We start from the raw sequence: 144179 nt of genomic DNA, 5'->3' as shown, positions 1-144179 counted from the left end.
GAGCAAGTAAGCTGTAGGGAAACTAGATGACAGGAGGACATGCTCAACTGCATCATCGTGGGTAACTGCATGTATCTCACCACTAGAAAGAGTGGTAACACCTGCTGCATTGCTGACTCTCTGTTCATGTTGAGTCCGTCTCTGTCTCTACTACTCTCTAATCCATCTAAAACATTTTCTTTTAACATGCCCAAGCTTTCCACAATGGAAGCATACAACATTTGTAACTGAAGAACATGTAGAAGATGACAAGGAATCCAAGTCATCATGAATAGGGCTATCCATAGCATCCACGGAACTTAAGGAGTCAAGGGCTATCCCAACGGAGGAAACCTGCTCATGAAGACAATCATGTGCAAGTATATCAGTGGTAGAAGCATGCTGCAAAGGCTCATGAAACCTCAACGGATGGGAGGACATAAAGGCATCAACCAAGGATGCAAAAGCTCCCACATGAAGAAGAGTTGTAGCCAACTGCATGACATAACCAACCACAATACGGTAAAGCATAAGACATCTGTCATAAGAGCATATGGATTTCAACCATAAAATTAGCCCATAACCATACGCATAAGTATAGCTCTGCAATACATAATGCCATCTCAGAAAAGCCAAATCAAGCCAAGACCGGCAAGAGGCAAAAAATCCTACAAGAGTCAAGCTCCAGGAAAAGCCCAAGTATTTGTATAACAACATCCAAATAAGTGGCTCTATAAAGTACATGATAGTAGACAAAGTGCATAGCCAGGTAAGCATCAAGAGCAATTGCTCTCTGACCTGTATGGGCAAAAGCAACCCAACTAGCATAGAAGCTAGGCAACACAGAAGCAATAAAGCCATAACTGTTAAACCTAAGCAGGAGGAACCCGCAAAGAACCAAGCATCAATGAGCAATGAAAGCTCAATAACCAACTGCCAAGACAATGGAGCAAGCACTACTCAAACATGTATCTGTATCCAAGTAAATCCAAGATCCATAATCAGGGCATTAAGGGCCAAATAGCATCCGAGCTCCATAAGTGATAAGTTGACCAAATGCAAACTACTCCATAAAATTCTCAAATGCAACTTGATTCAAGCCCAAACATTTGCTATGCAGCCAAACCCAAAAGCATCCACATAAAGACATCAGTTCCATAATGGGTAGCATGGGGCATAAAGCTTGTCAAGTGAAATGCCAGTTGCAAAGAAAATGATAGCAAACCAAGAATTGAGCTCTACTCTTTGCTCAAGAAGCATCCAAGAGCATAAACATCAAAGTGGCATCATCCAAATACATTAACATATCATCCCAAGTAGTCGAGAGCACCCATAGACCATAGGCATAATGAAATTGGGGGTAAAATAGCCTGTCAACCAAGGTAGCATAAATCCCAACCAACAATGAAGTTTTTGCATCCAAATCAAGGCTCAATAGCTCTCAAATAGCATATCCGAGCATAAACCATGATGACTAAGCATCAATACATCCAACAAGACACCCGAATGTCAACAAAGAGCATTATGCATAAGTCATCCCTAATAAAACCTTGCTGCCCAAACAATGTACAGCAATAAATCCCTACGTAAATCGAGCTATGGAAGCTCAAATCAAGTCCCAAAGCATCTCAAAACATTGGGCAAATATCCCCAAAGCATTTGGGCATCAAATACCAAGCCTCAGGAGCATCACATAAGCTAAGAGCATGAAATTTTATTACTGTAAATCATCTCTGATCTATTGCAAAAAATTATGTGATCAGAATTTGGTAAATCTGACATCTCCATTGCATCCGGAGCAGGCCAAAACCCCAAGTTAGACTCTTACCTTGCCTAAATCAGGTTCCGGATGCCCGAGATATGAGAAAAAATTGGATTTTTTTGAGCCAGATTTTGAAACATGCGCAAAAAAAACGTGAGCTGCTATTGTGGGGCTTGCTGGTTATCCTGAGGATAAGGGGGCAAATGGGGGCATACAAGGTGCCCAATGAAGCCAAGGAACACCTACAAAGAGCCTATGAGGGCTGGGGAGAGGCGGGAGATGAAATCTTACCTTAGGGGGAAGAAGCCATGGTTAGCATTGAAGCTCCAAGCTCTAGGTCTTCAATCCAAGCTGAAGTAATGCCGAGCCAAGCTCGACAATCAAGCTCTGATACCAGCTGAAGGGGATGCAATGGCAGCGGAGAAGGAGAAGAGGAAGATGTAGGAGAGAAGAGCACACACAATGTAGGTTTTGTCAAGAATGATATGAAAGCCTTTTTGCATTATCTCATATTATATATGAATAAAGAATGGGCGGTCTATATACACGAGCAGGCCCAAGGGCCTTTTACCCCAACATTCATTTCATGTTACCTCTCATCGAGAGTGATTCCACTCCTATTGTAGTGTGACAAATCTATCAGATCACGTAATGACTTAGCATAGATATTTTGGTATTAAAGATGTACATGTATAGTTTGCTTTAAGCATTACCTTTACTTTGCATGATGTACGCCATGTTCTAGCTTTGACTAAAAGCTTACTCTTTGTTGGGACATTTGGATGGTGCAAGTTACTTTGTTTCTTTTGGTGATTCCTCATGGAAGATTACCCATGGGGATCTTGTCCTGGCATGAGGTGCCAAGTCTAGCAGGGAATGAAAATGCTTACCCATTTGCAGTATCTTCTTCCCCTTGACTATAAATGTTTTGATTCTTGTGATCATTGTCTTTATGGCAAGCAAACACGTAGTTCACATAAGAAGTCTAACATTACACATATGGGTGAGCATTTGGCTTTTGTTCATTTTTATGTTTGTGGACCTATGCCTTATCCAATCTTTAGGTGGCATAAAGTCTTTCATTACTTTTGTTAATGATTACTTACGCAAGGTCTCAACATACCCCATAAAGTAGAAATAAAAAATATTTGCTATGTTTCAATATTGGCTTGCTCTTGTTGAGAACTAGTTTGGGTATTAGATTGAAATGCCTACGATGTGACATTCGAGGTAAGTATGTATCTAAAGCCTTTGAGTAGTCTTGTGATAAGAGAAGCATTAAGTGTCATTTGACCATCCAATTCATCCCACCCTAGAATGGTATGGTTGGTCACATGAACAAGATGATACAAGAGAGAGTCCATGGTATACTTAGCCAAGTAGGCTTATTGTAGCACTTTTGTGTTGAGGCAAGTAATACTACTATACATTTGATTAATCAATCACCGTGTACTGCTCCTGACTATTATGCTGTAAATGAGGTATGGTCTGAAAAATCTCCATCATATGCTCATTTGCATGTCTTTGGTTGTGAGGCTTTTCTGCCATGTTTCCAAGGGCAAGCACAAGAAGCTGGATCATAGGTTAGTGAAATGCATTTTTCTTAGTTATTGGGATGCAACTGAGATGGGCTATTGCTTATGCAATCCGTAGGCTTGGAAGGTCATCTCCAACCATGATACTATTTTCCACGAAGTGAAAATGCATAAGCATCCTAATAAGGTAGTTGAGATATGCAAGGTGATATTTCAAGAGGAGTCTCCTATTAGTGTACAATCAACTAGACAGGTTGTAGCAGATGATTCCCGAGTGGCCCATGACCATGATGTTAGACAAGATATATAGGTTTCCCAACTTTTTGTACAATGGTTTACTAGAGATAGACATCATCCTTATCAATTTGTGCCCTCTATGGATTATATTATGGTGACAAATGCTAATGAAATTGTTACCTATGATGAGGCCATGTGCAAAGGTGATAGTCACTCTTGGGAGGGGGCCATGCGGTCAGAGTATGCCTCATTGTAGAAAAATCATACATGGGATTTGGTTCCTTTGCCTAGTGAAAAGCATGTTTTGCCATACAAGTGGGTGACAAGTTGAAGAGTGTCCCTGGATACCCCAAGCTAGCATATAAGGCCAGATTGGTTGCTAAGGGTTTTAAGTAGGAGTATGGTGTTGACTTGAATGAAGTTTTATGTCATCCTATAGTCAAGATGACTACTTTGTGATTGGTTTTGGCCTTAGTTGCGCAGTTAGATCTATGGACCTTTATCAAATGGATGTCAAGACAACTTTTATACATGGGGACTTGCATGATGGGATTTATATATAGTAGCCTAAGGGTTTTGAGGAAAAAGATATGGAGCACCTAGTATGCAAGTTGAGAAAGAGCCTTTATGGCCTTCAAGTAAACACCTAGGGAATGGTACCACAAGCTCGATGCTTTCATGCATTCACAAGGATATACTCACAATGATATGGATTCGTGTTTGTACATGAAGAAGGCTCGTTATGGTAGCCTTACGATTTTGGTACTCTATGTGGATGATATATTGATTGCTAGAAGTACTCATCACGATGAGTTGATGCCTTGAAAAGTTAGCTCAAGTAGAGCTTTGAGATAAAGGGCATGGGACAAGCCTCACATAATCTTGGAATGCGCATCACACGCAATCGCTCTAAGGGACTCCTTTACTTGTCACAAGAGTATATCTAGAAGATCCTTGGGCAGTTTTATATGCAATATGTTAAGCCTATTGGTTGTCATATACCTCTATGAAGGTTAGTTAGGTCGATTGTCTATACTTTGATGAATAGAAGGTTGAGATGGCCAAGATCTCTTATGCATTCGTAGTAGGTAGTTTGATGTATGCTATGATAACCATTCATCCTGACATAGCATTTGTAGTGGGAGTTGTGGCATGCTATATAGCTACACCTAGTTGAAGACATTGGGTCGTAGTGAAGGGCATCATGAGGTACCTTACGGGCACTCTAGATATGTACATATGTTATGGTGGCTAGGATATGGAAGTTATGGGGTATATTAACTATGATTATGTAAAACATATAAAGAATAGAAAGTCCCTACCTCTGGCTATGTCTTCACTTTTGTTGGAGGTACTGTTTCTTGGATGTCTAGGGTGCAAAAATGCACAGTCCTATCTACTACAGAGATCGAATATGTTGCAGCCATTGAGGCTTACAAAGGAGGCTCTCTAGTTAGGCTATCTGGTAGAGCAAACCTTGGTTATATTATTAATGTGGTCCCTACACTGCATTTCAAATCTATGAGTGCTATTTAATTGGCCAAGAATATGATCTTTGCATCTATCATTTCATTCTTTATTCTTTTAGTGACTAAAAGAGAATATGGAGGAGAGTGAAATTTATAAATAGAATTAGAAACTTCTTTGAAGATATCTAAGGAGAGTATGGTCATCCAACTATTTACTCGTTTCTAAAATTGTTTGGATAACTTGCACCTTCACCTTATAGGCTTTCCATTTCTCCACAATGGCTGCTCATGACTTGGAGGTGGCTAATCAAGGGGAATTGAAAAGCTTTCCTTGACCTCATTACTTTTTGCAAGAACAAATCCAGGTCTCTACAAGCTTGTTATCTCTATCTTTGTTACCATAGTTCATTGAGCAATCTTCCATGTTGCTCGGTGCTCCCACCACTTAGCTATCTCCCTTCCACGAGTGGAGAACATCACTTCCACAAAACCATACAAATTGTCCTATAGTACCATCATAACTATAATATCTCCTTCCTTTGAAGCACAGTGCAAGCATACATATAGTTGCATTCTTACCAAATGGGTTAATAAGTTTCCCACATCTAGCATTTGTGGACTCTAAGAAGCCAAAACAAGTCACAACATTATGCACCTCTATTCTTGAGACGAGCTACAAAGTGGGAAAAATACAACAATTAGCATGCTCTCTCAGTAGATTTAAGCTAGTTCACTAATGATGTTGTTATACCATCATCATTATTGCAATAGGATCAAGCATTGAAGAGTAGCACACTTATTTACTAATCAATTTAGCATGTCAAAAAACCTATAATGACTACATCTCTTCAAACTACCTACCTTATGGAATTGTAGCTTTTAGGAGCCAAAATCACTAACCAAGACCATCCTCTACATCGAAAGCCTTATCAAAGCCATATTTTGTGTGAACTTCGAGAGCTTTCCATGTTGCTTATCAATTAGGGAAATGTATATTGAAGGATAGATGCAAGCATTACTTGATGCGCTTAGGTTCCAAGAGTGGAGGCCTATGAAAATTAACATAACAAAATTTGCTAAGTATGGCAATTCTTTCACACAACTTGAAAAACCCAGTTGGACATGTTAAGTTCATAATGTTGGAAGTCCTATTGTAAAGGCATAAATATACTAAATTTATTTCAATTAAAAAATGCGAGTTTTGTTTCTCATTTAGCTATCGTTTCATACAATGGCTTGCTTGGAAAATGTGTTCTTTTTCATGGGAGTCGTTCTCATGAGCTTCAAAATCAAATATTGGGTTTCAGATTGGTTTTTGCTTTTAAAACCATAAGCACATTCTTGCGAGCTATTTTTCTAAAAGTGGATTGGCATAATATGGCAAATATCTACCATATTCATTTGCCATCGCTTTTTGACAAAGTTAGTAGTTATCTCTTTGATAAACAAAAGCTTCCCATTGCTATCTGGATTATTTTCAAGTGCTTGTCACCATCTAATCTGTCTCTGGTACGATGCCACAATTAGGTTTTGTTTTTGGTGGGATACATCTGTCCAAGGGGATAACATATCTAGAACCAATTTGAAAACTTGATCCAAACTCATCAACTTGATATTGGAAGGGAACAATGTTGATGAAAAACATTTTTGGTAGAAAATACAAATTAGAATCGAATTTCAATTATTTATAACTAATTTTTTAAATCAATTAAAGTTTTAAGCCTTCTTGAAGATTTGAAGCATTTTGCCAATGGGGTCGTAGTTTAAGTGGTTTTGAGTGTGTGGTTGAGTATTGTGGGTGCATGGGTCCAAACCCTAGGTTTTGCTTCCCTGCGTGCAAATTGTAATGCATCTAAGATTGGAAGGTGTTAAATTTTTTTTTTGCGATCCATTTAACATCGGAACTCGGGTTTTTCGTGAGCATTGGGAGGAAACCAGCGACCGTGGTTCCCAAAACTGGCCAAAACCCAGATGCTGGTTTTGTTCGTAACGAAGGGTGGGTTTCATTTCCCTACAATCGTGTGACCGACCTACCTAAGAGATTTCTTTGTTATCGAACACCACGCAAGAGTAGCGTGTATATAAGGGGATCCTAGGGCAAACCCTAATCTGTAACGGCGTCCATTACTTGCTCTGCTTGCTGAGACTCCTCACAGAGACAGGCCTTCCCTCTTCTCAGCGCACCAGCGTCTCTTTCGCCTGTAGCAGACCCGCCAGCATGCCGAAGAACAAAGGAAAGGGAGGCAAGAACCGCAAGAGAGGAAAGAATGAGGCTGACGACGAGAAGCGGGAGCTCGTCTTCAAAGAAGACGGGCAGGAGTACGCGCAGGTTCTGCGGATGCTTGGCAATGGCCGCTGCGAAGCTCTCTGCATCGACGGCCAGAAACGGCTTTGTCACATCCGCGGTAAGATGCACAAGAAGGTCTGGATTGCGTCCGGCGATATCATACTCGTTGGTCTCCGAGATTACCAGGACCTCAAGGCAGATGTGATCCTTAAGTACCAGCCTGACGAAGCTCGGCTTCTCAAGGCGTATGGTGAGCTTCCTGACAATGTCCGCCTGAATGAGGGTATCGCCGGAGGCATGGATGAAGAGGAGGATGGTGGCGGTGATGACTACTTGGAGTTTGAAGATGAAGATATTGATAAGATCTAAACACGAGAAGGCTGGTTTGGATTTTCCCTCTCTGTGTCCAGCGCACTTGAAGATGGATGATCGTATGATATTGCTACTGTTAAGCTGTGTAGTTGAGTTTTCTCTGTAAGAACCATGAATAAAGGCATGGTTTCTATTGTTATACATTTTGAAGAATCAGTAACCCTAGTGCAAGTGTAGCCTAAACAGCAGAGTGCTGTGTACATTTCTTATGCTGCACGATCATAATTGCTAAGTCATGTATCTTACATTCTTGTCGCTGCTGATCTTTGTGGCACTTGGTTTGGTTTTTGAAGCACCGTGCTAATTGATTGCAGCGGCTGATTTGCCTTTGTTTCGGACTCATCTAAGGCATTCTTGTCGAGGGATATATTATTTTTATCTATGGCAGCTACCTGGTTATGCCAAAGTCCCTTTTGTAATTGAAATGAATTGGTAACTCCATTCTGTGGTAGGAAGTAAGAACTTGGTTTTGCTACAACGGTCTCAATGCATGACATTTTGATGGATGATTAATAGCCAACAAACTCTCAGGAGCCATTTTAGAATATTGTAATGGAATTGTTTTGCAGGCCTGGATTTTCTTCAGCTCATCCCTCTACTCTATTTGCAGAGAAGAGCTGCTATGGGTCCTCTCAATGTATGGTCTTGTCAGGATCCTTATTTGAGTTCTCTTCTATAATCTCGTCTTGCATTTCATGTGCCAAAGCAGTTGATTTGAACTGTTCACAATTGTACTGGGATTTTCGTCTTTAGTGGTCTGAACTGTTAAATTTTTGTTGCCAGGGCAGTTCATGTAACTTGGTAGTGTTCTAGCGTGAGATATCTTGACTTTATTATTTCACACTCGTTGGATAATTGCTTGCTCCTTGCTTCAGCAGCTAAGGATCATGGTAGGCCACAATTGTGAGAGGTATCACTAAATGCTTCTTTGTGTTGACAGACAGGCTTGCAGTACATTTGATCTATACAATACGACTGTTTTTCTTTGTCATACTTGTCATAGCAGCTTGCTTGTGGGAAGTTAATCATGTTATAAATCGTGGTTTGAAGTTTATGTATACTTGTTCCAGTGGCCTTGATGTTTTTCTTTGTCATGCTTGTTGTAGCAGTTTGCCTTTGGGATATTTATCATAGTATGACTTGTAGTCTCAAACTTATGCTAACTTGAGTTCCAGGGGTTGTGTTGAAGGTTTATTAAGATTACGTCTGTGTCTGTCACTGCACATAGTTCTGCTATGGGTATACAAACTGACCTACTAGCTTTTAACTGTGCAAACAAAGAGGTTCTGCCCTAAAAGATTTTGTAGTGCATTCTACATGAATGATGCACATGGTCTAGAAAGGTGGACAGTCAAATCTATTTGATTGGCTAAGGCTGGTTATAGATCAGTTGGCCAGGCAGCCATGTACTTTACAGTCTGGAGTTGATTACTTTGTGTGAGTCGTGCACTTGTGGGTGGGGGTGCATTCTGGAGAAGTTATGAGGCTTCACTGTTTTGTTGGAGCACAACAATATTGTGGCACGACTGATTTCGAGTTATTGTGTAGTAAGCCAAAGTAGGGCTGCAAATTTTGGTGCTCAGTAGTAGAAAATGTTCATCTGGTTAGTAGTAGTAGATATATGCAGTCATGGATTTGGGTGCATTGAAGTGTTTGGGCTGATATGAATGTGGGTTGCTTTGCCACTCTGTGCTACTGAAGTTTAATTTCCTGTCTTTTACACTAAATTCCTCTCTTTTACTTGGGTTTACCTCCATTAGGCTGAAAACAAATAATGTCAATTGATGCTTATAAGCCGTGACCAGTCAACAACAGCTCCAAGCTTGAAGCATCTTCTCAATATGATGTTGAGAACAAGGTGCCCATTTGAAGCCTTGAGCTTAAAGAGAGAGCCCACCTAGTGGTTTGTACATGAATTTAGTGTTTGGGCTGATATGAATGTGGGTTGCTTTGCCACTTGATTGTGTGTGTGGTTTGCACCAAAAAAAAAAAGCAGTGCTGTTCCTTGATGCTGGTAAGCCCATTATTAATGATGTGCAATGCTCTTCGAAGCATTATGTTCTGTGCTACTGAAGTTCAGTTTCCTGTCTTTTACACTAAATTCCTCTCTTTTACTTGGGTTTACCTCCATTAGGCTGAATACAAATAATGTCAATTGATGCTTATAAGCCGTGACCAGTCAACAACAGCTCCAAGCTTGAAGCATCTTCTCAATATGATGTTGAGAACAAGATGCCCATTTGAAGTCTTGAGCTTAAAGAGAGAGCCCACCTAGTGGTTTGTACACGAATTTTGCGCAATTCACTTTTTGAATTTGTTGGTCTGAGCTTTTGCTTGAAGCCTCAACCAATTTTCATGACAGCTCTCATGGTTGCAAAAGGGTCGAAGTGCCTCGATCACAGGATATGCCTGTACGCGTAGCTTTAAGGACAGTCAATAGACTTAGAGCACTAAAATGCTTACTGGTCAACTGCAGAAATGTAGTAATTTACCTCGGATTGTAAGCCTTTCTTTCAAGAAGTAGATATCAGCTTATGCTGTGTGATAGTGGAAGTTTTGATATCTGCAGCCAATTCAACTTTTAACCTTTATTTCTGCCCTAGCATACTAACTACTTGTGACCTTTACTTGTGTCCTCAAATATATAATACGCCTGTGCATATGGCCTTTTAAGGATTGTCCAGAGGTTGAGCACAAAAGCCTTACAGTTCAGTAGTAGAAGCTTAGAAGTATGCATTCATTTTATGAGTTCGAGTAATAAAGCACTATTGGGAGGCTATTGAGTGGGAAAAAAAGCATATGTAGTTACTCTTGTCAGCTTGGTGTTTATCGAAATTTGAGGTCTTCTTTTTGTGACATTCACATGATCAGCTTTTATAAAGTTGCAGGCAAATTTCTAGTATGGCTGTGCAAGGTGTCATCATTCCTTTGTAAATGAGTGCTGTGTAAATCATAGGTTTAGCATAGGGTTTAGGTTGGAGTGAAAGTCATCATTCCTTCAGAATTGAGTTGTGTGAAGTACAGATTTAGCATAGGGTTAGGGTGGAGTATAAAAAGGCCGTGCGCTCCTTTAGGCCATCAATAAAGGCCATCAATAAAATACTCATGTTCAGGACTTATTCTTAGATCTCCTACATACCTTCACCTCCTACCATATCTAAGAGTGAGTGCTTAACCATTGCTAGAGGTGGGCTTTTTGCTGTTATATCAATTTTAGTTGTATCACATTAGCACATTAATGAGAATTGGGTATAGTTTTTTTAATCACGACTTTTTAAATGCATCTTGAGTATATATTGGTTATGACAAATTACCTTTTTTAAAATTGGTATTAGAGCAACTCTTTGTTCCAATTGGAAAGTCTTTTGCAAACTTTTGTGGTCATGTGTATTAAACATTGAGTACAATAGTTGAGGGTGTAATCTTTGTTAGGTTACTCCTTATAACCGTGACTAAATAGACCTTGCTACAGTTAAACATGGTCATGTTGAAGAACATGGACAGGATCTTGGCGAAAATGATAGTCTCTATGTCATTTTATCAAGTTGTGATACAATTAAACATGGTCATTTTGAAGAACATGGACAGGATCTTGGCGAAAATGATAGTCTCTGATCATTTGATCAAGTTGATTGTCTCTATGTAATTTTGTCAAGTTGATAAACTTTTCAAGCAAGTTTTGGTGGTGGTTGGACAAAATAGCGTTTTACTAGACTTGGAGGAGACTATTAAGGTGCTTACTATTCAAAAAACAAGGCTTTTCCCTTCTTTTATAAGCTTCATTTCTCCCATGGATGCCTTTGATCTCTCCTTTCTCCTTCATGGCTAATTTCCTCTTTTAAATTAAACCCTTGAAGCTTGGTTCCTTGCCTCAAGGAATAGATTATCATAATGATTGCCATTTCAACTTGAGACTTGGTATGTAGGAGTTTGCATTTGCGTTAGAAGGAGGTGGCTCGATCATTTGTTGTGTGATCATCCACGTTGTAGAGCTGATAATTGCTTAGGCATTCTTACTAGAAGCATAGTACTTCTCTTCTTGTCTTAAGCTTCAAACTTAAAGATTTTACTTTTTCAAACATCTTTGATAGTTTGGGATAGTAGTAATCATTGTTGAGATAGAAGACATTTCCAATATTTGATCTAGTTAAGTATTCTTAGACATTGAATAGGAGGCTCAATCGCATGTTGCGAGATCAACCACATTGTAGAGCTCACAATAGCTAGACACTCTTACTAGAAGTGGAATATTCTCTTTATGTCTTAAGCTTTGAAGTTGAAGACAATGCTATTTTAAAGACTTTGATAGTCTAGGGTAGTAGTAATCATTGTTGAGATAGAAGACATTTCCAACATTTGACCTAGTTAAATATTCTTGGATGTTGAAGTTGCCATGGAGTACCTTGAAGGCATTTTTCTTCATCTTGAGCACGTAGCTTCAAGTTAAAAGGATGAAATTACATGGCAATAGCACTATGTTTTAGATTTCATCAAAATTTGAAGTTTTATTGTCATATTAACAAGAGTACTTTGATGTTGGTGAGCTCTATACTCATCCAATAAGGATTATTGGTGGTTAATTTTCTCCATTAAGCATTATGTTGATATGCACTCAAGCTTCTAATAGGGCAGCCACTAGCCATGGTTTCTTGATCAAGGCCTCGAGAATCTTCAAAATTTCTTGCATCTTCATTTTTGCATATTGAAGAGATTATTGTAATCTTAAAGAGAGGCATTGGCAAAAAAGACGTACTTGATTTTATTGGTTACTTGATTTCAAAATGATTATCATTCATCCATTGATTTTACTTTTGACCTTGCTTTGATTTGTTGTAAAAATTGAGGAGAGATTGTCCATTGTATAAAGGCGCAATGATATATCAATGTCGTTGATTACATTGATAAACCCTTACACTCCTTGCATCTTTAATTTTTGCCCATTGCACCTTATGAAAGTGTGAAATTCTCTCAAGCGTATGCATATCACCATGGTTTGCTTAGTATAGAATAATCTTTGCCATGGGTTTTCTTGTGAGGAAAGGAGGATGCTAGGCGAGTTGTCAAGCCAAAAGAGAGATGACTCCTTTCTTGATTATGACCTTGAAGGGGTGTACAATCTCGACTCCATAGGAGCTTTGCAAAGCCTTCTTGATTTGGGGCTCATAAAATTTTGTGTAGGGGTTAACTTTAGTGATAATGGCTTGATTCAATGTTTTAGTTAGTATACAACATTGTACACACTCATAGGAATTCATAATTGGGAATATGGATAGAAATATTTCTTATAGGTATCCATTCTCTTTTCATAGATTCCATAAGTCCTTTTAGGGCTAAAATAGGTGTTATAGTTGTTGACGTTCCCTCCCATAGGTGTCCTAAGTTCTTATAGGTTATTTTCAAGCTATAGGGGAATCTACATGTACAAATAGGATTTTGGAATAGTTTGGACACATTAGGAAAGTTGGTTCCAAAATAAGCCATTGTGATTCTAATGAAAAAAAGAGTCTACAGGTGAATAGAGGACTTCATTACGAAGGTAGAGAGCATAACAATTATCAAAATGGACACCATATTAAAAGATAGTCCTTTTGTACTTGCAAGTCATTGTGGACAATTATTAGCACACTTGGCTAAAAACAAAAGAAAAATTAAATTATGGAGAGCATAAATGAGGATGTGAGTATATCAGTTAGAACCAAACGAATCAAATATATGGTTAAATCAACATTAAGAGTATGAAGGCATGAGGGTACTAAATGCCCAAAATAGTTGCCAAGAGGACGAAGCATTACATGCGTCTCAAGGATCAAATGACTACTAATAATCATTGAAAGAGTTAAATCACATGAATGTGAGGATTCTTGGGGGCATATATTTGCTAAATAAATCTAATAATCATTGAAAGAGTTAAATCACATGAATGTGGGAATTCTTGTGGGGAGAGACATTTAGTAAATAAATCCATGGTAAAGGTGCATAGCAGGTTTGATGAGTTGATTGTTGTCATTAAAGGTTTGAGTAGTAAGATGTATGAATCTTAGCCTATTGATGATCGTATTCTGCCCCCACAAGATCCATTACCAAAGTTTACAACTGTGATCATTTTTGAAAAGGGAGAACCATCTAAAATTAGGGACATTTTTTGGCCCAAAGAGGACACTAGAGTTGAAGATGACTATCATGGGTGTGATCCATTCTACAAGTTTTTTACACTTGGCCCAACCCTTTGCCAAGGAGAGTAGAAGTAAATCTAGAAGAAAAGTATGATGGAAGATCATCTATCCATGATCAAGCACCTAGAAAGTGCCAATCACTTGATCATCCCTTCAATTATGGAATTGGTCAATCCCTTCCTCATGATTTTGGTAGCAATCAAATGGGTAGCCTTCTTATAAGCAAAGTTCATGGAATAAATAGTCATGGAGGCAACAATCATATGCTAGCCCAATACAAATCCACCACCACCTTGCAATGATTAGGAGTATGAAGAGAAAATCAACATTTCAAATTTCAAGGGAGACAACTCCACCATGGAATGGAAGGAGTAGATCAATAAGTTGGAATTGTACTTTACACTCTTATCTTAGGAGCATTGAAGTAAAGATCTATTATGCAACCCTTCACCTTGAAGGCTATGCTCACACTTGATGGAGGTACATGTGAAAGATTGGGGAAGAGTTTCTCACTTGGGATGACTTCAAGCGGGCAATGCTTGATGTATTCGTGTCTCCCATGGAAAAATAGAAGTTGTAAAGGAGGTGGTATGATTCGAAACAATGAGGAATGTTCATTAGGAAGTAGTCCAAAATGTTTCTCAATCTATCAATGTTTGCAGAAGGGATTTTAGATCTAGCAAAATTGGATAAGTCCATTTATGGTCTTGATCTTTATCTTTCATTGGAAGTTGGTGCTATGCAGTCCAAGACTCTTCATGAGGCCATACGACTTGTTGAAGGGTATAGATAGAAATACAAGAGGGAAACAATGAGTTTTTAGCCTAAAGATGTAGGCATTAAAAAAAAAAAGGTCTACAAGGTCAAGGTAGACTTTCAACCATTCAAGAGAAGGTTTTAGCCAAGAAAACAAGGGATTAAGTGCCTAGAGTAGTAATCACAACAAAGTGACTACAAATCCCACTGTTTATGCTTCAAAATAGGGAGGTAACTACAAATATATAGAGAAAGGCAATTCTACTAAGGTTGAAAATGGCTCAAAACCCACTAATAGTAACCTTCTGTCCAATGAAAAGGTTAGAGGAATGCATGCTAAGGGTTTGTATTTAAAATGCGAAGAAATGTGGTCTCATTGAAGATGTGGACAAACAAGAATCTCATGAATCCAATTTGTCTCATATTGATGCTAACCCAACAATGAAGCACACCAATTGTGAAGAGTTCTTTGATGCAAGGGATGGTTGTCCAGCTAATATGGACACCAATGTTGCAGTGCACGCTTTTATGAATGGTACACATGGATATTATGGTTGTGATGATTTCTTTCATGGTTACCCATTTGACCCTAGGGGTAGTTGCTTTCAATGATGGCCATTTTGCCATGTCTAAAATGAAGATTTTCTATTCATTCTAAGGTGTATTCACCTCTCCCTTCAAAGAAGGCAAAGATCCTTCAAAATGATGCACTTTATACGATTACAAGATGTGGGTAGTTTGTTATATGGTTTTTTTGTCATGAATTAATTTTCCTACTTGGCAACAAAGATTGAATTTTATGTGATGTGCAAGTTTATCTTTACTTCAATTCATGGCATTCGAACTTCTCTATCACAAGTTATGGGTAATTTTTAATGGCAACCATGTTTTAAGACAGTCTACAACAATTCATTGGATTCTCCTACTTGTTTTTATTCATTGAAGGAATATTCTTCAACATGAAGACCTTTACTTTAGTATGGACTTATATTTTATCTTGGGTTGACATGCCACTAAGTTATCTTTGAGCTATTCATTGTAAATTCTGTCAAATTTTGTAAGCTTTGACGACAAAGCCTTCTTTAGGAGGGGATGGTTTGTAATAGAGCAAATAAGTGCCTTGTAAAGCATAGGTTTAGCATAAGGTTAGGGTGGAGTATAAAAGGCTAAGAATGTAATTGTGTACATTTTCAAGCATAGGTTTAGCATAAGGTTAGGGTGGAGTATAAATGGCTAAGAATGTAATTGTGTACATTTTCTTTTTCCATTAATCCTATTAAGGACTTCTATTGTTGGACCTCCCACCCTGGCTAAGGGGTGAATACCTTGCTCTACCATTGCAAGACGTGGTTATCTTACTACCATACCCATTTTTCTTGTTGTATTACTTTAGTATATTAATTTGAGAATTAGCTATGGTTTCCTTGATCATGGATTTTCTATATTTATTTTGAGTATTTCTTGGCTATGAGAAATTGTCTTTCTTACATCTTTAGCCTATCATCAAGGTGTATGAATCCTCACTTTGGCACCTCACTGAAGGATATAGACTTGATGTTCGATATTCTTGGTTGACTACTATACTCTAGTAGGGGGGATATATACATCTACATTATGGCCATTCATATTCGCGATTCTACTTCCTTGGTGGGTCTAACTATCACCACACTACTAGGTATTTTGAGCATTTTCTTTGTTAGACTTGATAGATTGTGTGCTTAAACATTTTTAAGGTTGTCTATGCTAAAACTTGAGACTCCAATAGGATTGCTCTTTCTTGTTTTCCTATCTGGTGTTGGCTTATCTATATGTTTTCAAATCATAGATTTGTTACATTCTAACATGTAACATTCATTTATTCTTCTAAAAACCATATCCTAGGTATTGGTAATGCATATGATTTATGGAAAAAGATATGTGATCTTTATGACAAGAAGAGCCATGCTATCTCTCATTTGTATTGGTTGAAGAAGCTTGTGGACCTTTGCATGAAGAAGGGCATCCCCATGTCTACTCATTTAAATGAGGTCCACTCTATTTTTAGCTACCTTATCTCATAGACATCAAGTTTGAGGATAACATAAAGACTTTGTTCTTGCTTTGTTACACTATTAGAGTAATGGGTATATTTTGTACTACCATGAGTGCTAATCCTCTTGAAGATGACTTTAAATGCAATGATTTAGAGAGTAGTTTATTTATTGAAGGAGTAAACATGAAGAATATTGATGCATCCCATACTTCTCATACACTTACTGTTAGAGGTAGAAATGGTGGCAATAGTAATAATAATCGTGGTAGAAACTCATAGCTCAATAGGAGCAAGTCTTGGTCTTGTGTGCAATTTTGTAATAAGTTTTGCAATCGTAAGTAGTAGGGTCACATTAGGTTGCAATGCCATAAAATGTACAATGAGAAAAGCAAGGGGAAAGTACATGAAAACGCAAAGTTCATTAAGATTGTACCTAAGTTCAATGTGAAGATAGAGGAGATAAATACCTTTGCCAAGTTTGGTAGCCTTTACACTTGACTTGTTTCTTGGTTTGTTGGACCATGTTTTGGTTGTGACCAATCTTCTGCATGTATCTTTACCATCCCCTTGGGCATACGTCTTTGAAAGGAATGAAAGTATCAAACCATTTGTAGTATCTCTTGCCCTTGGATTATTATTGTTTTGATTCATGTGATCATTGTTTGCATGGTAGGTAGACTCATAATTCACATAAAAAATTTAGTTCTATGCATATGGGTGAGCCTTTGGCACGTGCATTCAGATGTTTGTGGCACCATTCCTAGTTAGTCCTTGGGTGGCACAAAGTACTTTATTATATTCATAGATGATTATTCATAGATGCTCTATTAGAGCTTCATGTTCTCTTGATCGCTATGAGCCCCTATGGATTATGTCATGGTGCCAGGCTTTGTAGAGCCACTTACCTATTAGGAGGCTATATGTAGAGGTGATTCTATACCTAAATCTGTAAGATTCATATAGAAGAACTATACATGTATGGTTCGCTATAGAAGAACCATACATGGGATTTAGCTTCCTTTCCTGATGGAAAGCATACATTGCCATGCCAGTGGGTATACAAGTTGAAGAGTACCCCTAGCTACCCTAAGACAACATATAAGGAAAGATTGGTTGCTAAAGGTTTTAACTAGGAAAAGGAAGTTGATTTTGATGAGATGGATGTCAAAATGGCTTTTCTACATGGGGACCTACACGATGACATTTATATGCAATAACCCAATGGCTTCGTGGAAAGACGCATGGAACACATAGTATACAAATTGAAGAAGAGTTTCCATGGGCTTAAGCAGGCAGCACTGGGAGTGGTACCATAAGTTTGATGTTTTAATGTATTCACATGTATATTCTCTCAATGATATAAATCTATGTCTATACATGAAGAAGACTAATAATGGTGGCCTTATTATCTTGGTATTTCATGTTGATGATATGATCATTATTGGGAGTGCTCATGTTGAGCTAGATACTTTAAAAACTTAGCTTAAGAGGAGCTTTGAGATAAAGGACATGGGACATGCCTCACACATACTTGGTATGCACATTATACTGAAAGGGAAGTGGAACCCAGGAGGAAGAAGCTTGGCGGTGAGAGCTATGGTTGATGGAGAGAGTAAGAGCCAAGAGAGAGAGGGACTCAAACGTGGAAACTCCAACAACCACAATGTGTGGCCAGACCTTTCTTTATCCAAACTGTCACTAAAAGAATAAAGAATAAGTGATTGTGATGGGCACCCGCCCCTTGTAGTGTGCAGTGGTAGGTACTGTCAGTGTAGTAAGACACGGGCGGCTAGGTGGAGGCGCCTTTACCCCCAACAACCTTCCACTTAAAGGTGAATCTGCCCCAGTGAGAGAGAAAAAAGAAAAGACAATACAACATGTACACATGTACAATAGGATGAGAAAAAAGACGTCATCTCATCCAATGCCCATCAATCTCCTGAGGAAGGCAAAGCACTCGGTAGTGAGGCTTTTCGTGAGTAAGTCTGCAAGATTCTGTCTAGTCGGAATCTTGACAAGGTCAACAGATCTGTCCTCAACGACCTCGCGAATGAAGTGATACCTCACCTCAATATGTTTCGTCTTCGCATGGAAGACCGGATTCTTGGCCAACTGAATGGCACTGATAGAATCCGAATGTAGTGTAGGCATAGCATCTGTCATACCAAGGTCTGCAATCAAACGGCCTAACCAAATAGCCTCCTTGCAAGCCTCTATGGCTGCAATATACTTGGCCTCTGTAGTAGAAAGGGCCGTACACTTCTGCACCCAGGACATCCAAGAGATAGCCCCTCCAGCATAGGTGAACACATAGCCAGAAGTGGACTTCGTACTATCTGCATGTCCTGTATAATCAGAGTTAGTGTACCCCATGACTCTTGTATCATGGCTGCCATAACAAAGACACATATCTGCTGTGCCCTTTAGGTACCTCATGATACCCTTCACGGCATCCCAATGTTTCTTGCCAGGTGTAGCCATATAACGTGCCACAACCCCAACTGCAAAAGCTATATTTGGACGGGTGGCTATCATGGCATACATACGACTGCCCACGACTGATGCATATGGAATCTTGGCCATCTCAGCCCTCTGCTCATTTGTCTGCGGCGGACAATCGGCCTATGAAACCTTTACATGAGAAGGTAATGGACAGCCAATAGGCTTAACATCCTGCATGCGGAAGTACTCAAGGACTTTATGAATGTACTCCCTTTGTGACAGATAGAGTAGTCCCTGAGATCGATCACGGGTAATGAACATACCAAGTATATGAGAGGCATGTCCCATATCTTTCATCTCAAAGCTCTTCTTGAGCTGAGCCTTAAGAGCATCTAGCTCTTCATAAGCTGTCCTTGCTAAAAGCATGTCATCCACATAGAGTACCAAAATCAGTAAAGAACCGTCACGGGCTTTCTTCGTGTACAAGCACGGATCCATAGCATTGCGGTTGTAGCCTTGTGACTGCATGAATGCATCAAACTTATGGTACCATTCCCTAGGTGCCTGCTTCAAGCCATATAGACTCTTCTTTAGCTTGCACACTAGGCGTTCCCTGCCAGGGTCTGCAAAGCCCTTAGGCTACTCCATGTAAATCTCATCATGCAAGTCTCCATGTAAAAAAGCCGTCTTGACATCCATCTGGTACAAGTCCAGGTCAAACTGTGCAACCAAGGCCAAGACTAAGCATAGGGTGGTCATCTTGACCACAGGAGAAAAGAGTTCATCAAAGTCAACACCATGCTCTTGCTTAAAATCCTTAGCAACCAATCAAGCCTTGTATGCCGGCTTGGGGTGTCTAGGGGTACTTTTCAGCTTGTATACCCACTTGCATGGCAAAGCCTTCTTACCTTGAGGCAAGGAAACCAAATCCCAAGTCTGATTCTTATGCAATGAGTCAAGCTCAGACTGCATAGCCCTCTCCCAAGAGTGACAATCACCCCTGCGCATAGCCTTATCATAAGTGAGAGGCTCTCCTACATTTGTAACTAGTATATAATCCATAGAGGGTGCAAAACGGTCAGGAGGTCATCTGTCTCTAGTAGACCCTCAATCTAGGCTCTACTGCCTGACCAACATCCTGTCTAACATTTGGACCATGAGCATCAGGTGATGCTGCACGCTGTCTAGCTGGCCGTGGAGCGGGCTGAACGGGAATAGGTGGCTCCTTCTGAAAGATAACTCTGCGTACCTCAACCACTTTCTCAGGCTGCATATGCATTTTGTCCTCATGAAAGATGACATCATGGCTGCGGATCACTTTTCGCACCTGTGGATCCCATAGACGGTAACACCTCTCTCCTGCATCTCCATAGCCAATGAAAATGTATTTGAAACTTTTAGGATCCAGCTTATTGGATTTGTCCTTGGGCACATGGTAGAATGCCTCACATCCAAAGACATGCGAATGATCATAAGAGGGGGGCTTGTTTGCCTATACCTCCTCTGCAACCTGAAAGTCAATGCCATTGCTAGGCGACCTGTTAATGAGAATGCACTGTAGTAGTAACTGCCTTAGCCCAAAAGTGCTGCAATAAGCCAGCCTGGCTAAGCATACTACGGACCCTTTCTTGAATGGTCCTATTCATGCGTTCAGCCATACCATTTTGGGGAGGGGTGTAAGGGGCGGTCAACTAACGCTTAATGCCCCGCTCATCACAAAACTGCTCAAAAGCACGTGATACATACTCAACCCCATTATCTGACCTTAGATATTTTAGCCTTTTCCCAGACTGGTTCTCTACTAATGCAAGCCAACGCTGAAATGTGTCTAAGACATCAGATTTTCTCTTTATGGGACAAGTCTAAACCTTACGTGAGTAATCATCTATGAAAGTAATAAAGTACTTTGCCCCACCAAGTGACCGACAGGGCATGGGCCCACATACATCTGAGTGCACAAGAGCCAAGGGCTCACCCATGCGTTTCTTACCAGACTTTTTATGCGTATTTCTAGTCTACTTGCCATACAAACAATGATCACAAGAATCAAAATGCGAAGAGTCAAAAGATGGAAGATACTACAAAGCATGTAGCATTTTCATTCCTTTAAGAGACATATGCCCCAAACGAGCATGCCTAAGGGATACATGGGGAATAGAATCCACAGACAAAACATGATCCAATGTAGCTCCAGATACAAGTAAGGGATAAAGGTTGCCAGACTTGGCACCTCTTGCAAGTACAAGCCTGCCACGAGTAATCTTCCATGCAGAGTCTCCAAAAGACACAAAATACCTTGCATCATCAAGCTGTCCAACTGATATAAGGTTGCGAGTCAATGCATGTACATGGCGTACATCATGCAAAATAAAAGAACTGCTAGAAGGAAACTGCAGCCTAACATCTCCAATGTCCACAATATCAAGAGACCTGTCATCACCAAGACACACAGAACCAGATATGGTACGATATGTATGAAACCAATCTCTACAGGGTGTCACATGAAAGGACGCACCCGAATCCAAGAGCTAGCACTGCCCATACATAGAATGTATCTCAGAAGCATGTAGGGTATCACACGAAGAAGCTGTAAGTATGTAATCATCATCTGAATTAGTGGTTTGCATGACATTAACATCTTCTATCTTCACATTGGACTTTGCAGGTACAATACTTCGCTCAGAAGACTTTTCTTGCACTTTTTCTTTTCCCTTTTCCTTGCACTTATCATTGTGCATTTTATGGCACTGCGGCCTAATATGTCTTGCTTTCCCACAATAATGACAGGTAAGATCAGACTTCTATCCACGGGACTTACTGCGACCACGTGACTTGGACCTGGACTTCTGAGAGTTCATGCCCTTATGATCATTATCATGCATGCCATTTCTGCCACCTCTAACGGTCAATGCATGTGAAGAGCGGGAAGCATCATTGATTCTCCTGTTGATTTCCTCAGTCAATAAAGCAATCTCAACATCTTTGATTTTCAGCCCATCAAGTTTGTTCTTGCATATGGCAGTACGGAAGACATCCCATGATTCAGGCAAGGTGCCAAGCAGAAACAACGGGTGCAAGTTGTCTTTGAACTCAATACCCTGTGACAACAGACTCTTCATGATAGCATGAAACTGACTGAAATGAGATGAAAGGGAGGCCCCCTCCTTCATACGAAGGTCCATTAACTGCTTCAGCCAATACATTTGTGAGAGAGGACTCTATTGCGCATAGAGCTCCTAAATCTTCTCCAATAAATCCCATGCACTCTGACTTTCATCTTCAACAACATTATGATGGACCTCTTTTGAGAGTGACAAAATAATGGTAGCCTTGTATAGCTCATCAACTTCCATCCAAACATCATCATCCATATCCTCAGGTTTAACACCCTTGAAACACAAGGGTTTAATCCGCAACTTCTGTACCAAAACCTACCATATTTGGGACTTCCAATACCCATAGTTGGTACCATCCAACTTGGCAATGTTAAAGAGAGCTGTATCTTTCAGATGACTAGCCATACTGTCCCAAATCAAAGCAAAGAAGAAAATTGCAGATTGATGTAATTAGCAGGAAATGCACTAAAACCACTACTAAAACTGACTGAAAGGGTGGATTTCACCAAGAGAAGCACCTGTCCACCAAATATAACCAAGATAACATAAGTTCTTCTTTTGTTAGCACTTTACTTATTTCTTTTCCTTGAGGTATTATAGAGGTCATCCTCAAGTCTTCATCATCTTTCCATAGTTGTGGTTAAGAGGGGTCCACTTCAGCAAGATATTCAGAGATATAAACAAGGGATGATTGCACTAACCAACCCTCAGCCATGCTTCCCTCAGGCCATGCTTCCATAGTCGTGGTTGAGAGGGGTCCACTTCAGCAAGATATTCAGAGATATAAACAAGGGATGATTGCACTAACCAAACCTCAGCCGTGCTTTTTGCCTCACAAAATCTTTTGAGTAGTCAAAATGGATCGATGAAAAATTTCCTTCACCAAACAAACCACCTCAACAGATAATACTCAAGCATCTTGCAATGTGTTTGGATCAACTTCCTTCGAGCTCACGTATCTGTCAAGATGTGACATTGCAAATTGTTTGTAGAAATTCAAAGATATATAATGAAAAAATACAATGTATACACACCTCACAAGCTCTCCCATCTTATATGTAGGATGGTAAGCCTATTGGATATCATTTATCTTCTCATGTGTACATTAGTCAAGCCGATTATCCATAGTCAAATGATGAGAGAGGATGGTAAGCCTATTGGATATCATTTATCTTCTCATGTGTACGTTAGTCAAGATGATTATCCATAGTCAAATGATGAGAGAGGCTATACGGCTAAGGTTCAATATGCATCTATAGGGGGGATAGTTTGATGTATGCCTTGATAGCTTGACATAGCATTTATAGTGGGAGTCATGGCACATTATATGGCAACACTTGGTTCGGTGACATTGGGATGCCTTGAAGGGTATCATGAGGTATTTGAAAGACACTGCAGATATGTGCATTTACTATGGTAGCTAGGATATAAGAGTTATGGATTACACTAATTGAGATTATGCAAGACATGTAGACAGTAGGAAGTTCACCTTTGGATATGTCTTTATCTATATTGGAGGTGCTATCTCTTGGATGTCTAGGGTAGAAATGCACTCCCTTGTCTATTACTGAGGTTTGCAAGGAGGCCCTATGATTAGGTTGTTTGGTTGCAAATCTTAGTATGACTATGACTCCTACCTTGCATTTGGATTTGATGAGTGGCATTCACTTAGCCCATAATCTATTCCCATATGAAGACAAAGCACATTGAGGTGTGCTATCACTTTATCAGAGAGGTGGTAGAGGACAAGTCCATTGAGTTCGTTAAGATCCCTATGGATACGAATCTTAAAGATTTGCTTACTAAAAGTTTTTAAGTGGAATGATATGCCTTCCTTAGGAAGATGATGGGTGTATGATGAGATGACATCTTTGCCCATCTTGTTGTACTCTGTGTATATGTTGTATATTTTCTCTTTTTTTTTCTACTTCTCACTAAGGCACATTCCCCTTTAAATGTGAGGTTGTAGGGGGTTAAAGGTTGCTTGTGCATAGCCACCTACATTTACTTGTATTTAGTGCCTGCACACCTATACACTGCAGGTGGCAAGCATTTATATCACTATCACTTTATTCTTTATTCTTTTAGTGGCATTAGAATAAGGGTCACAATTGTGACTATTGGAGTTCCCACATGCTAGTCTCTCTCTTCTTTCTTAAACTTCCATAGCTCTTTCTTCTTGCCTTTGCTTATGCTTCCACCTTCTAATCCACCTTTCATCCCCCCAAATCTCCCTCTCTCTCAAAATGGGCAATGCTTGAGCATATGAGGTCTTCTATATACTTTTTATAGTAAAAGGCAATGCATTATTCCATGATAAAGACCACTCATATTTCAAAAGAAAAACATTGAAAAATTTAATAAGAAAGTTCAACCAAATGACCATTGATATCCAAATAGGTGGTTATAGTCCACATCCATTGGCCTTCAACATCCAATAAAGGGTATATTTTTTATGTTAAATAATAAGTGGGTAAAAGTCCTTTGTATACATCCCTTGCCAAAACATATCCCAACCTTTGGCCAAATTAGTGCAAACCATGTTAATGATTGGTGGGGGGGTTTTAGGGGGTTGTCAATCACCATATAGGGGGTGCAATATTTTTCAACCATATTTAGGAGAAAAGAGAGGTATTAACATAGAATGCAATGGATATGAGAGTTTCTTTTTATTATTCAATGGGGGGATCCTCTCAGCCTAGAAGTGGCCCTTAAGGGGGGGGGGGGGCAAAACAACAACCTATATAGGCCACTTGTCCCTTATCACTTCTTTTTCCCCTCCTTCCTTAAGCCTTAGACCATAAAATAAATATACATGTGTTTTGTGCAGCACTGGTTCTTGCACATAGTGCATTTTTACTTTTTGGTGATTTTTATAATTCATGTGTTGGTCTCAACTATCAGAGAATGTCTAGCGATGTTGTTTAGTGTAGAAATGTGGATTTGCTTACTTCATCTCGTTATCCTATTGATCCTTTTCTACTTTGGTTCTCATAAGAAATCAAGAATCACCTTCAAATATAGGAAGCTTATAGATTTGGTATCAAAATCCAAGAAAGTGCTAATTGGAAACTCATTCAAACATGCACCTACCAACTCTCTTTTCATTCTCTCCATAGAAGATTCTTGAGTTGAGGGCATGTTGTTGACTTGCATATTGGAATGTACTTTTCCATACTTGGCATATGGAGCGTGTAGTCAATGACGAACATTATAGCAAACTAAATTAATTTCTAGGTAATATAACTATTAGGATACCTCTTGAATTAATGTTATTGCTTTGACTAACAAGCTAAGATTGTGGTCTATAAACATGAAGGAAAAGCCTTCTACCTCAAATGGGCTAGCTCTTAAGTTTTTTCCAACAAATCTAATAAGCATATGGGGAAGACAAATACAATTTGAGGAATGCCTTTCATAGGGTGCAAGGCCCATGTCAACTTTTATATATGAGGGCTTATTGAGTAAAGGTATCAAGAGAAAGAAGGCTAGTCAATGGAGGACACTCACAATGCTCAATGTAAGGTGATGGGGCCAAGGCAATGGTCCATAGGATAAAGATTCATTCTCCCCAAAGAAGACCTAACCCTCCATAGTGGAAAGACCCTTTGTCCCAACTATTTACAAATGATAACTCAACTCTATCATTATCTCCATTAAAAAGTCATTTGACTCTTTTTTGTAGGTCTTAACAATTTGCCACTTACTCTAGCTCTATCACACTATTGATGTTAATGAGAGTAAGTTGCTATCTATAAGCAGAGCTAAAGGACTTTCCTCAATATGAAAAATTATAATCCAAAGCAAGTTGGACACATAGACCTTTTGAGTGATCCCTTGGACTGGCTATCATTATAAAACAAATATTTGGCTAGTTTTATTCAAAACTCGAGTAATATTCCCCTCAACTTAGCTAGAAAGTTGATGATAATTTATCCAATGCTGGTCTAGTATGTGCTTTCATTATCTTTATTTTCCATTTAGTGTAAAGGGTCTTGGGAGAAGATTCACAAGCTTTTCAAGTCCTTTTTAAGGTCATTTGGTGACCAAAAGATTTGCCATTCTATATCGAAGATTTGCCATTCTATACCTTTTGCAAACGAAATGAAAACTAGGTATTGAACTGCTCAAAGAAAAAGTAAAAAATAACTTCACTGAAGAGAAAAATACTTGATCATCCTTATATCACAATGGTGTGTGTACTTGTCACTCCAACAATGTGTTTAGCTTGTCACTCCAACAATATGTTTAACTTGTCACACCACAATGGTGTGTTTTCCAATAAATGAGGCCAACCATACCTTTGTTAAAGCTTGGGATGGCCTTGTGGCTAGTGAGGTACAATTCCATTAGAATGAATTGAAGGAAAACCTAGTTAAGAAAGGAAAATTTTGGTCTAATGAAAAATACGATAAGCAAGGAAGAGATATAGCAATGCTATTTGCTCGGAGAAGATGATTTATCTAAGCTGAAAAGAGACTCATGTCCTAAATAGAAAATCTCTTTTCTCACTCTTCTTGGTTATGTGTAGGATGAGATGCAATAGCTTGAGGAGTTATTATGTGTGGTCTACTAGGTAGGATCGTTGTGCAGCTTCACCTTGAGAGAGGAGACATTTCACAAAATGGAATACTCCTCCCACCTTCTAGTTCACATGAGTTTGTGTAAGACTAACTATCTAGGCTAGGATTTGACACCTACCTACTATTCTAAACATGTGGGTCTCATGAGTGGCATAAAATATCACTTTTGGAGGGTACGTTGGGCAATTTTTTTTCTACTAATAACTCTTCATATTTCATAGGAGCCATACAAATGCTTTGGTGCAAGAGATGAGGAGATGATGCCCCTAAACTAATGGGTCTAATGACATGTCACCAAAGCTATCCAACCTAGTCATCTAGTTGTAGCTAACTGATCTCATGCAATGACTATGAAGTGGAAGATCTCCCAGACTTTCCTAGTAAGTGTTTAGGGCTAGATATCATAAGTGACCTTCCCACATACTTTACCATTCCTATGCACATGTTTTGCAATTGATGACATTTATCCACCTTAAGCTTCTTCTATATCTACATACCATATGCAATAAGCCTTGAGATCTTATACGAACATCCTTATTTAGACTTTTGAGTCTTATGTAAATGTCTTGTACAACTTATGATATGAAATATAAATACAAAACAAAGCTTTCTTTTTTATAAATTGCCAATCAAAATATTTCATAATTTTCAAGGTTTATGTGAAATCCTCATGATATAACTTACAATTGAATAGTCGCCTATAGGTGGCGCGAAGTACTTTGTTACCTTCATTGATGATTTTTCTAGGAAAGTGTGGGCTTATCCCATAAAGCAAAAGTCCGATGTCTTGGCAGTCTTTCAGCGTTGGCTTGCTCTTGTTGAGAACCAGACTGGGTATAGGCTGAAATGCCTTAGGACTGACAATGGGGGAGTATATGTCTCACATGCTTTTGAGCAGTTTTGTGATGACAGGGGTATTAAGCGTCAGTTGACCGCCCCTTACACCCCGCCCAGAATGGTTTGGCTGAGCGCATGAACGGGACTATTCAGGAGCGTGTCCGCTCTATGCTTAGCCATGTAGGCCTACCACAGAGCTTTTGGGCTGAGGCAGTTAGTACAACAGTGCATGTCATAAACCGATCACCTTCTAGTGGATTGGATTTCCAGGTTGCAGAGGAAGTTTGGGCTGGTAAGCCACCCTCTTATGTGCATCTCCGTGTCTTTGGATGTGAGGCATTCTGCCGTGTGCCCAAGGACAAGAGAAGTAAGTTGGATCCAAAGAGCATTAAATGCATCTTTCTTGGTTATGGTGATTCATGAGAGAGGGGCTATCACCTATGGGATCCACAGGCGCGGAAAATAGTACGTAGCCATGATGTAGTCTTCCATGAAGACAAGATGCACAGGCAGCCTGAGAAAGTGGTTGAGATCCGCAGAGTGATCTTTCAGGAGGAGCCTAGAGGTCCTGCACAGCCAGTTGGACAGCCTACAGCTACAGCAGATGCTCATGGTCAGGGTGTTGGACAGGCAGCTGGGCAGGCAGCAGAGCCTGCAGTGAGACGGTCTGCTAGAGACAGACGTCCACCTGATAGATTTCAGCCCTCTATGCATTATATTTTAGTTACAGATGCAGGAGAGTCATTCACTTATGATGAGGCTATGCGCAGGGGTGACAGTCACTCCTGGGAGAGGGCTATGCAGTTTGAGATCGACTCCTTGCATAAGAATGAGACTTGGGATTTGGTTGCCTTGCCTAAGGGCAAGAAGGCTTTGCCATGCAAGTGGGTGTACAAGCTGAAAAGTACCCCTGGATACCCCACGCCGGCATACAAGGCTAGATTGGTAGCAAAGGGTTTTAAGCAGGAGCATGGTGTAGACTTTGATGAGGTCTTTTCTCCTGTGGTTAAGATGACCACCCTACGCTTGGTCTTGGCTTTGGTTGCTCAGCTTGACTTAGATCTATATCAGTTGGATGTCAAGACGGCTTTCTTACATGGAGACTTGCATGATGAGATCTATATGGAGCAGCCTAAGGGCTTTGCAGAACCTGGCAGGGAGCACCTAGTGTGCAAGTTGAAGAAAAGTCTTTATGGCTTGAAGCAGGCACCTAGGGAATGGTATCATAAGTTTGATGCCTTTATGCAGTCACAGGGCTACAGCAGGAGTGCTATGGATCCGTGTCTTTACACGAAGAAAGCCCATGATGGTTCGTTGCTTATTTTGGTGCTCTATGTGGATGATATGCTGATAGCAGGGAAAGCTCATGATGAGCTAGATGCTCTTAAATCTCAGCTGAAGAAAAGCTTTGAGATGAAGGATTTGGGACAGGCCTCTCACATACTTGGTATGTGCATTAGACGCGACAGGCATCAAGGACTCCTCTACTTGTCACAGAGGGAGTATATTCATAAAGTCCTTGAGCGGTTCCGCATGTAGGACGTAAAGCCTATTGGCTGTCCATTGCCTTCTTATGTGAAGGTATCACAGGCCGATTGTCTGCAGACAGATGAGCAGAGGGCCGAGATGGCCCAGATCCCTTATGCTTCAGCCGTGGGCAGTTTGATGTATGCCATGATAGCCACTCGTCTAGATATTGCCTTTACAGTTGGTGTTGTGGCACGCTATATGGCTACACATGGTAGGAAACATTGGGATGCCGTGAAGGGTATCATGAGGTACCTGAAGGGCACAACAGATATGTGTATTTGTTATGGCAGCCAGGATACAGGGGTCGTGGGGTACACTGACTCCGATTATGCAGGACATGCAGATAGTAGGAAGTCCACTTTTGGCTATGTATTCACCTATGCTGGAGGTGCTGTCTCTTGGATGTCCAGGGTTCAAAAGTGTATGGCTTTGTCTACCACTGAGGCCGAGTATGTTGCAGCCACTGAGGCTTGCAAGGAGGCCATATGGCTAGGCCGTCTAGTTGCTGACCTTGGGATTGATGCTATACCTACACTGCATTCGGATTCTATGAGTGCCATTCAGTTGGCTAAGAATCTGGTCTTCCATGCGAAGACAAAACACATTGAGGTGAGGTATCACTTCATACGTGGTGTCGTGGAGGACAAGTCTGTTGACCTTGTCAAGATCTCCACTGACGAGAATCCTGCATATCTGCTCACGAAAAGCCTCACTACTGAGCGCTTTGCCTTTCTCAGGAGATTGATGGGTGTTGGATGAGATGTTGCCTTTCCTCATCCCTTGTACCTATGTACAGTTGTACTGTCTTTTTCTTTTCTTTCTCTCTCACTGGGGCAGATTCGCCTTTAAGTGGGAGGTTGTTGGGGTAAAGGCGCCTCCGCCGTGCCGCTCCGTGTATTACTACACTGACAGTACCCGCCACGGCACACTGCAGGTGGTGGGCGTCCGTCACGTCACTTTATTCTTTACATTCATTTTTTAGTGACTAGTAAATAAAGGAAGGCCCGGTCACACATTGTGACTGTTGGAGTTTCCATTTCTTGTCTCTCTCTTTCTTGCTCTTGCTCTCCCGCCATAGCTCGTGTGCAAGCTTCGATCCTTCTTACCTTTCATAAAATGGGTAGGCATGAATAGGAGGGGGAAAATGAAAAATGAGGTAGGGGGCCAAGTTGGACATGTGTATGCAATCAAAATTAAATTCGGAGGTAAGCAAGGCAGTTTCATATGAAAAATAGTCAAAAAGACACACCAAAAAGACCTGAATTTGCAGAAAAAATAATAACGCACAAACCGTACACCGGAATGATAGACAATAAAAAGGAAAAATGTCCATGGAAAGGTGTATGGCAGGGTTGGCTCATTAGATTGCAATTCCAATATAAAAAATGCACATTCGCATAGAAACACATGAAATCGATAAAAAAATTCTTCAAAAATTAATAACTCAAGATTCATGGCGCGGAATAGGGGGTTGTAAAAAGGAAAACTAGTTAGGTTGAAGGGAAAAATAGGGCTATTGGATTGGATGGGCATTTCAATGAACAAAAGATACATTTTCATGGAAAAATGACAAAACAAGGGATAAAGGAAAACGGAAAAGGAACGACCGTAGGAAGGGGGTAAAGAAGGACGGGGGTGGGTGGGAAAGGGACCCTATCAGAATAAAGTCAGGACATGGCATACATGCATGAACAAATCTTGGTAGATGCATAAGGGTATGCAACACAGACGCATAGGGATACGTCTCCACACTTAAGACCTTACTGGGAAGGGTGAACTCAATATCAAAGACCTAAGACCACACATCAAACCAACTATGGATGTCCCCACACTTAAAACATGACCATCATTGAAAAATAAAAGGTGTAGGGTTAGAAAAACTTGGCCCATTTTGTTGTCGAGAATTGAAGTTGATTGTCGATGTCACGTGTTGTGTTGCCATCAGCTGTAGAAGGTGTAAAAGTGTTTTCACAACACACATTCAGTGTAGCAGGGACCACGTAGTAGTACCTAGGGAGGCAGAGTTACTAAGGGAATCGTGGAAAATCGTGGATAGAAAAGGATATTGCATCAGCTCACGTTCACTCAAATGGAATGAAAGAACAATCACTCGCCCCACAACGGACATCACTTGATTTGAATAATGAGAAAAACCCAGTGTCACACCAGATTTAGAAATCAACAAGGGAGATGGTTCAGAGGGAGTGTGCCAGTGTGCAGAGTTGATAGTGTATTAGTGTGTCCCACCCCATCTGGCATAAATGCAAGCATGAAGGTCGAGGAGCCTTGTAGTACAGTGTACAAAACAAGGTGATGTGTAATGTGGTGGTGGTGGCAGAGACCCATCTTGTGGATGTGTAGGGAAACGAGAACGTACCTGACACCAAGTGTCATAACGTCCCTCAATCTGCACCTCTCAATAAGTGTTTGAGGAAACATCAGTCCCTCCTTTGTCTCACGCACTGTTAATAGATACAGGAGGGCAGCCTGTTCTTGAAACCCATTGATGTTATCCTCACTGTCACTTGTGCAAAGAGTGTATGCCTTGTGCGCAATTGATGGTGTAACAGTGCATTCCACCATGTGCCAGCATACGATATGAGAAGGAAGGCCATGGAGCCTTATAGTGATGTGCACACGAACAATTATGTGCTTTGTGCATTGAGAGGCCCATCCCGTGCATGCAACGCTCCATTTACACATCTCACCTCTCTGTTGGATATAAAGGGCAAGGACTAGTCACTCACCCTATCCTCTATCTCACACTTGGTTGAGAATACAGAGGGCATCCCATCCTGACATCCCCATCCGGTTAGGATAAAAGCTCACAATGCTCTAGGTTTGTCGATGAGGATCAGCTTCATTTGGTTGATGTTGTCAACGTGGATTGGTTTATGAAGAGGTATACCCAGGGAGGTAGCCAACAAGTTCGGCGCTTGGATTGCATGTTAGAAACTTAGTCTGTTATGGGAATCAAAAGCACTGATGAGGTTATAGGATTCAATGCACTAAGGGAGGCAGCTTGAAAACTTCTTCTACAAGAGTGCAACTAGAGATTTGGCAATCCTGGATTGCAAGCTGTTAATACATTTTTATAGCAAGCTTCCCATCCAAGGGTATGTGCCACCATTTCTTAGCCTGTTATGATAGGGAATTGCTTCATTTTCTCCCATGATGGTTTTATTTTTATTTTTACTTTTTCTTTTCTTTTGCCCTACTCCCAAGGGTATTTCCACCTTTTCTCGAAGAATAGATCAGCATGACATGGACCGGAGTCCTTTTCTCCCATGATCGATTTTTCTTTTTCTTTCTCTTTTTTTCTTTCTTATTGTATTTGATTATGAGAATGGCAGGAACACCATGTTTCAGAATCATCCTCACCATCTATGCTGCATCAGATGGAAAGGAAGCCAAGGAGGAGGGAAAGGTGGTTGCAAGGGACTATCAAAACCAAACCACATCATCAAGAATAGCAAGAGGGCTATCAGGAGCATTAGGTAAAGGTGTATCGACCGTCGTACAAGGAATGAGGAAGCTGTCGATGGCGATTGTTAGGAACCCTAGGGAGGATAATACTTCTTAAGGCGATAGCCATTAATCAAGAAGGGATCATCTGAAGCGTCAACTTTCTATACTTGGACAGAGCCATTAGGATTGATGGTGGCAAGTACTTTATAAGGGCCCATCCAATGTTGTTGAAGCTTGCCTAGAAACTTGCCAAATCAGGAATCATAAGCTAGGACTAAGTCACCTTCATTGAACTCCTACTTAATGAAGCTATCATGATAGACGAGTGCATACGAGATGTGAGATTTTTGAGTGAGCTTCTCTGGGCAACCCCCATTTCTTGTTCCACATAGTCCACTTATTCCACCCCTTGATTTTTTTTACCTCCACCATCACTACCACAACAACTTCCTCTACCAACACTACCATCGCCGTTGCCGCCACTGGGCCACCAACACCACGCTACCTCCACCACCACTTCCACCATCTCTACGGCCACCACCAATATTGTTGCCACCTCCACCACCACTACCATTATCCCCACCACCTCCACAATTGCCACACACACACACACACACACTCTCTCTCTCTCTCTCACACACACATACACACACACACACACACACACACACACTCTCTCTCTCTCTCTCTCTCTCTCTCTCTCTATATATATATATATATATATATATATATATATGTTTCTCCCTCTATGTTTATATTCTCTTTTTCTCTTTCTAGCACACTCGATCAAATAGCACTCTATCTCATGTAAACGATTTCTCTCTCTCTAAGACATAACATGAATTCATTCATGCGATCACCGTGAAAGAATGGAACATCACGGCCACACCTCTCTCTCTCTCTCTCTCTCTCTCCTTTGTCTCTCTCACAAATTACTCCATGTATTTACTCTCTCTCAGTTTAGGGTTGTAGATGCAGATTCTCCCTCTCACTCTATATTCTCTCTCTCTCTCTCCCTCACACACACACACACACATACATATATACGTATATAAACTTAGTCACTCACTCTTTGTGTTTATCTCCCTCCCTCTGTCACTTTCTCTCTCTCATACATGCGTAGTCCCATTGTATCATAATGCCTCACATCTGATTATGGCATGTGTTGTAACAAACGCTTCTCTTAAACCCTAAACATCTCTCTTTCTCTCTCTCTCTCTCTCTCTCTCTCTCTCATAATGTGAATGCTTGGGTAGCCACTCAGTGTATTTAGAACTTTAATTTCAATGATAGCTCTCCCCCCTCCCCCTCTCTCTCTCTTCCTCTCCCCAACAAATATGATACAAGACAATTCATACAAGCAATCCAAATGTACATTTATATTGTGTTGACTCTAGGAAACGTGCTTTTGCTTGTCAAATTAAGAGAGATAAGTTCACCAAAGGCTTGCCATCCAAATGGATTCTATAACGGTGACTTCTCAACAAAATAAAATCCGGTTGTGCTAAGAGGTATTGTCAGCATTGCATTCTTGGTTACTATATAGGTGTTGGAAAAGTTCTTTTGCTTCCAAATACAATGTGCAAGTTTTCTTCAGTGAGTGTGGGTTGGTGTATAAATATGTTCGCATTTGCATCCATCCCAAACACTCAAAGGTGCACATAGTATATGTGCTTGCATGCCAAATACGCTTTTCCTTCTGCGGCACGGTCCATGAAATCTCGGCAATTACATGTTGGATTCTTTGCAATGTGCACATCATAACACTCATGCATGACACTTGAGTTAGTTATCTCTAGTTTGAAAACCCACCACTCTCCAACATGTGGATTTCTTCTACGGTCAAATCAGTGCCTCATGCCACTGACCATACTTGTGGAACCTTGGGCGATGCATGTTGAGTGGAAGAACAAATGTTCCATGTATGGTCCACACTATCATTACAGAACCACATGAATTGGCACCACATTCCATGTTGATTGCTAGCTTCTCCTCTTGAGCTAGACCACTCCATGATGTCCCAAAATGAAGGTGCAGGCACCCCATGTGACGTATTTTTTATAAGTTTTTTGCATTTTTCCTCTCTAGCTCCCAACCATCCTTGACATTGTACATGGCTGCAAGGTGGAATCCTTCTTATAACCCAAACGGTGTCATGAAGGACTGTCTCCACCACCATTTTCTCCGAACAATTTGGTGATACTTCCCTTGATTGGTCAAAAGGCAAAGGGTCCTCAAAGTTTAGTTTTCTTCCATGACTGCACACCTCCACATGCGGAACAAGTGCTTATGCTCATCTTGAAAATTCTTGTGCACATACTGTGATGTGTGTATTTGGAGACTTTGTTCCCAATGAAAGAAGCAAGATCTCTCCCTTCCTTGCATTACGTTATCTAGACCACCATTGAACACTGTGCGGATGGCTCTCGAATTAGTAGCTACCTCATCTGCCATGAATCCTCGAAAATCAGCGCTTGGGTATCCACATTTCTCCATCACCTCGTTCATATTTGTCCAAAAAAGAGCTCGTGCATCTATATCCTCTTCTTTCATCTCACATATTGCCAGATTCATCAACTCGTGTACACTACAGAAACACGAGAAAGGAATGGGAGAGTAAGGAGAACTATGTTGCTTAAGTTTGTGTTGTGACAGTAAGAGAAACTACCTTGGGTCATACACATGTGCTGCCATGGTGGTCCAATCATTAATGCGATGCACATACCTAGCTATTGCATAGGTCCCCAATGTCATTCCTTTGCATAAGATTCACTAATTCAACCCCTGAGGCTGGCCCAGTTGTTGACATTTTGACTATAAAGCACCTACTATCATTGTTAATGGCTTGCCCCCAAGAAATAGACTACCATGGAAAAATATGTATGTACAACGTTGCTTTAATTCTAGAAGACCAGATTCCATTCCCTGATCACTCTTAGCACATGGTACACGGACCATGTGTTTGAACCTGCATCCACAAAATATTGATCTTCATATGCACGGCCTTTTAAAGATATTTTGAAATGTGTGAATGGAATAATATGTTACATGTTCCTTTGAATGAGTGGTTGGAGTTCCTCGAGCATCGTCAAGAGTTCAGTATTGGACATGGTGACACCTTACTCACGAACCAAGGCACCCATCACTAGCCTTCTAGCCATAGTCATTTGCATGTGTCAAGGTTCAGTTGCACTAAAGTCTCTTACCATTTCCTCTATGGTCTTTCGCACCTCTTTGACATTAGCTCTACATGTGCCTCTTTGCACCTCATGGTTATGTGTGCCTTGATGAATCAATAGTCTTGACATTGGCCTTGCTGACATAACATAATACACTACACACGTGCACTTGGAGAGCAGGATGGGGGGGTTCTTACAATAGAAGCATCCAAGGCTTCCGAGACCAATAGCTAACATTCCAATAGTCGGTATGGTGGTACTGAGTTTACCTGCATGGCATGCATTTGGACTTGATTAGTGTGATTTACTTGCGATAGGGTACTAGAACTATGTCATGTGACTTTGCAATCACTTTAATGATAGTGGAGTGAATGAAGAATCTTGCACCTGTCCATGCCACCTTGTTTGGGAAGCTAAAAATTGACCTGCCAATACAATCTCTATTGGGACACTCTAGCTCTCCGATACATTTGCTTCGGTGAATAGTACCGAGGAATGCCAACCATGTTGACATGGGCTTTGTCCAGCAATAGCCATCGTACTTTTGCTCCATGCCCTCCATTGGACGCATATTGTTTGCTATTGGTGGAAGATCGTACACCACATTGCCATCATAGAAAACTAGAATCTCCTCCACTCTCTCTATAGCGCTCATATTCTAAAGAAAATGACATAAGACTCGGTGTCATCCCCCCTAAGACATTATGTACTCAACCACACTTATAGTATAAGAGAATTGTCACATCCCCTCCTCTTCCACATCAAGCGTGATAAGGATGGTTTTGTTTTTCTCAATGTTGAAGGGTGGTGGTGAGGCTTCCATGGTGATTGTTGTTTTCTCAATGCTACAAGGGCTCTGAGTGAGGTCTATGATGGGGGAAGGCTACAATGTAGGCCCATTTCCTTGTTCGACAAGATAGTCTTGCAAGACCAAGGTATCTAGAACATATACCTAGATAGCCTCATGGTCATTCTTACAATGGACTGGCATGCTTTGTATTCGGCCATTTGCATGGGTGATAGCAAGAACATGGTAGCCATTGCCATTACAAATAACTTCCTTCTTTGACATTAGGAACCGACTACTTGTGTGGTGCATAATAGGTTTGGCAAAGAGGAACGATACATATATGCGAACCTTAGTATTTGGGGCAGCATTGGATATTGGATCCATTTCCAAAGATATCTACACATGTACAAATAACCATGTTAGATATGGGTGTCATTGAAAGACTTAGTGTGGGGATGTATGTCATATACGAGAGAGAGAGAGAGAGAGAGAGAGAGAGAGAGAGAGAGGAGGATATATAAAGTGTGTGCATGTGAGAGAGAGAGGGAGGGAGGGAGGGAGATAGAGAGTGTACATGCATGTGTGTGCGTGTGAGTGCTATATATATAAAGTATTTGGCATGAGAGAGAAAGAGAGAGAGAGAGAGAGTGTGTGTGTGTGTGTGTGTGTGTGTGTGTGAGAGAGAGAGAGAGAGAGAGAGAAAGAGAGGATATAAAGATTTGTGTGGGAGGGAGAGAGTAAAAGAGGGAGATAGAGAGAGAGTGTGTGTGTGTGAGTGGATGTGGGTGCCACGAAGAGAGAGAGAGAGAGAGAGAGAGAGAGAGAGAGAGAGAGAGGGGGGGGGGTTGGAGAGTACCAAGAGGGAGCTTGGAAGAGAGACCGCAGAGGTGATGGATAGAGTGAGGGAGAGGAGGAGGAGGAGGAGAGAGAGAGAGAGAGAGAGGGAGGGAGGGGGGAAGGGAGAGGTGTACATACCTACGAGATTAAGAAAATAATCCACAACTTGAGGGTGGGGGAGGCGTTGTGTCATAGGGGTTGCGTGGCCTCATATAACCACCTTGACATAGTGGAGCATTAAATGCGTGTGTGTGTGTGTGTGTGTGTGTGTGTGTGTGAGAGAGAGAAAGATGGAGAAAGGGAGATTGGGAGACATGTGGTATACGAAGAGAGAGATGTGAGAAAGGGGGGGGAGGGGGGGTGCTAGTCATATTTTTGTACACCAAATATTGGCCTATCGGTGACCCCTTCTTTGGCAACAAAATCATCCTTGCCCACACACTCTCTCTCACTCATACCTTGGACCCTAAACCCAAATAACTAAGATAGATTATGCAAGCGCGCCGATGACCCCTTTCCCAGTGAGCAGAACGATCCTAATCCATATGCACTTGCACTCTCTATTCATTCCCCCAAAAAAAAACCCCATACAACTAACATATTAATGTACAATCATACTAACTAATGCATTAGTATTATTATTACAATACATTGAGGTATATGAAATGATTAATAGTGATATATAAATTAATAAACAAGTTAAATAATATTAATATACAAATGGTTCACTTCATACTAATTGATTACTATAATAGCTAATTAATCAATAAGCTAGTTGATATACATGAATTATAAAACAAGCTAACTATTATGAATTAAGTAATTAATTAATAACTTAATTTATATAATTTGAGCGATACACTAAATATCTAATCAATGAACTCACAAATGCCATCTTGTTAAATATTATTTGGTTTATATTAAATAAAAAAAAATTAATATATTAATATTAATAAATTAAGTAATAAATATTTTTAATTACTAAATAACTATGTGATAAAATAATTTAATACTTTAAATAAAATAAATATATAATATTACCATTAGCAATTACTACTTCAATAAAAGATATTTATTGGTTGTTAAAAAATAATTTATAACTAATTAAAGATATTTAAGTAATTTATAACTAATTAATAAACAATCAATTATTATATATTATTTATTAATTTAAATAAATTATTTATTAATTTTAATGAATTATTTATTAATTTTAAGTAACTAGTTATTGGTTATTACTAATTGTTTTTTAGTTCGTAGTTATTAATTTTAAACAAATAGTTATTAATTTCAACTAATCAATCAATATATAATTTTATTGACTAAGTAATTGGTACACAAATCGAATGATGGATGCACACGTAGTGAGCGTCGGAAGGTCCCCAAGAACAAAGAACTCTACATAAACTCATAAAAGCAATAAGAGAGTTTGCACGACATGAAGTAAAAAGACAAATTGGATACAATCTCCCCCCATGCCTTATGTGAGTGCTCCACAAGGCATGTATTTATAAATTTATTCATCTCCAAGCTAAAAAATAACCCAATTTACAATTAGCATGCTTTGGCTTTTGTGTTTGCTTTTGCCCAAATAAAGAATAAAGCGGTTAGGCGCCCAAAAAGTCGGGTTGTGTCCAAATACAATATCTAATAATGAAATATTTAAGCCCAACGCTATGCGCATATAAAATAATAAATGTATGTCAAGCGCTTCAGTAAACAAATGTGTCTAAATAAATATTAGCGCCATGCCTTTAATGATAAGATGCATGCCCATAAAAAATGATACTTTTTTCTAAGTAATTTGAATACACGCTATCGCCTAGTGCTTTCCAACGTCACTATTGCTTGCTCTACACATCAGCTAAAGCATTCACAATTGCTAGAAAATAATAAAATTAAATCGATAAAAGTGAATAACTAGCAGTCTTTAGCTACAAAATAAATAAATAGGTTGGAGCTCTGTCCTAACCTTAATTTAATACGAGTGCACTCTAAACTCATAAATGTCCATTAATTTAAATATTTATTTTGCAGAATCACTTGCCATGGAATCACCCACGTGCACATTAAATTAATCTGACGCCCGAAAAGGACAGGCATCCCCGTCAACTTCTCGCACAAGGAATCCACCTTGTGTACGAGCCCTGGCAAATAAATATAGTTTTACGAAATCCACCATGGAATAAAAACCTCATGGAATCCACCATGGAATATGCCTCCTGGCATCATACCCCCAGGTGGGATATCAATTGTCCTCAATTGCTATAAGCTCAATGTGGAACCAGTAGTGAGGGGTAAGCAGTTAGGTCACGAGCGTGCATCCATTGGGCTTCTTCAACATGATGCTTTTTAAACTTAACCAAATATCTAGAGTATCTAACCAATTCTGATGGTCATAAAGTCTCTATCTAGAATAGTTTCAAGTTCAAGTATTTCAGTTTCTTCTTCTAACATGTGAGGGTTTTCATAGACAGGGTGAACATGTAATTGGCCTCTAAAAGTTCATAACAAACTAATATAAAAAGTATTATGAATTTTCCAGTGTTGGGGTAGTTCTAATTTAAATGCATTGTCATTGATTTTGTGAATGATTTTGAAAGGTCCATAAAATCTAGGTGCTAGTTTAACAACAAAGTGTTTCTCGACACTTTGCAATCTTCGCTTTTCAATGTGTAACCAAACAAAATCATCAACTTTGAAACTCATGGCTTTTCTTTTCTTACTAGCTTGTTTAGTGTATAATTGATGGGCTTTCACAATCATGTCTTTAACTTCAGTAAAAATAGTAGCATGCATATTAGCAATATCATCAGTAGCTTTAACCTTGTTTGACAATGATGTAACAGGGGTAGGCAATCTATGTCCATAAAAGATTTCAAAATGTACTTTCTGCATGGCTATGTACGATGTATTATTTAATACAAATTAAAGTAGATGCAAGTGTGTATCCCATATTTATGGTTTTGAAATTGTGTATGCACGCAAAAGATCTAAAATTGTATTGTTAGTGCTTCTGTTTGCCATTGGTTTTAGGATGGAATGCAAATGAGAAATCAATCTTAGTACCTAAAATACCAAACAAAGTAGTCCAAAAATTATTGCAAAATCTAGAATCATGATCAGAAATAATAACTTCTAGCAAACCATGATTAATAAAAACAATCTTCAAAAACAATTGTGCAACTTGAGATGCAATTAAAGTTTTCTTGCATTGTAGGAAATATGCTTGTTTGCTAAATTGATCTACTATAGTCCAAATTATATCACGATTAGCTTGGGTGTTAGGCAAACCAGTTATAAAATCCATTGAAATATGTTCCCATGGTCATTCAGGAATTGGTAAAGGCATTAATAAACCATATTGCTTACCATGGTGTCGTTTGACTCTTTGACAAATTAAACATTCAGAAACAAAGTTAGAAACATCAAATTTCATTTGTGGCCAATATAAATCTTTAACTAATGTTCTTAAAGTAGAAATAATACCTCTATGGCCTTGATATGAAGGCCAATGAATTTCGTGCAACACAAATGATCTAAATGGAACAATGACAAAAACATAAATCCATCAAAATAAGACAAAAAATCAATTGGAATCCAGTTATTAGTAACTAACTTATTCCAATCAGCATGAAAACCAGGATCATGGTCATAGGTATGCTTCATAGGGATAAGGGAATCAAAAGATATAACGAAAATATTATGGATACTTGATCTTCTACTTAAGGTATCGACAACAACATTCTCTTTTTCGGGTTGATATTGGATAAGTAGATGGAAACTTTGAATAAAAGCAGCCCATTTGATATGGGGGTCAAAAATTTGTGGCTGACTAAGGAGATGTTTGCTACTTTGTTGGTCAGTTTTGATCATGAATTCAGTTCCCATTAGATAGTGTTTGCATTGACATAAAGCGTGTACTACAGCTAACAATTCCTTGTCATAGGTAGAATACTTCAGTTTAGAGGGTTTAAGTTTGCAACTAGAATGGGCTATGGGATGTGAATCTTGCATAAGGACAGCTCCTATTCTTGATCAGTTAGCATCAATGACTATTAGAAAGAATGGTCAATTAAAATCAGGTAATTACAAAACAAGTGCATGTGTTAAAGCATGTTTCAATAAATCAAAAGACTTTTGCTGATTATCAGACCAATGATATACAACACCTTTCTTTAATAATTTCATTGAAGGCAATGCAAGCAAAGAAAAATTTCTCACAAATTTTCTGCAAAAGCTAGCAATACCTAAGAAAGAGTGTAACTCATACACATTTTTAGGGATTGGCCAATATAAATTACTTTTATCTTTTTAGGATCAACTTGAATACCATCAGAAGAGACAATATGACTTAAGTATTCAATTTGGGTTTGGAAAATTTCACTCTTTTCAGGGTTATCATATAATTGATTCTCTTTCAATAATTTGAAAACCAAAGATAGATGTTCATAATGCTCATTCTCATTTTTATTGAAAACCAATATGTCATCAAAGAAAACAATTACACAATGCTAATACTTCAAAAATATTCGATTCATCATACGACTGAATGTAGCTGGTGCATTAGTCAAACCAAAAGGCATAACAATGAATTCATAATGACCAAATTGAGTTCTAAATGTAGTTTTGAAAATGTCAAGTGTATCCAATCGTACTTGATGATATCCAGATTTGAGATCTATCTTGCTAAAAATAGTGGCTCCTTGTAGTTTATCCATGAGGTTGTCTACCCTAGGGATCGGATATCTATTCTTGACAATAATCTTGTTTAAGGTACGATAGTCAATGCACATCCTATATGTATTATTTTTCTTTTTAACTAAAAGGACAAGTGCACCAAAAGGAGAACTACTGGACCTAATGAGTCCTCAGTTTAACAATTCTTAAACTTGGGCTTGACTTTCTTTTTGCTCAATCTGATTATGTCTATAAGGTGCTTTACATGGTGGTTGAGAACCTGGGATTAAATCTATTTTATGGTCTTCGAGACATATAGGTGGTAAACCAGGGGTAAATTAATAGCAAAACAATCTTTAAATTATGAAAAAAATTGTGCGTGCCTAGGATGCATCTGATTTTCCTTAGCTTCAATTTCATTCACCCATACTAAGTATGATTTACTACTTTTTCTCAATGCACGTTTAGCCTGTGTGTGACTAAGCAATGGAAAATTATCTAAGGTGTGTGTTCCATGTGATATGATTTGTTTTCCGTTAGAATGAATTTTCATTGAATGTGTGAAATAATCTATATCGAGATTATATTTGTGATGCCAAGGCATTCCTAAAATAATGTCGCTAGCTTGCAAAGGTACAACCAAGAATTTTATGTGCTCAACATAATCACCAATTTTACTTTCTAAATCATGAATAATGAGTTGAAACAGTATGTAAATTCAATTCTTTGACCAATTTTGCAAAAATAAAATCATGTGTACTCCCATCATCATGCAAAACAATCTTTTCGTGACCATGCACAAGACATTTCATTGTTAATAATGAAGCATCGCCGATATCTTCATCATCTTCAGTAAAATCTGACATAGCTTCATGGTCTTCATCTTTAGTCGCTCCCAAGTAGTTGATTTGAACCATTGGCTTCTTGAATTGACAATTTACTGCTAAGTCTCCTGGTCGTTGACACTTGTAGCAAACTATAGGCTTTGCTTTGGAAACATTATTGGTAATGGCTGGAAATTTAGGTATGTTGAGATTTGGCTGGAGAGATGGCTTAGGATTTGAATTTGTGTTTGATGGTAAAGGAGGAGGTCGAATCCAAGATTTACAGAAAGAAGAAGGAACAAAGAGATTTTGATTAAATCTTCGAAAGTTGGAATTGAATTGCTTTATATTAAAGTTACCGTTAGTTGAAAATTGTTGCGGTCACTTTTCTCATCCATGACCTTTGTCTTCAGCATCATGGACTAAAGAAATCGCATCCTCCAAAGTCTTGGGCTTGAACATGTTCACTTCCGCATAGAAGTAGCCAAGCAAACTGGACATATACTTGTGCTTGTGGATCGCCTGAGGAACATCTTCAAGCATTCGAAATTGCAGTAAGGCACTCCAGAAATGCTCAATGTATTGCGGAATGGATTCACGATCTCTTTGTTGTAGAAGATCCCACTGTTTGATTGTTTTTCCATGGGATTGAGGTGGAATAAAATTCTACAAAAATTTCTTTCGAAAGGCCTCCCAAGTAGTAGGACAATTAATACTTTTGCGGATAACAGTCCACCATAACGATGCTCTATCCACTAGATGGTTAGTGACACATTTGAGTTTATCTTTCTCAACATACTACTCTTCATGGAAATAATCATTAAACTAATTGATAAAAGTGAGAACACTTTTTCATCACGTAGCCCATTAAAAGTACGGAATTTGAAATTTCTTTTACTTATCTTAGCTTCTTTCTTGAGAGATTGTGCTTCGAGTGTCTTAAAAGTACGGAATTTGAAATTTCTTTTACTTATCTTAGCTTCTTTCTTGAGAGATTGTGCTTCGAGTGTCGCATTGATCGTATGTCGAATAACATCTTCAGGTTGCGCTCCATCTTGATCAACAACGGATCGTTGAAGAGTAGCCAGTTAAGCTTGCAAATTTTGATGTGCCCTTTGCTCCTCTTGAAGTTGCATCATAATTAGGTCAAATTTTTTCTCCATCGTTATTTTCGAAAAATCACATTAGGCCATAAAATCTTCCATGGTTTGATCGGATATCCTGCAAAATCTCAAACAACATCACAGACTCAAAATATTGTTAAAGGGATGAGCGTAGCTCAAGTTTGGGTTTACAATGCTTTAAAAAAAAAAAAAGCTTTTGCAATCTTGCTTCTTTTGTCGGTACGAAATAGATGACAGTCTTCTTCCAAGCGTATAAATCTTTCGTATATTCTGCGTATGACAATCTGCTTGCTTGAAATCAACTCTGCTAAGATGCAGATACGAACAGAGGCTTATTGAAGATTCAAAACAGGTTCGCAGTGTGAACATCTATTATGGAAAGGTTTAAGATTGAAATTTTGAAGCTTTAGGGAAAGCTTAAAAAGCTTAAGGTTAAGCTTTTAAGGAAAAAGCTTAAATCAAATCGTTTTGGCAGTGCGCGGGACAAGAGAATGTCAACGTCAAATTCGGCGACGATCAATACATACTCCTGCCGTTGACAATTGAATTTCAGGCTTAAGATTTTCTCTTGAGCTTTATTAAGCTTTGTAATCTCAACTTAATGAGAATTGCTTATCTGGTTTTCTGAGAAAAAATATCTTTTTGAATGAGATTTTTGAGTGGTCCTTTGCGATCTAACAGCACAACAGGGGGTTCTTCACCGCTAGGAACATGCTGGTATTGATGATTTGTCGCGAGACTGCCTGTAGAACCCATTCGTTCAAGGAGCTTCATCTTCGCGCAAGATGGTAAGCAATTGGAAGCCCTTGATCTCAGCTTTGCTTTGATATCACTAGTGCGCAATTGCTAGATGCGCGCGCAGTGAGCGCCAAAAGGTCCCCAAAAACAAAGAACTCTGCATAAACTCATAAAAGCAATAAGAGAGTTTGCACAACATGAAGCAAAAAGACAAATTGGGTACAATCTCTCCCCATGCCTTATGTGAGCACTCCACAAGGCATGTATTTATAATATTATTCATCTCCAAGCTAAAAAACAATCCAATTTACAATTAGCATGCTTTGGCTTTTGTGTTTGCTTTTGCCCAAATAAAGAATAAAGCAGTTAGGTGCCCCAAAAGTCGGATTGTGTCCAAATACAATGTCCAATAATTAAATATTTAAGACGAGCACCTCTACGCATACAAAATAATAAATGTCTATCAAGTGCTTCAATAAATAAACACGCCTAAATAAATATTAGTGCCACGCCTTTAATGTTAAGGCGTACACCCATCAAAAATGAAAATTTCTTCTAGGTAATTTGAATACATGCTATCGCCTAGTGCTTCCCAACGCCACCGCTGCCTGCTCTACACATCAACTGGAGCATTCATAATTGTTAGAAAATAGTAAAATTAAACCGACAAAAGTGAACACTTAGCAGTCTTTAGCTACAAAATAAATAAATAGGTTGGAACTCTGTCTTAACTTTAATTTAATATGAGTGCACTCTAAACTCATAAACGTCCATTAATTTAAATATGTATTTTATGGAATCACCCACGTGCACATTAAATTAATCAGACGTCCGAAAAGGACAGGCACACAAGGAATCCACCTTGTATACGAGCCCTAGCAAATAAATACAGTTTTACGAAATCCACCGCAAAACCTCACGAAATCCACCATGGTCTCATAGAATCCATTGTGGAATATGCCTCCTAGCATAAGTAATTAATTAATAGCTAATATATAAATTATTTAATTATTAATTATTAATATTATTTATTTATTTATTTAAATAAGTAACTAATATAAAATTTAATATTATTTACTAATTAATAATTATTTTTTTAGTTAAATGGTTACTTAATTAATTTTTTGATTTTTAATTAGATAATTAATTATAAATTGGTTATTAATTTATTGGTTAATTAGTTACTTAATTAATTACTTACTTATTAAATAATTAAAATTAAATATTTATTAATTAATATTTATTTTAAAAAGTTATTACTTAATTTTTTATTAGTTACTCCCAATGTCGTCGGGCGAGTGTCACTCCAAGGCACCCCTTAACCAACCCCCCCCCCCCCCCAACAAATCCCTTCCAACATCATCGGGTAGGCGTCACTCCCCCCCAACAAATCCCTTCCAACATCATTGGGTAGGCGTCACTCCAAGGCACACAGGGGGCACCAACGCCCCCTCCCCCCCTCCCCAATCAACCCATAAATTCACTAGGAAGGGGGCGTTAACGCCCCCTTAACCAAGCCCCCCAAACAACCCACAAGTCCTCTTTGCCTCACCCCCGCTACAAGGATTTGAGCTCGTAGCGACGGCGATTAGCGACGGCGAGTAGCGGGTAGCGACGCAAATAGCGACGCTCCACAGGGAAAAAAGCGGGCCGAAACCGAGCGCGGCTTTATTTCGTGTTTGCACGTTTTGTGTTTTGAGAGCGAGAGCGAGGGAGAGAGCGACCGTCGTGAGAGAAGGAGAGGAAGAAGACTTGCCGCCGCCGCCGTTGTTCGCGAAGGAGAGGAGGAGCCTTCATCGCAAAGAGGAGCTGCCCCATACTCGCCATATCTCATCGGTGAGTCTCCCTCTCTCTTTCTTTTGCTTGTTTAAGGTTTAAATCACTTTCTCTTTTGCTTGTTTAGGAGAGGAAATGAGAGAGAAAGAGAGGAAGAGGGAGAGAGAGGGAGAGGGAGAGGGAGGGAGAGTGCATTCTCTCTCTCCCTCTCCCTTTTGCTTGTTTAAGGTTTAAATCACTTTCTTTTTTGCTTGTTTAGAAGAGGAAATGAGAGAGAAAGAGAGAAAGAGAGGGAGAGGGAGGAAATGAGAGAGGGAGAGAAAGAGAAAGAGAGGGAAAGGGAAAGGGAAAGGGAGGGAGAGTGCATTCTCTCTCTCCCTCTCCCTTTTGCTTGTTTAATGTTTAAATCACTTTCTTTTTTGCTTGTTTAGGAGAGGAAATGAGAGAGAAAGAGAGGGAGAGGGAGGGAGAGGGAGAGAAAGAGAAAGAGAAAGAGAAAGAGAGGGAGAGGGAGAGGGAGGGGGAGGAAATGAGAGAGGGAGAGAAAGAGAAAGAGAGGGAGAGGGAGAGAGAGGGAGAGAAAGAGAAAGAGAAAGAGAGGGAGAGGGAGAGGGAGAGGGAGGGGGAGGAAATGAGAGAGGGAGAGAAAGAGAAAGAGAAAGAGAAAGAGAAAGAGAGGGAGAGGGAGAGGGAGGGAGAGTGCATTCTCTCTCTCCCTCTCCCGTTTGCTTGTTTAAGGTTTAAATCACTTTTTTTTTTGCTTGTTTAGAAGAGGAAATGAGAGAGAAAGAGAGAAAGAGAGGGAGAGGGAGAGGGAGAGGGAGAGAAAGAGAAAGAGAGGGAGAGGAAGAGGGAGGGAGAGTGCATTCTCTCTCTCCCTCTCCCTTTTGCTTGTTTAATGTTTAAATCACTTTCTTTTTTGCTTGTTTAGGAGAGGAAATGAAAGAGAAAGAGAGGGAGAAGAAATGAGAGAGGGAGAGAAAGAGAAAGAGAGGGAGAGGGAGAGGGAGGGAGAGTGCATTCTCTCTCTCCCTCTCCCTTTTGCTTATTAAAGGTTTAAATCACTTTCTTTTTTGCTTGTTTAGGAGAGGAAATGAGAGAGAAAGAGAGAAAGAGAGGAAGAGGGAGAGGGAGAGAGAGGGAGAGGGAGAGAAAGAGAGGGAGAGGGAGAGGGAGGAAATGAGAGAGGGAGAGAAAGAAAAAGAGAGGGAGAGGGAGAGGGAGGGAGAGTGCATTATCTCTCTCCCTCTCCCTTTTGCTTTTGGAGAGTGTTAAGATATATTGTGAGAGGGAGAGGAAATGCGAGAGAAAGAGAGGGAGAGGGAGAGAGAGGGAGAGAAAGAGAAAGATAACATATATTGGAACGATAGCATATCCATGATTATGGTAATGGTATCCACTTTGCTTTTTTTATGGGTACCATTACATCGACTCCTTAAGAGGGCTAAAAATTAGTCATACACTTTATAAAGTCTAATTAGGAGATTTAAGATGCACGATAATAGACTTATCGATAATGGTATGCAATGTGCTTAGCCATGGGCCACTTACATTGGTGACTCTTTAAGATGGCTTAAAATTGGTCATATCCTTCATAATGTCCAAGTAGGGGATCTAATTGTGATATGCATAATTCATTGTTTTTGTATTAACTTTATAGGCATAACAAATTAGAAATCATGCCAACTAGTCAACGGAAGGACTAAAAGAAAATGATACCCTGGCTAATGGTCATTACGGTACTTCATCAAAATGAACCCAAAAGTATTGTTATAGAAGAAGAATCCCTTAAATTGAGCATAGGATATTTTCTTCAAATGTTATGACTATGAGTAGAATTGATTGAAACAAATTTTATTACTATAGTTGATAAATTTCATAGATGGCATTAATTTTAATACACGGTCCTAGGACAAAAAAACCACATTTCTAAGATGCTTTTTGTTGAGACTGATTTATTATTAGACTAAGAGATCCTCAATGATGCTCATAAATGGATTACTTATACTCAAAGCCCTCTAGTGCAGTTGTATAAGTAATCCTAGTAGAGCCCCTCTAAGATACTCAAAGTACATAACCTAGAGACCGTACCTAGGTATATAAGGTATAATGGTTGTACAAGAAGACACCTCACAGGAGCCAATCCACCACTCGCAAGGCCAATCTATACCATCAATGCCAGAGGAGACAGACAACCTTCCAGACCTACCTACAATCTTGGAGCCTGAGATGGAGGCAATGATCGATGCATTGATTCCCATGGATGTCGAGACATCTGATCCGCTTAGAGAGGAAGCATCCATACCATTATATGATGGGTGCCAAGTATCTCGATTGAAGACATTGCTTGCACTCTTAAGTGTGCAAGCAAAATACGGGTGGAGCGATACGAGTGTAACCAAGTTATTCAGGTACCTTGCACATAGGCTTCATTGATTTTTTTTTTTGACACTATTATTACAAACATTTGTGCTTTTTCAAGGTGTTTTATGATTTTTTTCAGGTTATTGAAATATCATATATTACCATCTGCAAATACCATGCCTGAGTCTCGTGATGATGCATGACATGTTTTACGAAAGCTTGGCATGGACTACAATAACATCCATGCATGTATCAACGATTGCATACTGTTTCGAGATCAATACGAGACTATGGAGACATGTCCAAAGTGTGGTGCTCACAGGTATCGACAAGACTTGCAAGGGCAAACCATACCTCAAAAAGTTCTCAGACACTTTCTGCTCATCCCCCGCATAAACCACATGTTTCTATGTTCGGCATGGCAAGCTTGACAACGTGGCATGTACAGAATAGGTCCACGGATGGAGTTCAACGAATATCAGTGGATTTGCGCATGGAGCCACATTGAATCTACCTTCCCAGGCTTTGCGCGAGAGCCAAGGAATCTTCGGCTCGGTCTCGCAATGGATGGTGTGAACCCATTCGGTCTGCGCTCAACTTCTTACAGTGTGTGGCCTATAGTGCTTGTCAACTACAACATCCCTCCATGGCTTTCTACGAAGAAAGGATATCTCATCCTTAGCTTGCTCGCCCCAGGCCGCTACAAATTAAAAAATATGGACGTGTATCTTCGTCCATTAGTCGATGAGCTTAAGATTTTGTGGGAGGAGGGGGTCACTGTGCAAGATATGAGCAAGCGTGATGGTCGGTGGTCAGCCAACATTCGAGCCATTCTCATGTGGACGATGCATGACTTTCCGGGATTGGGAGAGTGCTCAGGTGAGCAAACCTCCATTCTCGCTGGTAATATCTATATTTTATCTCATTCAATCAAGTATTCACTAGGTCGTGGCTCACCTTACAGGTCTGGTTACCTCAGGTTATCATGCATGTCCATTGTGTGGGCCACAGTTAGACTCTCGAAGGTCATGAACCATGAAGAAGATGGTATATCAAGGACACGCCGCTTTCTTGCCGGAGAATCATGAACTCAGGGAAGGTTTCCTTGGACGACCTCCAACACGTATGAACACCGCAAGCTAGTACGAGCTGAAAATGGTAAACCCAAAATCACATCCAAATGGAATGCGACGGTTCTCAGTTTTCTATGAGTTGCCATATTGGACCCACTTACAGGTCAACCACTTGTTGGATCCCATGCATATTTTCAAGAATGTGGGCAGCTTGCTATGGGACCACATCACAAGAAAGAGAGACACTATAGGGGCACGAATGGATTTGAAGGAGGTAGGTAAGATGGAGGCGCTTTGGCCGCAGTCGAGTGCTGATGGTCACGTGCAGCTTCCTTGCGCTTCTTGGGTTTTGTCCACTAAAGCAGAGCGCATTGTGAAGCAAGTAATCAAGTCTATCCGCACTCCGATGGGTATGATGCGTTCTCTCAGATCCGCGTTTTCTAAAGATGACCAATTGTCAAGGCTAAAATCCCATGATTGGTATAAGATATGTCAGGTTTGTGCTACGAATGGATTGTAATTAGCATGGGCATTTTGCAATTTGAAAAGTGGCCATTATTCATAATGCTTTCTCATTTGTGGCAGTTTGTCCTACAGATCGCGATCGCAGGATGCCTTACTCCAGAAATTCGCGGGGCCATTTACAAGTTGTCGACTTTGGTGCAATGGATCTCACAGAAAGAGATTAAGACGTCCTCTATTAAATCCGCGAGGCGGGGAGCAATGGAGACGGTCTGTCTCTTTGAGAAATACCTGCCCACTAGCATGCTCACGATACAAGTCCACCTTCTTGTACATCTTGTGGATGAAGTGGAGATTACTGGACCTGTCCATACGCGATGGATGTTCTTCTTGGAGCGCTTCATGAAAACCCTGAAAGGCTTTGTGCGACAACGAGCTCGGCCAGAAGGTAGCATGGCCGAAGGTTGGTTGGTGTCAAAGGCATTAGTGCATATCTCACAATGGCTACCAACGGTGAAACCAGACAATGAAATGCTATGGACGATGAAGGACGATGATAGACTGACTAGAGATGTGGTGGTTGGAAATGGGGTAGAAAAAAGAATGGATGCCTCAATGGAAGAGAAGGTGAATTGCTTTTGTATGTTGCACCATGCCTCCATGGAGATGTGGCTCGCAAAGTACCAAATTGCAAGGCAAGATCGAGAGGAAGCGCGAGCTGAATTCTGACGTAGTACGCGTCATCAACCGATTCGATATCCCGAAGGCATGGAAGAGATGCCACGGTTTATGTCAACATGATGGTTGCATGGAGCCTTGACCGGAATTCTCGAGGGGATGTAGTCCAAAGGTGATGAGGGGTTTAGAATCTGTCGTATCTAAATTTTATATGTGACATCTAATTTGAGTATTTCAATGTACAGTACAAAATATATAGTGCAGCATGGTTGCGCGGACAGCATTTTCGCGTGGAGCATATTGACAAAATGCGCTCCACAATGGACTGTGGTGTCATGGCAAGGTTCAAGCAAGAGAGCCGATGACGAGCAACGGATCCGAACACGATTGTGGATGAGATGGAGTATTTTGGGAACTTGTAAAGTATTATTACGGTGGATTACCGTAGCTTCTCCATGATATTATTCGATGTGCAGTGGTTCAAAGTGGTACTTGGAGGAGCTAGAGCAACAGTTCGACGAGGTCCATCAAGATTTCTCGAAATAGATTCCGAAAAAAAATGGACGGATTTGTGCGACACCTTTGTGTTGCCGGCCCATTGTGAACAGGTGCATGGAGTCATTTGCTTGCTAATTGTAATACGACATGGTTTATGTCACAATGGTTTGAACTCGCTTTGTACGTGTTTGTGAACATGTAATCTTCTATCCAAACCCCCGACAACCTCGATGGTGGTATGTTATACCTTCAACTCCCCAAAGTGTGAGAGTATATGATTAAAGCGATGTTCCGAGCATAGATGAAGATAATATACAAATAGAGGGGTCGATATTACAAGGGGTGGAGGCCGTCGAAAGCTTGGAGCCCGCATTGGCTAACAATAATGGAAATACAGGAGTCCAAGAATTTTTTGAGAACGAGGCGGACTCATTCTTTTGTGGTGACATGTCTATCGACCTTCCAGTGTATGCGGAGTTATGTTAGGAGATTAACATGGAACCATAGGATACTTCATACTTGGAGCATCCACTTACTCAATTCGTTGTTTAGTTCTCTTATAAAGGTACATAAGATATGCATTTTAAGAGGGATTTTTTAAAAATGATTTATATTACTGTGCTTTGTATAATTTAAACTGATTATTCTAACACCATTTTTTATCTGTGCAGGTGACATTTTCAGGATGAGTTGAGGGATGATTGATGAGGAGTTGCAGGACATCTTCGCACGCATGTCTCCAGACTAGCTCGCGAGATTCAGAGAGATGGCAAACCAGGAGCTGTCTCGTTCTTCGTTAGGACGCTCTGCTAGATCTGCTTCAGCGCGATCGGATGCTTCAGCTTCGAGCAGACGATCTCGACGCTCACGACTTGGGCCAGAGGGAGGGACTGCATCGGGATCAGGGGGATGCTACTGTGGAGACACGGATGTGGTGTCTCCATCTCGTCGTTCAGCTGGAGCTGCGTCACCTCCAGGATTTGTCATACCTGTGGGGACGTCTACTCAAGTTACTCCCGGCTTTTGCGCAGCCATCAGCAGGTGCCACCCCTTTGGGTGCCACTCCGAGAGAGGTTACCCCCGTCGGTACACCGGATGTAGAGGGGTCTCCTGGATATGCCCAGGAGCATGGACGGAGATGGGAGAGGACCCATCTTAGGTAGACTCCTAGGGTTTATGGATATATGGTCGATAGTAGGTCAGGAGCCATCATCATGAATGATGAGGGAAGGAGGGTGATGGCTCGCATGAGAGAGTTGTGCCAACAAGTTTTTCGGCACAACGTCCTGGATCATTAGAAGAACATACCAGAGGGGAGCAAGGACTACATAGTAGCATCCTTACACGAGGAGTTTCCGGTGCTAGCCACAGTAGATAGATTCTCTACGGGTTGGATGATGGATTGCATGCGTGCATACATGTCACATAGACGATCCGATGCACGCAAGGCAATCAAGAGTGGGGCTGCAAAGCCCGAGTGGTTAGATGCAAATGATTGGCGCCGACTGAGAGATGAGGCTACAGATTCTCCAGGACGTTGGAGTCAGCAGCACGAGGCGACGAGGACACAACTCGAGACCGGAGTGGTCCATCATCTTGGGAGTGGCGGCCACAGGACATATTTGGAGGACTTTGTAAGTTTCTCTTTTGTTTTGCTTGTTTGTTTTTTGAAACATTCTTTGTACTGACAATCATGTTTCTAACAGTTAGCATTTTGTTTTCTTTGCAGCACTCCATTACAAATCGCAATCCGCAAGGCCTTGAGACTCGATATGCAGAGAGGCACGGTCTCAATGCATTGATCGACCGATTGTATGGCTCTCATACAGCACACAATGCTATATCTGCCTTGCCACAAAAAAAATTTTATCCCTGTTAAACCGTCGCTATTGGCGTCGCAAATTTACTCCTCGCGTCGCTATGCGCGTCGCAAATTTACTGGTTGCATCGCTATTGGTGTCGCATCGCTATTGGCGTCGTTATTAGCGTCGCAAATGCGACGCAATTTGCGACGCTAATAGCGATGCATATAGTGACACCAATAGCGACATTTCTATGGCGTCATCAATAACGACGCTTTTTGCGACGACGGGGGCAAATTTTGTTGTCTGTATTTTTGTCGCTTTAAACGTCGATATAAGGTCTATATCTTGTAGTGCCCCTCCCCCAACGTTGTCGGACAGGCATCACTCCAAGGCGCCCCTTAACCAACCCCCCCCAACAAATCCCTTTCAATGTCATCAGGCGGATGTCACTCCAAGGCGCATGACCAAGGCGGCGACCAAGGCATAAACCTTGGCATCTTGCCTTGGCATACTTGGCAATGGGCTATGAAGGCTTCGTTGGTACCATTGGCTGCGCATAAGGAGCTCTTACTAGCTTGTAGGAAAATCTTCCCGGGAGGTCACCCATCCCTGTAGTGTTGTCACCCAAGTGCACTTAACTGCCAAGTGACTATCCACTAGGCTAGTTATTTTTGTTGTTCTACACTACAAACATAGTTTTAATAAGCTAGTCTTGGGAGGGTTTTCCAAGTCTTTCTTCCATGAACTAGCATATAATACATCATTAATAATAACAATTATCTTCATAAGTAGAACGAGTTTCATAATTATAGCTAGTTTTTAAAAAATATGCAACATAAATCAATTTTCTTTGGAATGTATACACACATTGTTTATTAAAACAAACTAAGTAATGGGAACCTATTCCTTGTGAGAGTAACTTTTCACCCAACTGGATTTGTGGGTTTTCTTCGCCTAATAAGGGGCTACCGACGACCCTTTTTTGGCAAAAAACAAACCACAAATCTGAGAATATACAACATGGGAAGAATAAAGACCAATAAGGTAGGAGCATTAATTAAATTCTCAATTTAGGAAAAATTAAATAACGCTTTTTGCTTCTTCTTTTTTTGTCTTTATATGAGTGAGAGAGATTCGGCCTCCACCCACCCAAAGAGGGAGAGAGGGAGCGCAAACAGACATACGTCGACAAGGACAGATGTAATGCGATAGGCAAGGGACATGACACAAGTAAGCACCAGGAAGGGGAAGTCGATGCCCCCTTCCTCCCCCCCCACCCCCCACCCCCCTGAAGCAACCCACAAATCCGCTAGGAAGGGGGTGCCGATACATTCAAATGTGTTACCACTTTATTCAAGAGGTCATTGAGGACAAGTCCATTGAGCTTGTCAATATCTCAACTTGCCAAAATCCTATAAATCTGATCACTAAAAGTCTCTCAACATAGCGTTTTGTCTTCCTTAGAAAGTTGATGGGTGGGTGTTGGATGAGATGACGTCTTTCCTCATCCTGTTGTACTTATGTACATTTGTACTTTGTCCCTTTTTTGTCGTTCTCTCCTCACTAGAGACACATTCGCCTTTAAGTGGGAGGTTGTTAGGGGTAAAGGCGCATGTGCCTAGATACCCATGTATTAGTTACATCAACAATACTTGCACACCTGTACACTATAGGCGGCAGGTGTCCATAACTATCATTTCATTCTTTATTCTTTCATATAGATTTGAATAAAGCGAAGGCCAATCACACATTGTGATTGTTGGAGTCCCCACATTGTGTATGTCTCTCTCTCTTTCTCTTACTCCTTCCACCATAGCTCTTGCTTCCACTCCATGCTTTTACTTCAGGGCTTACCTCCCTTCACATGGTAGCTAGCTTAATCCTCTTTTGGATGATATTAGATTTTTATTTATATGTATTATGTAATTATGCATATTATAAGCTTGAGAAATCAAAAAAACATCGGGAAGTAAGGGAATTTTTATGAGTGTCACACTTTTGTGCCCTTAGGATATTATATTTGCAACCTTATTTTGAGCTTAAGAGGGAGTGTTGAGAGAAATAGAACATAGGCTAAGTCATATCCTGTGGTTGTATTAAAGTGAAAAAGAGGTTGTGTGTAAAGTGTCCTAAAGTCAAAGTATGTATTCACTTTGGGAGATACTCACTTGTGTGCATTATGAGAAGAGAAGAACAAAGTTGAAAAATAAGAAGATGGATTGAGCCTCCATATCTTGTGCCAGCTCCCTTCCATTGCACATCTAAATTGACTCCTTTCAGGTGCTAAAATTAGAAGCATCAACACCATTGATAGAAAAATTATCAATTGTGGATCATAGGATCAATTGAGAATTGTAGGAAACATACAAGACTTTAATCTAATGGATTGTAAAATATATGGGACTCATTGAATGAAAAACTAGATGTGAAAAAATAATACAAAACAGTTTGCAAGGCGTGGTGGCTCCAAGCTTCTTCTTTGAATGAGGACACCCAAGGAAGGGTGCTCCAAGGCATAGATTATGTTTTTATCTAGATGATATTGCACTCACACACTATGTTGACAAAGATATAGTGTATATCCTAGGGGCCTTTTTGGTCCAGAAAATAGAAGCAGTAACAAGCATCATCCATGACAAGATATGCAAGCTAATGAATGTATAATGAAAATTAGAAATGGTCACAACAAGAGTGGTCCATGTGGTCACCACTACCACCACCACTATGTCTACGCCCACTGAGAATTGTGCATGCTTACATTGGAATTTTAAATTAGAATTAAATATTTAGGTTCTCTTAAGTAATTACTCTTTGATGAGTCATATCTATGTGTTCACATATCCTAACTCTTTACTCAAAGAAGTGTTATTGGAAGCATATGAGATGTGGATTATCTTTCCATCCTAAAAGAAGCTAAAGTAGTAAGATCACAATCTTAGTTATATACTTAAGGGTTTTCTTCAAGCCAATTTAGGTTGTGGGTTTTGGAATTTTCATTTGAGATCTTATAAAATATTGAGCTTTGGTGATTCTCTTTCTACTGGAGTTTTTGTTTTTTAAATTATTAGCTTATGTCTTGCCCTTAGGGACATACCATTAACTAACCTATACTTTACCTCGTTAATTCTTAATATGTTTATAAGGTTCTAAGTTTGCTAATTAATTTCAAAAATCTCTAGTTACACAACTAATGTAACACTACTAGGGTTCTTTATGTTTCTTTATAAGATACTAAGTCATATCATGGTTAACTTTAACTATCTTCAGGTACATTATTAAATTAATCCTACTCAAATTTAACCCTACCCAAATTTAATGGACTATGCTATGTTGAGCTAAAAGTGATATTCTCAAGATAAGATTATTTCTCTTTCATGGTCGATAGGTGAATATCTTATAATAATCCAACTTGGGAATCTTGAATGGCATGGGGGTCGACTAAGTTTCCATTAGTAGTTGATGAGGGGTTAGTGGCATCCATACATCATTTTGCTGCCATTTCAACTTTGGCTATCTTCTTGGGAGTTTAGTTTGGGGACTCACTCCTTACTATTCATAAACACTAGTATCCATCCTAATTAATCATGTCAACAATTTAGGAACTACATCCCTTAAACTTTGAAAAGTGCTACTCTCTCATGAGGTACAATCTTAGTTACCTTAGAGCACACAAATTGATTATTATTGATTAGTTGACCATTGAATTTGACTTGGGTGTTGGGATCCCTTGTCTCCAAAAACTAGAAGGCTTGGAAATGCACAATTATTCTAGTGCCTTTATCTACTTCACTAAGTAAGGAACTTCATGTTCTCGAAATTTTTGCAAGGCTTTTCCTAGTGCTAGTGTTATCCAAACTAGTTGATTCAACTTCATTCAATGAAGAGCTCTTGAGGCGTGGGCACCAAATATCAACCCCTTCCTCAATCCCACCCACTAAATATATTTTCCTCAGGATGCTAAGTCCAAAAGTAAGGATAGTCTAGAGCATAAGGTTGCCCATGAACTCTTCGTATGGATCCTAAAAAACCTAAGGTCACTACTTTCTATAGTGTTGCAAACAACTAAGAAACAATTTCTACCTTTAACTTGCAATTAATACCACATGAGAGGTGCCCCCTCCATAATCCCAAGAGAAGTCCTCGAGTAGTCAACTAAAACCCTTATACTTAGTAGTCAACACCATCTAGTCCTCTTTTTAGGAGCATCAAACTTAGTTAACATTTGAGTTTTGTTCTACTTCATAGGGAAAGTGTTGGATCGTCACTTAGAAGCAATCTCATACCCATATAAAAAGGGTTAGTTCTCAACCAATAAAATATGAGAGTAGCCAACACTAATGGTCTCTCCAAAATTTTGAAATGTTATATGACTTATGGGGTTCACCCATCCATAGGGCTCTCCTATTGAGGGAGCACCCACCCACTTTCCACACATGTACTAGAATCATCTTTTATTTCTAAACAGTAGATGCAACCGTGCTATTAAACATGTAAAAATAGCTTCCTTAATTAACCCATTACACAATGTTCATTGGGTATAAGTTAGGCATGTAAAAGAAAGTAGTGACAAATAGACCTTTGAAAGCAATTCTCATTAGTTCAAAAGCCAGTATGTACAACTTGTTGATTCATGAGTAAAAACCAAATACTTCTCAAATCCCACCATACCCTAATATAGAACTTTTACTTTCTAATATGTACTAGTTACATTAGGCTTGCAAGGGATTCATCTTCGTCATAAGACTAGTGGGGGAATTGTCAACTATGACTAGAGCCCTACTACTTTCCCCATGCCATCGGAGTGAATTGTCCTTTGTGGAGACTTAATGCATTAGGTGTTAGTCAAAGCACTTCACCATATTGGTAATGTACAAGTCCTAAGTAAATCAAACCTTTCTCTAACAATCCTTTTATTCAAGTCTTAACTAATAGAATAAGGGATTCTTAAACTTGATTTTTCATAAACCAATCAACATCCTTTACAAGACTATATATCTATAATATTTAGTAAGTCATTCTCAAGGTTAGTAAGTGCTTGTGTTTAATAGGGTCAAACTTTCTTTCCTCGTGGTTGGGTCCCTACCATTTAGTAAACTATTCCTAAGGATTCCAATCATTTTTTTGCTACTTGGAACACTCACTTGAAGGCTCTCCTCTTTATGGTGGAGCTGTAGATTTTAACTTAATATTAAGGCAACATAAACTCTTTTATGATTACTAGATTGCAGCTCATATAGTTAGGATGAGATTTACTCTCAAAGTGCAAGATAATATACATCTAGTTAGAGTGATCGTTCAGTTGCCTTGAGGCTATTGTTGTACCTTTAAGGTTCTTAATATCTAATTAGGGTTCTTGATTTCTAATTGTTATGATCTTTCCTTGTTGGAGTAAACGTGTGTCTTCTAAACTATTTGGAGGGTCTTTGTGGTACCGAGATTTCTAGGGTTTAAAGGTGTGATCCAAATTTAGGTCTCATATTGTTGGTTTGGTTATCATTGAATGAACCATTGTTTCCTTAGTCCCACTAGTCCTTGATTTCATGACATTGAGAGGGAACACTAATTAGCTAGGGTTGCTTAAGAAATTATGTGAACCTAAATACTTTTTATTCTGAAATGTTAGCTGCCCTTGGTGGTGCTAATCCCTAGCTCCTAACCCTCAATTTTGTAACTTGTTCCTACAACAAGAGTTATTGTAAAGACTTATCAACTAAGGGTTAACTTTCCATCCTAAAAGAAGTTAAATTAACAAGATCACAATCTTAATGATGTATTTAGGGCTCATTAACAATTCTTCTAGCTTGTTTAGATTGTGGGTTTTGCAATTATCATTGAAGGCCTTACCAGTTCTCAACCATTCATGATTCTCTTTTTATTAGAGCTTATTTTTTGCTTTAGATAGCTTGTCTCTTGCCCTCAAGGATATTCCATTAACTAGCCTAATGCTTGCCTACATTAATTCTTAATCTTCTTCATTAGGTTCTACATGTGTACAATATGCATGTGTACATGTATCATAGATGAGCCTAAGTGATTGGATGCAAGATTCTATGCTCAATTATACCCTAAGGCTTTTCTAGGTTGGTCTAGAGTGGTGTATGAATCTAGGTGTGATGTGCTATATGTGTGCACCATGCATTGTGACCCAATACATATGCACATGTGCACTCTTCACTAAGGTGCTAGGTTAGGGTACTGGGATGTGTAGTAGAGTGTGCATGTACACTAGATGAGTTAGGTATGTTGTGCATGTGCAACCTTTGTTGTGAATCTATGTATTCATTTGTGAAAAACCTTGGAAGGTGGATGTTTGATAGTCATTCAATGGGAATTAAGTCAGCATCTCTATCAAAATGTTTTGGGTTGCCTAGGCTGGTAGATTATATAGATATTTTATGCTTGTTTTACTTCCCATCAGTTAGGGAGAATAAGGGCAAGAGTTGGGAATCTTGCAATGCTAAGGTAAGGAGTCCTGAAGCTACCTGAAGTGCACAAATTACATGACTATAGAGTACATTTGGTGTGGCTTTAGATGCTTTTTGGCTACACGTTTCTAAATGCTTCCTCGTAGATGAAGGGAAACCTTCAATCTATAGTAGCTCAACAGGCTCATGATTTGGCAATCACCTTGAGGTATGACATGCTAATGCAAAGGGTATTTAGTTTATCTTAACCCACCTTTGAGAATGCAAGTAGGATATTAAACATAACCAAACCAATTTAAACACCTTACTCTTAGAGTATGGTTATTTAATGCTTTTTGATATTACCTTACAAGTCAGCCAAAGAGGGAAACATTAAAGTCACATAGGGCTTAAGTTCTCTTTGGCTAAATCCATGAGGGCTAATTTGGCATGCTTTTGACTATCTTTGGAAGGCCTTTGAGTGCTTTTTTGGGGGTGGGGGAGGGGGAGGAAGAGAACACAGAAGACAAAGTGCTTTTTTTTTTTTGTTCGACCTTCACCCTAAGCTTACATGGGGGGTGAGACTGTTTTTGACAGGCTTGCACATACTAGAGCTAGTGTCGCTCTAGCCACAATGTCAATGAGATAGGGTTTTGGGAATAGGGATATGGAAGTGCTCACTACACCATGGTGATGGTGTGTGATTGTAGAAATTAATGTGATGTTTAAGGGCAATGAGATCATAAGCGGCAAGATGTCATGTCTCAAAGGGCTATGAAGCCATGTCCACATTAACTAGTAAGTGGCCACCTAATTGATGCATGTATCTAAGGAGGGAAGCAGCAACATTTTGAACTTTGCAAGGTGGCAAAGAAATTATATTACAAGTTGAGAGGGAGGTTCACCATGTTGGTCATGAAACTAGTTTGTAGGCTTGAATATACATTTGTTTAGAGGAACCAAGATTATGATTGGAAAGGAGATGCCTCTTGCAAGGGGGCATGAATAAAGCTCCTCACTAGCCAACCTGCATACTAATAAAGGTAGAAGAGGTCTTGAATGCAAAGCACATTGTGGTCGTGACCATTTTATGAGAAGGCTTGTGAAGTCTAGTGATTCTATTTCTGAAGCAACATGTCTCCTGTGTATAAATGAAACAATATGTGTCAAGTGACAAGCAATCTAAGACAAGACCAAAGGAGGTTGCCTAAAGTTCAAAATGATGATGAGGGTGGCATTGCTTGTACTGCATTAGCCTTTGAAGCTATAAGCTAGCTATTGAATATGATGGAGGTGGCTCGAGAACTGTCCTCATCAAACCATCTAAAGCCTCATCATCTTAATACTCTCATGGCTCTTCACGATCTACTACGGGGGGAAATCTCATGAAAAGGGCTTTTCTTGTAAAAGCTACAATATGTGTTTAAACCTTTGTTTGATAGCAGTGATTATGTATGTGACTCTTAGCTTATGCTTCTATTACCTAATATTGGGAGTTTGAGGGTAAAGGAACCCCAATAAAAACTGCAAGAAGTGTACTACATGCTAATGTTATATAAAGCTTAAAACCCTCTCCTTCAAAGATTGGCAAGTATGATCTTCATAGTACTTGAGTTGCAACACTCATAAAATTCAGTGCGTTTTCTTCTCCTTGAAGACTCTTTCTTGACGAAAAATACCATTTTGCTTCTATCTTGCTTTAATTCTTACCCTTTGTGGATGTGGCTAGTCACAATAGCCTTTGACATTGTTCATGCACCAAACATGAAACAACCATGTCAAGCAAGATGGGAGATTCAGTGGGATCTATAGGTATGCTTGAGTCTATAGATGATATGAGGGATCTTTTGCAGGGTCTGAATATGTATATGCAGTGGTAGCAACAACAACATTAATAGGAATCACAACAATAGCAACAATTGCATCAACAAGAAATCATGTAGCACATGTAATTGCAGGCTCATGCACAATATAAGAATGCTACAATGAAATCTATGGAAGCTATGGTTCATGAAAAGAACCTATTTGATGGAAGAAATGTATCACACTATTTGAGATTGTATGAGGCATAGATGGACTTCTTTGGAGTGTCTATATCTCATTATTGAGTCAGTTTTTTCTTCATCTTGGAACCTTTTCATATGCACATAAATGGGCTCTATAGGCAAGATGATTCATGGGATGTATTCAAGAAAGCATTAAAGGAGGAGTATTTTTTGGAGGACTTAGGGTTGGATACCCAAAGGTCATTCAAGGAAAGAAAGGATCTTGAATAGAATAGTTGAGTTCACTCTAGGAGAGGATTTGGCATTACAAAAAGAGAGTTCCACAATGAGATTATAGATATCTTCAAGAGAAAGAAACAAGTGATTTTGACTTCAAAGGAATCAAACATGTAGGGTATTATGATTGAGGAGCTAGTTGAGGAGAGTGATAATGATATTATTGTGATGAGGATGCTACAAAATGCATGAAGATTGTGAAAGATGTACATGCATTGCACTATGCAGAAGATGATACACCTATGATGATTCCTCGTAGTCATTTCTCTAGGATAGTCATTGGGCATGATCAATCACGGAGACAATGATAAAGATTGGTGACATGGAGAAGCCATGTATTGCATTGCATGATCATGGATCTGAGATAAATGCCATTGTATGTAGTCTATATGAGAGTGGAAAATGGCATGTTGATTTTGAGCATGGGTGTGAGATGAGAGTTGCCAACAACATTGTAGGAGAGCTTATGCAAGTGACTATAGGAGTTGTACAAGATGATTACCATTTTTTTATGCTAGATTCATGCTCATACGATATTATTTTGGGATAGCCTTTTATCACTAAGGTCTGGATGGAGATGAAGTCATTGATGATGGTTTTGCTTATGCATAGGTTTACAATAAAGATGGAAGGAGAACTATGTAGTTTATGATAGTCTATGTTAATCATCCAAGAAAGAGGGATACCTTGCGGGATTCCCCTCTTCTTGTAAGAGAGCTAGATTTTCATTAGGTCCCACTATCTTGCGAGAGGAGTACAAGGAGGGAAACTCTCTTGCCTCTTGGAAACCATGTGTTTTCTTTGAGTTTTAATGGTCTTAGAATAGAGAGTTTTGTTTGCTATCATAAGGTTGTAGAGTTGCCTAGAGGTGTTAGGCAATATGTATGCAGAAAAGAGAAGGAATTGAACAAAGTATGTTTCATATTGGATGATGAGTGCATTGATGGTTTATATGATGGATTATCTTGTTTATATACTATTATTGAGCTTAAGAATGTGCTAAAAGTTGAGATGCAAAGTGGGTTCAATTTTGTACTGTTCATTCCTTGGATATATATTATGATTGCTAGCTTTAAACAACAAGAAGAGTTGGGTGCTGAGCATATTTAGCAAAAATATTTATTGATCGATGTAGTTCAACATAAAGAAAAGAATATTGTATTATTTCAATCACCAGAGTTGAGTGATGTGCACTTATAGCAAGAGTTTGATTTGAAAGAGAGAACAAATGAAGCCAGGGTGCAAACTAAGTACAAAACTATGGATAGAAAGGTGAAACTAGTTGTAGGTCCATTTCCTTTAGATAGTGATGAGCATATGAAGGGAGCTGCAAAGCAACCAAGTTTGAGGTATCTTGCAAATGTTGGTCATAAATTTTTGACACAAACATTGGCACAACTGAAGATTGGAAATGGGCAGTTCTTATTTCCTACTAAAAAGACATTATTTCATGGATAAGTTGAAGAGGCACGCTAGAGCATTTGCATTTTACTCACATGAGATTGAGTGTGTAGATCCTAAGATTGTGACACAAATGGTGATATTCACTATTCCCCACATTCCTTGGAATTTTTGACCTATTCCAATGCCTAAAGTGCATCTAATAGAATTGATTATGTTGATGAATGAGAGGATTCAGATGGAAATACTTGGGCCATCTTTAGCGCCTACTCAAATCAATGGTTCATAGTGCCTAAGAAGAATCTTTATTTTGAAAACTTATATTAATTCACATTAACCAAAGTCAATTTGAATTAAGGCTATTAACCAGGACAACAATACAACAAGATTTTGGTGGTTACTTTATTGAGATAGTCTAATTTCAAGAAGCGATCAAATTGTTTATCTATGTGAATAGCTAGTTTAATGTTAAGAGACCACGCAGTTGGTACAATGATGAGGGACAAGCTCAAAAGGATAATTTATACCATTCAAAGCATCTACTTTGCCAACGCATTAAGAGGGGTATGCATGTGAGGTGTAATGTGAAGTTCAATGTGTCCTCCAGGCCAAATAATGTAGGCATATGGTATCCTTCAAAGGGAGTGCATTTAAAACCATCAATGATGATGTAAATCACTCAACAATTTAGGCCACATTAGGCACTCATGAATCACTCTAGGTAGCATTAGCACATGATTATACAATACTTAGACACTATACCACCATCACACTCTACTACTTAGTGCTCATAGCATAGTGATGTGGATGGTTTTGGGAATGGGAATGGGAATGGGGATGTGGGCTAGAATTGCCCTCCTTTGTCACCATCAATGAGGGCTCTAATAAGTGGATGGGATTGGGATGTGGGTTGGTTTTGAGGATAAGCTAGGACTAAGATGGCAAGCTAGAAAATGGCCATCCCATGTCATTATGGCTCATAGCATTTTACTAAAAACACCTTAGCCACTCGATTACTTAGACATATTGAAGCACATGATAACCTTATGCACTTAGGTATTATACAAGGCCAAATTTGCACGCTTATTGGACAAGAGTGTAAACACTTTCACACATTGTAGATGCATTTGTATAGACACTTTCAAGTACCTTAGGATAAGAACTAGGGTACAAGGCCTTCTAGAGGAATTTTGTGTGAGTGTGGACACACAAGTACATCTGTGTAGAACATCTTATATGCATTGTGTAGAACACACTTTTATTTTATGTGAATTCTTCTTCAAGCTTCTATGTGGTTCTTTGAATATGATATAGCTCTCTTATAAATTAGGAACCCTTCACATTAGCAAATGTTATAGGAAAAAAGATAGCATGCAATCTATTGATTTCAGTGGGGATTAGAAGAATAAGGGTATATAGCACATGAAAGACAGTAATCAGAAAAACGAAGTTCTCGATGTGGTCAGAGGGTGCCTCATGATCAAGGGTAAGAGAGTGGAGATGGTCAAGTGAGTTGAAGTAAAGTGCATGATTGTGCAACTACATGACTATGTGATTGAGTATGTGCACGTGCAACAATATGCTTGAATTTTTGCCTGATTAAACATGTGGCCAAAGTGCTCCAAGTAGTTAGGATGTGCTTCAAGTGATCGAGTGCTCCAATGTGGCTAAACAATCATGTGGCGTATTTGCATAGTAGTTGAGTGGACTAAGGTGCTTAAGTGGTTGGGTGAAAAAGGCAATGTGTGGTCCGCATGATGAAGAGGGAAAAGACAGTGTGGTTCAGGGGTACTAACCAATGTAGTGAATGCTCATGCATAGCCATGGTTGATCCAAATATATACCCATACAATATTGATAGCTTGTAGATATGCTACAAGGGGAGACTCATGTAGTTAATTATGATATAGGGGAGATGCCATGTACACCTCAAACTATAGCCAAGCGAGAAAAATGCTACTCAATGCAATGGGAACAACATGCCACTCATCAATAAGCTAGTTACTTGTGCACAAGTGAGAGATTAACTTCTTCAACTAATCTTGCTAATGCTCAATCCCCTAAGATAATATCTTGAGTATGTGGTTTAATATTTTAGTGGTTCCCTACCAATACGTCAACCATTACTTTGTTGCTTTGATCATAGACCATGTGTAAGAATCAACTCGATGGTATTGGAGTGAACATTGCAATGGCAAATTGAGCCTAATTAATTACAAAAGCATACAACTAGCAAACAATGTAAATGAGGATGACTTGATCACACTCAAAATGATTAGTTCTAACATAAGCCTCAACTTAGCTTATATATTTTATTTTTAATATTATAAATATAATTAATTAATGAAAAAATTAATGAATATGAATAAAATAAAATAAAATAGAGACAACAATGTACTCTAAATAGATTAGTACAATCGCTTTAAAGCTAAAGCATATAAATAGCTTCATGTGATAATAGTCTCCATAATAATAATAATTTCACACTGCACTCCACTAGTGATCAATATTACAATCATTACATTTCCATACTTGTCTAGTTATTTGCTCACCAGAAGTACAAAACAAATTAATTGTCTACTATCATCTGTCTAGTATGATATGATCATCATCCACATATAAAAAGTTAGAACTGTACCACAAATAGGCCAAAATTAATGAGAACCCACAAAATAACTAAATGCAACTTATTTTTATAGAAGTAACACATGATGTGTAAGCCTATCTTACTCTCTATATTCTTTACCTTAAATTAGAATTAGACTCAATATATACTAGCCTTAGACTACATTAAAGGTTAGTGTTAGGGCTAGGCTTGTGGTAAGGTAGATCTTAAGCTTAGGCTTGGGCTTAGATTGGATTAGTGATATAGGCAAGGTATATGCATAGGCTCCTCATACAGATAAACTAATAGATGATATAGAGTGGCCAAACATAGGTATGTCTAAGATACGCAAGGGTAAGGCATAGGGTACACATATGGCAAGTTAGGCAATAACTAGGCATACGATAAGCCAATCCTATGCTTATACATAATCTAAGCATATTCTAGGAAGAGGTTAAGGTCATCCTATGTTTATGAATAATCTAGGCATAGTTTAGGCATAGGGTAAGCATATGCTAGGAGCCAACACCTAGCACAACCCTATCCTATTCTATGCTTACCTTATGCCTGGAAAATGCATGATATAAGTTGTATTCTAATGCATAGCATAGAATGTTCTTACTTTATATCAAGCTAATGCCTAACCTACTATATGCTTATCCTATGCCTAATGTATAAGCTAGGCTAGGTATAAGCTATGGATAGGCTAGACTAAGCATAGGCTACACAGACTAGTGAGTATAGCTATAAATGTGGAATCAAAAGCTTAGCTCATAAATACAGATGTAAATTTATAATCAACTAATATTTATTTGCTAGTTATACCTACCAAAATTGTGAGTCTAAGTTAACTTGAAAGACTAGCCATAATTTCCTAGTTAGATGATAGTACTTGCTAGTTATGTGACTAGTGAAAACTAAAATTTCCTAGTTATGTTGATATTGTTACTAGATATACAATAACTTTCTAGATAAGGCTTCAATTTTTTAGATACTATCTAGAAAAAGGATTTACTAGTTAGAAGAGTTTCGTGATGACAAAATTATATAGTTATAACTAGAAAATTCTACATTCTTCCTAGTTTGGTTGCTAGAATTCTTCCTAGTTATAGTGTGAATTTTCTATATAGCAAGTGGTCTAGAGTTTGTTGTGCTCCATGGTAGTTTTATTGGAGGGGGAGCCGAGGCGTGTGATCACGACACTGCTGGGATAAGGCAGTAATGTCCAAGAGGCATGGAGGAAGGGAACAAACTAATTAACTAATAAAGACTCTATTTTCAAGCGAGCGAGTTGGCTATTGGGGGAGGGGGCAAGGGAGGAGGAGGGTTGGGTGAGCGGGGTGTTTGGTTTCTCACACACAGCTATAAAGGTTTTCGCATCGATATCGCATGATTGACAGTTTTGCATGATATGCAACGAGGATGAGGGTGGCTTGTTGGATGCTGTAAGGGATTTTTCATGCATGCTTGCAGTATTTACGATGCCTACAAGAGGACTAGAATATTTAGGTGCTCATGATCTTTTGAATCTTTGATCGGATGAGAGATGTTGCTTTATTGAAGGTTGGATAAATTCATTTGATGCAATATGGTTTCACTAAGATACAAAATTGGTATACACAATATCTTGAATGTTAGTTGGGGATTGACTATGCTAAAGAATCTAGTCAAGAGGTTGTTATGATTGAGCTATATATTGAAAAATCCTTTGATCATGTTAGCTGGTATGTTCTTCATAAATTAATGTCGGCTATGGACTTTGGGCCTAGGATGACTTCCTTGATTGATTCAATCATCTTGGATGCATGGACATTTATAGGGCTTGGTAGAGGCATTACTAAAGAGTTTGCTCTTACTAGATACCTTAGTCAAGACCCAAGGCGGCCCTCTTTGCCTTTTGTTGCTTGTCATGATGACTCACCTAATGCCCCCTCCACTAAATAAGCTCGTAGTCAATGGAGAATATTTCATCAGTGTATCTCTTCCTAATGGGGCCAAGCTTAGCCAAAAAGGTCTTATGGATGATTCTCTTATCTTTCTCAAAGCGCAAAATATTCTTTTATGTTTCTGAAGGCTCAAAAGTCAAATGTGAATAAAGCAATGGCCATTTGAAGAACTTTTGGTTTGGACTTCAAACCTCTATGTAATGCAAAGAACTCCATTCTAATCAATTGTACAAAAAGAGGCCTACAAGCTTTGGGTTGGCAAGGTAAAATTATTTCTCGATGGAGAGGTTACTATGCACTCAAAATATCCCATTGGATGGGAGGTGACTCCCAAAGTGCTAGTTGATGTTGTGGACCTTCACCATACAATTGCACAAATTAATTTCAAAATTGAAGAGGACACAATTTTCAAGAAAGAAAAGAAAATAGAGAAAGCATACACAACACAAGATTGAGTATAATCTCCCCCCATGCATGGGTGAGCACATCCCCCATGCATGTATTTGTGGATTTGAACTAAGTTTTTTGTGCTCACAAATCATTGAAAAGCATTCCTTTTTTGGGCTCTTGCTTTCTTTGCATGAGCCCCATGCTTTTATCCTAGTGTTTTTCAACTCCTATTTTAAGAAATCTATTCTAAGGTATAGAATAATCAAGCCCTCTAGACCTTGCACAATAATTACATCATCTGAGTAAATAAATTGCACATGTGTGCATACAATATCCTTACCACCCAAAAACATAATATTTCCACGTGGCTATGAAGCATTCAACCACAAATAAATTCTATGTACTAAAATGTGTTTCTTTAAAATATTTATTTTGCATAACTCTGTCTAATATCTATTCTACATCCATGTATCTACTAGGCATAATGCGATGAGTGTCACATGCATGCACACATGCAACAAATCAAAAATCATGTGGCAAATAAAAAAAATCACAAAATTAAATAAATAAAAATTATCTTATTTTCATAGTGACTTCTAGCAAATTTTTAAAACTTGATTGGATATCTTTGCTCATTTAGGGTAAGTTTATATACTCAACACCTTAGGCATGGCCCCTATATGTGCACCGCAAAGTAGCCCAAATCGTGACGATTGGTATGACCTCCTACTTCTTACCTTTACTCCCTTGGAAATAGAAGTCATTGTAGGAGTTGGTGTAGCACATCCATTTTATGTTATGAAAGAAGCAACATAACCATTTGGGTGAGCTTTAGGTCTCTTAGTAACATGTTATTACACCTAAGTGAATGGGTGGGCTAGTGTGTTCAATGTTAAGATTCCAACGACAATACTATATATGCATCTTTTGTAGTCCTTATGCTTGTAACGACACATGTAGTGGACATCACTAGGGGTTTCATTGAGTAGGTTGGGATCTCACGTGGCCATATTTGAATCCAAGCTAATTCCATGCAATGTGAAGTTCTAGTCACCTCCTCATCACCTTCAACTTGCTTGATTAACATGACAAGACTATGGAATGTTATAAGTTTAATTATATGACATGATTGGGTTTGAGGAGTATACAATATATTTTCATTCCTTTTAGTATTGGATTTATTATTTTCATTGTATTCTTTATACTTTTGGGCTCCTCGAGATTATAAGTTGATTTGGACGAGTTAGGATGAATGCCTCAAGCATCATTTCCTTTTGCATGCGTTAAAGGTTTTATACCCATGGTTGGAGTGGCGCCCACATGATTTTTCTTCAATTGTGTGGAGATCAAAACTTCCTATCTAGGGCAAAATCTTTATTTAGAGGCTTCTATGGCATGGCTAGGTTTGAGGAGTATACAATATATATTCATTCCATGTTAGTATTGGGTTTATTCTTTTCATCATACTCTTAAAGCTTTAGGGCTCCTCAAGGTCATTAGTTGATTTGGACAAGTCAGTATGAACGCCTCAAGCATCATTTCCTTTTTCATGCATTAAAGGATTTATACCCATGGTTGGATTGACACTCACGTGATCCTTCTTCAATTTGTGGAGGTCTAAACTTCCTATGCATGGCAAAATATTTATTTGGAGGCTTTTTTTAAGGGGGTCTCCCAACTAATGATATGGTGTGACATTCATGTGACACTTGTATGGCATTGCAAGTTCTCTCTCATAGGTTTATCCCATGCACTATATGTGATGAAACTCTTGCTTATCTCTTTCTTTCCTACCCAATGGGTAGAGAAGTGTAGGATTTCATTTCTTGAGTATGGACTTTCATCCATTCCAAGGTTTTGGGCAAGATGCCATCAATGGGCATATTACAATATGATTATGCCAACCTTTTTTCATTTTTTGCATTAGATAGGTATCCACCACAAGACATGTACTGCATTAGTTTTGCTTTTGACCTCAAGTATTCATGGCCATGTGGGTTGCCTCTTGCTCTTGCTCTCTTGCTACTTCAACCTCTTGTTTCCACTTGTAGGCTTCCACTCAAGGCTCACTCCCTTCAATGGGTATCAAACTTGAGATTGACGAAGCTTGAAGGTTCTAGCCCTCTTTCGGAGGTATGAATCTTGCTCCCACTTCTTCCCCCATTCTCCCCACCCATTAAGGATTCTCCAAGGGTCAAAGGCACTTTATTTGCCATTGCCCTAGGCTTGGTGAGGACCAACAAGAGCAACAACATCAACCACATTGGCATACTTAGTGTGATTTGCGCTAGTTTTCTAGCTCCTATGGCATTTGACAAAGCTATGCCACCTCTCCCGACATTGTTTGGCCCTCTTGGAGCATCCTTTGCAAGTGGATACCTCAACCATTATATGTACAATTAGGGCAATTTAGTGTAATACAAACAAGACAACCATTACTTCATTGTTTGAACTTCACTAATGCTCTATGCATTGATGTTGGGATACTTGGTACATATCTTGATATGCGTCTTGGATAGATTTGAGATTTCTTTGCTTGGTTGGAAGTAGGTTTCTTTGTTATATACACAGTGGGCAGCAAGTATTTAACTTGAAAGCCTTATGCATTGAAGGCTTGCATGCTTCTTGGCTATGACATATGCTTATATGCATGCTTAGCACTAATGTATGGCCTTGGACACATCTATACTGACATTTGAGGCTTCTTTTGAGCTACATTGGATCATTTGGGGCACCGGTCTTATGCTTTAGATAGCTCCATCATTGGCCTTATGGGCTTGAAGAATATATTGGGTTTTATGCCTCTGGCTTATGCTTTATGTATCTTGGATGGTTGGATGTCATGTACTTAATGTCTTGAGCTTGCATTGCTCATTTGGCACTCCACTTTACAGTGGTAGCCACCTTGTCACTTGGATGTTATATAGAGCACTTGATATTTATAGTTGAGCTTGAGTGTATTACAGTGATATAGTGGGACTCATTGTGACATGTACATGCTCTCTTAATATGTATTGGATCCAATTACCCTATCGTGGGCTGATTTAATCTCTTGACTTGGACATGGCACTTATATTTGTCATGGTGTTGTCAATGGTATCTATATGCTTCTAGGTTATATATTGAGCTCTGCTCACATCAGTGGATTATGCATCTAGCAATTCACTTCATTTACCCTTGAGACCTATCATGTGCATGATATCTATGTCTATTGCATGTATGGTTACTAACACATTGTTTTTGTGGCAATCTTTAGTGCCAATTATTCCTGGCTTTTTCATATTGATTGCTCACTGTAGATCATTGACCTACTGCTACAATTTATTACAACTTGTCATTTTTTATCAATGCATTCTTTATGAGGGCAATCACTTGTACTTTATAGTTTCTTGATTGTAGTTTGTGGATAGCTCATTACCTTGGTAGTCTTTCTTGTTTACAACGTGTTGGGGCTAAAGGCACTTATACCTAGCCACATGTATATTAGTTATATTGACAGTACCCGCACACATGTACAGTTCAGGTGGCAAGCACCCATCACTGTCACTTTATTCTTTATTCTTTTAGTGACGTTTGAATAAGGGAAGGCTAGTCACACATTGTGATTGTTGGAGTTCCCACATCCTTTTTTGCTTGCTCTCACTCTCTTACTCCTTCCACCATAGCTTTTACTTCTGCCAAGCTTTCACTCAGGGCTCACTCCCTTCAACTGGTATCAAAACTGAGATCGAGGAGCTCTTCCCTTCAATTTTCTTTAGTCCACGAATACCTACAATAGTTCATTTTCAGGGCAACCCATGGATCCTTTATCCCAAGTTATACATTGAGATCTTTTACCCAACTTCTTCCCTTCAATTTAGGCTTCTTCCAGGGCTTCATTTGGCTTGTTTGAGCATCGTAGAGTGCCTCTGGAGCTCCATCATAATTAGCAGTAGCAGTAGCAAAGGGGATTGTAATCAATGTGATTGCACCAATAGCTTCCCCTCTTGTTTCTGAGTAGCTTGGTCATGTCCCTAAGCTCCTAGAGTCTTTGAACATTTGGACACATACTTGAAAACTCCCCATGGCATTTGTGGTTGCATAGGAGCACTCCCTTGAGTAGTATATACTCAGACATTAGCTATATACTTAAACATGCCTATTATGAGATCACTAGACACATCAAGATACACCATATTAAATCTCTCCTCAATCTTGACGCTAGACCTGCTAGGCACAATGCTAAAGTCATGATTCTTTTCCTGCACTTGCTCTTTACCCGTTTCCTTGCACTTGTCTTCACATATTTTATGGCATTGTGGCCGAATATGACATGTTTTTCCATAATAATGACAAGTAAGACTGGACTTATGACTATGGGACTTATTGTGAGATTGTCCATGTGTCTGAGAATGATTATCTGAGAATGAGACCTTTGAGAGTCTACCTCAGCTCTTGCCACCCTATTGGCCTCTCGTTGTCAATGCATGGGATGTACAAGAAGCATCCACATTCTTTATGTTCACCTCTTTCTGTCAAGAGGCAACATCCTACAATTTTAGGCCATCCTTTGAGGTGTTAGGACATAGAGTCATATAGAAAGTGTCCCATAACTCAAGTAGTATGCCAAGAAGAAATAAAGGATGCAATGTATCCTTGAACTCAATCTCCATCAAAGCTAGATGACTAATCTGGAGTGAAACTCATTCAATTGTGCAAACATAGAAGTTGCTTACTGCATGTGAAGGTCCATCAATTATTCCAACCAATACATTTGAGATGCAAGACTCTACTTATCATAAAAATTATTAATCTATGTCCAAAGTTGATATGCAGTCTGATTGTCAGTCACAACATTGTAGTGAGCCTGCTTAGAGAGGGATAAAATGATGGTGGACATACATAGTTCATCCAATTCAACCCAATCCTTGACATCAATATTTTTGGGTTTGGCACCCTCATTTTTTAGTGGTCTAACCTATAAATTGTGCACTAAATCCTACCATATTTGTGTCTTCTAATAGCTATAGTTGGTCCCATCTAGTTTTTCAATATCAAAGGTAGCACTATCATGAGAACCACTAGCCACCATAATGAGACCAAGCAAATGCACAGAACAAGCTATTGTAATTTCATGCAAATCAATCCTGGTAACCATTGTAAAATCAAGCTATAAACAATAAAGACTACCAAGGTAATGAGCTATCCACAAACTCCAATTAAAAAAATTGTTAACTACAAGTGATTGCCCTCATAGAGAATGCATAGATTAGAAATAACATGCTACTTTGAGCAATCAAGATGAGGCCATGAACAATCAGTAGCACTAAAGATAATCACAAGTATAGTGTGTCAATAACCATAAACAAAATAGACATAGACATCATGCATAGGGTAGGTCTCAAGGGTAAATGAAGAGAATTGTTGGATGCATAACTCACTGAGAAAATCTCAATACATAACCTAGAAGCATATAAATACCATTGACAACACCCTGATAGGCATAAGTGCTAGGTTTAAGCAAAGGGATCAAATGAGTCCACGATAGGATAACTGCATCCGATGCATATAAAAAAAGAGGATGTACATGGCACAATAAGTCCCACTGTCTCATTGTAAAACACTCAAGCTCAACTATAAATAAAGTGCTTTATGTAACATCCAAGTGTCAAGTAGTGTCTCCCATTGGAACAAAAGTCGTATGCCAAATAAGCAATGCAAGCCCAAAACATGAAGTGCATGACATCCAAGTATCCAATGTACATGAAGCATAAGCTAGAGGCATAAAACCCAATGTATTCTTTGAACTCGTAACTACATAAGCCACTGAAGTAGTAAAGGCATGTAGCCACAACCAATATAAATGTCTCCAGCATATTTAAGAGAGTACACCACTTCTTTTTGGATGCCTCACAATTGAGTGATGCTTTATTAGGATATACTCAGTGTTGGTTAATAGATTCAGGGGCTTCCTTTCATGTGACCCCTCATAGAGAGTGGTTTCACTAGTATCATAGTACGATTGGATTTGTCCATTTGGGTAATGACCTAGTATTAGAAATAGTTCATATTGGTAATGTCTAGCTGTAGTTTGGTTCAAGTAGCATGTTCACTCTTCATGATGTATGTCATGTATCGGCTCTCACGAAGAGCCTTATCTCTATTGGCACCTTGGATGATGCAGGTTATTTTGTCTCTTTTAGTGATTCCTCATGGAAGATTATATGTGGGAATCTTGTTATTGCATATTGTGCTAAGTCTAGTATCCTCTACCCCTTGCTTGTATCTAAGTCTGTTGACCATGTTTTGGCCATGGTTGCAATTCCACATGTATCTCTTTGGCATCATTGCCTTGGGCACATGTCTTTGAAAGGAATGAAAATTCTTATCAGGTTGGAGTATCTTCTGCCCCTAGAGTATAAGTGTTTCAAGTCTTGTGATCGTTATTTATATGGTAGGCAGACGTGTAGTATGCATAAGAAGTCAGGCATGCAGCACATGGGTGAAGCTTTGGCTCTTGTTCATTCAGATGTATATGGTTCCATACCTTGTGTGTTGCTAGGTGATGCAAAGTACTTTGTCACATTCATTGATGATTACTCACATAAGGTTTGAGCTTACCCTATTAAGCAAAAACCGGATGTCTTATCTACCTTTAAGTATTAGCTTACTCTTGTTGAGAACCAATCTGGATATAGACTGAAATGCCTAAGGTCAGATAATATGTCTCAAAAGTTTTTAAGGAGTTTTGCAATCATAGAGTATTAACCATTAGTTGACCACCCCTTACACCCCTCCCTAGAATGGTAGTATAGAATGCATGAACAAAATGATTTAGAAGAGAGTCCACAGTATGCTTAGCCAAGAAAGTGTATTGAATCACTTTTGGGCTAATGTAGTTACTACTCTCATACACTTGATTAACAGGTCCCCTTGCACTGCTATTGATTGGTAGGCTACAGAGGAAATATGGATTGGGATATCTTCATCATATGCTCATTTGTGTATCTTTGGTTGTGAGGCATTGTGCCATGTTCCTAAGGACAAGTGCAATAAGTTGGATCCTAACTTCATGAAATGCATTTTTCTTGGTCATGGAGATGTAGGTGAGATGGGCTATCGCTTGTAAGATCCGCATATCCATGGCCATGATGTAGTTTTCTGTGAGGAAAAGATACATAAGCAATGTGAGCAAGTAGTTGAGGTACGCAGGGTGATCTTTTAAGAGGAGCCTCCTACTCTTGTACACCCAACTAGACAACTAGCACCAATTGATGTTTTGGTAGCCTAAGATCTCTTTGTTGTGCCGAATTAGCCTTCTTAAAGACACTTTACTAGAGTTAGATGTCATCCTGAGCACTTTTCACCCTCCATGGATTATGTTATGGTAACAGATGCATGTGAGTCTCTCTCTTATAATGAGGCCGTACACAAAGATGATAGTTACTCATGGGACATGGCTATGTAGTTAGAGTTTGAATCTTTGTAGAATAACCATACATGGGATTTGGTTCCTTTGCCTAGTGGCAAGAAAGCATTGCCATACAAGTGGGTATATAAGTTGAAAAGTATCCCTACATGCCCCAAGTCGACTTATAAAGCCAGATTAGTAGTTAAGGTTTTCAAGGAGGAACATGGTGTTGACTTCGATGAAGTCTTTTTTCTTGTGGTTAGGATGATGACCCTATGCTTGGTACTAGCATTGGTTGCTCAATTGGAGACCTTTATTAGATGGATATAAAGATGGATTTTCTACGGGGGGTCCTATATGATGAGATTTATATGCAACAACCTAAGGGCTTTGAGGAAAAAGGTAGGGAACACCTAGTATGCAAGTTAAGAAAGAGCCTTTACAGCCTTAAGTAAGCACATAGGGAATGGTACCACAAGTTTGATTCTTTTATACATTCATAAGGATATAGCCATTGTGCTATGGATCCGTGTCAATACATGAAGAAGACTTGTGATAGCAACCTTATGATTTTGCTACTCTATATAGATGATATGCTTATTACTAGGAGAGCTCATGATGAGTTGGATGCCTTGAAAACTCAACTCAAAAAGAGCTTTGAAATGAAGGACATGGAACATGCCTCACACATTCTCGGGATGCACATCACATGTGATCGCTTAAAGGGGCACTTTGATATATGCCATGATAGGCATAGGCACTCATCCTGACATAGCATTTGCAATGGGAGTCATGGCAAGCTATATGGTTACACTTGGCAGGCGGCATTGGGATGCCGTGAAAGGTATCACGAGGTACTTGAAGGGCATAGTAGATGTGTGCATATGTTTTGGTGGCTAGGATACATGAGTCCTGGGGTATAGTAAGTCTAATTATGCAAGACTTGTAGACAGTAGGAAGTCCACTTGTGGCTATGTCTTTTATATTTGTGGTGGAGGTGTTGTTTCTTGGATGTCTAGAGTGTAGAAATGCACGGCTCTCTCTACTAGCAAGGTCGAGAATATTGCAGTCACCAACCACTAAGGCGTGCAAGGAGGCCCTATGGTTAGGCCCTTTGGTGGTGTGACCGATGTGATCCTACACTGCAGTGGGATTCTATGAGCACTATTTAGTCGGCCAAGAATTTGATCTTTCATGCAAAGACAAAGCACATTGAGATGCACTATCACTTCATCAGGGAGGTAGCAGAGGACAAGTTTGTTGAGCTTATCAAATAAGAATCTTACAAATATGCACACTAAAAGTCTCTCAGTGGAGCATTTTGCCTTCCTTGGGACATTGATGGGTGTTGGGTGAGATGACATATTTCCTTATCCTATTGTACTTTATATACACTTGTACTTTATCACTTTTTTATTGTTCTCTTCTTGTTAGGGGCACATTCGCCTTTAAGTGGGAGGTTGTTAGGGGTAAAGGTGCTTGTGCTTACTTGCCCATGTATTAGTTACGCTGACAATACCCACACACCTGTATACTACAGGTGGCAAGTGCCCATCACTGTCACTTCATTATTTATTCTTTCAATGACATTTGAATAAGGGAAGGCCAGTCACACATTATGATTGGTTTTGAGTTCCCATACCTTGTGTCTCTTACTCTTGTGCTCTTGATTCTTCCACCATAGTTTCTACTTCTCCTTGTGGGTCTCCACTCAAAACTCGCTCCCTTCAAAATGCTCTTATAAGCATTCTACAAATGTGCTAAAGATGGGTATGGAGAGACACATAGAAAAGGGGGACTTGCTGTATATAATTGGATTGGAGATGTGGTCCATCAAATTTCAATCATTTTGCTACAACATCTAAAATACATCACTAATAAGACTCCTCCTCTACTCTATAATATTTCAAACGATAAAATCAGGGATGTTGCATGGGATCCTGACACATGGCACTTGTTTTTGTGTGGCCAACAACACTCGTGAGTGTGTATGAGAGAGGCAAAGACATAGAGGGACATTGCAGTTTCTCGATTATTGTCTAAGGTTCCTCCCTTGTCACACTTAATCAATGGAGGCCTATCTCTGTCAAGGGGTAATTGTATAAAATCTCCTCTAAGATAATCATAAACATACCTCAAATATCTTTTTAGACTTAATTCATTTGAGGCATAGTGTTTCAATCAAGGAAGAAACATTATGGACAACAGCTTAGACAGTTAAATGGGGTAGCATCTTGTTAAAATGTTGTTATGATCTATCTAGATATTTAAATTTCTTTTGACAATGCTAGCTAGTATTTGTTCACGAACTAATGTCAACTACAGGTTTTGTTCCTAGAATGACATCCTTGTTTGACATGGTTAGCATGGATGCAATGATATGTTTATGGCTTGATGGGGGTGATATTAAAGTGATTGATATTACTAGATCTCTTTGTTAAGGCTACTCTCTTAGCCCTTTGTTGTCTTGATGATTAACTTAATTCTCTTCGCATTGGATAAGTTGGTGGTCGATGGAGATCTCATTAGTCTACTTCTTTCTGATGTAATCAAGCTTAACAAACAATCCCTTCTAGATTTTCCTTTTATGTTTCTTAAGGCTCAAAATTCAAAGCAATGCCCAGTTAGAGATTGTTTGCCATTTGGCTTTGGCTTTAGGCCTCTACATCAATGCAATGCATAAAACTCCATTCTAATCAATTGTATAGAAAGAAACTTGCATGCTTGGGGTTGGCAAGGCATGTTTCTTTTTTGTGAAGAGGTCATTAATAGGCACTTGGGATATCATATTGGAGGGGTTGTGGCTCTCAAGGTGCTACTTGTTTGGATGTCTTTGTGCATTTAGGGTAAGTGTATGCACTTGATTGGATGTCTTCGTGCAATTGGGGTAAGTCTATGTACTTGAAATTCCATTGATGGCCTCTACATGTGCATTTTTATTTGGGATAATTGGTATGATCTTCTACTTCTTATCTTTGCTCTATTTTATGCTATGGAAGAAGCAACAAAATAATTCGGGTGAAAATTGGGGCTCTTGGCAACATGTTACTACACTTGAGTGAATGGATGGAGCTAGTATATTGGACATTAAGATTCCTATGACTACACCATGGATGACTCTTTTATAATCCTTGTGTGTGAAACACCCTTGGTTGGACATTGCTAGGGGTTTCCTTGAGTAGGTCATTAGGATTTGACATGGTTGTACTTGAATGCAACCTTATGATGGCATGTCCCAAATTGGACCAAAACTATTAAAACCTCAAAGCCTTTTTTGCTCTTCCATTTGATTGCTTCTTGGGAAAAGATGCCATGTTTCAGTACTAGGCATCCACTTGAGCCTAGAAATGGGGCTAATACCATGCAAGGTGAGGTTCTCACCACCTCCAATTTGCTTGATTGGCATGATAAGAACATGGAGTGTGATAAGTTTAATATGATGGCAAGATTGGGTCTAAGGATTGTACGAGATGCTGTCATCTCTCATTAGACTTGGGTCTTTTCATTGTATTTGTTAATACTTTTGGATTCCATGAGTTTTTTTGTTGATTTGCACCAGTTAGGATGAATGAGTCAAACATCATTGTCTCTTGCATGCATTAGAGAATTTGTCACTGTGGTTGGACTAGGCTTTTGTCCACTTAGAGGATTTTTGAAATGATTCACCAATCATGTTTATCATAAGATGGTTCAGGTTCAAAGATGGGTTAGTGAGAAAGTAAACAAATATTGGTCTTTTTAGGGCTAATAAAGCTAAGTGGTGTGATTGATTGCTTTAGTTGTGCGGAGGTCTAAACTTCCCACCTAGGGGACACTCTTTATTTGGAATGTTCATATAGGGGGTCTTCCAACTAGTAAGATCTAAATTGGTGGTTATCTCTTCTACACCACATGTAATGAGACTCTTGTGCATCTTTTTGTTTATCTCCCAATGGCTAGATGAGAAGTCTAAGTTTTTAGTTCTCAAGTATGGACTACAATGACAATTTAACCTATAACCATCCATTGATGTGCTTTGGGTAAGATGCCATTGATTAGCTTTAGAATTGGAACATTCTTGCCTTGTTCGTTTTTTGCATTGGGTGGCACATCTAGAGGATACACGATGTCTTGAATTTTGATTTGGATTGGAGGAATTGTGGTCAAACAAGTCAGGTTTGAGGTCTACAAGTGTGGTAAGAGTTCCATGATTGCTATTAGCATGGTCCTTATAAAAGTGATTGCTTCATGGTTGGAGATCATTCATTCCATTGTGGTTGTATTTGCCTAGTTTGTGAATGTCTTTTCATGTTATAGTAGCCGTGTGGATACTTTTGTTCTTTTTTGGGTGCATCTAGGGTAAAGGGGCCAATAAAGTAGCACCTTCCAAAAGGAAAACACACCCCACCCCAATTGAGTGACAATTTTACAAGAAGGATGTGGCTTTTTTGGGGCCACTTAACAATATAATGTGATTTTAAAAAAATTACAAATGAGCTTAACTTAAGCCAAACAATTGAGGCATGTAAAATTTTTTATATTTTAGATTTTGTAAAACCCTAAAGTGATGCATCCTCGAGTGTCACTCTATTGGCCCCTCACCGTCCATCTTTTATAGACCTTTCATTTGTAACTAAGGCTACTTAATAAAAACAATTATGCAACTCACCTGGAAATTTTTTTAATAATGGAAGATTGCTAGATGACAATATATTGGCCCCTTTACCTTAACACTACCCGGTTGGCGAGAAGGCCTTTTGTCCATGTGTGTCTTCGACACCCCTTTGTCAATAATTCGATCGTTTAATTGTTTGTTTACGAGAGAGAGAGAGAGAGAGAGAGAGAGAGAGGAAACATAAAAGAAGAAGCAGAAAGAAGAGGAACAAGAAGGAAACAAAAGAAGACAAACAGGAGAAAGGGCGAGGGAGCGGGCAAAGATGAAGCAGATAGCCACGCAGGAGGAGATGATGGAAGCGAAGCTCCCCTTGGGAGCCCGCGATCAGTGCGCTCACCTTCTCATCCCGCTCAACAAGTGCCGGCGTATGGAGTTCTACCTGCCTTGGAAGTGCGTCGACGAGCGCCACGCTTACGAGCGCTGCGAATACTACCTCGTCCTCGAGCGCATGAAGAAAATGGAAGCTATTCGTGAAGCAGAGAAGAGAAAGCAAGAGGCTTCCAAATCGACTGCGGCTTCTGCTGCCACTGCTACTGCTGCAACCACTCAATAAATATCTCAACAATGCCAGGTTGGTCTTCTTGGCATCTCCCCTAACTGTTCTTTGCATACATCTAATTTGTATCGAGCATTCAAAATTTGATACTTACCGGTAGTGCATGGGGCAAGCTGCATGAAATCACAGCATTGCTTTGCTAAAGATTTAGGCATAGGGAAGATGACGCACTTGGAAAAGGAGAAGGAAGTCAATGCCCACAAGAAGGGCTTCTTAATGCTCTTCTATGAGAGCTCCATCCAATACATTCCATCAAACTATCGTTAAGGCTATCAGTGTTCCTGCGAAAACTGAACACAATGAGAGAAAGAGAGACAGCAAAAAGAAAGAATACAACCTGAAAACGATGCTGAAAACAATGGTTGCATACAAAGCATCGGAAGGACATGCAATGAGGGTGCAGCCTTGCAGGATATGGCGGTGGAGTGGAGGGAATTGTTGATGAAAGAAGATGAGGAAAGTTGACGAGGAAGAGAGTGAATGAGAGAATGAAATCCCAGCTGCCTAAATAGGCAACGATCATCAAAATTGGCCAACCTAAAACTGGAGGTCAAAACCATGCATTGAAACTGGCTGATTGCATAAAAATGATCATGTTGGGCTGGAAAAAGCACGATCATACTGCTGAGCAACCAAAATCAAGACTAGCATTAGCAATTAATGCTCATGCATTTACACCTACTTTTTGCTCTTTAAGTTGGCCCCAAAAATCTTTACTTAAGTTAAAATGGCTTTTATTTGCATAATAATCCAAATGCCCCAAAATCCCCTATAAAAGGGCATGCTGTGGGCATCCCATTGTCACACTTCCACCACCCTTATTTTCCATTCTCCTAGCCACTCTCCCTCTTCTTTGAGTAGTGCCCCCTTTCTCTTGCAAGTGCTTGGTGGATGCTATCACAACATAGTTGTTACTGCTCCTTCACATCTTCTTGGAGCTGTTTTCATCTCAGATTGGTTGCCGCCTAGCAGAAAGCTGTCTTTGGTGCCTTGCTACCCACTTGCATTCTGCATTTGGAGGCCTATATCTTCTCCCATAGCTGCATTTACATTTGTTGGTTCTTCCATAGGCTATCACTTGCTCTCAATAGCCTTCCATGATCTAATCTCATTACAAAAGTTTGGCTTCTACATTTTGTTGATGCCTCACTCTATCAAGTTGGCGACTATATTTGCATAGTGCTACAATTGTTGCCTAGCACCAATAGGAGTTTTTAAAACTCTTTTAGGCAATCACCATCATCTTCACAAGGTTGGATTTGTTTGCTTGTTTTTTTTTTGCTGCTTCACTTAGCGGCACATTTGCTACAAAAATCTCTCTACTTCCTAGAGGCCCATTTGTCAGTAGAAAATTGTGTTTTGTTGCTATAGGTTCACTTCGCATAAACTTACATTTCTCCTACTAGAGCCCTTGGAGATCATTCTTCTTCATCTTTATCACTACTTAAAGCTTCGGAGGATTGTGTTTCACGCCCTTTATTGTTGTCCAACTTCATTGTGTCTTCTTCAACATCCCTCTATTTGGAGGACCTTGTTTGAATTCCTCCACAAAGCATTCTCCTTCTAGAGTTGATATTGCTTGATCAACTGAAATAGTGTAGTCATCTTGAGCTACTCTTATCAACTCCAAACTTCATGCCCTAGGCCTCAACCCTGATCCCAGAGACATGGAGACTTGAGGCTTCCATCATATCATCATCTACATTGTTAATCATTTCCTTCATTCTTTGATTCCTTAGTTCATTCACTAGTCTTGTTTGTTGTAGATTCTATTGTCGACATTGGAAACCCTACTGCTTCATGGCCAAGGGTGCATGCTGGCTGCCCAAGGACCTACCAAGACTATAGAGGCGAGAGTTATCTTACCTCGAGAGCTTGAAGGGTCACCTCAAAGAGGCCAATGTAGTGGACAAAGAGTACTTCTCAACTACGCAATGGCCTAGCAGGACTTGCAAAGGTGTTAGACTTAAAGAAATAAAAAAGAGTAATTGCGTGTATGGGTTAAAATAAAAGAATGGCTAGATCTTGCATCACAAAAATATAGGACTATCCCAACTACTCATCTAGGGTATCGGTGATGAAGAAAATGGTAGAGGTATGGAGCCATGGTGGTAAGAGAGATGTTGTTGGAAACAACTCAGGATTCACTTAGGGGTGCTCTAAACAATGAGATGCATAGATGAATACTACATGATGAGAATGTGTATATAGCAAGGTGCCACTTGGACAATGTCCCTCGTGGGGATGTTGTTCACTTGCCCAAGTGCTCTTTTACAAAGATGATGATGACCTTGTACATGAAGGTTCTTTTTGGACCAAAGCTCCATGCTTTTTGACAAGCCTTGGACTTGATTCCATTTGTTCCATGATCTGCCATACTTTGTACTATCATAGGTTGCTGTATCCACTTGGATGAATTTGTGCAACCATGACCTTATATCTCATCTTTATTTTCTAGTATTTTCTTATTGTTCCTAGATTACTTCACCCATTCCATGGAGGAGACTTCGTAGGCCATCTCATTGGCTACGTGTTGATGCTCTTTGTGTTAGCGATTTAGAGTCTGGTTTGGACTGGTCGCACTGACCAGTCGGACTGCCACGTGGCAGTCCGATTGTATTGCACCAATTGGCTGCATTTAATGCAGCCGACCTGTCTTTTCTGGCGCATATTTCTTGGCTATTTATAGCTGATCTTCTGCAGTCTTCCACTCACTTCTGATCACAGGTTTCAGGCTGGAGATTCGTGCAGATTACATCTCTGTTTGCAGATTTCAGGCTGGAGATCATGCAGACTGCAGAGGACTTCGAGGTGAACAGCAGGTTGCTTCGTCGAGGTGGAGACACGCAGTCCCGCGCACTGCGCCCGTGTACATATCTGGATATCTTTGTATACAGCACACTTTATACAGTAGATCTTCATCTTCCACTCTCTTTTTCTCTCCTCTCTGTGTTCTCTCTCTCTCAGTCTTGGTCTCGTGCTTCCACATTGCTGTACTCTAACATGGTATCAGAGCAGTGTAGAAGGGCTGACTGAGTGAAGAACCAACCTGAAGAGGAGATTCCATCGCGACACAAGGCTGTGTTTCCAGCGTTGGAGGGTGAGCGGGAGGGCTGCGCATCGGAACAAGGCTGAAGCGAGCGTGGGCACGCGGGAAAGGAGTCCAGTTGGTGGATTTGCTGCTGTTTATTGCTGTTTGAAGAGGAGGAAGTCTGAGTTTTCAGCTTTCAAGTGCAGGTTTTGCTTTTGCGTTTTCACAGTCAGAGGGGGCTGCTTTTGCGTTTGTAAAGGCATTACAGGTGAAGATGTCTACAGAGCTTGACTTGGAGTTCCAGACGATCATGGACCTGTCTTATTGGCTCTTCCCGCAGATCAAAAGCTCGATGGCGACAATTACCGCATCTGGCGCGTGATGATGTTGGCCATCCTTGAGTCCTACGATTTGGCGGAGCTTGTACAGGAGGAGATCGACCGGCCCTCGGTGAGAGACGAGTCCAAACTCTCTTCCGATGCTTGTGCGGGGTTGGCCAAGGCACAGTTTCACTGGGACAAGCTGAATGCTCGGATTTGCTCTTTTCTTTTTCTGTCTTGTACTACAGCCGTGATAGCCCACATCGAGCACTTGACGGTGGCTCGGGAGATATGGTTGGAGCTTGATTAGATGTATAACCGGATGACCCTTATGAAGCGGGTTTCTTTGGAGGTGCAGATGCGGACCTTGTGTGTGAACAAGTCTTCTTCGTTGCGGGAGCACATCAACAAGCTTAGATAGCTTCAGATGCAGGTTCAGAATGCAGGGAAGCTGATTTCCTCCAAAGACATGGCGATCACACTCTTGTCTCAGTTGCTGCCACGATTCGGTGCTTTTTACTCTGCCCTTATTGCCTCGGGGCGTGAGTATACTCTTTGGTGGGAAGAGCTGGAGGAACAACTGAAGGGACAGCATGCTTCCAAGTCGGAAGCCTTGACAGGTCAAGCCTCTCAGAAGAAGGGGAAGGACCAAAAGAAGAAGAAGGAGGACAACAAGTCCAAGAAGGACAAGGAAAAAGAATCCACATGCCATATTTGTGGTAAGACTGGCCATTGGAAGAAGGATTGCTCTGACAAAGACAAGGACACCAACAAGGACACAAAGGATTCTGGAGCGGTGGCTGTACCCTCATCAGCTGCGTTTCTTCATCTAGCTGTCATTAAGGACACTACACCGAATGCTTTTGATGTTGCGATGACAGCTCCCCAGGCTCGAGAGTGGATCGTTGACAGTGGTGCCTCCCGGCACATGACTCCTTCATCAGTTGGTACTGCCCAATTGCGACCTTCGTGTGGGCAGATTTTCATTGGAGATAGCTCTTCGGTGTCTATTGCAGGCCGGGGTGAGATGCAACTTATTCCTGATGGACGTGGTGATACCCATACCTCAGAGGTCTTGCATGTGCTAGGTTTAGGGTATCATCTACTTTCGGTTCATAAGATTTGTTCACTTGGACTTTTGGTGGAGTTTGACAGTGATTCGGTGCGAGTCCTTGATCGTGGGTCAAGGAAGGTTCTCTCATCAGGATATGAGGAGAAGACATCTACAAATTGACGTCTTGTACCGCCCTCCCTACTCTTCTTCTTCCCTCTCAGACACAGTCAGAGCTATGGCATGCTCGGTTTGGTCACCTCAGCTATGATTATCTTCGGAGGGCGTCATGTGGACAGCTTGTTTGAGGGTTGCCGGACATAGTGGTGAGCTAGCAGCCATGCGTCTCCTGTATTCGTGGGAAACAGCATAGGGATGCGATTCCCAACAAAGCTTCGCGGCAGTCTACTTCCCTAATGGAGCTTGTATCTACGGATCTTTGTGGCCCTATGAGAAACGAGTCCTTGAGAGGAAGCTCATACTTCATGTTGATGGTAGATGACTACAACAGGATGACTTTGGCCTATTTCTTGGCGTTGAAGTCGAAGGCTTTCTCCGACTTCAAGGATTGGCTTCTCTTTGAGGAGAACCGATCAGGCCAGTGATTGAAGACCTTGCGATCCGACAAGGGTGGTGAATTTGTTTCTAATGAGTTTGCTTGTTTTTGTGCAGATAAAGGCATTCACCAGGAGTTTGCTAACACCAACACTCCTCAAGAAAATGACATTCTTGAACGGAAGAACCGAAGTGTGATCGAGATGGCGCACACCATGATGGAGCACTGACAGACACCTTAGTTTCTGTGGGCCGAGGTTGTGGCTACTGCAGTCCACATCCTTAACTGATCCCCCACTTCGGCCGTTGATGGGATGACACCTTTTGAGGCTTACTTTGGGACTAAGCTCGATGTTTCTTATTTTAGGGTTTTTGGGTGTGATGCCTATGATCACATTCCCAAGGCTCATCGTGATAAATTTGAAGCAGCTTCCTGACGACAGGTGTTTGTTGGCTACAGCTCTCAGACCCAAGGCTATCGTTTGTATGATCCCGTTAAGCGGGATGTGTACACCAGTCGAGACGTGCGGTTCATGGAGGTTCTGGCCATAGCAGCGGGTGAGGAGCATCCCGTTCTTGGAGATCCAGGGGAATGTTGGGCTCCCGAGACAGTTCCTTTGGAGCCAGCGCCTTTTGATTCTGATTCTGTTTCCGATACAGAGTCTACTGTTCCACCGGTCACCCCCGAGGAGTTACCACTGGTGGATATCCCAGAGTCTTCAGTTGATGGAGAGCGACGAGGAGAGGTTCGGCCTCCTTCTCGTTGGGCCCGTGACACTCTCCGTGATTCAGGGATCGAGGGGGTCCCTGAGGAGTGGGGATCGCAGGATGGTCCGCGGCGGTCATGGAGGCACCAGTCACATTCTACGGAGCTTGTTTGCTCTAACTATTGTTTGATGGCCCGTGTTATGCAGGATTGAGAGCCCACCTCCGTGCAGGAGGCTTTAGAGTCCGCACCATGGAAGAAAGCTATGGAAGCCGAGTTGGAGGCTATTGAGAGGAATGGCACTTGGTATCTCGTGGCTCGCCCCTCGAATAAGAAGGTGATTGGCGTCAAATGGGTCTTCAAGACCAAGTACCTTAGCGATGGTTCTTTGGACAAGCACAAGGCTCGCTTTGTTGCTAAAGGTTTTGCACAGCGCCCGAGGATTGATTGTCATGACAGTTTTGCCCCCACTGCTCGTATGGCGACTATTCGAGCTGTTCTTGCCTTGGTTGGCCATAGGAGATGGCCTGTCTACCAGTTGGATGTGAAGTCGGCCTTCCTTAATGGTGATTTGAAGGAGGAGATCTATGTAGAGCAGTCTCCTGGCTTTGGATCTTCAGATGGGCAAGTCTACCGGTTAAAGAAGGCTTTGTATGGCCTCAAGCAGGCTCCACGTGCATGGAACGAGAAGATTGATTCGTTCCTTCAGTCACAGTTGGGATATCGGCGCTCCAAGGCCGATCCGCAGCTTTATGTACACACTTCCGAGGCTGGTTGTGTGCTTTTTGTGTTGTATGTTGACGATTTGATTGTCACAGGTGATCATGCACAGAAGGTCAAAGAGATGAAGGCAGCTTTACATCAGACGTTCGAGATGACGGATTTGGGTCTCCTCTATTTCTTCTTGGGCCATGAGATTTATCAGTCTCAGAGGGGGATTTTCATCTCTCAGTAGAGAGATGTACAGGAGCTCTTGGTTTCTTTTGCGATGGAGGATTGTCGGACCATTTCTACTTCTATGGATCCGAATTAGAAGGCCACTTCACATTCAGCTTCTCCCTTGGCGGATGCTTCCCGCTATCGTCAGTTGATTGGATCATTGATTTGGCTTCTCAACACTCGTGTTGATCTTTGTTTTGTTGTTGGTCTCTTGGCGGGGTTCATGAGTGAACCTCAGATGGTGCATTGGCAGGCTGCCCAGAGGATACTTCGGTATTTGCGGGGGACATCTGACTTAGGGATTCATTATCCAGCAGGCACAGGTGGTTCAGATCTTGTACTTGCAGGTTGGAGCGACTTGGATTGGGGCCGGTGATGTGGACCACAGGCGGTCTACTACAGGTTACTGTTTTACCTTGGGTGCAGGTGTTATCTCATGGAGTAGCAAGAAGCAGCCCACGGTAGCCCTTTCGTCTACTGAGGCAGAGTATCGGGCCGCGTCTTCCACCACATGTGAGGCTGTGTGGCTTCCGAGATTGTTGGCGGAGCTTGGCTGTGTTGAGATATCGAGCTCCACTCGTAATATGCCAGGGTGACCGTTGTGTATTTATGTCACCGACTTGTCAGTTGTTTGCAGATGTGGTTGGTACACCGCCCCTGAATAATAGCTACATGATAGCTATCCTTATCTACTCTAGTTCGTGGCTCAATTAGTATGCCACCTTAGTTAGTTGAGTTTGCTTTGAGACCCATATCTAGGGTTCTTCTATTTCTTTGTACTTGAGTTCTTTTGGCTTCCACAACTAAGAAGAGGAAAAAGAGTTTTCAGCCTCCACCCTTGTGTGTATTCCCCCATTGTGCAAGCAAGAAAGCTACAAGTGAGACTCCTTCCTTCTCTCCCACAATCTTAACATGGTATCAGAGCCTTGTTCGTGGTAAGGAGCTCAAGAAAGCAAGCCAAGCTCGCGGTATTCTGGTAAGAGGAGCAATGTTGCTTTCATTTTCTGTTTTGGGAGCAGATCTCTGCAGGTAGCACAGCCGGAAATTGCAAAAGTGCATTGTCTCAGGTTGAGACGCCCTTCGCGGTGAAGCAAGAGGGCAGTATATGCTGCGGGAATGAGCTTTAGCTCTTGGCGACCCTGTTTTTTTGATTTGAGGCCATTTCGGGGCCTGTTTTGGAGGCGGAAGTTTTCTGTACGCACTCAGGAAAAAGCCCTGTTTTATGCTGTGCGACCACTATTCTACAGGTCGGTGAAAAGTTACCACAGATATTGCATCGTATGCTCGTGTGCAGAGACATTGGGAGTTACAGAATCATCCTTGGTTCCTGTATATGCAAAATCGTCACTAGGAAGTGACTGTGTGGTTAAATACCACTTTCGTCAGTTTTGCAGATTTGCCCTTGTGAGGCTGAAGCTGTGTTCTCTGCAGTGACAGAATTTTTTGCAGGATTCTGTAATGGCGTCTGATTCTCTCTCACAGATTGTCACTGAAAAGCTTGACAAGAACAACTTCCAAGCATGGAAGTTTAGAATGACGAATTTCCTTATGGGAAAATGATATTGGGAATTTGTTGCAGGAAATGAAGAAGAACCAGTTCTTCCAGATGTTCCCAATCAACAGCAAATGCAGGCATTTAAAGCATGGCATGAGAGAGCCAGGAAAGTTATGTACTGGCTGTCTATCAGCATTTCAGACTCTATGATTGTGCATATTCAGGATGCAAGTACGCCAAAGGAGGCATGGGATACTCTGTCAAAAATGTATAGCACAAATACGCAAGCCAGGAAAATACAGCTCAAGCAAGAGTTGCATAATGTGCAAAGAGAAAATATGAGTATCAATGACTACCACATGAAGGTGAAGAAGATTGCAGATGCACTTGCTTTCATTGGGTCGCCAGTGGAAGATGATGATTTAGTTTCTGTGACCTTAAATGGTCTAGGAAAGGATTATGCACAGTTTCGGACATCCATTTCAGTTCGTGAAAGATTTCGTGATTTTGAGGAGTTGATTGCTTTTCTAATTTCTGAGGAGCAGAGAAATTGTGGTGCATCTTCTTCAGGAGGAACTTCAAAAGAAACTGTCTTCTACTCAAATGCTGGAAGAGGTAGAGGCAGAGGTAGAGGAGGCCGATTTGGAGGCCGTGGTAGAAATCAGAATATGCAGCAAACTCAAGAAAACCAGTCCTATGGAGGAGGACGTGGTAACTCTAGAGGCAGGGGGAGCCAAAGAGGTCGTGGTGGATGGCAAAGAGGTCAAAATGCAAACAGTAATGTTGAATGCTACTACTGTGGTAAAATGGGTCATATGGCTAAAGACTGCTATAAAAAGCAGAATGACATAATGAATGGAAAACTGCAACAAGGGAATTATGCATCTTCTAGCAGACAGGGTGATGGCAGAAATGAGCATTTGTTCATGGTGCAGCACATGAACAATTCTGTGATAAGTGCAGAAGAAAGCTATGATGTATGGTATGTTGACTCAGGTGCATCAAACCACATGACAGGTCATGCAGAATGGATGGAGGATGCAAGGAAAATGGAAAAACCAGGATTTGTGGAGACTGGTGATGATACTGCACATCCTATTGTGCAGATTGGAAAAATTCCCTTGTCTATGCAGGATGGGAAAAAGAAATACCTGTCCGATGTATTTCATGTCCCGAATATCACCAAGAATCTGGTTTCTGTCGGTCAAATGGTTGAGCAGGGCTTGCAGGTCAGATTTAATCCTCATGGATGCTTTGTTGAGGATATGAAAAATAAAGATCGCTTGATAGCAAAAGGAAAGAAGAAGGGCAGAATGTTTACATTGGATGCAAACATGCCTGAATTGAGTGCAGCAATGTTTGCACATGGGACCGGTGTAGTTGCAGATATTGATATCTGGCATAAACGCATTGGTCATGTTAATGTACAGCGACTTAAATCAATGCAGGCCCAAAACATTGTTGCAGGGTTGCCTAAATTCAAGGTTGCAGAAATGCATAAGGTATGTGAAGCCTGTCAGTTTGGAAAACAGGCAAGGAAACCATTTCCTAGACATGTTCAAGAGAGTAAGAAGCCATTGGAATTAATCCACTCTGATGTGTGGACTACTAAAGCTGCATCTCTTGGAGGCTGTCATTATTTTGTCAGTTTTATTGATGACTATAGCAGAAAAGTTTGGGTGTATTTTATGAAAAAGAAAAGTGAAGTTTTTGGGCATTTCAAAACTCTTAAAGCTATGGTTGAAAAAGAAACAGGCCTGCAAATAAAATGCCTAAGGTCAGATGGAGGGGGAGAGTACCTCTCAAATGAGTTTGCAAAGTTCTTGCAGGAGCATGGCATAAAGCAGCAATATTCATGCAGTTATACCCCACAACAAAATTGAATTGCAGAAAGGAAAAACAGGCATATTGGAGAGGTATCTCGTGCCATGCTCAATGAAAAAGACTTGCCAGATTTTTATTGGGCTGAAGCAGTTGCTACAGCAGTCTACATAATGAACAGGACTCCCACTGCAGCAATACATGGAATGACTCCAGAGGAGAGGTATACTGGTAGGAAACCAGATATTTCTCACTTGAAAATTTTTGGTTGCATTGCCTATGTACATGTGCCAGATGAGCTGAGATCCAAGTTGGATCCAAAAGCTGAGAAGTGCATCTTTATTGGTTACTCTCTGCAGAAAAAAGGGTATAGATGCTATAACCCTTCTACTCGTAAGTTTACAGTGAGCAGAGATGTTTTTGATGAGATGAGTAGCTGGTATAAACCAGTAAATGTGATTGATGATGTAGATGCACAAAATGGTAATGCTACACAGAATTCACAGCAGCAGTCACAAAATATTAGTGGACCTGGAGCACCCTCTAGCAGTGGTTCACATTCTTCACCATGGACAGGTAGATTGAGATCAGGGGAATCTTCTCAAAGCAATGCAGATAGTGGTATGCAGGTATCACGAAAAGGAAAAGAGAAGGTTGATCAGCCCATGTTTGATGTGAATGCAGGTCACTCTTATGTGGATGGTGAATCCAGTGGCTCAGAACAGAGCATTGATGATGAGTTGGGCATTCTTTCTATTGTTACACCTGGAGTAAGGAAAACCAGGGATGTTTTGAGAGCACCTGGGAGTGAACCTACTTTGCGCAGGTCTACCAGAGCTAGGTATCCTGTGGATAGGCTGAAATATGATGGATTTACAGCCATTCATTATGCATATATGGTTAAAGTGATACAGGAACCAGAACCCACTTCTTTTGAGCAAGCCATGGAAAAAGAAAAATGGGAGAAAGCCATGGATGAAGAAATGGATGCCTTGGAAGCAAATGCTACATGGGAGTTAGTACCTTTGTCTAAAGGTAAAAATGCAATTGGCTGTAAGTGGGTTTATAAGGTGAAGCACAATGCAGATGGTTCTGTGAACAGATACAAGGCAAGATTAGTAGTCAAGGGGTATGCACAAACATATGGCATTGACTATGAAGAAACATTCAGTCCGGTTGCAAGGATGGCAACTGTGAGAGCAGTCATTGCTATGGCTGCATCAAAGGGATGGTCTTTACATCAGATGGATGTAAAGAATGCCTTCTTGCATGGTGATTTGCAAGAAGAGGTATATATGGAGCAGCCACCAGGTTATGTGCATGCTGTTCATCCTGAGTTTGTTTGCAGGTTGAAGAAAGCCTTGTATGGCTTGAAGCAAGCACCTAGAGCATGGTCTGACAAGATAGGACAGTATCTTGTCACTATTGGCTTTCAGATTTCCAAGGCAGATTTCTCACTTTATGTGAGGAAAACAGAGAAAGGTATTATGCTACTTGTCATTTATGTGGATGATTTGATTATGACAGGTGACAGTGATGAAGATATCCTTCATGTGAAAATGCTATTGAAGCAGAAGTTTGAGATGAAGGATTTGGGAGAGCTGCGTTATTTCTTGGGCATTGAGGTGATTAGATCACCAAGTGGGATACAGCTCTTGTAGAGGCAGTATGGATTGGACATGCTGTCCAAATATGGGATGACAGGCTGTAAGCCTATTTCAATTCCTTTGGAGCAGAATGTGAAGCTGAGCACAGATGCAGGTGAGCTTCTAGAAGACCCTACTATGTACAGACGCATAGTAGGAAGTTTGATTTATATGACTATTACCAGGCCAGATTTGAGCTATGTTGTTGGATTGGTAAGTCAGTTTATGCAGGCTTCAAGGAAACCACATTTGGATGCGGCTAGACGCATGCTCAGGTATGTGAAGTCCACATTGCAGTATGGACTATTTTATGAGACTGGGGTTCAGATACAGTTGCATGGATACACTGATGCTGATTGGGCTGGTAGTATTTCTGATAGACGATCTACCAGTGGATATGTGTTCTCTTTTGGGAGTGCTGCAGTCACTTGGAGCAGCAAGAAACAACCTACAGTTGCCTTGTCGAGCACAGAGGCTGAGTACAGGGGTGCAGCAATGGCTGCATGTGAGGTAGCTTGGTTGCATAAGCTACTTTATGATATGCATCAGTCTACAGATGGGCCAGTTGTCATTTATTGTGACAACATGAGTAGTATACACTTGGCAAATAACCCAGTCTATCATGCTAGAACAAAGCACATTGAGGTGCATTATCACTATGTGCGAGAGAGGGTTTTACTAGGTCTTATTGATCTAGTTTATGTCAGCACAGAGGATCAGGTAGCTGACATATTCACGAAGGCATTGGGCGCAGAGAAGCTGCGCAAGTTTAGAGACCTGCTTGGTGTGCAGGAATTGGGATTGAGCTCGAGGGGGAGTGTTGAGATATCGAGCTCCACTCGTGATATGCCAGGGTGACCGTTGTGTATTTATGTCACCGACTTGTCAGTTGTTTGCAGATGCGGTTGGTACACCGCCCCTGAATAATAGCTACATGATAGCTATCCTTATCTACTTTAGTTCGTGGCTCAGTTAGTATGCCACCTTAGTTAGTTGAGTTTGGTTTGAGACCCATATCTAGGGTTCTTCTATTTCTTTGTACTTGAGTTCTTTTGGCTTCCACAACTAAGAAGAGGAAAAACAGTTTTCAGCCTCCACCCTTGTGTGTATTCCCCCATTGTGCAAGCAAGAAAGCTACAAGTGAGACTCCTTCCTTCTCTTCCACAATCTTGACAGGCTGCCCCCAGACTCGTCCTACTTTGCTGCAATGCGACAATGAGAGTTGCATTGCCTTGGCACGGAATCCTGTCTTCCATGCCCGGACGAAGCACATAGAGATCCAGTACCACTTCATCGGAGAGAAGCTTCTGGATGAGACCATCGCTGTGGAGTATTGCAAGACGGAGGACAATCTTGCAGATTTGTTTACGAAGGCGCTTCCCCAGGCTCTACTTCGGAGACATGCCAGATCCCTCAGGCTTCTGCCCCGCCCAGGCTCTGAGAGGGGGTGTTAGCGATTCAGAGTCTGGTCTGGACTGGTCGGACTGACCAATCGGACTGCCACGTGGCAGTCCGACTGTATTGCACCAGTCGGCTGTATTTAATGCAACCGACTTGTCTTTTTTGGCGCATATTTTCTGGCTATCTATAGCCGATCTTCTGCAGTCTTCCACTCACTTTTGATCGCAGGTTTCAGGCTGGAGATTCGTGCAGATTACATCTCTGTTTGCAGATTTCAGGCTGGAGATTGTGCAGACTGCAGCGGACTTCGAGGTGAACAGTAGGTTGCATCGTCGAGGTGGAGACATGCAGTCCCGCGCATTGTGCTCGTGTACATATCTGCATACCTTTGTATACAGCACACTTTATACAGCATATCTTCATCTTCCACTGTCTCTTCTTCTCTCTCTCTTCTCTCTGTGTTCTCTCTCTCTCAGTCTTGGTCTCGCGCTTCCGCATCGCTGCACTCTGACACTTTGATCCATGATTGGGGCTTCCTAGGCATTTAAACCATCATTAAATATAGTTGTTGCCCCAATGTCCTAGACTCCAAGTGACACTAGGGTTAGGGTTTCATATGATGGTGAAGCCATTTAGGGTTAGGTTCTACTATAAAAAGGGGCTTTGTGCAACACTAGAACATGTGTGTAACATTATGTATTGCAATCATTGTCATAGGGACGTAAATTTTTAATGTTTTGCTTAGCATTCAATTTAGTTGTTAATCAAGTGTGCAAATGTGAGGTACACGTGTTTTGCAAGTTGATCAATTCACAATGATGAGCCAACAACCTTGAGATGTTAGTGGGTGTCAAAGGCAAAAGTTGTAATAAGTTATATTAGACAAGTACTAGGAAGTGCATAGTGTTAGTTTTGGCCTAGGGCATTTATTTAACAAATAAGTGTCAGTGATGACAATGCATTAGGAACTAGGCATCAATTAACTAATTAATACTAGTTCAAGGGTCAATTGATACTCAAGAGAGCTTGGGAGTCAAAATGGTCTAACCAATTAAATTGTGGATGGGTGTTTTTTAGTCTTTGGGCTGAGACAAAGGATTGAGGAAATGGCTGTGGGAGGTTGTTGGAGGAGCATTCCAGCCATTTTGGAAGTAAAGGAAGCTGAAAGAGACTGGGGAGATGCTGCTGGTCTGATATTCAGCCATCAAGGACGAGCCCAAGACCAGGTGTCAGCAGGAAGAGGGCCTTTTGCTGCTGCCAATTTCTTCCTTGGCCCCTTCTATAGTTGGCCACAGCATTCCAGCCATTGATGGCTGCAGCCGACCACATTTGGAGCAGTCCTGGGGTTGTTGGCAGTAGCTACAGCCCTTTTCTTGTGACAAATCAGGAAGTTCTCTCTCATTAGCTTTCTCTCTCCTCAACAAGCTTTTCCTCAGTAGTTTTCAGTAGGATTCAGCCATTAATGGTGGACAGCAAGAGCATTTACTGTTGTAAACCCTAATAAACCCTAATGTACAATAGGAATCAGGGTTTACCAACCATCTCAGGTCTTGTGCTCAGAGATTGAAGACTTAGCACTTGGAAGAGTCGATGGAAATTGTTCAACGTTTTGCAAGAGTTCATCCCATCCCAATTAAATTTTGGGATAGATTGACGATGAAGACAACCACGAACCACGAACCACGAACCACGAACCACAATGTCCTCTTGAAGGGGTGTGAGGGTAGTGGAGAGGTTGGAGAGAAGAGGTGACAGATTGAATGAATCAACCGTGTTGAATGATTGATAGAGGTAGCTTATATATAGGCGAGAGATTGTCTAGGGTGGCGCTTAGAGGAAGGGTGTTATTTGTCTAGGGTGGCGCTGTTGAGATATCGAGCTCCACTCGTGATACGCCAGGGTGACCGTTGTGTATTTATGTCACCGACTTGTCAGTTGCAGATGCGGTTGGTACACCGCCCATGAATAATAGCTACATGATAGCTATCCTTATCTACTCTAGTTCGTGGCTCAGTTAGTATGCCACCTTATTTAGTTGAGTTTGGTTTGAGACCCATATATAGGGTTCTTCTATTTCTTCGTACTTGAGTTCTTTTTGGCTTACACAACTAAGAAGAGGAAAACTGTTTTCAGCCTCCACCTCTGTGTGTATTTCCCCATTGTGCAAGCAAGAAAGCTTCAAGTGAGACTCCTTTCTTCTCTCCCACAATCTTGACATGGTATCAGAGCCTTGTTTGTGGTAAGGAGCTCAAGAAAGCAAGCCAAGCTCGCGGTGTTCTGGTAAGAGGAGCAGTGTTGCTTTCATTTTCTGTTTTGGGAGCAGATCTCTGCAGGTAGCACAGCCGGAAAGTGCAGGAGTGCATTGTCTCAGGTTGAGACGCCCTTTGCGGTGAAGCAAGAGGGCAGTATATGCTGCGGGAGAGGGCTTTAGCCCTTGGCGACCCTGTTTTTTTTTATTTGAGGCCATTTCGGGGCCTGTTTTGGAGATGGAAGTTTTCTGCACGCACTCAGGAAAAAGCCCTGTTTTATGCTGTGCGACCACTATTCTACAGGTCGGTGAAAAGTTACCACAGATATTGCATCGTATGCTCGTGTGCAGAGACATTGGGAGTTACAGAATCATCCTTGTTGCCTGTTGAAGCAAAATCGTCACTAGGAAGTGACTGTGTGGTCAAATACCACTTTCGTCAGTTTTGCAGATTAGCCCTTGTGAGGCTGAAGCTGTGTTCTTTGCAGTGACAGAATTTTTTGCAGTATTCTGTAATGGTGCCTGATTCTCTCTCACAGATTGTCACTGAAAAGCTTGACAAGAACAACTTCCAAGCATGGAAGTTTAGAATGACGAATTTCCTTATGGGAAAAGGATATTTGGAATTTGTTGCAGGAAATGAAGAAGAACCAGTTCTTCCAGATGTTCCCAATCAACAGCAAATGCAGGCATTTAAAGCATGGCATGAGAGAGCCAGGAAAGTTATGTACTGGCTGTCTATCAGCATTTCAGACTCTATGATTGTGCATTTTCAGGATGCAAGTACGCCAAAGGAGGCATGGGATACTCTGTCAAAAATGTGTAGCACAAATACGCAAGCCAGGAAAATACAGCTCAAGCAAGAGTTGCATAATGTGCAAAGAGAAAATATGAGTATCAATGACTACCACATGAAGGTGAAGAAGATTGCAGATGCACTTGCTTCCATTGGGTCGCCAGTGGAAGATGATGATTTAGTTTCTGTGACCTTGAATGGTCTAGGAAAGGATTATGCACAGTTTCGGACATCCATTTCAGTTCGTGAAAGATTTCGTGATTTTGAGGAGTTGATTGCTCTTCTAATTTCTGAGGAGCAGAGAAATTGTGGTGCATCTTCTTCAGGAGGAACTTCAAAAGAAACTGTCTTCTACTCAAATGTTGGAAGAGGTAGAGGCAGAGATAGAGAAGGCCGATTTGGAGGCCGTGGTAGAAATCAGAATATGCAGCAAACTCAAGAAAACCAGTCCTATGGAGGAGGACGTGGTAACTCTAGAGGCAGGGGGAGCCAAAGAGGTCGTGGTGGATGGCAAAGAGGCCAAAATGCAAACAGTAATGTTGAATGCTACTACTGTGGTAAAATGGGTCATATGGCTAAAGACTGCTATAAAAAGCAGAATGACATAATGAATGGAAAACTGCAATAAGGGAATTATGCAGCTTCTAGTAGACAGGGTGATGACAGAAATGAGCATTTGTTTATGGTGCAGCACATGAACAATTCTGTGACAAATGCAGAAGAAAGCAACGATGTATGGTATGTTGACTCAGGTGCATCAAATCACATGACAGGTCATGCAGAATGGATGGAGGATGCAAGGAAAATGAAAAAACCAGGATTTGTGGAGACTGGTGATGATACTGCACATCCGATTGTACAGATTGGAAAAATTCATTTGTCTATGCAGGATGGGAAAAAGAAATACCTGTCCGATGTATTTCATGTTCCGAATATCACCAAGAATCTGGTTTCTGGTGGTCAAATGGTTGAACAGGGGTTGCAGCTCAGATTTAATCCTTATGGATGCTTTGTTGAGGATATGAAAAATAAAGGTCGCTTGATAGCAAAAGGAAAGAAGAAGGACAGAATGTTTACGTTGGATGCAGACATGTCTGAATTGAGTGCAGCAATGTTTGTACATGGGACCGGTGTAGTTGCAGATATTGATATCTAGCATAAACGCATTGGTCATGTTAATGTACAGCGACTTAAATCAATGCAGGCCCAAAATATTGTTGCAAGATTGCCTAAATTCAAGGTTGCAGAAATGCATAAGGTATGTGAAGCCTGTCAATTTGAAAAACAGGCAAGGAAACCATTTTCTAGACATGTTCAAGAGAGTGAGAAGCCATTGGAATTAATCCACTCTGATGTGTGGACTACTAAAGCTGCATCTCTTGGAGGCTGTCATTATTTTGTCAGTTTTATTGATGACTATAGCAGAAAAGTTTGGGTGTATTTTATGAAAAAGAAAAGTGAAGTTTTTGGGCATTTCAAAACTCTTAAAGCTATGGTTGAAAAAGAAACATGCCTGCAAATAAAATTCCAAAGGTCAGATGGAGGGGGAGAGTACCTCTCAAATGAGTTTGTAAGGTTCTTGCAGGAGCATGGTATCAAGCAGCAATATTCATGCAGTCATACCCCACAACAAAATGGAATTGCAGAAAGGAAAAACAGGCATATTGGAGAGGTATCTCGTGCCATGCTCAATGAAAAAGACTTGCCAGATTTTTATTGGGCTGAAGCAGTTGCTACAGCAGTCTACATAATGAACAGGACTCCCACTGCAGCAATACATGGGATGACTCCAGAGGAGAGGTATACTGGTAGGAAACCAGATATTTCTCATTTGAAAATTTTTGGTTGCATTGCCTAAGTACATGTGCCATATGAGTTGAGATCCAAGTTGGATCCAAAAGCTGCGAAGTGCATCTCTATTGGTTACTCTGCAGCAAAAAGGGTATAGATGCTATAACCCTTCTACTCGTAAGTTTACAGTGAGCAGAGATGTTGTTTTTGATGAGATGAGTAGCTGGTATAAACCAGTAAATGTGATTGATGATGTAGATGCACAAAATGGTAATGCTGCACAGAATTCATAGGAGCAGTCACAAAATATTAGTGGACTTGGAGCGTCCTTTAGCAGTGGTTCACATTCTTCGCTATGGACAGGCAGATTGAGATCAGGAGAATCTTCTCAAAGCAATGCAGATAGTGGTATGCAGGTATCACGAAAAGGAAAAGAGAAGGTTGATCAGCCCATGTTTGATGTGAATGCAGGTCACTCTTATGTGGATGGTGAATCCAGTGGCTCAGAACAGAGCATTGATGATGAGTTGGGTATTCCTTCTATTGTTACACTTGGAGTAAGGAAGTCGAGGGATGTTTTGCGAGCACCTGGGAGTGAACCTATTTTGCGTAGGTCTACGAGAGCTAGGCATCCTATGGATAGGCTGAAATATGATGGATTTACAGCCATTCACTATGTATATATAGTCAAAGTGATACAGGAACCAGAACCCACTTCTTTTGAGCAAGCCATGGGAAAAGAAAAATGGGAGAAAGCCATGGATGAAGAAATGGATGCCTTGGAAGCAAATGCTACATGGGAATTGGTACCTTTGCCTAAAGGTAAGAATGCAATTTGCTGTAAGTGGGTTTATAAGGTGAAGCACAATGCAGATGGTTCTGTGAACAGATACAAGGCAAGATTAGTAGTCAAGGGGTATGCGCAAACATATGGCATTGACTATGAAGAAACATTCAGTCCGGTTGCAAGGATGACAACTGTAAGAGCAGTCATTGCTATGGCTGCATCAAAGGGATGGTCTTTACATCAGATGGATGTAAAGAATGCCTTCTTGCATGGTGATTTGCAAGAAGAGGTCTATATGGAGTAGCCACCAGGTTATGTGCATGCTGTTCATCCTGAGTTTGTTTGCAGGTTGAAGAAAGCCTTGTATGGCTTGAAGCAAGCACCTAGAGGATGGTCTGACAAGATCGGACAGTATCTTGTCACTATTGGCTTTCAGATTTCCAAGGCAGATTTCTCACTTTATGTGAGAAAAACAGAGAAAGGTATTATGCTACTTGTTATTTATGTTGATGATTTGATTATGACAGGTGACAGTGATGAAGATATCCTTCATGTGAAAATGCTATTGAAGTAGAAGTTTGAGATTAAGGATTTGGGAGAGCTGCGTTATTTCTTGGGCATTGAGGTGATTAGATCACCAAGTGGGATACAGCTCTTGCAGAGGCAGTATGGATTGGACATGCTGTCCAAATATGGGATGACAGGCTGTAAGCCTATTTCAGTTCCTTTGGAGCAAAATGTGAAGCTGAGCACAGATGCAGGTGAGCTTCTGGAAGACCCTACTATGTACAGACGCATAGTAGGAAGCTTGATTTATATGACTATTACCAGGCCAGATTTGAGCTATGTTGTTGGATTAGTAAGTCAGTTTATGCAGGCTCCAAGGAAACCACATTTGGATGCGGCTAGACGCATACTCAGGTATGTGAAGTCCACATTGCAGTATGGACTATTTTATGAGACTGGGGTTCAGATACAGTTGCATGGATACACTGATGCTGATTGGGCTGGTAGTATTTCTGATAGACGATCTACCAGTGGATATGTGTTCTCTTTTGGGAGTGCTGCAGTCACTTGGAGCAGCAAGAAACAACCTACAGTTGCCTTGTCGAGCACAGAGGCTGAGTACAGGGGTGCAGCAATGGCTGCATGTGAGGTAGCTTGGTTGCATAAGCTACTTTATGATATGCATCAGTCTACAGATGGGCCAGTTGTCATTTATTGTGACAACATGAGTAGTATACACTTGGCAAATAACCCAGTCTATCATGCTAGAACAAAGCACATTGAGGTGCATTATCACTATGTGCGAGAGAGGGTTTTACTAGGTCTTATTGATCTAGTTTATGTCAGCACAGAGGATCAGGTAGCTGACATATTTACGAAGGCATTGGGCGCAGAGAAGCTGCGCAAGTTCAGAGACCTGCTTGGTGTGCAGGAAGTGGGATTGAGCTCGAGGGGGAGTGTTGAGATATCGAGCTCCACTCGTGATACGCCAGGGTGACCGTTGTGTATTTATGTCACCGACTTGTCAGTTGCAGATGCGGTTGGTACACCGCCCATGAATAATAGCTACATGATAGCTATCCTTATCTACTCTAGTTCGTAGCTCAGTTAGTATGCCACCTTATTTAGTTGAGTTTGGTTTGAGACCCATATATAGGGTTCTTCTATTTCTTTGTACTTGAGTTCTTTTTGGCTTACACAACTAAGAAGAGGAAAACTGTTTTCAGCCTCCACCTCTGTGTGTATTCCCCCATTGTGCAAGCAAGAAAGTTTCAAGTGAGACTCCTTCCTTCTCTCCCACAATCTTGACAGGCGCCCCACTGTGGGTGCCCAACCCTTTTTGGGGTTGTCCACTGTGAAATCCTAAACGCAAAACGCGAAACCCTAAATGCAAAACACAGCCCTAAACACAAAATGCAGAACGCAAAATTGTGGGTGAAGGGTTTCTCAACATCTCCTCTTAGGCCCAAAAAGGAGAACAAGAGAACAGAGGTGGAGATGGAATGCTGCATGCTGAAGAATGCTCATGCAGTAGGTGCCACTTGGAGAGTGTTCCTCGTGGGGAAATTGTTCAGTTGCCTAAGCGCCCTAGTACAAAGATGATGAAAACATGCAATGCATAGAAGGAATGTCAGACTTTGTGGGGTGCCGAGAACCATAAGGATATGCCTGTACTTGATCTCAGGAGTTGGCTCCATGTTGACCAAGTGACCAAGGCAAAAAGAAGAGGAGGAAGAAGATGTAGAGAATCCCTAAGATCCAAGATTTCCACCTGAAGGGGAACTTGCAGTAAAGAACAGTAGAGAGTGAAGTGGAGAACCCGAAACTCAACCTCGAGAGAGAAGCCACTAGTTCTGTGCATCCATGCAAGAAGAAATACAAAGGCCTCGTCACCAAGTCGTAGCTAAACCTCCAAGGCCTTGATCTAGGTAGATCCTCGAGATCCTGGGAATCAATAGGTGAGATGATCACTTGAAGGAAGCTACCCCATCCAAGGGTAGAAGAAAAAGGTAAAAGGTCTCCGCCAAGGGGTGCGAAAAATTGAGTGGTGGGTGGGGACCCCCTTTGAAATTGGAGGAATAGGAGCCCCCTTTGAAGTCGCATTAGATGTAGATGCCCCCTCAGAGGGCAAAGAAAGATCATCCCCCTTTGAATCCCCCTCTGAGGTAGATAGAAAATCCAAAAACTCATGGATCACAAATTTCGAAATGTTTGAGGATGAAGTGATGTCGGTCGTGCCGAAGAAGGTATTTGGGTTGGTGAAGAACTCCCAAAGATGGCCTCTCGAACTTGAGTAGGCGAGGGTGAAGGGTGGGGCTCAGACTGAGCAATGAGTGAGCAACAGTTTTGCTGCTTCTCAATGGAGCGGACCGGAAAGCCGAAGAAGAGAAAGGAGTCGAGCAGCCATTGTCTCTCGAAGGAGCGGACTGACAAGGAGACAGTATCAAACAATCACTATCTCTTGATGGAGCGGATTGGAGAACCGCGGGCCATGGTAGCCACTATACTCGAAAATAGGTGAGAGAAGATTGCGGTTGGCATTGCAATGATTTCCGAGAGGTCGTAACGCCAATCGATTCTCCATTGCTCGAAAGGACTTAGTGTGCATCGGATGTGTCTTATTGCCTTGGGCATAGTACTCTGATAGCCGATGTAGAACGATCTCTGTGGCCCAGAAAGGAGAGGTGGCAAAGGTAGTGCCGGGTGGGAGACGCATATACTCCGAGGGGTTGGGGGGCAAAGGTTGAAGTCGGAAAGCATTGGAGGTGTGTCCATTGATGCCACAATAGGAGCACCTAGTAGATCGGTCATTTGTTGGTAAAGAAGCAATGGGCATCAGTGTACCTTGCTGAAGAAGGAAGAGGTTAGCCATGAACCATGAACTGCAATGTCCGCCTTAAGGGGTGTGAGGATAGTGCAAAGCACGAACCGCAATGTCCGCCTCAAGGGGTGGGAGGGTAGTGAAAGGGCTGGAAGTGAATTGCTAGTGGGAGGAGGATGCTACCAACAGTAAGAGGATGCAACCAATAGAAAAATGCAGGGTACAATAGTATGGTGGGGTTGTTGGTTGTAGAGAATAGCCTTCAGCAGACTGGTTGAGCCGCCAGGTTGTAGAGAATAGCCGCTAGCAGTAGGGAGAAGCCACCAGTAGTCAGGTTGAGCCGCCAGCAGTCAGGCTGAGCCGCCAGCAAACAGAGAACAACCACTAGCAATCTGGCTGAGCCGCTAGCAACAGGGAGGAGCCGCTAGCACAATAGAGAGGAGCCACCAATAGTTTGGCTGAGCTGCCAGCAGCAGAGAATAGGTGCTGGAATACCGCCAGGTACAACAGAAGAGCTGCCAGCAATAAACGCAGCAAAGGGGAAGTGGAGGCAGCAGTAGCAGCCTTGAACGTAGACTGGAAAACAGCAAACGCAGGAGGGAGCAGCCACCAGTTAGGGTGTTGATGCAGCGGAAGAAGAAGAGAGGTGGATACCGAACCTACTACCGGTCTTTCCTTCACTGGAGTGGAGGATCTTTGCCACTGTTTGAGCAGGTCCAGCTCTGATACCATGTCAAAAGATGATGTACCAATGAGACAGTAGGGTTTGCGGAGAGGAACACGGAGTGAACTCGGCAAACATGGAGAGGAGAAGAGAAAAGAGAAGAAACTGTGATGAATGGAGTGATGAAGATTTGAATCATGGAGTGAATGTGATACAAGGGAACAAGGGTGCCGTAGCACAAGGAAGATGATGAAGATAGCCACGAACCACGAACCGCAATGTCCTCTTGAAGGGGTGTGAGGGTAGTGGAGAGGTTGGAGAGAGGAGGTGACAGACTGAATGAATCAGCCGTGTTGAATGAGTAACAAAGGCAGCCTATAAATAGGCAAGAGATTGTCTAGGGTGGTGCTTGGAGGGAGGGCGTCATTTGTCTAGGGTGGCGCCCCATTGTGGGTGCCTAGCCCTTTTTTGGGGCTGTCCACTGTGAAACCCTAAACGCAAAATGTGAAACCCTAAATGCAAAACGCAGAACGCAAAACTGCAGGTGAATGGTTTTTCAACAACTGGGTGTGCATTGTCCAAGATTGATTGGTAACATTTGTATTTCAGCTTATGTGAATTTTATTCTTGTTGCAATTAGTGCTTAATAAGGTCATTACCACCCAATGTGAGAAGGATTGGCTGGTTTCGTGGTTCCATTATCGGGATACCATCAACTCCCTTGAATTGATGGGCACGTTGCATTTGATTGGGAGTTAGAAGCATTGCTTTAGTGTTGAAATTTTATTCAGCTGACCATCACAACAAGAATGTCTTCATACTGTGAGATAGATCAAGGTGTGCTGATGCCTTTCAGTTTAAAAATGCACATAATGAAGGGGGAAATGCAATGTCTAGTCTTAGACAAGGCATGTAGAATGGATAGCAAGCTGAAAATGTTGGTTTAGACCAAAATGCAGTTCCTTCAAGCCCTCTTGATGCTGATGCCCAACAAAAAAGTGAAGAATACGATGATCAGTTCAAAGATCGGTTGAGAACAAGTTACAACATTTGATATAGTTGTACAATTGGGAAAGGATCCTCAATTCGCTCAATTTTTGAATTTTCCAAGGAAGGGGAACAAAGGTAAGGAGAGGAAGTCATTGTCTAGAGCTTTGGGACAGCAAGATGTATTGAAGGAAGAGCCTAAACAACCTCATGATGCTTCCAATGTAGAGAAGCAAAAGCAATTGGTATCGATGGGGCAATTGATGCAAATGCAAGGCCAACTTGGTAGTGCCAATTGAAACCAATCTTTCTTCTCTGATAGGGTGGTGAGTAACTTGATTAAGCGCTAATTACAGAAATTATAAAATTCACATAGATTGAAAATGCAAATGTTACCACTTAATCTTGGAGATTGGACACGGAGTTGGTCCCAAAAATGATGCGCCTTGTGGTATTTCTTTAGCATGTATAGGTTAGAGTACATTGAGATCTAACTTGATCTCCTTTAATCTTCAATATATCTTCTTGTCCATAGCAACTAACAAGCCTTTAAACCAATTCGCCCCTTGGTTTGCTTGTGGATTGGCCTTCAATTGGCTCCTTGGATGAGAAATTTTGCCTCAAACTTAACGTTGATTGGCTAGCCGCTTGAAATTCTTTGAAATCACTATATTTTAGTTGTTGAATTTTAAATACTAAGCTCTAAATCCTGAGTACTTTTTCTACGGTGGTTGGTAAACCGTAATTTTTGTTGTAAATAGGGGTTTAACAGTAGACATTTTTCAATTGCACCCTCTTGGGATTGAATTTGATTGAGATCTTTTGAGGGAAGCTTTGAATTGGCTAAGAAAACAAAGAGGAAGGTGGAGAGAGAAATTTCAGAGTTTCATTGCTGAAATTGGTCAAAATTTAATGTTGCCCTGTTGTGAATGGCTAACTGTGTCACAAGGATGATAAATTTTATAACTTTGCTTCATTTTATTAAAAGTTAATCAACTGTGCTAATGTGACTTGCACATGTGAGATGCAAGATAATTATTTTATAGTGTGGGACCCAAGACCCTGAAATATCAGTTGATGCCAAAGGCAAAAGTTGTAATAAGTTATGTTTGATAGGTACTAGGTGGAATTGCGTGTCAGATTTTGGCGTAGACCAATTTATTGGCCACTAATGTAGGTGGTGTATTAGAGACTAGGCAGTAATTAATTAATTAATGTTGGTCTAAGGGCTAATAAGTGTTCATGGATAAATACAAATTGGCCTAGCCAATTTAATTATTGGTTGGTGGAATTATTTTTTTGGATACTAAATAATTATCAAATTAATTTTTAGAATTAATATTTTAAAAATTAATTTAATAATTTGGATTGCGTTGGAAAATGAGATTAGAAGATTGCTACTTGGTAAAACTTGTCCATGCAAGTGGAAAAACGATTTTAGGGGATGAAGTCTATTTCAACCATTGTGAGAGAGAAGGAGGCTGTTAGAGAGTAAGGAGATGTTGATGTGATTTGCAGTCACTAGGACTGGTACTACGACATGTGATAGCAGTTTGGATCCCTCCATGTAGGTGATAGCAGCCCAAGGTCCTTTCGTGCAAGTGATAGTATATAGAAGGGGCCAATAACCTTTTTGGTGGTCCTAACTTATATGTGACAGCTTCCATGGTTATTGGAGTAGGGCAGCAACAAATTTTTAACCTTTCTCGCAATAAAACTCTGAAATTTCTCTCTATAGTATTCTCTCTCATCCTGCAGTAGTCTCTCAAGTTATTACAGCAAAATCAAGCCATTTGAGTTATCAAAGGTGAATATATTGGAAAATCTTTGATGTAAATTCTAATTTACAATAGAAATTAGGATTTCACAGCCACCTTAGGATGTGTGCTTAGAATTGAGAGCCTAGGATTGGAATTCCAGCAACTAAAATCAAGAATTTCAAGGAGATTTAAGAGGCCAATCAACTCATCCCAGATTTGGGGCTTAATTTGTCTTCCAAGGAGTAGGGTGAAGCCCATATTAGATTTGGGGCAAATTGGTTTGAAAGCTTGCTGGTCAGTTTTGACAGCAAGCGATACTTGGATTAGATGAGGAGATCAGAGAATCTTAGTTTTACTTCATTCATTTGCAATAAAAGCTAAAGAAATATTGCAAGGGGCACCAGCTTTGGGGCCAATAGGCTATCCATTGTCCAAGATTAAAGTGGTAAAGTGTGCATTTTCAATTTATGTGAATTTTATGCTTTCTGTAATTGCTTATTAATTAGGTCATTACCACCCTCTTTGAGGAGAAAGGTTGGTTTCGTGGTTCCATTGTCGGGATACCATCAACTCCCTTGAATTGGTGGACTCCAAGCACCTGATTGAAGGTTAGAAGCTTTGCTCAAGTGCTGAAATCGTGTGTAGTCGAGCATTTATAGCAAGAATATCTTCAGATAGTGAGATGAGATCAAGGAATGACGATGTTGTGAAGAAAATTGCTAGGGTTTGCACTGAGGAAACACAGAGTGTACGACCATGATAGAAACACAAAGAGATAGACTGAAACCAGCCTTCCTCCTCGGATAGGGTGGTAAATCCTTGATTACAACTTAATTACAGCAGCAAACAATAAATGCAAATCTCAAAATACAAATTTACCTATTGATCTTGGACGATGCACACCCGATTGGCCCCAACATTGGCGCCCCTTTCAGTATTTCTTTAGCTTTATTGAAGAAAAAGTTGACTTACAATGGGATTCTCCCAATCTCTTTCGGTATTTCAACTCCCCTTGCTGTCCAAAGTGACTAGCAAGTCTTCAATCTATTTTGCCCCTTGATTCGGGCACTTAATTGACCTTCACCCAATTCATAGACGATGGAAATGCCCCAAATTCAATGGTTGGCTAGTCCTTTAGCTGAATTCAGCTGAAATTCACCTTCAATCTTGTTGAATCCAAGTCTTGGAGCTTTCAATTTATGGCACGCTTCCCAAGGCTGTTGCGAAACCCTAATTTCTGCTGTAAATTAGGGTTTACAGCAAAGAAATTTGCAATTTCTTAGCCTCCAAGGGTCCAAATGCTAAGATCTTCGGAGCAAGGTTGTGAAATGGTTAGAAGATGAGAGAGAAAGCTGTAGAGAGAGAAAGTTCAGAGTTTTGTCGCGAAGAATGATTGAAAATCAGTCAAATGTAGCTGCTGCCCTGCCACAACAGCATGTAGATGCAAAGAAGTGAAGAAAATCAGTCATTTACTGCTGCTGCCCTACATCAACAGCCTGTAGATGCTGTCTCGTGCTGTTGATTGGTCTTCTTTTGCCCCTGGTTGCCTCAGAAGGTCTTCCAATGGTTGCAAATCAGACCAACAGCCTCCCCTCTCTCTCTCTTGTAGGCTGAATTTATAGAAATGCCTCTCTCAAGCCTCTAAAGACGTTTTTTAGTCTTGCATGGGCATTTTTGACAAGTGGTAGCCTTCCCAAATGGTTTTTTCAGCATTTTTCATAATTAAATATTAATTTTCAGCCTTAAAATACTGAAAATTAATCTAATAATTATTTCGGTGCCTTGAAAAATAATTTGAGTGGCCAATAATTAAATCGGCTAGGCAACTTCTATTCTCGAGTGTCTTTGTGCCATCTTTGATCAACAGATTGGCGTTAGATACCATTAAACGCCACTTCTCTAGTGTCACCAAACAACTGACACTTATGGCCAAATGAATGACCTAGGCCAACAGCTGTCATCAGATACCACTAAGTACTTGTGCGGCATAACTTATAGCATCTTTTGCCTTTGACATCTCGTGATTTTTTCGAGTCTCGGGCTCATAAATTTACTTTAACCCCAGTTGCACCTCACATGTGCATCATTTACTTAATTATGTGATTAAAAATTAATTCACTTGTTAAGTGAGGTTTCAAAAATACATGTCCTCATGACAGCTCTCCCCCTTGAAATCCTTGCAATCGTCCTCTATTGCACTGCCAAATGCATCAAAAGCAAAGTACTACACTGGAATTTTCATAGGGCATCATAGTCAACACAACATTGCCCATTGCTGTTCAACCATTCCATATGCCCAACATATGTTGAAAATCACAAGCCAACATAACATAACATAAGACTTACAAAGAATCTCAAAACATTGCAAGATTATCATGTGACATGTCTATTATTCATAAGCTCAACTCATCTGGCAAAACCAAACCATAATATAGTGAAAACCAAGTATAAACCATGGCTAAAACATCAATGGCATCATAACATATTCTATTATTCATGGAACTAGATGTAAACCAGTGAAAACTGAGCATAATCTGATCACTTGCTGATCTGAGAACTGATCACAAATTGTTGCAAATGTGACCCCAAACTGATTAAAAACTCATTGCAAAATCTGACCAACAATCAATGCAAAAGCTGATCCAAAAAGTGACCATAAACAGTTCTCAAGGTTATAAAAAACTGAGCTGAATTGATCAGAATTTTTGTCTCAAAATCGAGGCAAAGTTCATGCTAAATTGTTCATAAGCCGATGCAAAAGTATAGTTCCAGTGCCCGAGTGAAACTCATACTCATTTGCATACATCTCACAGTGACTAGTATACTAAGTAGTGATCTCATGGCAAACATACTGTCAGCGTAGTATCTTGGATGCATACTGAATACATCCGAGAGCTGTCCATAACTTGGAGGAGGGGAAGTGCTACCTCTCCCTTAAGCATCAGGCAATACTCCGGACCCTTGCTTTGCTGAACGTGACGGAGTCAAACTAAAGTCGGCTCTAATTGAAAGGCATCTAGGTAAAGTTGCAACAACTGAGGATGGTTTGCCAAGTCATCCTCTTCCATCCATTTGGCATCCATTGGTGAATAATTCTGAAATTTCACCAAGTATCTTTTGGAAACTTTACCTTTGACCTTTCTTTCCTTATGTGCCAAAATCTGCTCAGGTACCAAAATCTGATCTAGCTTCTCAACCTCAGGCTGAATTTCCGTAGACATATCCTCTGGCACATCACCATGAAAAGGCCTCAACAAACTGACACGAAAGGCATTGTGTATCTGCCAACGTGGAGGTAATTTCAGCTGATATGCCACATCGTTGATCTTCTTCAACACATGGAAGGGCCCATAGTATCTCATACTCAACTTCGGATGCAATCTTTCTCTTCCTTTCATCTTTTTCAGCCTTGCCTTTTTTAAACGTATCAATACATAATCACCCTTTGCAAACTGCAAAGCACGTCTGTGGCAATCAGCTGTTCTCTTTTGCTTTTCTTGTGATCTCTGAAGTGCATATTTTATCTTTGCATAGGCTACATTGAAGTTTTCCACATAACGATCAGTCTCAAAGATCTTATCCTTAGTTTGCAGAATAGGTGGTATCTTCTTACCATCCTCAACCACCTCAAATGGGCTTTGTCCGTAGAACTATACACTGTGTTGTTGTAAGGAAACTCAAGCAAGGGCAAATACTACTCCCATTGTGTCTTGTGGTCTGAAACATAGCACCTAACACTGTGGAATTTGCTTCCTCAGACCGACCATTTGTCTGTGGATGGAAGGATGATGAGAATTTCAGCGTGGTATCCATATTCTCAAACAAGCCCATCCAAAATAAACAGGTTATTTGGGGGTCTCAATCACTAATGATCAACTCTGGCATACCATGATACTTAAAAGATGTGCTGCAAAAACAATGGTGCCATATGATCAACCTTTATTTTCTTCCTTACCGGAATGAAATGGACTTGTTTGCTAAACCTGCAAATTGTAGTCCATATCCCATCATTCCATGTAGGTGTCTTAGGAAGCTAAAAAATAAAGTTCATTGCAATGCTCTGTCAAGGTCAATTTGGAATAGGCAAGGGCTGCAACAAACACGGCATCTTTTGCTTATCATGTGTAGGGACCGATTAAGCACGGAGATTGAGGCAGACAGTCATTACGTGCAGTGAGAGATAGAGAGTGCGAGAGAGCAGAGTAGAGAGTGGGCACATTTTTTCTAGGTACAATGACGAGTACCTTTAGGTTTTTAGATAGATATATATGTGTAAGTACAAGTGCTAAGGGTGTGTTCACACCCGTGCATATATAAAAGGCACGATGGCCCTTTATTCCCAACAACCTCCCACCTAAAGGCAATGTGCCTTAAGAGGAGAAAAGAATCAGCTATGTCTAGGTATGTACAAAGCTGAAATAAATATATCTATCCAACTCCCATCATCTATCGGCAATGAGCAAACCGCTTTGTTGGAAGACCCTTCGTGAGAAGGTCTGCAGGGTTATCATCTGTATGCACTTTGACAAGCTCAATGCCCTTGCTGTCAAGTATATCTCTAATGAAGTGGTACTTCACCTATATGTGCTTTGTCTTTGCATGAAAGACAGGATTCGCTGCTAGCATGATAGCACTCTGACTATCACAATGGAGAACAGGTGACTCTGAGATACCAAGCTCTCCCACCAAACATGAAAGCCATAAAGCCTCCTTGCATGCCTCAGTGGCAGCCATATACTCTACCTTTGTAGTAGACAATGCAACACACTTTTGTAGCTTGGAGATCCAAGAGACTGCTCCTCCCATGAAAGGAAACACATACCCAGAACTGGACTTCCTGCAGTCCGCATGACCAGCATAGTTTGCATCCGTAAAGCCAACAACAGATGCCTTCTACTTCCCAAAGCAGATGCACAGCTCCTTTGTGCCTTTGAGGTATCTCATAATACCTTTCACTACATCCCAATGCTTCTTGCCAGGGGTTGCCATGTATCTGCTAACCATTTCCACTGCAAAGGCAATGTCAGGACGTGTAGCAACCATAGCATACATAAAACTGCCAACAGCTGAAGCATATGGTATCTTGGCCATTTCAGCCTTCTTATCATCAGATGTAGGGCTGTCCTTTGCACTAAGTTTCACATACGGAGGCAATGAAACCCCAATTGTTTTCCCTCCCTCCATATTGAAACGCTGCAAAACTTTGGAGATATACTCCTACTGAGATAGATAGAGTAAGCCTTTCGATCTATCTTTGAGTATTCGCATGCCAAGAATGTGATTTGCATCACCAAGATCCTTCATGTCAAAGATGCCATGAAGACTTTGCTTCAATGAATCCAAAGCATGAGTATCCCTGCTAGCAATCAGCATGTCATCAACATACAAAACCAAGATAATCAGGCTGCCATCTGTTGCCTTCTTGGTGTATAAGCAGTGATCCACTTGACTTCTATGAAAACCTTGGGATTGCATGAATGTATCAAACTTATGATACCATTCTCTTGGTGCTTGTTTTAGCCCATACAAACTCCTTTTGAGTTTACATACCATTTTTTCTTTCCCTTGTTCAACAAACCCTTCAGGTTGCTGCATATATATGTCTTTATGCAGATCACCATGTAAAAACACAATCTTTACATCCATCTGTATGAGCTCCATATCTTCAACTACAACCAAGCCCAAAATGATTCTCAATGTAGTCATCTTGACTACAGGAGAGAAAATCTCATCAAAGTCAATTCCATGCTTCTGCTTGTACCCCTTTGCAACCAATCTTGCTTTGTACTTTGGTGAGGAACCAGAAGTGACCTTCATCTTGTAAACCCATTTGCATGAAAAGGTTTTCTGTCCTTTAGGCAACTGCATGAAGTCCCAAGTGCCATTTTTTTTCAAGAGATTCCATCTCTGACAGCATGGCTTTATACCATTTCTTGCTGTCCTGTTTGTCCATTGCTTCCTTGAAGCAAGAGGTTCACCACAGTCTGTCAACATGATATAATCAGCCACATTAATTGCACCAAGAACAAATCTGTCAGGTTGCCTAGTAGCCCTAGACGATCTCCTAACCCAATGGTCATTGTTTGTTGGCTGTTCCTGCAAATTTCCATTTTCAGCATGCTGTCCTGGCATTTCAGCTTGCAAATCAGCATTAACAGCTTGCTGTCCTGGCTGTTCCTGCACATGCAATGGCTCATTTTCATGGGTAAGAGCTGGCTGATCATTTCCAGTATCATTTCTTGTATTTACAGGTTCATTTACAGCAGGTATTTGCTGCTGTACAGCGGGCACATTTTGTTGTCCAAAAGGTATTTCTTCTTGGAATACAACCCTATGGACCATTTCACCCTCATCACCATATCCTAGGAAAATGCATAGGGTTGTATTCCATAATTTATCCCATAATTTATACACCATTTCACCCTCATCACCATATCCTAGGAAAATGCATTTATAGGACTTTGGCTCAAGTTTGCTGCGTTTTTCTTTACGAATGTGCACAAAAGCCTCACAGCCAAACACTTTTAGCTGAGCATATGAAGGTGGCTTGCCCGACCACGCTTCTTGGGGAACTCTCCCCAAAGACTTGTTTGGTGACCGATTTATTAAGTGAACGGCTGTCATAATAGCCTCAGCCCAAAAACCATAGGGTAATGCAGCACGAGACAGCATCGTACGGACGTTATCTTGTATGGTCCGATTCATATGCTCTGCAACTCCATTTTGGGGCGGATTATGAGGGGCAGTGAGCTCCCTCTTTATTCCTTTGCTGTCACAAAATGCCTGAAAGGCTTTGGACACATATTTCCCACCATTGTCAGAGCGAAGACACTTAAGTGTCTTACCTGTCTGATTTTCAGTCAATGCCAAGAATTTTTTAAATTTGTCAAGCACTTCATCCTTGCTACGAATAGGGTAAACCCATACCTTCCGTGTAGCATCATCGACAAATGTGAAAATATTTCTTTCCCGCTAAAGGTAATCCTGGCATTTGACATACATCCGAATGTACTAACTCTAGAGGAGAAGATTTCAAAGAAAGAGACTTTTTGTGAGAAGTTTGTGCATGTTTGCCATAAATGCAATGATCACAATGCTCAAACTCAGCATAACAAAGACAAGGCAAGTAACCCAAACGAGAAAACACTTTCATTCTTGTTTGACTCGTGTCCCAACCGCCCATGCCACAAAGAAACGCTTGGCTGCTCGGTCACGGCAACAACATGGACACGCACACTAGATAAATGAAGTGGATACAAAGTATCACTCTTGCAATGTAAATGCCCCGAACAACGTAGTATGTTTAACAATTATGATATTCGCTTGTTTTCGAGATTTAATATAAAAGAGAATGAACACTTAAAGTTGAAAATGAAAAGTTCTCACAAAATTACTCACAAAAGTTTAATATAAAAGAGAAGTAATTCTCACTCTCACAAGATCATGCAAAGATGTTCAAACACACATGCACTATCTATTATGCAATGATAAGAACTGATTTCTTTACAGTATGAGAGAAGAAAGAGAGGAAATCAACCTTTCTCCATCGTTGATCAACAGTACATGGATAGGGCTTGCTTCTTGTTGCTAAAATGGAAGAAAGAGCTCGAGAAGGATGTGTTGTAATGAATTTATAGGCTTGCTGTCCTGTAAAACAACAGTGATAGAAGAGGGAATATGGAGAAATTTGATAATGGAGAAATGGGGGATGATGATGGGAATGGATGGGGCCAGTTTTTGGCTATCTGTGGGTGCTGTACATGATTTTACAGCAAAGAAAAATGATGCTGAATGAAGAAAAACGAGCTCTTATTTATAGGAGAGGGAAGAGCTAGTACAAAAGGGGAAAGTGGAGTAGCACAAGACAAGTGTCCAGCCACATGTCATGAGATGTGACAAGTGGTGGGACACTTGGAAACTTGTGTGACAAGTGTCTTGACACTTGTCTCTTCTCTATGACCTTCCTTTTGGGCTGAATACTGTCAAGAATAGAAACAACCAAATTTAGTAAGTACAGTCAGAGTACAGAATTTACTATTTTTACAATGACATCCCTATTTTTTAGGACTACCATTTTTAGGCTAATTCGAGGCTCCTAAAATTTAGGGACCCCCCCAATATGGGTGTCATATGAAAGCTTTTTCTGTGTACATCACAAAAACGGTATCAGAATCTTCATGTGACTTTTCTATGCAAAGAAATGTGCATTTCAAGCTTTCAGTCCACACATGTACATTGTACAAGTATTTCATGATCATGCCATCTTGTTGATTGTAATTGTCTATTCTGGCGGATCTAGCCCACACTTCAAGGCATCAATCCTTTCTGTGTGCGAGTCTAACCCTGATATGCATGAGTTCTGGTCACAGGCGCTCAATCGGCCATATAGGTGGAAGTGTGAACTATCTTTTTTTTAACCCACCGCGTGGGTCCACCATAACCTGTGACCACTTATCAGTGGCCAGCTCCAATGCACTTTTCTTTATATCTAATTAGTGTAAAGGAAACAAATTTAATAAATCATTATATAGACAAATTAATGAAAAAGGATACAAATTTTGTTTCTATAGAGTTATGACAGCCCTCTGGCTTTTATTTAGCTGTCCTCAGCTGAAAAGCTTCTTGATATGGTTGAAGAATGTCTGGGTAATCCTTCCTTTGGTTCTGGTCCTATGTAAGGTTTTAGCAAACTTATATGAAAAGCATTGTGTATTTTCCAATGAGCAGGAAGCTCAAGTCGATAAGAAACTTTATTTATTTTCTCAATCACTTTGAAGGGTCCAAAGTATCTACTGGAGAGCTTTGGAAAAGATGAATTTTGACTGGAACATTGTTTGAGCCTGCTTTTATCAAACTTTAGCAAGACATATTGACCTTTTTCAAAAGCCAAAGGTCTTCTTCGTTTATTTGCTTGCTTCTTTTGTCGCTCTTGGGCAACTTTGATAGTGGCTCGAACTTGATCCATTGCTATTTTTAAATCTGAAGCAAACTCATCAGCAGCAAAAATCTTATCTTTAGTGCGAATAATTGGAGGAGGAATCACTTTACCCTGTACTATTTCATTTGAAGCTTTTCCTGTGGATGAGTGCATTGTATTGTTGTAAACAAACTCCAATAATGGAAGATATTTCTCCCATTGTGAGTTATGTTCACTAACATAAGCTTTCAACATATCCAAAAGAGTGAGATTCATCACCTCTGTTTGGCTGTCAGTTTGAGGATGAAAAACTGAGGAGAACTTTAAAGTGGTTCCCAAATTCTCAAATAAAGCACACCAAAAGTTACTTGTGAATTTGGAGTCTCTATCTGAAATGATCTCAGAAGGCATACCATGTAATCTGAAGATATGTTGAATGAAAAGTCTTGCAGCTTGTGCGGATTTCAATGTTTTATGACATGGAATAAAATGTGATTGCTTGCTGAATCGATCAATTATGACCCAAATCATATCATGACCTTGAGGTGTTCTTGGAATACCTGAGATGAAATCCATTGTGATAGATTCCCATGGATCTTTGGGCATTGGAAGAGGTTGCAACAATCCTGGAGTCTTCTGCCTATCATACTTGGATTTTTGGCATACTAAACAAGCCTCAATGAAGTTATGTGTATCTCTTCGTAATGTTAGTCAATAAAAGTAGCGCTCAATTGCACTTAGAGTGGCTGCCCTCCCTCTATGCCCTGCATAAGGGGGTTCATGACTTTCTTTAAGCACCTTTTGTCGAACAGGAAGAGTGACACAAAGGCGATTGTTCATGAGACGGTAATTGTCTTTGATGGAATAATCTGGATGAGAACCTCCTTGCTGTAAATTTGACCAAATTGCTGCAAAATCAGTATCTTCATCATAAGTATTCTTCATCGTTTGAAAATCTTTATGATAAGCCACTGTAATAGTTGCAATGCGAGGCACTCTAGAAAGTGCATCAACAACTACATTTTGTTTCCATGGAGTGTACATAATTTGAAAATGAAACATAGACAATAAATTTTCCCATCATGTATGTTTCTCTTGTAAATGCTTTCGAGTCTTGAAATACTTCAAGCTCTGATGATCAATTTTAATAAGGAATTCATTGCCTAAAAGATAATGTTTCCATATCTTCAAAGCATGAACCACTGCTAAGAGCTCCTTTTCATAAATGTCATACATTTTCTTCACATCATTTAGACGGCGGCTTTCAAAGGCTACGGCATGGCCTTTTTGATTTAACACTGCACCAATACAATCACCGCAAGCATCTGCTTCCACCACAAATGGTTTTACCAAATCTGGAATGATAAAAACAGGTCCAGAATGGTTTTACCAAATCTGGAATGATAAAAACAGGTCCAGAAGTAAGAGCTGTTTTCAGCCTTGTGAAAGCTGCCTTCTCTTTTTCCTTCCATTGGAAAGAGGTCTTCTTCTTTGTAAGGTCATGAAGTGCAGAAGCCATATGTGCAAAATGCTTGATGAAGCGGCGGTAATAAGAGCATAAGCCAAGAAACGATCGCACCTCATGTACATCATGAAGATGAGGCCATTCTTGGATTATCTTGATCTTTTCAGGATCCATCTGAATCCCTTCAGAAGAGATGACATGCCCAAGGTAATTTATTTTATGCATGAAAAATTCACTCTTTTTACCATTTACCAAGAGTTGATTTTGTTGAAGTAATTGTAGAACAATCTCCAGGTGCTGATGATGCTCCTCTTCATTCTTGCTAAAGACAAGAATATCATCAAAGAAAGTACCGACATATTGTCGATGCTCTCTAAAGATGCGCTCCATCATTCGATTAAAGGTGGCTGGTGCATTGATTAATCCGAAAGGAACCACCAAGAATTCATAAAGACCGTATGAAAGGGGAAAGCAGTTTTGTGTACATCTTGTGGTATTACCCTAATTTGATGATAACCACTCTTTAGATCAATGCGGCTGAAAATCTTTGAGCCTCCTAGACGATCCAAAATGTCGTCAATTCTGGGAATAGGAAACCAATTCTTCACAGTGGTTTTGTTGAGGGCTCGATAATCAATGCATATCTTGAATGTGCCATCTTTCTTTTGAACAAGAAGAACCGGTGAACAAAATGGTGAGCTACTTGGCCTAATTAACCCATGGTTGAGTAGGTCTTCGACTTGCTTTCTGATTTCTTCTTGTTGAGGACGGCTCACACGGTATGGTGCTATATTAGGAGGAGAACTGCTCGGAATAATATCAATATGATGGTCTTCTGGCCTTTTTGGGGGAAGCTGATAAGGAAGATCTTCCGAAAAACAATCTTTATACTTTTCCAAGAGCTGAAGTCGCTCTTGGTTTTCAGCATTCATATTATCTTTTACATCAGTGACATAAAGCAAACAACATTGAACACATCCTTAATTGCTCTAGAGACTTGCATATGGCTTACCATAGGTATGGTGTCTCCAGAAACTCCAGCTTGGATCTTGTACTTCTTGCCTTTGTTGGTGAGTTCTACCTGTTTTTTTTGAGAGAAGATGGTTGAATCTACTCTATGATTCCAGGGCATGCCAAGAATCACATCGCAACCATCAAGGTCTCTGATACAGAAGGTATCTTCGTCATGGTAGCCTTGAATTTGAAACTTGAGCTTGCCAATGTAAAGTGTCACAGTCTTCACTGTGTCACCTTCATCGGTATTTAAAGCTTGGCGAACTTCTGCCGGAGTATCCATCTCTTCATTCTTTAATCCAAGCTCTTTAGCTAATTGCAAGGAAATGACATTTTCATTCGCCCCAAGATCTATCAAGAATAGTGCTTGCTTACCTTGCAACTGTCCCCAAGCTTTTAATAATTTGCGCATCTCTGGAGTGTGAGTTGTGTTTGCAACTACATCACTGATAGCATTGATTTTCATTGGCGACTTAGCCTTGTTGTCAGAAACCTTGCTTTGTCCTTTGTTTGGACATTGCTTCGCTATGTGGCCTGTTTGTCCACATTTAAAGCACTTCCCTTCTTTCATGAAGCGCTGCTTTTCTTCTTTGGAAAGTTGCTTTGCTTGTGGGTATAGATTGGAGCGAAATTGAGGAGCATTAGGAGGTACATAGGGCTTCATCTTCTTTTGATTTGATGGCTGCTTTTGCCGCTGTTTCTGTCCTTCATTTGGGGCTGAATACTCCTCATCATCAGCTACTCTCTTCTTATCATTCATTTGGAATGATTTGTTGTCATTGTGCTCCATTTCCCATATCTCAGCATGGTCAATGAGTTCCCTGAGACTAGAACAATGATAATGATTAAGAGTAGTACGAAGTTTAAAATGTAAACCTCCTTGAAACTTCCTAAGCTTTTCCGAACTGCTGATCTTCTTGAAATGTTGGACCTTCAAAAGTAGCTCTTAAAATCTCTTAGTATAGTCACCAAGTGACTCATTTTTCCTTTGCCAAAGCCGATCCCATTCCATTTTTACATCTCTTTTGAAATGAACAGGAAGAAATTGTCTTTGTATCATGCGAACAAAGGACCACCATGATTTTGGGGCAGCATGATCATATTCCAACCCCGTCAACCAAGTATGGGCTAAATCGGTCAAATGTAAAGCTACAAACTTAATCTTTTCTTTTTCTTTATACTTGTCACGACCATACAAAATTTGAAATTGACGAATAAACTCCAGAAGAAGACCAGGATTTCGGGAACCATCATACATACTGAACTTGATCTTCTTTTCAAGTTGAGATAGTGACTTAGTCTTCTTCTTCTTCTTATGCCTTCGTCCATGCCCGGATCTTGAGGTTGAAGATGATGAAGTGCTTGATGGGGATGAAGATGGAGACGAGGGTAAAGAATGTCGATGTCTTTGACGATGATGAGGTATTCCACGAGAAGGGTATGACTCTTTGTCACTAGAAGAGGGTCCATCAGAGTAGGCACCAGATGACTTTGAAGAAGAGGATGAGCTTCGACGCGATCTCTTTCTTTGTCTTGAAGTAGAATGGGACTGCCTCTTAGAAGTAGTTGGACTTCTTGATCGGCTCCTTTCATTGGTATGGCTTTGTCTCCTTGAAGCAGATGGGCTTCTTTCCTTGAATTCTTTGGAATTCTCAACTTTTTCTAGTTTGAGAAGTTGCTCACGAATTTGCTGATTCTCCTCTCTAAGACTTTGAATGGCTTGAAGGATAGCACTCGACTGATCCATTGAGACTCTAAGAAAAATATGCTTAAGCACTCAATGCAAGGGATGAAAACAAACTAACTTATAATTGTAAACACTACCACTGTTGGGGTGAGGATCGAGCCAAAGCTCTGATACCATTGTAAACGCCCCGAACAATGTAGTATGCTTAACAATTATGATATTCGCTTGTTTTCGAGATTTAATATAAAAGAGAATGAACACTTAAAGCTGAAAATGAAAATTACTCACAAAATTACAGCCATGAAAATGTAAAAGTAATGGAGACAAGATTGAGGGTTGAAGATGGGCAATCCCCCCTCCAAGGAATGTATTTCTGCCCAACCCAAGTCCCTTAGGGAAGAGCTCAGTTACAATCAACCTGAGAGTGAGGAGAAGTAATTCTCACTCTCACAAGATCATGCAAAGATGTACAAACACACATGCATTATCTATTATGCAATGATAAGAACTGATTTCTTTACAGTATGAGAGAAGAAAGAGGGGAAATCAACCTTTCTCCATCGTTGATCAACAGTACTGTGAGAGTGCGCAACGGAAGAAGAACACAAACACAGAGGAGGAGAGAGAGAAAGCAGGGAATGAAGGAAGAAAATCTGCATTGACTGAAATGAAATGCTGAATACACCAAAGTGGACTGATCAGTCCCTGCACGCAGCCCGGAGCGTCAGTGAGAGCACCAGAACAGACTGAAAGCAATGGCAGCACCAATGCCGGAGTGGGAGAGGAGGGAGAGTGTGCTGAACCTGCAGAAGAATGTGCTGAGAATGACTGGGGGGGGCTGCTATAAATAGCCCCAAGCCAGAAAAACTGGCCGACCTGCCAAAACTGGCCGACTTGGCCAAATATAGCCGACCTGCCCAAATATGGGCCGACTGCACACAAAAAGGCCCATTTTGGGCTGAGTGACACCCGAAAAGGGAATGCAGACAAAAAGAGCAGATACAAAACTGACAGAGCTCCTTTGTCTCCTGCCAAACTCTGACAAGAGCTCACAACCAGGAGATGACAGACTGAGAATGAAAATAGAGCAGGCTAACATCCCCTCTCAGATCCTGGGAGGGTCTGAAGACCTAATAACTGCATGTGATGAAGCAAAGAAGCCTGAGGCAAAGGCTTCTTGAAGAGATCAGTCGCATTGGCCGCCGTGGGACAATAGGCTACCACCAGCTCTGAATCCATGATCCGCTCTCGAACATAGTGATACTGATCCTCAATGTGCTTCGTGCGAACATGAAACACCGGGTTCTTTGCCAGAGCAAGGGCACTCTGGTTGTCCACGTGCAGCTCCGTAGGTCCGGTCTGGGAAAAGCCAATCTCCGCCAGCAAGCGACGGAGCCAAACTGCCTCCATAGCGGTCGAACAGAGGGCCCGATACTCAGCCTCTATAGAAGAAAGTGCCAGCGTAGGCTGCTTCTTGCTGCTCTAAGAGACAGCACCGGATCCAAGGGTAAAAGCATAACCTGTAGTGGAGCGTCTCGAATCCACATCACCTGCCCAATCAGAATCACTCCATCCAGAAAGGGTGATCCCATCTCCATATATGATCCCGTAGGATCGAGTCCCCTGTAAATATTGAAGAACACACAAGGCTGCTTCCAGTGATCCTGTGTAGGAGTCTTCATAAAAGAAGACAACAAAGCCACCACAAAAGAGATATCCGGTCGAGTATGAAGCAGCCAGATGAGAGAGCCTACAAGGCACGTGTAACGAGTGGCATCTGTAAGGGGGACTCCATTTGCCAAAAGCTTGGACTCAGGGTCCATGGTGCAAGAAATAGGCCGACATGCGACCATACCAAACTCCGAAAGAAGCTCGGAGATGTACCTGTGCTGCGAGATAAAGATGCCCTGTGCCATCTGATAGATCTCCAGTCCTAGAAAGAAGTGAAGGATCCCTAGATCTGTCATGTCAAACTCCTGCTGAAGAATGGACCGAGTATGCTCCATCTGCTGAGCGCCGCTCCCTGTAATGATAAGATCATCGACATACAAAATAAGGAAAACGCAAAGAGAATCCACAACCCGTAAGTAGAGGTTGGGATCATGAGCGGAGCGCTGAAAACCACTCTGTAGAAAGAAGCGGTCAATCCTCTGGTACCAAGCACGAGGAGCCTGCTTCAGGCCATAAAGGGCCTTCCGTAGCCTGTAGACATGATCCTCCTTCCCCTGCACAAGAAAACCAGGAGGCTGTGAAACATAAATCTCCTCCTCAAGGACACCATTCAGAAAGGCTGACTTGACGTCCATCTGATAAACAGACCAACGGTGGTGAGCTGCAAGAGCCAAAATAACTCGAATGGTAGACATCCGAGCTGTAGGAGCAAAAGTCTCGAAGTAGTCCAATCCTGCGCGCTATGCAAAACCCTTGGCAACAAGCCTAGCCTTATACTTGTCCAAGGAGCCATCTGCAAGATACTTGGTCTTAAAGACCCATTTCACACCTATCACCTTCCGTTTCTTGGGACGCAGTACAAGCTCCCAAGTATGGTTTCGCTCGATGGAATCGAGCTTGGCCTGTATAGCCTGTCTCCAAATATCCTGTGCAAGAGCCGCCTCCACAGTGGAAGGCTTGGAATCGTGAAGAATCTGAGACATAAGAGCATAGTTCACACATAGTGAACTATCCCGCTGGGCCTGTAAGCGGGCTGATCTGCGTGGACCTGTAGAAGAAGTAGGAAAGTGAGTAACACCTGAATCCTACATGAGCCGGCAATACCATAAGGGAATCCTAAGAGACTCCTGCTGCTGCGAGGGAGACCGAGTAGTCTCCGGAACCTGCAAAGCACCCATGTCGGAGAGGGACTCCCCCTCACCAAATGAAGGTAGATCCTCCTCACTTGAAGAAGGTTGTGTATCCCGAGAAGACTCTTGAGGGGAGTTGGAAGGGATGGAAGAACTCGTAGAAGAAGGAGTCACATCCGCCAAAGGGGGAAGGGAAGCAGTAGTAGAAGGAGGAATGAGAGGGGTGCTAAGGGGTAACCTGGAAGGAAGAGAAGGTGGGGGGGGGTCGGGCGATGTCGAAGAAGCACTTGTAATAGAACCATCAATCGGATCCTCAGAGGCCGAAGCCTCATCAAAGATCACATCCCTGCTCACCTCAATCTTCCGTGTTGTCGGGTCGTAGAGCCGATATCCCTTCGTGGTCGTGCTATAGCCCACGAAGATAAGATTTCTTGACTTAGAGTCGAGCTTCGTCTGCCTCTTCTTCTTGTCCACATGGACAAAAGCATCGCACCCAAAGATGCGAAAGTGGGACACGGAAGGCTTATTCCCAAAGAAAGCCTCATAAGGAGTCATGTCCTGTAAAGCCGAAGTCGGAGAGCGGTTGCGAATATGCACCGCTGTAGCCACCGCCTCACCCCAAAGGAAATGAGAAAGACTCCTATGCTCCAGCATAGATCGGGCCATCTCCACCATGGTCCGATTCGCATGCTCCACCACACCATTCTCGGATGGTGTGTTCAGATGGGAATACTCCACCTGAATGCTATGATCCCTGCAAAACTGAGAGAAAAGGTGAGAAGTGAACTCGCCACCGTGATCAGCTCGAACACCACGAACTTTGGAAGTTGTTTGTGTCTCCACAAACACTTGCCACTCGAGAAACGGGAGTACGCCTTGCTCTTGTACTCCAAGAAATAAGGCCACATATAACGACTGAAGTCGTCCACAATCAGCATCAAATACTCGGCCTTCCCAAGGGAGGCCGTGCCCATAGGTCCGCAAAGGTCGGTGTGAACCAACTCTAGCGGAGAAGTAGCCCTCCTAGAGGCAACCTGAAGGTGAGGCTGCCTATGCTGCTTGCCCCTCAAGCAGCTAGGGCACAAAGTGTGAAGAGGAGGGAAATCTGGAAGTCCCTACACCATCTTCCTCCGAGAAGCCCGCTGAATAGAATCGAGGTTCAAATGACCATACCGAGCATGCCAAAGCAGCCCAAGCTCATGGGAAGTCCTCGCAGCCAAGGCTGTGAGCGTATAAAGCCCACCCTCCTGTGTACCCGTCCAAAGAGCATCACCTATAGAAGCATCCTCCACTGTGACTGCATCCTGTGTAAAAATGACTCGGGTACCGAGCTGAGTAAGACCATGCACAGACAATAGGTTAAAGCCCAAATCAGGTACATAGAGAACTTTGGCGGAAGAAGACCGCCTGTCAGAAAACATAGGTAGAGTCCCCACGCCTCGAACAGGAACTGTAGAATCGTCACCAATGGTGACAGTGCCCCCTCGGGAACGAAGATCCTGAAGCCAATCTTGTCGAAAGGTCATATGTGAAGATGCTCCACTGTCCACGAGCCAAGGCTTCTCCAGAGTGGTAGAAGCTAGGGCTGTATCCTCCTCAACAAAGACATGCACAAACGCAGACTCTGTCGTGGCTGGGGCCGCCTTCGAGTCCTTCTCCTTGGGCTTCAAATGGGGGTACTTCTGCCAACACTTCTCCTCGGGATGAGTACCCTTCCCACAGTGGGGACATTTGGGCTTCTTCTCCTTCGCATCCTTCTTGTCCTCCTCCTTCTTGTCCTTGGCCTTCTCCTTCTGTTGTTTCTTCTTCTTGCCGCCACCTGTACTTGCAGTAAAAGCCTTGGTGGAGCCACTGGCACCCACCTCTTTGAGTCGCTCGTCATGCTCCAAGACAAGCGGGGAAAGTTCCTCCCATAGGAGTTTCTCACGGGTCCTCGAGGTGATGAGACTGGTGTAGAAGACATCATAGCGGGGTGATGGCAGCTGAGTCAACAGAATCATTGCCATATCCTCGGACGATATCACATGACCAAGAGAGGCTAACTCGCCTCGCATGTCCTCCATCTTCGTAATGTGCTCCTTCATAGAAGAAGAATCATCAAGATTGAGCATCCGCAACTTCGTCTCCAAGGAAATCTTGTGGACAAACGTCTTGTGTTGATACAAAGACGCAAGCTTCTTCCACACTTCCGCCGTGGTCTGTAACCTATGAACATGTACAAGAAGGGAATCATGTAAACTCATAAAAAGAAAGGAACGGGCTCGAGAGTTGAGCCTATCCCACAAGGCTGCACGGTCCATAGAGGTGCCATCTGACGAATCCACGGGGGGACGGTCGATGGGCGAAGAAATAAGCTCCCATAGGTTGAATGTATCGAGGATGCACTCTACCTTGCACGACCAGAGGGAGTAGTTGGAACCATCCAACTTATCTTCCTTTGGAAGGGAAGGGAGAATTGGCACCTGAATAGAGGGAATCAAGGAAGACATCCGCACATCTGAAGCAGTCTTCACGGAAGGCACCTTCACGGTAGATGGAACCCTCTGAGATGCATGGACTGAAGAGGGACGAGTGCAAGGAGGCTCCTCCCGACGTCGAAACTCCTGATAATCCCGCCTCCGCTCAGAGGAATGATGAGAAAGGAGCTCATCCTTTGAGTTGTCAAAGCCTGAAAATTGGTAAGACATCTTCCAATCTGCAAAATACCAAACACCAAAGAAAAATTGTGCCGAAGCCGAAGTATGACCAGCAGTATGGTCACCAACCACCAAGACGCAGGCTGTGATAGCCTACAAACACCTGGATCTGCAAAACGCAAAGGTAGCTGATGAAAATCACCAGAACAGAAGCCGCCAACACCAAAACGTAGCCTGACAGTGGGTCGCCAGCAGGAGATGAGCTGCCAGGAGTGGAAACGACCATCAGATCTGCAAAACGCAGCCTGATGATGTGTCGCCCAGCTGAAGGAGGGGCCGCTTGATGGAAAACGCAAGCAGGAGGGGTCGATAGATGACGTGGCAGCCTCTGGCGGAGTCGTCTGCAGCAAACGCAAGAAGAATGGCCACCTGGAGGGGCCCCCTGGGCAGTTGGAGATGAGGCGACAGTAGCAGAAGAGGGGTGAGGTATCTCTCCACAAGGTTAGGTCCTCCGTGCTCTCAGTCAGGCGATGATACCATGTGAGAGTGCGCAACGGAAGAAGAACATGAACACAGAGGAGGAGAGAGAGAAAGCAGGGAATGAAGGAAGAAAATCTGCACTGACTGAAATGAAATGCTGAATACACCAAAGTGGACTGATCCGTCCTTGCAGGCAGCCCGGAGCGTCAGTGAGGGCACCAGAACAGACTGAAAGCAATGGCAGCACCAATGCCGGAGTGGGAGAGGAGGGAGAGTGTGCTGAACTTGCAGAAGAATGTGCTAAGAATGACTAGGGGGGGCTGCTATAAATAGCCCCAGGCCAAAAAAACTGGCCGACCTGCCCAAATATGGGCCGATTGCACACAAAAAGGCCCATTTTGGGCTGAGTGACACCTGAAAGGGAATGCAGACAAAAACAGTAGATACAAAACTGACAGAGCTCCTCTGTCTCCTGGCAGACTCTGACAGGAGCTCACAACCGGGAGATGACAGACTGAGAATGAAAATAGAGCAGGCTAACAAGTACATGGATAGGGCTTGCTTCTTGTTGCTAAAATGAAAGAAAGAGCTCGAGAAGGAGGTGTTGTAATGAATTTACAGGCTTGCTGTCCTGTAAAACAGCAATGATAGAAGAGGGAATATGGAGGAATTTGATAATGGAGAAGTGGGGGATGATGATGGGAATGGATGGGGCCAGTTTCTGGCTATCTGTGGGTGCTGTACATGAGTTTACAACAAAGAAAAATGATGCTGAATGAAGAAAAACGAGCTCTTATTTATAGAAGAGGGAAGAGCTAGTACAAAAGGGGAAAGTGGAGTAGCACAAGACAAGTGTCCAGCCACATGTCATGAGATGTGACAAGTGGTGGGATACTTGGAAACTTGTGTGACAAGTGTCTTGACACTTGTCTCTTCTCTATGGCCTTCCTTTTTGGGCTGAATACTGTAAAAAATAGAAACAATTAAATTTAGTAAGCACAGTTAGAGTACAGAATTTACTATTTTTAAAATGACATCCCTATTTTTTAGGACTAGCATTTTTAGGCTAATTCGAGGCTCCTAAAATTTAGGGACCTCCTAAAATTTAGGGACCCTCCCAATATGGGTGTCATATGAAAGCTTTTTCCGTGTATATCGCAAAAACGGTATCGGAATCTTCATGTGACTTTCCTATGCAAAGAAATGTGCATTTCAAGCTTTCAGCCCACACATGCACATTGTACAAGCATTTCATGATCATGCCATCTTGTTGATTGTAATTGTTTGTTCTGGCGGATCTAGCCCACACTTCAAGGTATCAATCCTTTCTGTGTGGGAGTCTAACCCTGATATGCATGAGTTTGTGAGAGTGCGCAGCGAAAGAAGAACACGAACACAGAGGAGAGGAGAGAGGAAGCAGAGAATGAAGGAAGAAAATCTGCACTGACTGAGATGAATGCTGAATACACTGGAATGGACAGAACAGTCCCTGCACGCAGCCCGGAGCGTCAGTGACGGAACCAGGACAGACTGGAAACAGAGGCAGCACCAATGCCGGAGACGGAGACGGAGGGAGGAGTGCTGAACCTGCAGAGCATGAATGAGATGAATGCTGGACTGACTGGGGGGGCAGCTATAAATAGTCCCCAGCCAGAAAACTGGCCGACCAGCTAAACTGGCCGACCTGGCCAGATCTGGTCCGACTGGCCAGTTCTGGTCCGACTGACCAGAACTGGTCCGACTGCCCAAAATAATGGGCAGTCACCCCAAAAACAGCCCAGATCTGGGCTGTAAAATGCCCAGGGCTACATGCTGACTAAAGCAGCCTGAAAACACACTGACAGAGCTCCTCTGTCTCCTGTCAGACTCTGACAGGAGCTCACAACCAGGAGATGACAGACTGAGACTAAATAAGAGCAGGCTAACACCCCCTCTCAACTCCTGGGAGAGACTGAAGACCCAAGAACCGCATGTGATGAAGCAAAGAAGCCTGAGGCAAAGGCTTCGTAAAGAGATCAGCTGCATTGGCCGCCGTAGGACAATAGACCACCACGAGCTCCGAATCCACGATCCGCTCTCGAACATAGTGATACTGAACCTCAATGTGCTTCGTACGAGCATGAAACACCGGGTTCTTGGCCAGAGCAAGAGCACTCTGGTTATCCACGCGCAGCTCCGTAGGTCCGGTCTGGGTAAAGCCAATCTCCGCGAGTAAGCGACGGAGCCAAACTGCCTCCATAGCGGTCGAACATAGGGCCCGATACTCAGCCTCTGTAGAAGAAAGTGCCACAGTAGGCTGCTTCTTGCTGCTCCAAGAGATAGGACCAGATCCAAGGGTGAAAGCATAACCTGTAGTGGATCGTCGCGAATCCACATCACCTGCCCAATCAGAATCACTGCATCCAGAAAGGGTAATCCCATCTCCATACATGATCCCAAAGGATCGAGTCCCCTGCAAATAGCGAAGAACCCGCAAGGCCACCTGCCAGTGATCCTGGGTAGGAGTCTGCATAAAGGAAGACAATAAAGCCACCACAAAGGAGATATCCGGCCGAGTGTGAAGCAGCTAGATAAGAGAGCCGACAAGGCACTTGTAACGGGTGGGATCGGTAAGAGGAACTCCAGCTGTCAAAAGCTTGGACTCAGGGTCCATAGGGCATGAGATAGGCCGACACTTAGCCATATCAAACTTCGAAAGAAGCTCGGAGATGTACCTGTGCTGCGAGATAAAAATGCCCTGTGCCATCTGATAGATCTCCAGACCTAGAAAGAAGTGAAGGATCCCTAGATCCGTCATGTCAAACTCCTGCTGTAGAATGGACCGAGAATGCTCCACCTGATGAGTGTCGCTCCCTGTAATAATAAGATCATCCACATACAAGATGAGAAACACCGAAAGAGAATCCACAACCCGTAAGTAGAGGTTGGGATCATAAGCGGAGCGCGCAAAGCCACTCTGTAGAAAGAAGCGGTCAATCCGCTGGTACCAAGCACGAGGAGCCTGCTTTAGGCCATAAAGAGCCTTCCGCAGCCTGTAGACATGATCCTCCTTCCCCTGCACAAGAAAACCAGGAGGCTGTGAAACATAAATCTCCTCCTCAAGAACGCCATTCAGAAAAGCAGACTTGACGTCCATCTGATAGACAGGCCAACGGTGATGAGCAGCAAGAGCCAAAAGCACTCGGATGGTGGACATCCTAGCTGTAGGAGCAAAAGTCTCAAAGTAATCCAATCCTGCACGCTGGGCAAAACCCTTGGCAACAAGCCTAGCTTTATGCTTGTCCAAGGAGCCATCTGCAAGATATTTGGTCTTAAAGACCCATTTCACACCAATCACCTTCCGTTTCGCGGGACGCGGAACAAGCTCCCACGTATGGTTTCGCTCGATGGAGTCGAGCTCGGCCTGCATAGCCTGTCTCCAAATATCCTGTGCAAGAGCCTCCTCCACAGTGGAAGGCTCGGAATCCTGAAGAATCTGTGACATAAGAGCATAGTTCACACATAGTGAACTGTCCCGCTGGGCCTGTAAACGGGCTGATCGACGAGGACCTGTAGAAGAAGCAGGAAAGTGAGTAACACCTGAATCCTGCATAAGCCGGCGATACCATAAAGGAATCCTGAGAGACTCCTTCTGTGAGGGAGATCGGGGGGTCTTCGGAACCTGTAAAGCACCCAAATCGGAGAGGGACTCCCCCTCACCAAGTGAAGGTAAATCCTCCGCATCTGAAGAAGGCTGTATATCCCGTGAAGATCCCGAAGAGGCGGTAGAAGAGCTCGTAGAAGACGAAGGCACATCCACCAAAGAGGAAAGGGAAGCCGAAGGAGGAGGAGGAATAGGGGGGGTGCTAAGGGTGATCCTGGAAGGAAGTGAAGGGAGAGAAGGTGGGGGGGGTCCGTCGATGATGAAGAAACATCGGAAATAGAACCATCAATCGGATCCTCAGAGGCCGAAGCCTCATCAAAGATCACATCCCTGCTCACCTCAACCTGCCGCGTCGTCGGGTCGTACAGCCGATATCCCTTCGTGGTCGTACTATAACCAACGAAGATAAGCTTTCTCGACTTAGAGTCGAACTTCGTCTTCCTCTTCTTCTTGTCCACATGGACAAAAGCATCGCACCCAAAGATGCGAAAATGGGACACGGAAGGCTTCTTTCCAAAGAAAGCCTCATATGGAGTCATGTCCTGTAATGCCGAAGTCGGAGAGCGGTTGCGTATATGCACCGCTGTAGCCACCGCCTCATCCCAAAGGAAATGAGGAAGACTCCTATGCTCCAGCATAGATCGGGCCATCTCAATCATGGTCCGATTTGCACGCTCCACCACACCATTCTCTGATGGTGTGTTCGGATGAGAATACTCCACCCGAATACCATGATCCCTGCAAAACTGAGAGAAAAGGTGAGAAGTGAACTCTCCACCGTGATCAGCTCGAACACCACGGACTTTGGAAGTTGTTTGGGTCTCCACAAACACCTGCCACTCACAGAAACGGAAGTACGCCTCGCTCTTGTACTCCAAGAAATAAGGCCAAACATAACGACTAAAGTCGTCCACAATCAGCATCAAATACTTGGCCTTCCCAAGGGAGGCCGTGCCCATAGGTCCGCAAAGGTCGGTATGAACCAACTCAAGCGGTGAAGTAGCCCTTCGAGAAGCAACCTGCGGGTGAGGTTGCCTGTGCTGCTTGCCCCTCAAGCAGCTAGGGCACAAAGTGTGAAGAGGAGGGAAATCAGGAAGTCCCTCCACCATCTTCCTCCTAGAAGCCCGGCGAAGAGAATCAAGGTTCAGATGACCATACCGAGCATGCCAGAGCAGCCCAAGCTCATGGGAGGTCCGCGCAGCCAAGGCTGTGAGCGTATAAAGCCCACCCTCCTGTGTACCTGTCCAAAGGGCATCACTTGTAGAAGCATCCTCCACTGTGACTGCATCCTGAGTAAAAATGACTCGGGTACCTAACTGAGTAAGACCATGCACAGATAATAGGTTAAAACCCAAATCAGGCACATAGAGCACTTTGGCGGAGGAAGACCGCCTGTCAGAAAACATAGGTAAAGTCCCCACTCCATGAACAGGAACTGTAGAATTGTCACCAATGGTGACTATACCCCCTCTGGAACGAAGATCCTGAAGCCAATCCTGACGGAAGGTCATATGTGAAGATGCTCCACTGTCGACGAGCCAAGGCTTCTCCTGTGTGGTAGAAGCTAGGGCAGTGTCTTCCTCAACAAAGAGATGCACAAACGCAGATTCTGTTGTGGCTGGGGCCGCCTTCGAGTCCTTCTCCTTAGGCTTCAAATGGGGATACTTCTGCCAACACTTCTCCTCGGGATGAGTGCCCTTCCCACAATGGGGACACTTGGGCTTCTTCTCCTTTGCATCCTTCTTATCTTCCTCCTTGTCCTTGGACTTCTCCTTCTTTTGTTTCTTCTTCTTGCCACCACCTGTGGCAGCCGTAAATGCCTTGGTGGAGCCACTGGCTCCCACCTCTTTGAGTCGCTCGTCATGCTCCAAGACAAGCAGGGAAAGCTCCTCCCATAGGAGAGTCTCACGGGTTCTCGTAGTGATGAGGCTGGTGTAGAAGACATCATATCGGGGTGATGGCAGCTGAGTCAACAGAATCATCGCCATATCCTCAGACGATATCAGACGACCAAGAGAGGCTAGCTCGCCTCGCATATCCTCCATCTTCGTGATGTGCTCCTTCATGGAAGAAGAACCATCAAGACTGAGCATCCGCAACTTCTTCTCTAGGGAAATCTTGTGGGCAAATATCTTGTGCTGATACAAAGACGCAAGCTTTGTCCATACTTCCGCCGCGGTCTTTAACCTGTGAACATGTACAAGAACTGAATCATGGAGACTCATAAAAAGAAAGGAACGGGCTCGTGAGTTGAGCCTATCCCATAAGGCTGCACGGTCCATTGAGGTGCCATCGGACGAATCCACGGGGGGTCGGTCGATGGGCGAAGAAACAAGATCCCATAGATCAAAGGTATCAAGAATGCAAGCCACCTTGCATGACCATAGGGAATAGTTGGAACCATCCAACTTGTCTTCCTTCGGAAAGGAAGGGAGAATCGGCACCTGTATAGAGGGGATCAAGGAAGGCATCCGCACAGTGGATGCAGTCTTCACTGAAGAAACCTTCGCAGTAGATGGAACCTTCTGAGATGCATGGACTGAAGAAGGACGAGTGCGAGGAGGGTCTTCCTGATGACGAACTTCACGATAGTCCCGCCTCCGCTCAGAGGAATGATGAGAAAGAAGCTCATCCTCTGAGTCTTCAAAGCCTGAGAACTGGTAAGACATCTTCCAATCTGCAAAATACCAAGAAAGTTGTGCCGCTGACGGAATAGGACCAACAGTGTGGTCACCAACCACCAAGATGCAGGCAGAGAGTGCCTACAACCACCTAGATCTGCAAAACGCAAATAGATCTGATGCAGAACACCAGAATCGAGACCACCAGCACCGGAAACTTGCCCAGACAGAGGTCGCCTGCAGGATAGGAGCAGCCGGGGTAGAAGCGACCTGCAAAACAGCAAAACGCAAGCTGGAGGAGGGTCGCCCTGCAGCAGAAGAGGTCGCCTGGCAGCAAACGCAGGGTTGCTGCGTCACTGGATGACGTGGCAGCCCCTGTGTACAGCAAACGCAGGCTGTACAGCCTTCTGATGCAGTCTCCTGGCTGGAATAGACCTGTTGGCAGCTGTCTGAGGGAATCGCCTGGCTGTTGTGGAACTGTGGGCAGCAGCAGTAAGGTATTTCTCGCGTCCTCCGTGCTCTCAATCAGGCGATGATACCATGTGAGAGTGCGCAGCGAAAGAAGAACACGAACACAGAGGAGAGGAGAGAGGAAGCAGAGAATGAAGGAAGAAAATCTGCACTGACTGAGATGAATGCTGAATACACTGGAATGGACAGAACAGTCCCTGCACGCAGCCCGGAGCGTCAGTGAGGGAACCAGGACAGACTGGAAACAGAGGCAGCACCAATGCCGGAGACAGAGACGAAGGGAGGAGTGCTGAACCTGCAGAGCATGAATGAGATGAATGCTGGACTGACTGGGGGGGCAGCTATAAATAGCCCCCAGCCAGAAAACTGGCCAACCAGCTAAACTGGCCGACCTGGCCAGATCTGGTCCGACTGGCCAGTTCTGGTCCGACTGACCAGAACTGGTCCGACTGCCCAAAAGAATGGGCAGTCACCCCAAAAACAGCCCAGATCTGGGCTGTAAAATGCCCAGGGCTACATGCTGACTAAAGCAGCCTGAAAACACACTGACAGAGCTCCTCTGTCTCCTGTCAGACTCTGACAGGAGCTCACAACCAGGAGATGACAGACTGAGACTAAATAAGAGCAAGCTAACAGAGTTCTGGTCACAGACGCCCAATCGGCCATATAGGTGGAAGTGTGAACTATCTTTTCTCTAACCCACCGCGTGGGTCCACCATAACCTGTGACCACTCATCAGTGGCCAGCTCCAATGCACTTTTCTTTATATCTAATTAGTGCAAAGGAAACAAATTTAATAAATCATTATATAGACAAATTAATGAAAAAGGATACAAATTTTGTTTCTATAGAGTTGTGACATGCAATCTCTGGCAATAACCCTAGATCCCTTACAGATCTTCAAATTTCCATCGCCAAAGGTGATATGACAACCATCATCATCTACCTGCCCTGTGCTAATCAAGCTCTTTTTGAGGTGAGGTATCCTCTATGAGGCCTAGACGGGTGGCCATGTCAACAAAGATGAAGTTGGCTCATGCACCATTATCAAAGAAAATCAATGCATGCTGATCCCTAATTTTGCCCTATGCTTTGCACAACTTAGTAACATCATCATTGGGCTGATCACTAACAACATTGGGCACCAATCCCACTGATCTTTTGGGCTTATTTCCTTTAGAATCTCCCTGTTTTTTTGATTTTCCAGCTTACTGCCTATTAGAATAGTCCCTTGCAATGTGACCCTCCTGTTCACAAATAAAACATTTATTTGCAGCCATCAATTCCCTATGTTGTGCCAATGTTTTCGAGTCCTTTCTTTGTTGTTTTGGCCTCTTTTCAGACTGATATTCAGATCTGCCCCTTTTCTCAGCCTTACACAACTTTTTATTTGGCTTCTCCCCACTCTAGGAAGCCCAAATCCTTCCCACGCAGGAAAGCATCGGCTGTAGCAGCAGTCTCTATAAGTTGAGACATGCTAGATACGATGGATTTAATGCAAAAATCCTTGATTCCTTTGGGCAGCCCATAAATATATTTTTCCACTTGCTCATGAAGGGGTACGGGGCAATAAGAAGTAATAGGCAGCAATGCATCCCAAACCTTCTTATTATATTGCTCCAAATTTTTACATTTCTTAGCATCTAGCTTATTCCAAGCTGTCATGATGTCCACCTCAAAGGTACTTGTCAACCAATTTGATGTAAACATTTGCTTGAATTTTATCCACATTGATGGTGCTCTACCTTGCATCAAAAGAGTGGACCACCACTGTAATGCATTCCCTTTCAAGAAAGTGGCTGCCTTTTGAATCTATGAGGACTCCATGAAGTTCCCCCTTGAATAGGCTGCATTAATTTTTTGAATGAAAGTCAAAGCTTTCAGCTTATCTCGTACATCGCTGAAGGACTCAAACTTCACTCCTTTTCCATCCTCATCATAGTCTTTTGCTGCCCCTTTGGGTGTCAAGTTGGCATACACTAGTTGCTGCAAAAAGGGTGCATTTGTTGAATTTACATCAAAACCAATTGTTGAATTTACATCAAAACCAATGCCAAACAGAGCATTTGCATGATCAACATTCATTCCTTGAGCCCCATAAGCATTCGGGGGTGCAGATGCAATACCAAACATGCTTCTTTGTGCCCGAGGCATCAAGCCAATGCTGCCATAGATAAGGTTTTGCATATTTCCAGCCATATGTGAATACATTGGGCCTTGCACACCATGCATTGGTTGCTACATACCATAGGGATTTGTGCTATACATTCAAGTATGCGGTCATTGTCCAATCATAGCGTGCTTCCACCAAAATATCGTGGCTGCCCCATCATAGTATGCAAGCCTAACTGTCCAAAATCCATTGGATTGGCACTTCCGTGATGGCCTTGCATTTGCATTCCTTGCCCCGTAGGCACGAACTGTTTAATTTCATTAGTATCTTTGGGAGCTTCAAATAAAGGGTTTGGCATTATCTTCGGTGCATCTTGTTGTTCCAAAGGTGTAAAAGACATCTTCTTCTTCTTGCCTTTGCTATCCTTATTTGGAGCATTGAAAAATCGGGTAAATTGAGGATCCTTTCCCAATTGAGTAAAGAGATTTGATGCTGTCCTCATTCGATTCTTGAATTGGTCATCAAATTCCTCTTCGCTTTGCTACTCATCAACCTCCTTATGCTTTGAAGGCCACACATCTTGCCTAACAACAACATTTTCAGCTTGATGTCTATAGTTTGAGCCTTGTCCAAGGTCAGACATTGCATTTCCTTTGTTTCCATGTGAACGTTCATACTAAGAGGCATCATCATTGCTTGAGTCCATCTCATTGTATGAAAACATATTGGTGTAATTTTGAAAACATATTGGTGTAATTTCTTAGCTGAGAGTAAAAATCAGCACTAGCACAAAGCTTTGGCTTGCAATTAGGTGCCTTGGGCCCACCAAATCAAGGGATTGAGTGGTGTCCCGGCAATGGAACCATGTAACCAGCCTTCCTTTTGTGGATGGATAGTAAATCCTTGATAACAACTTAATTACAGCAGCAAACAATTAATGCAATTTAAAAATACAAATTTACCTATTGATCTTGGACAATGCACACACGATTGGCTCACAATTTAAACTCCCCTTGCTGTCCAAAGTGACTAGCAAGTCTTCAATCTATTTTGCCCCTTGATTCGACACTTAATTGGCCTTCACCCACTTCATATACGATGGAAATGCGCCAAATTCAATGGCTGGCTAGTCCTCCATCTGAATTTAGTTGAAATTCACCTTCAACCCTGTTGAATCCAAGTCTTGGAGCTTCCAATTTATGGCATACTTCCGGAGGCTGCTGGTAAATCCTTATTTTTGTTGTAAATTAGGATTTACAGTAGAGAAATTTGTAATTTCTTAGCCTCCAAGGGTCTAAATGTTGAGATCTTCAGAGCAAGGCTGTGAAATGGTTGGGAGATGAGAGAGAGAGCTATAGAAAGAGAAAATTCAGAGTTTTGTCACCAGAATGATTGAGAATTAGTCAAACGCAGCTACTACCTTGCCACAACGGCTTGTAGATGCAAAGAATTGAAGAAAATCAATCATTTACTGCTACTGCCCTGTCTCAACAGCTTGTAGATGCTGTCACCGGCTGTTGATTGGTCTTCTCCCGCCCTTGGCTATCTCAGAGGGTCTTCCAATGGATGCAAATTAAACTAGCAGTATCTCCTCCCTTTCTTTTGCAGGCGGAATACACAAAATGCCTCTCTCCAATCTCTAAAGACGTTTTGCAGTCTTGCATGGGCATTTTTGATAAGTAGTAGCCTTTCCAAATGGTTTTTTCAGCATTATCCATAATTAAATATTAATTTTCAGCCTTAAAATACTGAAAATTCATCTAATAATTATTTCGGTGCCCTGAAAAATAATGAGTGGCCAATAATTAAATTGGCTAGGCAACTTCCATTCCCGAGTGTCTCTATGTCATCTTTGACCATTAGATTGGCGTTAGGTACTATTAAACGCCACTTCTCTAGTGTCACCAACTGACCGTAGTTGCATTTGTACTATGTATGGACTAGTTCATTCTGTATGTACTGTACGGTACGGTACGTATTCGCACCATTTCGTACCAAAAAATAGGCTATTTTTGGCCTCTGAAGACTAGACCATACAATATCTTCCAACTCCTAAGCCTTATGTTTATTATCATAATTCCAAGTCTCTCACACACACACACACACACACACACACACACACACTCTCTCTCTCTCTCTCTCTCTCTCTCACGCACGCACACGCACACACACACACTCTCTCTCTCCCAACTTCCAAGATGAGTATGCAATTCCAAGAGCATCCCTCCCCTCCCTTCTCTCTCTCTCTCTCTCTTTCTCTCTCTCTCCAAACTGCCAAGCCTCTCTCTCTCTCTCTCATCACACACACACACACACACACACAAAAGAATGAAGAGCCTATTTGTCCATCCACCCTAAAATTTACTTAGTTCTTTGATGTATTACATATACACTCCCATTTGTCTTCTAGTAGCGCATTGCGTATGCTGTGCATGAGGTTTTTCCTTGTTATCCTGATGTATTCATCTTATTAACTCAAGTGACATTGCTATTTTAGCTCTAAACATGTGTTCTATTATCTATAATTTAAAATAACCAAGTTTTTGTTTTGTTTTGTTTTGTTTTGTTTTTTTTTTTCGTACTAATATTGTACCGTACCTTATAAAATCATAAGGTACCAATTAGTATCTTATTTTATTGTACCATACCGCATCATACCTGACAACCTTGCAACTGACACTTATGGCCAAATGAATGACCTAGGCCAACAACTGGCACCAGATACCACCAAGTACCTGTGCATCATAACTTATAGCAAGTTTTGCCTTTGACATCTTGTGATTTTCTTCGGTCTCGGGCTCGCAAAATTTACTTTAATCCCAATTACAGCTCACATGTGCAACATTTACTTAACCATGTGATTAAAAATTAATCCACATGTTAAGTGAAGTTTCAAAAATACATGTCCTCATAACATGGAGAGTGCTTTGGGGTTTAGGGTTGGCACAGAGAGAGAGAGAGAGAGAGAGAGAGAGAGAGAGAGAGAGAGGAGATTTCAAATTCTGAAATTTAAATGGTGGCCTATCATCCATGGGAGAGGATGGTTGCATTGTGCCATAATCCATTGTGTGTATAAGAGAGAGAGATATGGATGAAATTTGAATCATGAGAGAGGGAGAGGAAAGGAGAGAGTTTTTAAAATTGTTATTTAATCTTTAATCTTTTCTCTTGAGTCTTTGTGTGAAAGAAAGAAAAGATAGAGAGAAAGAAAAGAATAGAGAGAAAGAAAAGAAAAATAGAGAAGATTCAAGAAAGTAAAGAAGAAAAGAAAGGCAAGAAAGAAAAGAAGAAAAGAAAGGTAAGAATGAAAAGAAAGACAGCTTGAAAACGGTCAAATAAGTGACCGTTTATTGGAATTTGGCTGCAGGGCCTAGGCATACGGGACCCGCGTAACAGTCGAGTCGTTAGATGGGGCGCGCAGTCAAGACTCCAGCGACTAGGCGGGGAACAGACCAGACAGGTCCAGAAGGGATCGGACGTGGTGGACAAGACAGGTTGGGTTGAATGAGTTGACTCGTCCGTTGGACGTGGACAACCTTGGTCTCAGCCATTCATATTAGTTTTGAGCTGGAGAAGGAGAGAGAAAGAAGGCTGCTGGTCCATTTTCTGAGTAGAAAAATAGTAGATTACAGTAGGTGACAGCCAGCTAGAGCTATCAACAGGCAGGCCACAACCGGAGGCCCATTAGGGGGTGGTGACATCATCAACTGGCTGGCAACAACATTTGGTGCTCTTAGGTTGTAGTAGGCGATTGCATTTCTTGCCGGTTGAAACAAGCAGTAGATGGATTGGAGGGTTTCTCTACGAGAAATCTTTGCTCTCTCTCACCTCCTTCAATCAATTCTCAAGAGATCTCAGCTTATCTTAGCCATTCGGACCAAATCTCAGCTAAATTTGGAGGATAGTAGAGGGAATTCTACTGTAAACCCTAAATTTTTGTAGAAATTAGGGTTTAGTAGCCACATTGGGACTCGTGCCATTAGTAGAAGGCATTGTACACTAAATTTTGCATCTGAAATTTGTGGACTTATTAGGGAATTTAAATGCTAACCCATCCATTGTGAATTTGGGGCAAGATTTGGCATTTTGGGGTCCAATTAGGGCATGTCTTGGGTGAAATTCAAGGGGCAATTTGCCCATTTTGTGTACTGATTGCATCTACAGTGAGGGGCTTGGATCATCCAAGGTTGTGTGGAATCTCAATTTGTACCCAATCCATTAATCAAGAAAGTTAAAGAAATACCAAAAGGGTGTCTATTGTCCAAGAATTTTAAGGTAAATTGCTTAACCGAATTGACTCTCACATACTTGTAGGGGGGATGAATCAGCACTCAAGGTGTTGTAGTTGGTGGCAAGACAAGTGGTAGTTAGGACTTACGTGAGGTGTGATTCTAGGAGGTCATCTACTGCAATTACTCATGCTTGTGAGGATTTTAATGATCATATGAAACACCGTACTTTATCCGACATTTTTTTGTGTACATTTGGTACCATATTTTAACACAATGGCACTAACAAAGATGATTCCAAACAACAATGATTAGGTTTTCAAAACCTTGTAGATGCTGCCAATGATGGCCTCCCAAGTTGGATGATGAGTTCTTAGGCCATACAAGGCCTAGTAGAGTAAGTTATGCCTTGGAAAGACCCCATCTTGTTTCCTAGGGAGGATAGACATAGAAGGTTTACATTTTGGAGAGAAAGAACCCTCCGTATGTTGCCAATAGCGCAGTTTACCAGACCGAGAAACTACATCCCATGCAAGTGTGAATCCATATCTTGATGTAGATCTTGTATAATCTGATTATGCTCTAGTTAAGCATCCATACATGCATAATGCTTGGGTTTTTGAGGGCAATATGAACTGCCTAACTATTCCAACTGCATTAGTCATATATATGTCTGCACCCACTAAGTCATCACCTATGTGTTGACAGCTTTGCATTTGAATCAAGTGGTAAAGATGTGTAGTTGCACTGTATCATTTCATGTTAAGCATATCCAAGGCATATTAGGTTTACAGCATCCATGTGTTAAAGACCTTTCTTTTCGACTCCTATTACCAATAATAAGAATAAGATGCAGTTCGCGGCCATAGAAATCCCAAATATTACAAATAAGATGTAATTTGGCCATAGAAACCCCAAATATTACAAATAAGATGTGATTTGGTCATGCCAAGCACATGGTGCTCACTTCAAGCAAGATTGCCTTCCACAGGCCATGCATTGTGGAAGGCAATCTAGCAGCTAGCTGCATATATACTTCCTCTGTTAGCTCACCCTCCATTCACATTGTCATAGCTTTTACTGCCATGTGCATCAATGCCATCTTAGCTAGTGGACCAATAGTCTGTTCATATTTATTACCTTTTTGTTGCACATAACCTTCTGCAACCAAACGGGCTCTGCAATGATTCACGCTGCCATATTATACTTTACCTTTGTAAATCCAGTTGGACAGGATGACATTCTTGAATCTTACCCTTCGGTAAGCCAGCAGGAAATCAAGTGTCCTACTGCTCTAAGGTTTGTATCTCCTTGTTCATGACCTGGAGATGCTTCTGTAGCTTTGTCAACAATTCATACATCAGATCTGCTTTTCAGGAGTATTGCAACTGAGGAGGATTTGCAATTGCGCTGTTTGTGCGCCTACGATATAGGAACAATTTCCCCAATATCATCATATGTATACTATTAAATGCAGAATCTTGATAGGCAACTTGGGTTACCTTATCACTTTGCTTCCAATCACACTTTTATAACCACAACACCGAAATAAGAAGTCTCTAGGCTTGTACTCTAGCTGTGTATGGGTCCCAATATTTGTTTCCCCATGCCCCGTCTTTCTCTCTGTTTACTTGTTGGATGATGATTGGAGCAGCCTACCAAGTGGATGGCAATTGGCCCAAATGCTTAATCTTATGGTCGAGGGTTGTGAAGAGAACTGAAATGTGATTTTTCAAGTTTTGGTTAGTGTTGCCTATAGAGGCACTCTTTTGTACGCAGTATGCATTTCAGCTCACTGTGGGCTCCTCTATTGCTTATTTGCTCTCTTGTGCATGAGTTTGTGTACATGCCTCTTTTAGTTCTTGTGCTTGATGTGCTACACTGCATATGAGCTGTCCATTATGAGGCACTCAAATAAATGCTGTTTATTAATAGTTCTACAGGGTACGCTGAAGATAATGTGAAAACCCCTTCTCAACTAGACCCCTTTATCTGCCTTCTTATTTGGAAAATTGTGACTGATGCTGACTCACATGAAGCAAACAAAAGTTGAAAGCAAAGAGGAGGAAATACTAAAATGCACTTTCCCTATGTTGACAGGCCAGCCTGCAGCACCTTGAAACCGTGTTGCTCTCTGCCATGGTTCAGTCTTGAAACATTTCACATAGGAAATGTCTGAGGTTCAAATAAACAATGGTGGATATTTATGTGCAACCTCAAACCCTCAAAAAGAAATGGAGCATCAGAAAGCTAAACTTGAAAGTCTATTCTGTCCCAAAGTTACTCTTTTTGGGACAGGGTTTGGTTAATCGAAGCAATGGTGCTTGGTCTAGATTTCTTTTCAGTAGGTTTTGCCTGTCATCAGTTGGTGTGGAATTTCCAATTTCAAGATGCCATTGGTAATGAAGTTTCTGTTGTGCAGGTGTACTGAGTTGAATGCATGATTAAGCTGCCGATAAATCAACTCTTGTAATTTTGCACTGATGATTTATGAAAAGAGCAAGTTTATTGCAGACCAAACCCTCGTTACATTATCATTTTTAGGCTGGCAAACATTATTTTCAATGCCAGTGTTTTGTTTGTTCCTTGAGGCTGGGCAAAACTGCGGGCTGTTGAGCATTCTTTTCAATGCCAGTGTTTGTTCGTTGTGTCAAGGCAGACAAGTCTGTTAGGAGATTAGATCAGTTGCATCAATAAACCGATTTGTTGCATCAATAATCATGTCTCGAATATGGTTGGTTAACCATTTGAATATTGTTTAGCTTTCATGTTTTGGGAGGATGCTGAAATGTCAAAATCCTCACTGCTAGAAAAAGTAACAGACACCTGTGGTTTCATGTGTATCTCACTCGTGAACAAGAGCTTTAGTATCCACAATATCTCATGTGTTGTGCCTTTTCTCAATCATTCCCACACTTGTGTATGCATTTAAACATGTGGCATGTGCATGTGCAAATGTATAATCTAGAAACTGTGCACGAACTTTCATGCAAAGCTTTGAAGGAAGCTCGGTTAAAGGTTTATTCCCAGAATAGAAACGGAAGCACCCCTTGGAGACCTGTCCTGGAATTGTATACCCATCAATACAACTTGCTCTTTAGAGCAGGTAGAAGTCATGCTTCATAGAGAGTATCAGTAGCTTGATAATTTGTACGTCACTGTATTGACTGCTATGAGCTTGGGGTCTTACATGCCAATATTATTAACCAATAATGAAGTGAGGAGAATGATGGGGCATCATCAATGGTATCTTTACCATTGATAACAGTTGTGAAAAGAAATTGGACAGTTCATAGTTCATCCAAAGCTAAAATATAAAGAAACAATGCACTCTTCCCCTCCACAAGGACATGTAGAGACAAGTGAAACTGAAGTGGAGGAGTTAGTAAATGTTTATCATATGTGGATATGTTGGACAATTTGAGGTTGTGTACGTCGCGTTAGGAATACTAGGGAGAAATGGTCTATCCTCTTAATTTATACAAGGGTATTTTAAGTGTCCAAGAACTTTTTAATTGGACATTGAATGTGGCTACAAGAATTGTTAATTCTTAAATTAGGTGATATTTTTGGGTTAAAATGGTATTGATATCCAAGCGTATTTACATGGAAGAGTGATCTAGAAATAGAAAAGGCATGGACTAGAAATTATGGATTAGCTTACATAGAATTAAGATAGACAATGCCTACGCACAAGTGGAATCACTTGAGCTAGACTATTGCCCTATCACTTTGGAAACTAGAGTTGAGGGAGAATCGGAACTTCTTGTAGGATGGTTAAGTGACTTAACCTAGATTGATTGCCTATATTGCAACTCATGGAGCTTGAAGCTCCAATTTCATTGTGTTGCTTGGGATCACCTTGCAATTAGTGTTCATAGGGTTTGGATAGTACAAGACACAAGAAGGGTTGCATGCATTTGCAAGCTTAAGAATTGGAGTTCTTTTGTTCTATGAAGACATTTGTAAATCCATGATTAATTTAACCACCTCATAGAGAATTACAATGTATTGGAGGCTAGAATTAGGTAATATTTTTGGGTTAAAATGGTATATTGAAACCCAGGCTTATCCACATGGAAGAGTGAGCTAGAAATAGAAAAGGCACGGACTAGAAATTATGGATTAGCTTACATATAATTAAGATAGACAATGCCTAAGCACAAGTGGAATCCTTGAGCTAGACTATCGCCCTATCACTTTTGAAACTTTGAGCTAGAGTTGAGTGAGAATTGGAAGTTCCTGTAGAATGGTTAAGTGACTTAATCTAGATTGATTGCCTATATTGCAATGTATGAAGCTTGAAGCTCCAAGTTCGTTGTGTTGCTTGGGATAGCCTTGCAATTAGTGTTCAGAGGGTTTGGATTTTACAAGACACAAGAAGGGTTGCATGCATTTGCAAGTTTAAGAATTGGAGTTATTTTGTTCTATGAAGATATTTTTAAATTGATGATTACTTTAACCACCTCACTAAGAATTACAGTGTATTGGTGGCTAGAATTAGGTGATACTTTTGGGTTAAAATGGCATTGATATCCAAGCTTATCCACATGGAAGAGTGAGCTAGAAATAGAAAAGGCACGGACTAGACATTATGGATTAGCTTACATAGAATTAAGATAGACAATGCCTAAGCACAAAAGGAATCCTTGAGCTAGACTATTGCCCTATCACTTTGGAAACTTTGAGCTACGAGTTGAGTGAGAATTGGAACTTCTTATAGGATGGTTAAGTGACTAAAGCTAGATTGATTGCCTATATTGCAGTGCGTGAAGCTTGAAGCTCCAAGTTCATTGTGTTGCTTGGTATCGCCTTGCAATTAGTGTTCATAGGGTTTGGACGGTACAAGACACAAGAAGGGTTGCATGCATTTGCAAGCTTAAGAATTGGAGTTCTTTTGTTCTATGAATACATTTTTAAATCGATGATTAATGTAACTACCTCACTAAGAATTACAATGTATTGGTGGCTAGAAGTTGTTCTTGATTCACATCTCCCTATTATCCTTTATAGAGGGGGAGGCCATTAAGTTGGTTTTGGATTGATAACCTTAGTGAGGCTCAAATTGTTTGGCATGATATTTTTAGCAAAGAAAGGACTCTTCTATGGTTACTAGGGTATACTTAATAAATTTCAAAGAAAGAGCTTGAGTTTGACAAGTTGTTTTGCAAACTTTCTATTCTCAAGGGCAACGACCATGAAGCTTAACCTTCTAGTGGTGAGTCATACTTTTTACCACGGTGAGTCATACTTTTTACCACTTGCTCACTTGTTCAATGAATTTTGAAAAACTAAGGGCTCTAGACATGCCCATTGATTACTGTGGAAGTGACATGGATTAATTGAAAAGTATGCTAATCACCATGATGGTGTTGGTTAGCAAATTAGTTGTTTAGTTATGTTGAATTGATCATGCTCGAGAACTTCTATAGAGGTGGTTAAAGTTGGGAAGTATGCTATACCATCATTATGGTGTTGCTTGGCTATTAGGGTGCTTTAACAAAATAAATGGTGTGTTAGCTTGGCCTAGTGGTAGCTTTGACAAAATCTTAACTAGGTTTGCAATTCATGGTCATCACCCAAGTTATAGTGCCCATAGTGTGTCTAGAATAAAAGTCCTAGCCATGAGCCCATGGTGTTGCCTACCTAGATTTTGGTAATCATGTCCCCATTGAGTGCCTTAAATTGAGGTTCAATGACATATTGAGGTGGTGTTATAGCATGGACCTTGAATTGAGTTTT

At 41.3% G+C, this 144179-nt stretch overlaps 2 protein-coding genes across 3 annotated transcripts; both read left to right on the top strand.

The window, feature by feature from the left end:
* The first annotated feature begins 7033 nt into the window (after positions 1–7033).
* LOC148038893 (eukaryotic translation initiation factor 1A) lies at positions 7034–7983 on the top strand. The gene has a single exon (XM_087674780.1). It carries the CDS (start codon positions 7201–7203, stop codon positions 7636–7638), a length of 438 nt encoding a protein of 145 aa, XP_087530906.1. The 5' UTR covers positions 7034–7200; the 3' UTR covers positions 7639–7983.
* A 72636-nt stretch (positions 7984–80619) lies between these two features.
* On the top strand, positions 80620–141091 carry LOC148038892 (NADH-ubiquinone oxidoreductase B18 subunit). 2 transcript variants are annotated; one of them, XM_087674778.1, is made up of 2 exons: positions 80620–81049; positions 140860–141091. In XM_087674778.1, the coding sequence occupies exon 1, from the start codon at positions 80741–80743 to the stop codon at positions 81029–81031; it is 291 nt and encodes a 96-aa protein (XP_087530904.1). In that variant the 5' UTR covers positions 80620–80740; the 3' UTR covers positions 81032–81049; positions 140860–141091. The 2 variants fall into 2 exon arrangements, with proteins under 2 accessions (XP_087530904.1, XP_087530905.1); XM_087674779.1 differs by lacking the exon at positions 140860–141091 and adding an exon at positions 140538–140853.
* The last annotated feature ends 3088 nt before the right edge of the window (positions 141092–144179 follow it).

Source organism: Lygodium microphyllum, chromosome 3 (genome assembly GCF_053477565.2).
Source record: "Lygodium microphyllum isolate KBCC chromosome 3, Lygodium_microphyllum_v1.1.10, whole genome shotgun sequence".
Classification (NCBI taxonomy): domain Eukaryota; kingdom Viridiplantae; phylum Streptophyta; class Polypodiopsida; order Schizaeales; family Lygodiaceae; genus Lygodium; species Lygodium microphyllum.
Note: the sequence above shows the minus strand (reverse complement) of the source record. Positions and strands in the feature narration are given on the sequence as shown.

Excerpts from the sequence above, each read along its gene's own strand:
- LOC148038893 (XM_087674780.1), top strand. The coding sequence starts at position 7,201 with ATGCCGAAGAACAAAGGAAAGGGAGGCAAGAACCGCAAGAGAGGAAAG.
- LOC148038892 (XM_087674778.1), top strand. The coding sequence starts at position 80,741 with ATGAAGCAGATAGCCACGCAGGAGGAGATGATGGAAGCGAAGCTCCCC.